Source organism: Rhinolophus sinicus, linkage group LG07, assembly GCF_036562045.2.
Source record: "Rhinolophus sinicus isolate RSC01 linkage group LG07, ASM3656204v1, whole genome shotgun sequence".
NCBI classification, from domain to species: domain Eukaryota; kingdom Metazoa; phylum Chordata; class Mammalia; order Chiroptera; family Rhinolophidae; genus Rhinolophus; species Rhinolophus sinicus.
In genome coordinates, this window is record NC_133757.1 from 104,716,287 (window position 1) to 104,860,465 (window position 144,179).

General features: G+C 37.2%; 2 protein-coding genes across 8 annotated transcripts; one reads left to right on the plus strand and one right to left on the minus strand.

Annotated features, from left to right (window-relative positions):
* Nucleotides 1-10,605: 10,605 nt before the first annotated feature.
* ARFIP1 (ARF interacting protein 1) lies at nt 10,606-93,564 on the minus strand. Of its 7 annotated transcripts, none has more exons than XM_019722648.2 (10): nt 93,327-93,458; nt 79,832-79,911; nt 71,944-72,045; nt 56,883-56,991; nt 53,226-53,321; nt 51,588-51,700; nt 45,400-45,621; nt 38,213-38,370; nt 33,149-33,323; nt 10,606-12,466 (listed from the first exon to the last, which is right to left on the minus strand). In XM_019722648.2, the coding sequence occupies exons 2-10, from the start codon at nt 79,907-79,909 to the stop codon at nt 12,311-12,313; spliced, it is 1,209 nt and encodes a 402-aa protein (XP_019578207.1). In that variant the 5' UTR covers nt 79,910-79,911; nt 93,327-93,458; the 3' UTR covers nt 10,606-12,310. The 7 variants fall into 7 exon arrangements, with proteins under 7 accessions (XP_019578207.1, XP_019578199.1, XP_019578222.1 ...); XM_019722640.2 differs by having other exon boundaries at nt 93,195-93,338; XM_019722663.2 differs by lacking the exon at nt 79,832-79,911 and having other exon boundaries at nt 93,327-93,460.
* A 7,359-nt stretch (nt 93,565-100,923) lies between these two features.
* Nucleotides 100,924-102,733, plus strand: TIGD4 (tigger transposable element derived 4). Its single transcript, XM_019722622.2, has one exon. The coding sequence runs from the start codon at nt 101,074-101,076 to the stop codon at nt 102,610-102,612; it is 1,539 nt and encodes a 512-aa protein (XP_019578181.2). The 5' UTR covers nt 100,924-101,073; the 3' UTR covers nt 102,613-102,733.
* Nucleotides 102,734-144,179: the final 41,446 nt, after the last annotated feature.

Below are 144,179 nucleotides of genomic sequence, written 5' to 3' on the forward strand. Positions count from 1 at the left end.
GGCGCAGTTCAAACCCACTTTGTATATATCACTGAGTTTTTACCAAGAAAACCTTTAGCTAGGCCTTTTTTGAGTTTATAATTGATATAGTGCTTGGAAAATTGGTTGGTGTTGATTATAAATATAGGGTCTGGTTACTACTCACATTTTGAGGAGAAAAATAGCTTTAAAATGTAACATGAAAGCGTTATCATTTCTTTCCACTGCGCACCATCAAAAATAAGTGTTGAGTCTCAATAAAAGGAATTAAGTTAAGGAGTGTGTCAGGTGACAGTTTCTTTTGCTACTGGTTTTAACTGTTTCCAAATTGTTTACCCTTCTAAGAAGTTAGAAGAGCAAACAGTAATTTGAAATCATAACACACACAGTATAGGCAGTCTCCAAACAGAAACCCATACCAACAATATTGGTTTGTGGTGGTGGTGGTGGGGGTGTGTGTGGGGGTGTGTGTGTGTGTATGTGTGTGTGTGCGCACACACACACACACACACACGCGCGCGCGCCTCCCTGGGGAAATACTATGTGCACATTCCGTGCAAGACTTTGTGGCACACATAAAGGTGTGTGAAAGGACATGTGGGTCACTTAGCAATTTGTAAAGCCCTTTTTACTCCCCTCGGAGATGAAATTTGTACTTCGTTTGGTGGACCAGATATGAGAGCAAATAAGAAAACGAGCCCACAACAATTAGCATCTTAATATTTCTCAAGCCAAATTTATGGGAATAATTACAATGGACCATTTTTGGAGAAAGTAAAGACGGTAAGCCTTTTGATGGAAAGACCAGTTTTCAAATTTTGACCGGCCTTGGCCATAAAGAGGCTCCCAATTAGCTCACAGCTCCATCCCTCTGTGGGCTTGTCCAGGCTAAAGCAGAAAGGGGGGTGGGCGCACTGGGGTTAAACCCAGGACTTCTCTTTTCATTTTCACTCCTAATTTGCCGGCCCCTCCTGAAAGAAGAGGCTCCTGTATTTTATCAATTCAGAGAGGTGGTATGAAACATTCAGCCATTTGTAGTTTAAAATGGATGAAAAACTTTCCCCTCACATTTCTAAGTTCCTTTTACTTAGTGTTTTTGTGCATATGGTCAGCTTTTTGTGTTGAATTGTATGTCAGGTCATAAAAGAGAGTAAAATTTATCTGTAAAAAGTATTTTTCTACTGGTGACTTCTCAGGACTAGGCTGGAGAAAAGAGAAAATCACTTTAAATTTTTCCTGCAATGTTGCTGGTTTTCTAAGTAAAACGCTGGGCTCCCTCCCCACAGCACACCTTTGTTGAAGGCACAGGTAAACACATTTCTGAATTTCTGAGTTTTAAATTGTTTTGGTGCTTCCTCTGAGGTGGTTGACGTGCAGTGACACTCAGAGTGTCTGTTTTACACAAGGAGGGAGGGAGTGCAAGGTAAACACACAATTAAACACAGGACTTTAATTTACACTGTATAATGGAATTATTTTTATGCTGGAAATGGCTTCACCAAATCCCTTCCCCCTCCAAAGATATATATATATATATATATATATATATATATATATATATATATGAGATATATATATAAAATACATATATATATATTTATATGAGAGAGAGAGAGAGAGAGGGAGAGAAAGAGAGGTAATTTCTCTTCCTAGAGAAATTGAGCACCCTCTCATTATGGATTCTTATTTAACCCAAGCTTGGGGTCACAAAGTCACATCACATTTGTAATTTAAGAGTATAAATAAGGGAGAGCAGAGAAAATGCTAGATGTTCACACATCTTCATCCTCCCTTTCCACACCCCCCGTTATCAAATACTTGGACATATTTGTTAGCCGTGCATCTTTTCCTTCACAAGCCCTCTTTACACTTCATCTCAGTAAGGAGGCTCATTTCCAAGGGCGCTTTCTTGCCTGCTGGGCATAATCGGGTTAAACCTTGTCTACTTGAAGGAGGGCAGAGGAAGGAATTCTACCACAGTAGCTCCACTGTACAAGAGCCTCATAAAAAGGGGGGCCCTTTGTGATCCCCGTGCTCATGGTACAGAGTCTACAGAAGTCACTGGATAGTTTAAAGACCTTTGTCCCGTGTATCAGGCTGGCTAGAGGCCTCATAAAGAAATCAGAGGGGCTAATTCACAAGGCTGGAGCAGGACCAGGGGCATGAGGAGACGGGGGAGCCATGGAGTTATGACTCACCCCCACATTTTTATTAACACCTAGATGTTTAAGTCACATGCTATTCTACTTTAGCCACATTTCTTGAGATAACCAACAAAGACATTTTTTTTGTATGTGTGTGTCTTTCCTGTCAAAAGAAGCTGATTTCTTCTTCATCAGACTACAAGACTAGAAACTGCAATAAAGGACTTGACCAGAATTGTTTTCAAATTCCAGAAGGCCCTATTTGCAGGTCCTAAGGTTTCCCTGGGTGACCTTAAAACACTCATGCACCCCCGTCCTTGCATGCCTAGTTATAAGCCACCCATTCAAGTAGCTAGGTAATTAGTCATTAATTTGTTTTTCTTCTCAAAAATGGGAGCACTCAGGTGACCTCCAGGTGGAAACTAAGGTCATGTATTAAACTACTAAATCTTCTAACAATTCTCCCCTGGTGACCTACAACCTATAGACAACTTCTGCCTGTTTGTCCAAAATACACTCTAGTGCTACTAGGTAAAAAGGATTCAAGCATTCTGTTGGACTGCTGGCAAGGAAAATAGAAAAAGTTAAGATTCAAAGCCTACAAAAAATAATATTGTACGGTACTTAAGATTTGGTTTATGTTTGACAACACGAATAGGCCCATTCCCACAGACAAGCTGCCACCGTAGGAGAGTAAAATGTAGCCTTCTGCATCACACACACGCAGGCATGAGACATTCCACTTTGCAGCCTAAGGCTGGCTGCTTCCACACTCAACCGCTAAGAGCATGTTACATATACTGGTCCCTCTCCTCCCCTCAACCATTTATCCCCAGTGTTTGCATAGACTTTCCCCCCATTAAACCAAAAAGGTCGAGGGCAGGGCTGTCTTCATTCACCTTCGTATCTCAGTAAGATCTATTCCCAGGGCTCTGACAATGGTTGGTTACTCACTGTGTCTGCCCACTAAACTTGGTCCTCATCACCAGCGAATGACAGCAGTGGCCTCTAGTCCTTCAGCACTAGAAGCTCCAGTAACGATAATCGTCATTACTGACGTAACTGAAAGCCTCTGTGCAAGGTACAGGGAGGGCTACAGAAATGTTCAAAACAGTTTCGTTCTCAAGAGGCTTCTGTGATCCAGAAGGAAATCCACCAGACGAGATTCAAGCTGCTTGAAGCAGACTCAGAGCACGTGAAACGAACAGCCAGGTAACATAACATTTTACGGTGAACTGACGACATGTAGGCATGCACGGGCCGGTCAAGTGAGAGATTTCAGGAGACGTGCTGATGCTCGACCCAAAGTAATGGAGCCCCGTGCTGGACTGAAAAACACCTCCAGCTTTGACAATGTTTGGGGCAAAGAATGACTGGGATTGCGTCCTCTCTTCTGAAATTCGATACCGAGGATTGAGAATCGAAGCTTGTAGCGTGGATCCTCTACTTCTCTGAGGGCTACAGCAAAAGGATGGGGACGCCTGTCACAGACTACGCATGCCCTTGGTCAGAGTCTGGCTCTGTCACTGCTTGGGTAAAACGCTTACAGGCTAAGAGGACAAGATGCCACAGAGGCTCGTACAGAAAAGAGATACTACAATAATGAAAAGCCAGCACACTACAAATTAAATGTATCATGAATGAAGGATTTCTTAATGGGGCGGTCTCAGTTCACCATTCCTGAACAGTAATTCACATAAAAATGAGCTAAAAGGACTACACAGGCCGAGTTCTTCCTAGAATAAGTCAAGGTCAGTGTTGGGGTCGCTGGCAGGGAAGTCTGGAGTGGATTGGACTGAAGCTACTTGTGTTTTGGGGGAAAAAAGACTTTTCATTGCTCTAGTCATGAGCACAAATAGTGACTCCAAAAGCTTGAAAACCGGAAGACAGCACAATGGTTTCTTATGTCACTGCATTTTTTTTTTTGTTAAAGAGGCAAGTTTGGACCACAGTCTGCTATGAAGCATGAAGCTTTAATACTTCACTTTCCCTTTCCTTGTGAGTTTAGGAAAGGTCTCCTTTTTTTTCTTTTTCTTTTTTTAAAAAATATATCATTAGACGTATAGCTGCTCATTTGAAATTTCTAACTAATTTCTCTTATTTTATGGCTGGTTTAATTGGAGAAAAATGCTAACTAAACTTCAGAGAAAATATCGTGAGCCTTTTTAGAGAAATAAAGTTTAGAGAACATAAAAGACAGATTATTTTTTAAAAAACCATACCACAGGAAATCTAAATGATGAATTAAAGGTCTGGTATTCTCCATTAAGCAACCATCAACTTAAAACAGACTGATATAAACATAACTTGATATATATGAAGCACATGGTAACCACAAACCAAAAATCTATAAGAAATATACAAGAAATATTAAGAAAGAAATCCAAATACAGCACTCCAGGAAGTCATCAATATACAAGAAAGCCAGAGAAATAAGGAATAGAGAAGAACTACAAAAACAATCAGAAAACAATGAATAAAATGGCAATAACTACATACCTATCAATAATTGCTTTATATGTAAATGGATTAAATGCTCCAATTAAAAAACAAATGGATAAAGAAGATGTGGTACATATATACAATGGAATATTACTCGGCCATACCATTTGCGACAACATGGATGAACCTAGAGGGTATTGTGCTAAGTGAAATGTCAGACAGAGAAATACCATATGATCTCTATTATATGTGGAACGTAAAGAACAAAATAAACAAACAAAACAGAAACAAACTCAGATACAGAGAACAAACTGATGGTTGCCAGATGGGAGGGGGTTTGGGGGGCTGAATGAAAAGGTGAAGGGATTAAGAAGGACAAATTGGTAGTAAAATAGTCCATGGGGATGTAAAACTACACCTTAGGAACTATAGTTAATAATATTACAATTACAATGGTGTCAGATGGGTATAAGACCTACCAAGGTGACCACTTCATATGCTGTACACCTGAAACTAATATAATATTGAATGTCAACTGTAATTAAATAAATAAAAAAAAGGTCTGTCCTTCTCCGGTGGCCAACACCAGTCCAAGAAGAAATTGTTAGACCCACTTCAGGGACCATCTGAAACTCTTGAGGGTGTAGTGGAATCAGGTGATGAAAATCAACACCGGTAAGCTGACCAGTCATTCAGTAAATACTCATGACCGTTTAAACCTAGATTTTTTTTTTTTTCAAGTCACTTGATAGTACCAGTGATTATATAGTAACCATTGCCATGGTAAAAACTCAATTCTCAAAACATCATCTGGGCTTTTCGCTGCTTTTATTATTGATGCAAACTAGTTAGAAAATGTTAATCTACTGGATTTTCCTTGTTCTGACCTAAGGTAGGGGTGAAGGAACAGGAAACAGAATTCGAGAGCAATGTAAATAAACATCCATTCTTTCTTTGGGGGGAGTTCTTTAAAGATTTAAGCTAATAACTGACCAAGTTAAGAAGTGTGAATTAAGGACGATTCGGCCAGCTCATAAAATATCTTTTTAGATTGAGAATAAATTGTTAACAATTACCAATGTATGCACATATTTTATTGTAAGCAGTGTAAGTTATAAATGAAGCCATGAACAGCTATGTTTTAAGAAATCTAGAATTGTACAGTAGTGTATGCTTATTTCTAAGAACAATTGAGACAGAAGAAACTGTTTGTAGTAAAGCTAAAATGTAGTTAGTGTTTTACTTTTGAGCTTAAGCTCCCTTAGTTTCAAATAGCTGTTTAGACAGTTGAGGGGAAAAGGAGAGGGAAAAAAATCTAGTTAGTGATGCAGGCAGTTCCTACATGACTTCTGGCTTCTAACTAGTCTCATTATCTTAAGCTATTGCTGCTATTTCAGTTGCCGTTTCCATAACCTTTACTGGAAAACAGAAAACTGTTCAACTTTATTTTTCCTGAATTTTATTGTTCCTGAATTTCTGTTTCCAAGTACAAACCAATGCCTTTCACATATTACATAGAGGAGGGATTCCGATATCTGCAGGAGTGTGTCAGTCATAAGCTGTACCCAAAAAAGCTTGATTGCCACTCTGGTGCAAGAGGGAAAACTTAGCAGGAAACTACCTGTATTTCTGGATCAAATATCCTAGGTTTTTTTTTTGTTGTTGTTTTTAATTATTATGAAAACTTTCAAAGAAGGAAAAGTTAAGACTAGTACAATGAAATCCCACACAACTACCCTATTTCAACAATTGCTAACATATTGCCATATTTAAGACATTTTCCTCTCCTTCCTTTTCCTCTCCGCCAGCTTTCTCTCCATATATGTATGTATGTATGTATTGTTGAACTATTTAAAAGTAAGTTGCAGACAATATGTCACTTCACCTGTAAGTTTTTCATAAAATCTTCCTAATACGATAATAGAATTAGACATCATTTGGGGGAGGATAAAAATAAATTCACATGTATAATTTGAGTACTTGATTCATTATTCTGAAAACTGAAGTTTTAAAACTTCTCAGGAAGGCCAACCAGATTAGTTAGCTTCTCTCTCCCTCTCCCATACTTCCACCCATTTGAAAAAGAAAAAAAAGTTTTTTACAGCGAGACTGCTTTTTCTTTAGAACTTCAATAGCCAGACTCCACGATGTGGTGCAAACTAATATGGTTTACATTTTTCTTCCTTCTGTACCCCCATGCCAGCAAGGTGTACATTTCACTCTTAAGATATTTATGCAAACACATACACCTGTACCAAAAGCAAGATAGGAAAGTCTAAGTCATGCAAAGTTACTTTTATCTAAGATCAACAAAAAAGTATCTTGTTCCTCTTTCTTCTTTCTTATGAATCAACAATTCATGATAAAACATCGTTGCAGAAAGGTCACAATATTATTACAGAATTGTACACTTGAAATCTATGCAACTTTACTAACAATTGTTGCCCCAATAAACTTTAAAGAAAAACAAAGCAAAAAAACAAAATAAAACAAAAAGTCACAATCTATAACAGAGGATCCTTATGGCCAAGCATAGCGTAGGCCCAAACAAAACAAACCATGGTTTTGATTTTTCTGGAAATTTCACTTGTAAAAATGTTATTGAAATTCCCAGAAAGGATAGTATATTAATCAATTAACTGCACAGAAATAGAGTTACAGTTCTCAGAATGGGTCTAATTTCCCTTCCTCATATGGATGGTCTCCTCTTTCCATATCAGAGTTACCACCAGAATAACAAATAATTCTCGTTTAATTTACATAACTAAGAGTCAACCTTTATTCCACAAAAACAAAGCTGAACTTCATAGTTTCCTGTACATTAGGAGGACCACTTAGTAATTTATTATAAAGACCCATTTGTGCCAGGAAACCTGTTGAGCAGGAAACCTTCAAGTGTAAACATAGAACAGAATTTAATGAAAGTCCTCAAAAGAGGAAAGTTGTTTGCATTGCCATTCTATTTTAATAGGTCTTGCTATATTGTAAAAATAGTCAAGGACCTGTGGCCCTTGGAAAAGCTTTGAACTAATGCAAAATATAACTGGCCTTTTGATCAGGAAATAGCCTATTCACAACTGGATAGTCTTCATCAATATAAAAATCTATAATCTTATAGGGGGAATCAGGTTTTTTAAAATATCTAAATATGATTAGAATTTAGTAATGAAAGCTCTCAGATGGTCTCAACTCTCCCAGACAACCCAAAAGGTTCAAGAAAACAGCTACTGGCAAAAGAAATTTAGGAATATTATTACAAAATAGGTCATTCTTAGTTACTTCACAAAAATTAGTACAAACTATATACAAATGCTGCACTGTACTAGCAATTTAAGTAAATTAATTTTTCACACCTATAGTCATATCCAGTGAAGGATAACAGAGCATGGGCACATTATGAGGTAGAAACATTCTTCTTCAAATTAACAGTCCCATGATTAAAAGACACTTATCTTTAGCTTTTCAATATACGTAATTTCACTTTATGTAGCACTTTTCAGGTTCACATTATTTCTTTTTCAGAATACCTTAAGATCAGCAGATTGAAAAGATGACCGTCAGACACACTTTGAAATGTACCTAGTATGAATCCATTTGGGGGTGAATGGATTATTTTTTTCGAACTAAGACATTGAATACACATGTATTTAACTTTAGAAGACACAACACTTTTGACCCATTGTTTTACTTATGCAGTTGAAATGGCAGGATTTAAAGGGGGAATTCATATATTTAGGGGCCTTCCTGTCTTCATCTGTAAAAAAAAGGGTGTTAAATAGATAATCTCTATGGAACCTTCTATTTCACACTCTATGGGATAAGCTTCAGTAACATTATCAGTGCTTTGAGTATGGAAAAGATGCTTCTTAAAGTCTAGCTTTCAGCTAACTTGCCTCTGCAGGCTGTGGTCCTTCCTGGGCCCTAAGATTTGGAAGCTTTGGGATTGTTAATTAAGCAAGGGGACTATTAGATTGAGGTGCTTTCAATGCCTTAGTAGCCTTGTAAGCCTGAAATGCCTCAAGATTAAGAAATCAAAATAACCAATCACAAATCGCCAACGTAGCCTTTCCCTAACCACTTAAGCTACAGCCAATCAAATAACTTCCTTGCTTTGCTCCCACCTCTTCTTTATAAAAGTATTTCCCCTTGCTCCTCTTGGTGGAGGGCTCCTAACCATTTCCGGTTTGGCACTGCCTGATTTGAATCAATTTTTGCTCGAATAAATTCTTAAAATTTTGTAACAGGCCTCAGTTTATTTTTAACAGGATGAAGAGTTCAATTTCACAGGCATGCTCTTCAGTGCATTTTTTTTCTTGAATAATTTCTATTTTAATAAAAGTCAACCATCTCTCTGCCCCATACTCCGTAACTCCCCCGAATCCTGACTGTTCACCGTTCCTTTCCTGACAGCTTTTCCCTCTCCACTTAAACCATTCATAAAGTGATGTTCTGATGGTTATATGCTTTATGTCCTTTTATGCATATTGGCTTTAAAAACATGCTAAACAGTCGTGTGTATGCTCTTGGAGGCATAACTTGATGAAATCTTTCTTGAAAGCCAATTGGCAATACATAACAAAGTCTTAAAATACGTAACACTTTGAGAGCTCATTTTCACTTCTAAGAATCTAATCTAAGGGAATAAATAGGTAAGAGTATAAAAATGAATGCATGCGTGTTAAAGGATATTCAAACTACAGTTTATAATGTAAATAATTGGTAACTAAAATAGGTAACTTCACAGGAGTTAGGTGGTCCCATGCAGTACTTATTGATGTGGGAAGTTATTTTGAAATTAACTTCTAATTTTTTGCTACAATGAATATGAATTACTTTCTTAACAAAGTAAATACGAGGTATAATCAAACAACATGGTGAATGTTTAATTAAAAAAAAATTATTACAGTAAAAGACACATTGCCATTTATCCCCCTCAAAATACCACCCCCCTTCGAATACACTTATCCCATTGTTCTTGCCACTTTCTGAAGCAGTTCTGGAAGTCCTCTTTCGTGAGTGTCTTTAGTTGCACTGTTGTGGCTGCCTCCGTGTCCCGAATCATTTTGACTTTGGGGAAGAGTCAGAAGTCACACAGTGCCAGATCCGGTGAATGAGGACACACCCTAATGTTTTTGACAGAAATTGTTGTACCAGAAGTAATGTGTGACACAGAGCGTGGTCATGATGGAGGATGATTTACGGCACTCTTTAAAACCTTCTTTCAACCGACTGACTGCACTGCACAAGTTGAAACTTGTCACACACTGTTACTAACTTTCAATGCGCCACTTCCCTATTGAAGATCCCTGCCTTTCCGTTGGATGGCACTGGGCAGCAGCATTCACTGTATTTTTTATCTCAATGTCACACATCACTTCTGGTATGGCAATTTCTGTCAAATAAAAACATTATAGTGTGTCCTCATCCACCTTATTCACCAGATCTGGGACCGTGTGACTTCTGGCTCTTCCCCAAAGTCAAAATGATTCGGGACATCGAGGCAGCCATGACAGCACAAGTAAAGATACTCACAAAAGAGGACTTCCAGAACTGCTTCAGAAAATGGCAAAAACAATGGCATAAATGTGTTCGAAGCAAGGGGGAGTATTTTGAGGGGGATTATTGGCAATGTGTCTTTTACTGTAATAATTTTTTTTAAAAAATTTAAACATTCACCACATTTTTTGAGCACACCTTGTATACTACTGGCTAATAAGTTAATTTACTTACTTCTTTTGCACATGGACCCATGACTCAGAATCACTAATATTTTTAGTTTATTCTGAAAAAAACTCATCAATCCATGAAACTACTTGATTCCTCAGCTACTACAATTGTTACTCAAATGTGGTAAGAGTGGACATGTTCTCCCAAAAGAGATGCCAATTGAAGGAAAATAATAACTTACTGAAATAAAATAAGTGACAGAAGCATCATTTTTTGTTATTGTTTTTAAAGTTCAGAAAAGACAAATCCTATGTCTCAGAATTTCCGAGTCATTGCTTATTTTAAATTATGAATAGCCAGAGAAGCAAGGCACTGCAGCAAACACTTTTAATAAGAATACAAAATTCACACCAGAGGCACATTCTGGGGAATGTAAATGCACTATCACAAGTAGTAATTCTGCTGGAAGAATAAAATAAGGCTCTCTGAGTACAAATATACAGGAGGGAATGATTAAAACAGGTTTATGATTTACAATCACATTACACTGTATTAAGCACTGGAAACAGGCATATTATTTTAAAAGCCAGCTAGAAGGCATTTGAACATATATAACAAATCTTACAGTCCACAAAGTTCGTGTATAACAGTAATTTTAAGTACTTCATTTCAACACAAAAGAAATGAACAGATGAAGGGATACCTCTCAAAATATTAATTTAAATCTATGACAAAAATCAGAAGAACTTATATTTAAAAAGGATTACGTTCCTGATACAACCACGAAGCTGACAGGCCAACCACACACCACAAAAACAGTGCTGAGCAACTACGACAGCTATGGTCTCATCAATCCCCTTCTTGTTGCCACCACAATGGCCCATATGCTTTTCCATTACTCAAATGAAAAAAATCCCCCTGTCTTCCCATTCCACAAGAGGAACGAAGAAAAACCAAACAGCAAATTCAAAAGTTGGTTTCACCATAAACCCTAAACGTGGTTTAACAAATACAAAGAAACCCAACAGGTATACACAGTGCTCCTTTCCAAGGAAGGAACAGACATGTTGTACATTATCTGAAAGGGATTTCCTTAGGATTATGTACATTGGTTGAATGAGAATTACTGTATCTGAGAAGGCACATATCTGTGATTTAAGGCTTAACTGGTATTGTTACATATGGAAGTCAATGAAAGCTGTCTAGGAGTTCACTTCTGTCAAAATGGAATTTACCAAAAAATTAGCTTTCTAAGCACAGATTTCTATCCTAGGAACCATCAAGAATTTCTATTCCCAAATCCACCTGTCAAAAAAAATTCTCTTAAGCAGGTTTCATTATGAATCAAACGAAACTGCTAACACAACCGTCCTATGACTTTGGATAATGCAAATCCATAAGCTCAAATGCCTCATAGAAATGACAGTGTGATTCCTGCGTCTTAAAAAAAAAAAAAGTCTAAACAAAATTACAGTGGTACAGATTCATTTTTAAAAAGGTATCTGCCACAACTCCACAAGCCAATCATTCATTAGAGTGGCCACTCTGCGTGGACGCCGCAAGGACACCATATAATTTTACTCTGCAAAATAGGTTCTTTTTTCTTTAAGACAATACATGAAAATGAATCTCTTAAAGACGTTTAATATATTCATATATAAAATATCTGATGTTGATATAAATCATGTAAACCTCCCTTTGGAAAAGTTACAACTGGCCCTCATCATTTCCAGGACCAAAAACCTTGAATTTTTATCTGGTTAGTGCAAATCTACATTAGATGGTTTCAAACTACAGAAATAGCCATCAACCCTCACAATACAAAAGGATTTCTCAAAAAGGAAAATTTTTGTGTTCAGATTATAGAAATTCTGCTTAGATTAAAACCACCCATGTTCCCATCCAATTTAACAGTTTTTTTTTTAAATATGAAAAAGGGAAAAAATTAAAACTGTTTGTGCAAGAATCTCTACAATGGTTGTCACCCCTTCTTCTTTTCCCCAACTCTGCTTAATTCTTATTAGGTTTGTTTAGAAATATGACAACGTGACTTTCTTTCTTTTTCTCCAGAAGTGATTTTACTGTTCTTCAAGCCAAGATGGGGCATCCACTCCAGGAGTTTTCAATTTGATATGGAACTGTTTAAGTGTCTGTTCAAGCTGCTTCTGATTCCCAGCAAAGTAAGCGGCAATGGCATTGTGGAAAAGGACCAGCTGGTTGTGCAATACTTTGACCTGTGAACAGGGCAGAGTTACAAGACCAAGCATTAACACAAATGACAGTGAAATATAAGGTGATTTATTACATGTCTTAATTAGTGTCTCTCTCTTCAGGAAAAGCTGTTTCAATAATACAAAGTTAATTCACGCACACCTACAGTACACTGCTTTGCAAGGTCACTGAGCCTTTGAAGACTTAATTTCCCTAAAGGGAATAGGTCAGTTTAAGAAGCTAAATACGTATAGGGATACCTCGTTTTACTGTGGTTCACGATATTGCACTTCACAGATGTTGCATTTTTTACAAAGTGAAGGCAAACCCTTCACCAGCAAAAAGCTAACGACTCACTTCATTGTGGAGTGTGGGACCGAGCCTGCGATATCTCTGAGGCACACTTGTACTCTGTTAACCATTTTTAAACATTATTGAGGGCATTAATTAAAAACGTCAATCTCCTCTCAAACTAAGACTATTAAAAATCAAACACTGAAGAGGGAAAATTATATATAAATGATGGCTATATTACATATAGCTACATACCAAGTATGAACATCATTAAGTTAACTTTATGTAAAACTGAGCAGACTATACTTCTAAATACTGCAGTTCTCTGCAAAGAATCAAGAAAACAGCAGGAAGTGCTGTCCAGAAAGCCAATTTATTTAAGGTTCATGAATCTCAGTTATTTTCAATTGTTTATTTCTTGTAACGATATCAGGAGTATGTTTTTAACCAAATAACACTACCTCTATGAATCTTTCTTAAAGAAATCAGCAAAGCATCACAAAGACTTATGTTTCCAGGGGTCTTCTTTATAACTGTAAAATGTTTGATAGAGAAAGTACAAAATATACTCTTATTTAACCATCCAATCCAATTTTCATTGAAACTGAACTTTAATAATTTTTAATGCTGTAAGAATGTCTGATATATGTGCTAAGTGAAAAAAATAGGATATAACATTTTACATATATGACATCTGTAATTACTATATTATACACACATAAACACACACATGCATAGTCTCTCAAACCATTTCTTCATCTACCTACCTCTATGAAGAAAATAACACAACATGTTTATATTGGATATTTTTGATTTGTAAAGTCTTTATTTTTAAAATTAACATATTATAAAAATAACATATGCTCAAAATTATAAATTAAAATCTCCCGATCCTCGATCCTCTCTCTGTACTTATTGCCCTCCCCTCACAACTGAGAGGATCACTACAAAACATTTTATGGTGTATCCTTTGAGAAATTTTATACAATCTTTAAAAATACAAATGGACTGCACTATGCACACTTTCGTAATTGGTTTTTACTTGACATATTTTAGATATCTTTTTATCCCATTCATTTATTCATTCAATGAATATTAATTATCTTCTTGTATGTTCCAGGTATTGTTCTAGGTTTTGGGGATATAGGAAAAAAACCCATTCCTCACGAGCTTACACTCTTAGGGGATGGGGAAAGGGAGGGGGGAGGCAAGAAACCAGATCCGCAGTGACACCCTAGGGATTCGTCTGAAGCTGGGCTCACCTCTCACTCCTCAAACCTTAGGGTGCCTGGTGCTGCTGTTCATGTAGAAGTTGTTAAAAACAAAAGGAATGTTCTCTCCTCCTCTGACAAAGAAAGTTTCTGGCAGGAATATAGTTTAAGAGCACCAGGTAGCAGGAAGCAATGAAAACTAACAATATCTGTACGAACTAAAAGACGTATATCTTGAATTTATCTGGTCAGGCATTTGAGGCCTGCAAGCTTTCTAAACGAAAACCTTTGGTGCCAGTTGCAGCAAGGACCACAACTAAACATTTCACTGTATACAAGGATACATTTCACTGTGTACAAGGATACAAGAACACGAGGGTAAGTAAGGCACAAAATGATGATCACTGTGATAAATGGGTAGTAGAAATACATCAAGTGAACTTAAGAAAACCGCACGTACTATGGAGAGAAGAGGGTTTTTCCAAGATAGGCTGGAGAACATTGGGACACGAGAGCTCTACCTACCCTGACCCCTGGTTTTGAGGTACGGGGGATATTCAAAGGATGATCAGACTCAACCTAGAGGCAATTATTTAGTTAATAGGATAATTACAGGAAAAGCAGGTTTCTAGATGGTAATTTAGGAGGTGAGTGAAGTATTCTATATATAGTAGACTGTTACAGTAATGGCCCCAAAGAATCACCTCTCTCAATATCCACACCCTTGGCGAGTATTCCTCAATGTGTTAAAAAGAAAAAACCCCACAAACTCAAGATGGCGTGCCTCGCTTGTGCTAAAAGCCCATGATACCAAACCTGGATTTAATACTTACCCTAATTGCAGTTTCAGCCTCTCCCAGGAGTGGAATTTTAAACTCATCAATCTGAAATTTCCTGATCATTCTATTGAGGTAATCTGCCTGATAAGACCCCCTAAGGGAAGGGATCCTTGCCTGAAATAATCCACTCTTAACTTAGTCCACGCTCTTCCTGCACATAAAATCCTCCCATTTTGTACAATGGACCCCTTGGAGCACTCTTCTAGTTGTTAAATGGGATGCTGCCTGATTCATGAATCACTTAGTAAAGCCAATTAGATCTCCAAATTTACCCGGTGGAATTTTGTTTTTTACCAAATGAAAGTGAGCTTGGCCATGTAACATTAGAAAAGGAGGCCTGAAAACACCACCTTGTGAGGAAGCCCAGTCTAGCCTCCTTCGGGATGAAAGCCCCCAGGGAGAGAGGACCAGTCCACGCCAGCTGTGCCCAGCACCCAGCAGGCCTTCCAGCTGAAAGCGAACCCAGAAGAACCCACCTATCCAACCCACGTAATTGTTAAGAAATAATAAGTCACTGTTGTTCTAGGCCACTAAGTTTTGGGTGTCTTGTTATACAGCAAAAGGTTAAGTGGTACATCTATGAAAAAGGTTAAGAACGCAGTTTCCTAGCAAGGAATAAGGGTTTTCGGTAACACAGCGAAAAGGAGGAAATCTAAAGGTGGAGAGGTTTGGAGAGAGGATAGGCTAAGTGGGTGATAAATAAAGGAAGTGAAGAAAAGCCTGTACCTGGGGAGGGTAGGAGTCAGGGGGGAAATTAAGAGAGAAAGCAGCTAGGGAGCACAGATTCAAACACGAGAGGGGAAACTGCTATCATCAGCCCCAAGATCTAACTGCAGTTTTGGAGTAAACGTAATATAGTATCTTTTAAAACTTTTACTTCCACCTCTCTGGGAAGACCTGCGTTAGGCATAGTCTGATACTGGTCACAGCCTTCCCAAATTCGTGTTGTTATTAATCAGGTCATTAGTTACATATCCCCATTATTAGTGCTCTTCCTTTATAGAAATTACCAGAAAGAGCTCTGGAATCAGGAGGCATGTGTGCCAATCTTGCTTGTACCACTTTCTAGTTGCTTCGTGACACCAGGCACAGGCTACTTCCAACTTCATTGGCCAAGGTCTGTATCTGTTTATCAGGGGTGCCGTTACCAAACGGAATTTGTAGTGCTGTTGTGAGGGTTAAATGACACGAGATACCACCTAGCGCACTGACACAGAGTAAGTACTCATTCAGTTTCAGTGCAATCTAAGTTTACCTAGTGGACAGTCAAATCTTCAAACGACACTAACTTCTTGTATATAGTGAGATATACTTGCATTTATTTAGAATCCACTGATTAGGAACTTGTAAGAAGTAAGATTATGATACTGTGATTCATAATAAGGAAGATATACTTGGTTTTCTTCCTCATTCCTGGCACAGAGTACCTAAAACCCTTGTAGTTTCCTAAGTGATAAGATAGATGGGGGCATTTTTTATTATAATACTAGGTCTCTTGCCCTGTTTCTGCAATAGCCACAGAGCTATAAGGGTGAAAGGAGTGTCATCTGTTATTCATAATGAGTCCTTTTCAACTATACCCCACTTTATGTTAATGAGGTTTTTGGAAACTCCCTAGATAACCACAGGATGGGGGTTGGTTGCCAGGGGAACTAAATTGTGATTAGAGGTTGGGAATTTTCACCTCTACAGCCCAAAACTCCAGGGAGGCGAGAGAGGCTACAGACTGAATTAATCCCCAACAGTCGATGATTTAATCAATCGTGCCTCTGTAATGAAGCCTCCATAAAAATCCCGAGTACGGGGTTTGGAGAGCACCTGGGTTAGTGAACGCGTCCACATGCCAGGAGGGTGGGGCACCCCAAACTCCATGGGGAGTTTGTGCTCAGGACCCTTCCAGACCTTGCCCTGTGTACCTCCTCTTCATCTGGCTGTTTATTTGTATCCTTTAGTATTTGTACTAAACTTTTTATCAAGTAATAAACTGTTTTCCTGAGTTCTGTTAGCCAACTCTAGGAAATGATCAGACCTGAGGAGAGGGTTGTGGAAAGATGCCCAAGTGACAACCTGGACTTCCAACTGGTGTCTGAAGGTGGTGGTGGTGGTGGTGTCCGCAGTGTCAGACTGAATTGAACTGTAGAATACCCAGCTGGTATCCAGAGAATTGGTCAGTGTGGGGAAAAAAATCCCACACATCTGGTGTCAGAAGAGTTTGAGAAGCGTTGTGAGTGTGAAAGAAGAGACACAGTTATTTCCTTTTCAAAGACAGAAACTGATGTGAAGTTTACTGAAGCACAATGAAAAACAGGGGCAGTGTGGAGGAGAGGTGGATTTCAACAGCTCAGTTTGGATAAGTGAAGTTTCAGATGCCTTTCAGGCACATACTTGGAAATGTGAGTAGGGAGCTGCATTTTGGAGACTGGATAGAGTTCAGGATATCAGTCAGGGCTGGAAATGTAAAATGGGAGTCAACAGAACACATCAATATACCGATGATATGCAAAGCCACCTGATTAGACAAGCTCATCAAGCGAGTGGGTAGACAGAAAACAGATCCAAGGATGGAGTCACGAAAAATGAACCTTGACCATTATACCTCACAACACCTACAGAATTTACCTTGAAATGGATCACAGGCCTAAATATCAGAGCTAAAAGCTATAAAACTTCTTAGAATAAGAAGAAAATCTTAATGGTCGGGTTTGGCAAAGATTTTTAAATAGTACAAAGCATAAATTATTTTTAAAGAATTAATAAACTGGACTTCATCAAAATCAAAATATTTTTCTCTTTAAAAGACACTTATATAAATGAAAAGGCAAGCCACATATTGAGGGACAATATTTGCAAAACATGTTTTAGACAAAGAACCTGATGCCACAATATATAAAGAATTCTTACAATTCAGTAAGATGACAAACAACCCAACTGAAAAAATGGGGAAAAGATCTGAACAGGCATTTCACCAAAGAAAATAGGCATATGGCAGACAAATACATGAAGATACTCAATGTCTTAAGTTATTAGAGAAATTCCAATTAAAACCACAATGAGATGCTACTACACACCCACCAGAATGGTTAAAATTAAAGAGTAACTACACCTTATTGGTGAGGATGTGGAGCAAATGGATCTCTCACACACGATAGTGGGTATGTAAAATGGTATAACCACCTTGGAAAAGCCCGCTAGTTTCTTCAAAAGTTAACCATGAACTTACTATTCCCATGTGTATATATACATACAACACAGCTATTCCACTCCTAAGTACTGACCTGAGAGGAATGAAAATTGTATGTCCACACAAAGACCTGTGCATGAATGTTCATAGTAGCTTTATTTGTAATAGCCTACAACTGGAAACAACCCATATGTGTATCAATGGCTTAATAGATAAATTGTGGCATTTCTATACAATGGAATATTACTCAGCAATAAAAAAAGAAATGAACTGATATGTATTCAACATGAATGAATCACAGAAACATTATGCTTAGTGAAACAAACCAGAAAACAAACAGTAGAAACTGTTTGATTCCATTTATGTCAAATTTAGAACATTCCAACTAATTTATAGTAGCAGAAAGCAAATCAGTGGCTGCCTGGTAATGAGGGTTTAGAATACAAAGGGGCTCAAGAAAGCTTTTGGGGCTGATGAACTTACTATCTTGTTTTGGTGATGGTTTCACAGGTGTCTGCATATTATCAAAAGTCGTCAAACTGTACACCTTAAATATGTGCAGTAATGCATGTCAATTATACTTTAGTAATGCTGTAGGGAAAAACCGTGGTGCTAGGAAAACTGGTTATCCACGTGGGGAGAAAACTGGATACCTTAACTCACATAATACTATAAATAAACCAGCTCAGGGTGGATTTGGAATTGCAAAAACCAAAAAAATTGAAAACTTTTAGAAGAAAATATAACCAAAAATCTTATAATGCTGGGGTGGAAAAGATTTCTTAAATAGGACACAAAAGGCATGAACAATATAAAATTGATAATTTAATCTACTTTAAGTTAAGACCTTTGGTTTGTCAAAAGCCATTGTAAAGAGGGTAAAAATCACAAGTCACAAAATGGTAGAAGATATCCATAACACATAACCAAAAACATATTTGTATAAAAACATATGAAGAATGCCGACAAATCAGGAAAAAACCAACAACCTAGTGGAAGTATGGGCAAAGGCATAAATTGGCATTTTATACTGGAAGAAATAAACGTGGTCAATAAATAATGAGGGAAATAAAAAATGAAGAGCACACAAAAATAAACCATTTTACTCACTTCGTTTGGAGAGCATGTGGACCAAAGGGATCTTGTACACACTGCTGGTGGGAACATAAATTGGTACATCCACATTGGAAAACAATCTGGCTTTATCTTACAAAGTTGCACACTCACAATATCCTAACAGGCATGGTCAGGAACATTCATAGCAGACACAGAAACAATGCAAATGGCCTTTAAGAGTACAATGAATGGATAGAACGCAAGGTATGGGGGCAAGGGGATGGGTCAAGGAAGGAACACGCAGAGGCACAAATCATCGGTAATGCTCTAGTTCTTGGGTTGGGTGGTGGGGTCACAGACGCTCATTATACTATTATGCTTTATAACTTAAATACACATTACATATATTATTTTATATGTATATCAAATGTAATTTTTTTAAAAGATAAAGAAAACAGGAAAATGAACGAAGCTTTATGACTCATTTCAGATATAGGATAAAAAAATATAAAGATGAGTTAATAGATCTGAAAATGAAACTAAATTAGAAAGTTTCAAACAATCTTTCCAGATTCTAATTCTCTGTATAGCCATAAATCAATTCTGTTTATAATCAAGACGTTCACCTTTACTTGTAGAGCCTGAAGTAATGACCTCAGAGAATTCAAGAAAACTCGTATCTATCCCTAAAATACGATGTTACAATCCTCACGAACTGCTGCTATGTGATGCATTTTGAATTTTTGCAAACCATACTTAAGTAAAATTTCCTTCTCTAAAATGGCATTATCCGGATCAGGAACAAGGCAAATTTACGACAAATTAAACCACTTATTGGTTTTCTACTTTCTCTGTCCATTAAGTAGCTAATCTTTTTTTTTTTTTTTTGCCTGTGGAGACTCTTGTTAAATGCAGAAGGAAGCTTATATAGCTGAAGGATAATAAAAGACAGGAAAATCGGGCACCATTCCCATATCTGCCCCAAGTTTACTACAAGTTTACTCTCTTCTCATTTACATCATGAAGAAACTGAGATTAGGATAATTTTTATGGTTCCCTGCTAATAAAATTTTCTGGAAAAAGTAACTGCTTTCTAAATAGAGGTATATATATATTTGGAAACTCAAAGAGCTCTCAAAAATAGCCTTCTTTCTCTCAATAGAGAAACAGTATTCCTATTTATTTAAATTTGTTTTTTATTTTTTATTGGGGACTATTGGGGGAGTGTGTTTCTCCAGGGCCCAAGCAAGTCATTGTCCTTCAGTCTAGTTGTGGAGGGTGCAGCTCAGCTCCAAGTCAGTCCAGTTGCCTTTTTCAATCTGAGATGCAGAGGGCACAGCCCACCATCCCATGCGGGAATTGAACCGGCAGCCTTGTTATTAAGAGCTCGGGCTCTAACCAACTGAGCCATCTGGCTGCCCCTCTAGAAACTCAGCAGCAGCCTGTTGTCTTCAATCTAGTTGTGGAGGGCGCAGCTCACTGGCCCATGTGGGAATCAAACTAGCAACTGTGTTGTTCAGAGCTCACGCTCTAACCAACTGAGCCATCCAGCTACCCATATTCCCATTTATTTTTAAGGATAAGAAATGGTTCCTCTTTTTTTTTTAAAGGCTTTTTTAAAGAGATTTTTTTTTTAAAGGCTTTCACACTTGTTGCCTGTCTGGGTTATAAAGTAATTTTCTACCTTGCTCTATGATTATAATTTGGTTTTTCTTGTTTTACCTATTTCAGCTGATCCTTGGCTCCTGGAATTACAGAGCAACTAGGGGTTTCTGTATGTTCAGCGTGAAATACTCATTTTCAGAAATAGGTTCTAGCCAATTTATTGCTCTTTGAGTCACAAAAATGTTTTGACTTGAATTTTAATTCTCATGTTTTAGAATTAGAGGAGACGATAAAAGCAGAGCACAGGATTTGATTCATGTACTGGATCTCTAGAGAGCTGTTACAACAGTGTGGAAAGTTAGAGAGTCAGAAATAAAGTGGAGGGAGTGGCCTGATGGCTCAGTTGGTTAGAGAGCTCGCTCGCAATAATAAGGTTGCGGGTTCGATTCCCGCATGGGATGGTGGGCTGTGCCCTCTGCAACCAGACTGAAGGACAAAGACTTGGAGCTGATGGGCCCTGGAGAAACACACTGCTCCCCAATATTCCCCAATAAAAAATTAAAAAAAAAAGTGGAAAGGGCATTAGACAATCTTTAGCTAAGGCTACAAATGTCAACATAAGCCAGCTTCCCCATTCCTTGGGGTAGATGACAAACCGAACACAGAGACACACCTCTTTTTGTAGCTGAGGAAATCTTGGTAGCTCACTAAAAAGCCTCAAACCAGGTGTTTTCAAAATGGCCTCCTAACCCCCAGTGAAACTTAATCCACGGGAAACCAAGGAAAGAAGGTCCTTTTTAGGACTGAATTCTAGTTTTCACAACAAATGATACAATACCCATTTTCACAAAAACATTACCCAGTAATTGTGAGAAGGTTGATGTGTAAAGCCTTTAAAAGCACACACACTTCAGAGCAGTTCCGTGGCATAAAGAGAGGCTTCGGGGATTCACAGCTTTTCAATTATAATTATGGAAATAAAGTATAAAATTTCACTGTCACTTTAATTGCAGAAGCTATTTTATACCAAAGGAGGTAACTTACTCTCATTTTTCTATTAGCACCGATTATGTGTTATCCTAGTACAAATTTTAGTTTTGGTAGTATGTCTTCAAAATCAGATACAAATTTAAATAAGAATGGTATTGACTCTTTTACCCAATCAAACCATTACTAAATAAAAAAGGGAAATTAAAATAAACTAATAGATCGATTTTTGATATGAATATACTTTCTAAATGAAATGAATTAAAAACAAAGTATTTTGCTTTTCTGGCTATTTTTGATGAACAAATTTACACTATAATACGTATTCATAAAATGTCTTCAATGCAGTTCTGACTGGTATGCCACAGGAATTCTCAGAATATTTTGGTTATCAAATAAATATAAATTATTACCAATTAAAGGGAAGAATTAAGTAATATTAGAAAAGCAGCTGCAATACAATTTTAAAGATAATTAAGTTTTGCAATCTTGGTAACGGCTGTGCTGTTGTCACTATATATAAGGTGTTTTAACAAGACTTAAAAGTATTAAGTTACTTGGCTCGTTTATCAGGTTCGTTTTACTAGGCTATTTGGTTTTGTAAAGGTCAATCTAGGAAAGATTCTGGTTTATCAAACAGAACTGGCTTAGGGAGAAAGGAAGAAAGTGAGGTGGGAGAAAGGTCAAACCCTACTTTTGGGCAAAATGTTCGAGGAAATATTTTAGGGTCATTACATTTTTTCAATTTACTTCTATATTTATGCTATCCAATCATGAGAAGTGATGAGCACACAGAATCAAAGAAACAAATATCTTTGGTAGACTATTCTTTGATATGGTAGATGCCTAACTTTTGCGAGGCACTTCCTATGTGACAGATAATATGTTACCCTTATGTCTACTCTGTACAGTCTTCTATTCTCTCCTTTAAAAAAAGCAGACTGAGACAGTTAAGTAACTTGCCTAAGGTGAGACCACTAGGAAGCAGATGGGTTGGGAGCTGGGAAAGTCAGGAATGTCTTCTTCCAAGACTGGCCCATGCTCTTTCACCTATTCCAACCCGCCTCTATTCATAAGGCAATTAACATTTTGGAAAGCTTTTAAACAAAGTCTGAAAAAAAAAAGAGATGACAGAGCACTTTTAAAGGAAAGGTAGAAATGTAGGAAATAAATACTTTAAGCTCCTCCCTAATTTTGTCTCTGCCCTGAAATTGCCTTTAAACATCCTCGGAACAAGGATCTAACACGAGGGTTAGAGCAGATGAAAGAAATGAAAGTTAATTTCTTTCTAAAATGATGAAGAACACAATATTAAATAAACTTTCATATACTCTTTTCATAATTACAGAGCAAGCAAAAAAATCTATGTGGAACTATTTATTGATGTATGTCACAACTTAGAAAAGATATAAAGTAGTTATAGGGATAAATAAAATACAACAGAAAAGCTGAAATTTAAAATAGGAGCAAAAAGAAGACAGAGGTAACAATTCTGGCCAGAAATGGGATGATGACAAATTTGACAAATTTTCAAAACCTAACATCAGAAACAATTATAGTAATTTACAAATACACGAAATCACTGTGAACTCAATTACAAAGGACTTTCATAAAGATCTGCCAAACAATGAGCAACCCAGATCAGACACAAGCAAAACCACTATAGCAACATCTGGTGAATGACCTAAAATGTAGCACACAATACTTTAATTGTTAAAGGGCAAAACAAACTTCAACACTGACTACTAAGGCAGAGACAAGTTGGGGTTTTAAATAGAAACTGGGTAAGAGAATTTTAAGAGCAGGACTGATAGATGATGTCAAGTGGATTACAGTGAAAACTTTCTCCTGCCTACACAGCATGTATCAATTTAAGATAAATACCATTTACAAAGTTACTGACTGAAAAACTTGAAGTATTACTTCATAGGCATCAAATCCATAAAAAGGCACTTCACTTCTACCAAATGAACTTCTTTCCAAATCAAATTTAGATTACATACCTTAACAGAGATACTAAAGTAATTGAGAAAAAGAGGCAATTTCTAGCTAAAAGTTATTAGTTTTAATATATTTACAATTGTTAAAGTCTTTAAACTAATTATTGGCTCTCCCAATAATTCCATAAATTGGTGTTAATATCACGTGTACAATAATATTGGGGTAGTAGCTTGGCTTAAACATGTGAGTAAAACCTGGAAGAAAATTGTTCTTTAGTGAGATGTCGCCAACCATTAATATGTAAAGTATTAACTCTTTTCTTTACCCCCAACTATTTAAAAATGTGTAATTACACATTCCTCTGCCCATCATTGACCTCTTTTCAGTAAGTAAGAGACCAGAAGAGTGACAAACAGGAAAGTATACCTGTCTTAGTCTTTCATTGGGTTTGTGATTTTATTACTTTGTAATAGATTTGGAAATGCCTGTCATGCCACAGCAACTACCAGTTAAGGCACTATCAAAAATAAGGGTGTGGGCACTGGGAGTCAGAGAAGGAAAGACAAATATGAACTACAAATGGAGGTGAAAGAACAGATTTTATTTTTCTGACTCATTGGGATAGGTTTCAACAAATCACTACAAGCAGGTTAAAAAAAAAATCACCGTAAGAGGGAAAAACGGGCAGTCCACCACTGACAAGAAGATAACTGATGAAACGTAATCTGTAAACTCCAGTAACGACAGGTCACAGAACTGTGGTAATGTCTTACAATTCTTTATTTAATGGTACATAAAATTCTCAATGCACAGGTTTTCTCCTCCTTAGCAAAAATGTCTGTCGACTTTTTGTTCTATGGTTTCCACTGTTAGCTCCCTCCCCTTCCTCCCGTCCTTCCAAGAGCTCCAGCTTTAGATGTGACCAATATGGCTTGTGTTTTACAAGAATCTATCTTCTTTCTCTGCTATTTTAAGAACCTTACGTGGAGCAGCATTGTAACTTCATGTCACTTAACTAAAAGCAGGCTATGAAGTCAAACAGTTCTATAGTTGAATCCTAGTCTGGCTGTGAAGCTCTGAGCAAGTTACTTCACCTCTCTGAACTGCAGCATCGTCACCTGTATACTTGTACCTGATCATCTAGGTCCTAGATTAGGTGGATATACCTATAGATGTTACATAAAACACTTATGGAGAGCTTCCTCCACATACAGATTACTCAGAGTAATATCAACTCCGTTGCTGTAGGAAGGGAAGGCTCTACAGATCATCCATGGAGCTTAGTTCTAGGGCAGGGGTGTCCAAACATTTTTCAACGTTTTTCACCAAGGGCCACACGCGGTAAAATACAGAAACAGCCGGGCCACTCACTCGAGGTGAAGTAAGTAGTGCCTCACCTGGTTTATTTAAGTAAACTATATATTTTTGGAATTTGCTGCGGGCCAATTAACAGTGGCTCATGGGCCGCAGTTGGCCTGCGGGCCGCAGTTTGGACACCCCTGGTCTACGGGAAGAAACATTAGCAGGCAGCACAACACAGTGTGACAGGCGCTTTAGGTGGAGAAGGCTCTGGGCACTACGCTAATACTTAGGGGAAGAAAGAAACTTTCAAGTTGCTAGAGGAAATATTAAGTAACATAAATCATTCAAGTTAGCATCTGTGCTCCTAGTTCCAAATCAATTTAGGTGCAGAAGAGTAGTTAAGGAACTAGGGATGTCCTCTCATTTGTTAGGTGACCCTTTCCTCACTGGCCTTAGGTCACTGGGCAACAGGAACTTACAGTTAAACCAATGGTCTATTCACACTCATCTTCACATTCACAAAATAGCTTTCCTTCATAAATATGGTTCTATAGTATACCTTGGAAAACTGTTTTTAAGATTGAGACCTCAATCTCTTATACAACTTACAAAATTCTGATCCTATGTACCTAACAACTATTTATAAACTAAATGGACAAGTTATTAAGATTTATGATAAAGCCATTATTTTTCTTTAAAAAATCCACAAGCAGTACTACTATGCTCTGTTTTCAGATGAGAACAGAAAATTTACCAAAAGTTAACAAATCATTTAAACTTATGATCCAGGGTTTCTTCAAGAATTTTTTTTTCTGACCTTTTCCCACCAATGCTCATGTTCCTCAATCTTGTGTGGTTCTGCTTAAGTCATGCTGCCACCATGCTGCCACCTCGTCATGCTGCCACCTAGCCTGGCAGGGATTTATCAGATTCGGTATTTCTTCTTTCTTATGCTTAACTCAGCATTTTGTATATAACAGATTTTACTAAACGTTCTCCATTAGGTTGTAAGTCACTTGTCAGCAGCGAGTTTGTCATAACACCTTCATACGATATTTTTTAGGATTAGGCATTATTATAATAGCTCAAAACAAGCACCGTAAAAAAACTTACTGAATTTAAAAAAGAGCCTCTTTTGAAAACTTAAAGACAGAAATAACAACAGAAAACCAGAATGTTATAAGGTTTGAGAGGAATAAAGGAGAAAGCTATTAATCAAATGATTTTTTTTAATCTAACAAAGTAAAATGTAGATGAGTCATGGAAGGAACACACACACACACACACACACACACACACACACGCAACGAGAAAGTGCCGAGTCATTACTGAGAGGACTTCAAGGAAAGGTTAAAGAGAACAACGCAAAGTCAAATTCTTAAACATTGCGAACGTCTTCTAAGATTTTACTCGGAAATACTATATAAAGGTTTTACTTTTAAGTAAACTGAAGAGACTGTAACTACTAAGAACCAAAAAAAAAAGTGCAGCAATGCTACCACCAACAAAACAATGCAGATAGATTATCACTGATTTGTTCAAATTTTACACTGATCACTTTAAAAAAATCAACTTTATCACAAAACCTGGCCAATGACTTGGGAGATACCCAAGGTTCTTGGCAATATAAATGAAATGTGCACTTCAGTAGTACACAGGTATCAACCATTTTTACAGAATAGATACACTGCCGCAATAATGGTTAAGTAAATTTTTATAAATCAATCCTAGTCACTCAACGTAAAAGAACCAAACAATCCCCTCCCCTCTAACATACACAACAGAAAAATGAAATCCAGACCCTACCCTCCAAATGAGTTAATCACTTCTGACCAAAAAGCGTCAGAAAACACAAGAACCTCATAACTGCCAGAAAAAAAGGAAGCAAGTCAAATCTATAAAAACAGCAATTCATGATTATAAAGCTGTCACTCTTGGGAGGCTTTCAAATCACCCTTATCTACCATCACCCTTATTCAAGCCCCCATCATCCCTTATCTAAACTACTATATTCACTCCTAGATTCTACTGAAATCTCAGCTCCATATTTCAGTCCTGTCATTTGCCAAGAATTCTTTCAATGGCTTCCCACTGATATTAAAATAAACTTTTCCTTCATGGGTCTATAAAGCCTGCATGGTCTGGCCCCTGCTTACCTCTATGCGCTTCTCCATGCTCTAGTCACATGCACTCTTTGAACATACCACATCCCTTCCTGCCACAGGGCTGTGACATATATTGTTCTTGCTATCTGGAATACTCTGCTTCTCACTTTAGCTAGCTAATGCTCAACCCACTTTCTCATGGAAGCTGCCCTGACTACTCTTAACTGATCATCTACCTCTCCTTGAAAACACAGGTGATAAGCAAAATTATATGTCTATATTTTTGGTGTGATTTCATCAATGTTGTTTCTTTTACTAGCCTATAAGCTCTTCGAGGATAGAGTTTGTTTTTACTTTTGCTCACTGGATATCACCAATATCCAGAACAGTTCCTGGTGAGGGGGTACTAAAGTTTTGCCACCCCAAACTATGCCTTTTGGAATACTGATTTTAGGCTGGTTATTCAGAAACAAAATACAAGGAAGAACCCTTACCTGAATCGCTTAAAGGAAGAGAGAATCACCTTAGCATTACAATGTAAACTGTGGCAGACAGGGAGAAATCCAGCCAATCCTGTTTGCGGAACATCCCTCTGCTGTGTGCTATTGTTTCTGGGTGGCCCAGCAAAAATTTATTTACCACTTCTGTTCTTTCTCATTTACCTGTAAATTGCCTACTTTCTCTTTGAAATCCCAGACCCCTGCCTCCCTTTTGTGTCCAAAATGACATATAAACTTCAACTGCCCAGCATCTTCGGGTCTCATATTCTTATGGCACCTCCGCACATACATCGTAATAAATTTTGGACATTTTCTTCTGTTAATCTGTCTCATGTTAATTTGATTATTAGCCCAGGTAGGAGAATTTATAAGGTAAGAGGGAAGTTATCCCATCTCCACTGGCACACAGTATGTACGTAAAAAAGAAGTTTGTTAAATGAATGAAAAAAATAACAGTAACAACATGAAATTATGTCAAATTACATGATGAAATATACTCAGGAATTAAGTCTGGAAGTAAAGTTGCCTGAGTAAGGAATGTTTCACAGGATCCAAATGTAGGTAATCCTATTTGGCACAGTTGTTGAGCTTGCTTATTACACTTACACATGTCAATCCATAAATGCTTATTTTTTATCTAGAGCTAGCTAGGGTTCTTTTACCTATAGAACTTAATTTCATTTGACCTATGAGTAAATGCCAAGAGCAATACTGTTTATGCCTCCAGTTACAGAAGTAAAGACAACAATCAGTAAGTCATTGGAATGAATATTTCAAAAGTATCAAGAGTAAGAAGTTAAGGTTATTTTGTCAATGGGTAAAAAGATTTTCGGAATGTATCTGCTCATACATATTAAGTAATGATTAACGTGCTCCTTAAAATTTGGCAACAAATACCCATTATTTTAAATTCAGAGGGTTATACTTTTTCCTCTCAAAGAGAACTTTTAGTAAATAAAGAATACCTTTGCCCTCCAAGCACTTCCAAACATTTACAGCATATTTTTACAAAAATGAACTAGGCTTTGAGTATTTCCTATTACATTACGTATTTGTATAAAGTCACTGAGTCATCACAACTAGATATACAGTTGTCTCATATTACATAAGTATGTTTACTTCGTTGTACGTTTTTCATTCTCTGTGTATTCTCCTCTTTCTCCTGCCTCACTTCAGTTCACTGAATTTTCCTCTGAAAGTTAAACTCATAATAAGATGCATATGAAATAAGTCTGTCATATATTAGACAAATCCTAATATACGGATTATTACTGTATTATGATTATATGTGAAACACGGTGTGAATGAAAATGACAGTTATTTTCACCAACCTAAGATTCAGAATGACTATGATTTTTGAGAACAAAAAATTTAAGTAACTATATTAATCAAATACATACCCAGGACAGATCCCAAGTCTGTTCATCTTTTCCTGCCCGCCCACCCCCACTGACCGCCATCCTGTAAGTCATTAAACTATATTAATGGAAAAAACAATGCATGTAGTGGTTATAGCTAATTCATAGCTAATTCACTGACATTACCTTAAAATAAGAGTGTATTTTGTCCTTCTTGAAATAACAATATAATAAAATTAATGGAGGCCTTACTTTTTTATATGCTAAAACACTTTGTTGAATCTTTTGATACATTCAGGGTTTTCTTTTTTTCCCTACACTCCCAAGTTAAATTATAGTCATCTTAAGGGAACATTAATCTTAAATTACTTTTTTCACATTCCATGTGGTTCCAAGCCATATAAAAAGTTGTTTAAAACAAACAAACATGGTTTGCTCAAAATGATCTGCACATTTTTCTCTTAAGTTTTTGCCTTCTCTTTCCATGCAAACAGTACCACTCAGACAACAGAAGAATTTCAGAGAGAGGATGCTTTGCCTTCATTAAAGCAGAGTGAGGTAATCAGGATTTGCCTTTCACCCCATGATAGTTGACTCTCATTTACTTCCATCTCATTCACTTGCCTTCAGCGAGCCTCTAATTCTGGGAAGAAATTCAAATGCACATTTACTAAATGATAACACACATGTAACAGCAAGGCCAGGCATCATGAGGGCGGTAAAAGAAGCCAAGGCACCTCTGCTCAGTCTACAAAGCACCAGAAATGTCTATTTTCTTTCTCTTTACAAAAGTAGCCTAGGTTTTGTTTTGAATCTTGAAAGGAACAATCAAAGGCAAATAAACTGCCTTAATCCACAAAATAGCTCAAGTTATATTATTTAAAGGTGTAGAAAAAGAGAAATATTGATGAAAGGAGAAACACTAGAAGAGCCTAATTAACTTTGTCCTTAATGCTATGCAACTCAGTGTTGTTTAGGAAATGAAGAAAAGATTATCAGAGAGTAGTAAGGGTTGTTTAGGTTATAGATAAACACAACATATCATGGGGGGGGGGTAGAGAGTATAGATTATAAATAGAAGAATCCAAGGTTTTCCATTCAAACTATTTGTAGAAATGTTAGAAATCTGAGACAAATACAGACATGTGCACATATCACTCAGGATTAATGCATGCACATAGACAGGAATGTGTGTATTTTACATACCTATTCTCTTTGTTTTGCCAGAGAAGGAAGGTTAGACTAACTACATATAAACACCTCAATTTTCTAAAATATAGCTACGAATCTACCTCTCAATCTCTCTCAAAATATTTTAAAAACATGTTCTAAGAACGAAACAAAAACATTCTCACAATGTTTGTCCACTAAAATTGACTGCAATAGTCACAGGACTGGTTCTTAATTCTTTACTCAATGACTATTTGCTTTTACTTTATGCATATTCTAGGTGTTTGGTTATCTGGCATCTCATTTTAGAAAAGAAGTGTTGCTATGGGAAGACACTTTCAAAGCCATGATATATGAACCAAAAGAAAGCACCCCTACTGCCTGCCCCAAGCTGCAAAAATAGCTTTAAAAAAAAACAACAGCAATGGTCAGGACATCAAGTTAGAAAACAGCATACTCATTGATGTTTCTGATAAGTTTTGTTTATAAAAAATGCAATATACAATATTTAAGAAATAGAGTGTATCACATTTTGTTAAAATTCAAGTGTTAAGTAGATTACCTGACAACTGCCTTTAAAAGAGATGTCAAGGTACAAATTCGGCTGTAGTTAAACAAAAGAACAAAAACCCCCTAGATTTGAGGCATTTCAAACTGCCAAGAAAGCAAACAAGGATGATAGACAGCTCTGTGGCCTAAAGGCTTGCTTTGTCTTCCCTTTGTTAGAGATTTTAAAGAAAAGGGTAAAAAGTTAACAACAAAAAACAAAAGTTTTCTCATGGATCTGTCTTTATCCAAATTATAGTTATTTATTGCTTAAAATAAATAAAAAAGATCAACATGATCTCTTTATAGTTTTGAAGAGTTAAATAAAAAAGGTAAAAAACGTCATAGTTTTTTATAGATTCTATTTTAGACATAGCCAATTACTGAGTTCAAATCGACACTTAGCTTGATGACAACTGTGGAAAGCCAAAAACAAGTAATATCTCTAGGCTATCCTAGAACTGAAAATCCTTGAGAATAAAGGCAATTTAATTTTTTTATTTTTATAGTAAGGAAGGTCAAAAGAAGATGACAATGACGACGTTATTTTCAAAGCAGTGACTTCCAAACCTTGATCTCTGAAGCCCTGCTCATCCAAACTCCAAACCCACATCATTAACTTCTACCAATTCTTTCCACTTGAATATTTTGTCATGGTCTCAAACTAAACTGGGGTTAAAAAGAACACATGCCCATCCCTCTTCCCTCACAAACTGCCAGCCAAACTAGCTTCCAATGCTGATTTCCTAATCCCTGTCATGTAGTCTTGAAATCACTGTGTTCTTTCCTTTCTACAGCTAGCGCAATGAAGGTTGTTATGATTGAGAAAATTTATGTAAAATGCATAGTCACTGACAAATAAGAAGTGCCTTCCCTGATTCATGTTGAAATCTGGCGAGTCAATGCCAAGTTTCAAAAACAGTTACAGTAATGAGAAGTAATAGTCAATGGCCATTGTTTATCCTTGTGCAATTTGCTTATTTTTACTTTGGCAAGAACCATATAAGCATAGTAGCTGGTTTAAGGTTATTGATTCTTTCAAAATAAGTTTCCTTCCTTTTTATAAAGGCAACACAACCTTTCATAGAAATTGTCTAAAATACAGAAAAATTTATAGGCAACAAGAATGACCCATAACCTCACTATCCAGAGAATAGCACACAATACCATTAGATCCTAATGGAGTGCAATTACCATTTTATAGATTTCTAACATCATTTTCTTTATTTGCAGACATCCTGAACCCCCAAATTCTTTCTCTTCAAATTAACCTTGGACAAAGCCGTTAAAATTCTAGCATACTTCATTTACACTACACTGTCTAGTACTGATCCATTATAGGGCAGTATGTCAAAAATATTTTTATGTTTAAAATATACTTCTGTATCTAAGTATTGATATATTCCTACCCATCAAAATACTAAACAGTGTAACGCATCTATTATAAGGATAGATATAGGAATGACTAACATGAATGCCATCTTACATGCTCAGCTAATGAATGCTAAAAGGCTGCACTGTGCTCTTATTTGAATGATGCTGGGCAATCTGTCTGATAACTCTGCTGAAGTTTCCTTTATCGCCACTGCAATGTTTTTCACATGAATACTTTTCACCCATTGTAGCTAAAAAAAAAGGGGAGGCAAAGTGCTGGACTTGGCAGGTCTCAAGGAAATGTATCATTCCGCATTTTTTATGGGAATCAGAAGAATTTCTAAGGAACTGTTAAGGAAAACAAGAAGATATCAATACACAATTAGAACTGAAGAATAACTTTAAGAGGGTACCTGGAAGAAAGCAGAGTTGAAGGCCTATCATAACTTTGGAGGATGTGAAAAGCACAGGATGGGGACAAGCCACGTGCAATGGTGAGACCTCATCTCCAGGGGACTGAGTTACACCTACTCTGGACTGTGCTCACTACTGGCTCTCCCATTTCCAGAACTGCAACCCCCCTGTCAAAATTGAATACACGTGCAATGGAAGAAATGTTAAACATGGAAACCTGTCCTTTACTTAAATCAAAACTCAGGAGCCTGTTATTATGTGAATTCATTTCCAAGTAAAGCCTGTGGTAGGTCCATCTCAGCTCTCACTCTCTCAGTCCTTCAATGTGTTCATGTCACATGAAAATAATGTGGACAACTGATTTCTTGGCTTATTACTTTCAGGTTACACTAACTGGAGCCCTACGCTGGACCTTTTAGTCATTTCTCATCTATCAAGTTACTGGGAAGAATGCGGTTTTCTCTTCCTGAAATCTGTACCTACCGTTAATCAAAAGGTTTCAAAATATCCAGAGCAGAATCTACCATTCTATAACTTTAAAGCACTTGACACGAACGGCAATCTGAAGATCAACGGTTAAACAGCAAGTATTTTTTGCCAATTGTTACATATGCAAGACTGGGATAGCAGAGTTGATGATGACTTTTATACAGAAAGGTAAATATATTTTGTGTACTTCTAAAAACTCAAACACTGATTATAAATGGAATTGTTTTGCAACTGTAATGAGAGCTAACAGAAACAAAAAAAATTCTATTTATTTCTCTTTAGCGTGACTTTAAAGTCCACAGAAAGATCTCAGAAGGTAAAGAATGAATTTACCTTATTTTCTTCTAGAAATTTCAACTTAATAGAAACGTCATTGCGCATTTTATCATATTTTTCCTTATGTGCTTGGAACAGATGTTGCGACTGCTCAATCTTTGGCAGAGTGTTTGCATCACGTGGTCCAAGATTCAGTTCTTCCAAATCAGTGCGATAAGCATCATATTCAATCCTGGAAAGAAGAGAAAAATGAAGCATACTACAAAAAGAGCGTGAAATAAGTTCAGGAGGTGAGTTGGAAATATACAGTAGTCTGATACTGTATATTAATATACAATAATTCACATACATATTTTACACCTCATGCTTTTAAAATAATTTCTTTAATACAAAGAACTATTAATATAATGGGGGGAGGAAGCTGCCTATTAATTTCAATATTCCTCCCAAAGTACAGTATTAACTGACAAGTAAAATTTCCAAAATTTAAAAACCAGTTTTTTAAAAAACAGTGCTAAATTCTAATGGTAACAAGATCTGGGGTAGTCATCAATCCCCCACGTGAATTGGTTAATATCGTTAAGGCCAAGCAGGTGAGGACAGCAGACTTTAGAATGTCATATTTAAATTAACTGATAAAAGGAAGTTACACTGAGGGTCAGCAGTCCTTAAAGTATAGTCCAGGTCAGCAATGCACAACAAAAAGAATGTAAGCCACATATGTAACTTAAAGTTTTCTAGTAGTCACATTAAAATAATAAAAATGTATTGCACCTGTTTTTAACAATATATTTTATTTTTCAGAAATCTAAAATATTATCATTGTGATATGTAATCAATGTAAAACATTGTCAATGAACTATTTTACTTTTTTGAGGAAGGGTACTGAATCTTTGAAATCCACCATGTATTTTATACTTCTACCACAATTCAGTTCAGGCTAGCCACATTTTAAGGGCTCAATAGACACACATGGCTGGTGGCTACCATACAGGACAGCACAACTCTAGATGGATTTCCATAACATTAGCATTTAGAATGTGACATGGCAGTTACCACCTTGTGTTCCCTGGGATGCCTCATAATATTCTCCCACCACTAACTGAAATAGTTACCCTACCCATCGTTACTCCATGATCCCACAGCAAGAAATACCTAATTAGGTATCTGAAAGGCATCTCAGAAAAGAATTAAAACACTAGAATTAAATTTTAAAGGATGGCAAAAGCTTACAAGGTGGATTGGGGCAGGGGAATTGGTAGAACGTTCCAGGAAGAGAACAGTATGGACAAAGACATATTTATCCATTGTAAGACACCATGAAACATTTGGGATGTAATTCTGTACGTTAGAACATGATAATAGAAGGAATTAAAGTCAGACAGGTAGGCAGGATTGAAATTAAACAGGGCCTCACAGGCCATGCTGCAGGGATCAGGTTTAATCTGGGAGGACAAGTGATTGGGAAGCCAATGAAGAACTTTGATCTAGAAAGTGAACATGTTCTATTTGTTCAGGATAGGAAGATGACTATGGTGGTTGTATAAGGAGTGGAGGATGAACTGGAGTTGAAGATTAAGAAATCAGAAGTAAAGGAACCAATTAAAAGACTAAGGGCAAAAGACAAATGAGTCATTGAATCAGGACAGTGGTAGTGGAGCTACGGAGAGAGATAGATACTAAAGGTTTAGGATGCAAGACTGATCTGGTAATGATACCAAGTTACTAAGTCCATGGGTTCTAGGCAACTGAATGACCACTTTGCCCTTCCCTGGCTCTAATGTCTTCAGCTAGCTATTTTTTCTCTTTCTGCTTTTGTTTTTTCATCTATAAATGGGAATAATAATCTCCATAAAAATTTCATGTATATAAAGTATACCTGAAGGTAATACTAATATCTTTAGTATTTAGTATTTAGGTAATAACTAATATCCTTAGAGTGCGTATTATTATGGCCAAATCAGAAGAGCGATAGCCAGAAGTAAATGTACTAAAAACAGTAAGAAATGAAAGAGACAAAAGTAGAATAAATATAAACAGTAATATGTGGTAATTTAATGTGAAGGCATATATAGCCTCGGAGCACATTTCTAAATAATAGGATTAATTTAAACATCATCAAAGTTGTAATACTGACCTTATATCCCTTAATTTTTATACCCAGAGTTTATACATGGTATCAAAGTAAAACTTTCCATAAGAGCTTCTCTAAACTAACAGTGCTCATTACAGCCAGGAAGCGCAGCACACTAAGGTTTCAAAATGCAACTCTTCACTTCAAGATTGCAAGTCTGAACTGAGTCCCTACCAATAAAGTTAGTGATAGTTGGTTACTTTATGGCTTATGTAAAACTTCTACAGAACAGGTGTCCACATCTGAAAAGTCTTGACCACAATTGACTCCCTTGTTTGTGCCGCTGTGGGGAAGTGTTGAATGGGCTGTTATAAGATTTTCTATACACGAAGCACCAGAGGGCTAGGAAATACTTGTACACAATGCATAATGGAGAGCATTAAAAGGCCAGCCGGACATTGGCCTAAATTGCCACTTTTTGTGCTGGATCAAATAGTTGACCCTTGCCCTCAAAGCCAGTAAATTCTGGTTTTGACAGGGAAGAAAATTCAACTACCGAGAAATTTTTAATCTGGGATTCTTTTTTTAATGTTATCGCTTAGTAGGCAACGTCTTAGTGTTACAACTAGTTAATTCCCCAACTACTTTAGAAAAAGCACAGAAAAGTCAAATCTCAAGCTAAGCTTGATAAATAAAATCATATACTGTAATTTCAATAAAAAAGAATAAATTATGGGGTGAGGTCACTATTGGTGGGTTTTAAAGTACACACAGAGGTTGTCTAAAGGTTTCCTGATAACCAGCTACCAAGTACATATAACTTGATTTATATTTTTGTTCAAAAGGTTCAAACAAACCATATAGTGAATAAACTGAAATCTTATACCACATTGTACTTTAAGTAAGACTTTTCATTATAAGATGTGAAAATGTGAGATTAATTCAGTTCAAACTTTAGGCCTAATGATCAAAAGTAGAAGGTAGGGAGCCTACAGGTTCTTATTTTGGTTTTAAATTGCTTCCAAGTGAGCAAACCACTTAATCTCTAGAGGCGTATTTTTCTCCTCTACAAATTAAATACAAAATATTTTGTGTGTGAACAGGAACTTACCTAAAAAATTTGTCTTTCTTTAATATGGGTTAATATTTTTAAAAGCATGTTAGACATGAATGCTGAAGTGAAAGCTATTACATGCTTAAAATATATTTTATATCTTAAAATATTTTAGTGACTAAAATAAATTTCAGAATAGGTGGACAATTAACAAAGTTGAGAAACAGAAACTAGATTCACGTAGTGCATAACTGGGAGGGAGGTGTGGGTACTTTTGGAACAATAGAATTTTCATCTCCAAAACCCAGAAATATTAAAACAATTTGAAAGACTAGAAAATAAGAATGATTAAAATGATTAAAGAGATAAAAGGAAGAGTATGCAAAAGGATGAGAATTAATTAGGACATTATGAGTAAGGAACAGGGAAATTTAGAAAAGAACCAAATAAAATATATAGAAATGAAAAATATACATAATAAATCTTTGGAAAAATACAGACAATGCCCATGAAAGGATTTAAACAGAGACTGGATAGCCAATTACTGGGAATGTTATGAAAGGAATGCCTATCAAAGGATATCTTATTGACTCCTTCAATGTTATTGAGGAAAATCCTATTGATAAGATTCCTTCTGTTGCTTCTTTTCCACCTTCTGATTTTAATACTATGTTAGTAAATAATTCAAACAATAAAGAAAAGAAAAACCCAGGTCAAAAACCTAAAAAAGGTGCACAGCTCCATCCTGCCCTCTCCCACCAGACAACCACAGTTATTTGTCTTGACCTTAATTTCTAAGTCAGTAAAAATCTCATATGTTAATACTAAACTGAAAATTAGAAACACAGCATAGGACAGAAGCATCTCTTCTTGTAAAAAGATCAAAGTTAATTTTCCAAGTGATTTGGGCTTTTACTTATGTGAAGCATAAGGAAATATTTATTTAAGAATAAGCACTCAAAAAAAAAAAAAAAAAAAGCACTCAATTGCAAAAAAAAGATTAGCCAAAACGTAAAGTTATATTTCTAGAAGGTAAAGTTTGTACTTCAACTATTGTACCAAAGTGTAACAGAAAATAAAGATTTCAAGTGGTCAGAGGAAAAAAAACTCAAAGGGAAAAAAATTGGGCCTGGAATCAAAAGTTGAAAACACTATAATAGGTCTGCTACTTTTTAGACACTTATAAATATTTATTAATATATACTCTGTTTACCTAACAGGATGGTTATGAGAAAGATGAATCATATATGCATGTGTGTATGTATAGCTATAAAATGTATGAAAACACTGTATTATAGACAGTTACGAAAATATAAGGCAAATATTTAATTAATGTAAAAGGTAACATTTGAAAGTTTAAAGGCTGGTTATAATCTGGATAAATGGAAAATCAGAGAGTGGGTATACACAACTGATTTGTATACACAACAAAATCATGGAGGCAGAAACGAGCTTGTACATTCAAGAGAAATCGGAATTGAGTCTGGCTGTTGCATAAGCTATGTAACTGCTTACACTGGGAAGGAGTGGTAATAAGGGGCGAAAGGTAGGCTTAAGCCACATTACAGAAGACATCTAGGATCTACCTGTCCTGTTTTAAGGAAGGTGGAGCTGGGAGATTTATTCACCTCCTTATTCCCTAGCAGGCAGGGTTTGGGCACATGACCAAGGTTCAATCAGGCCATGAAGCAAAGTATTCAGGGACCTTTTAGAAATTATTTATGGTAGCTGGGGCAGGGGACCCAGTACCATGGGGCCCAGATTCAGGGTCTTAGATTCTTCTGAGGCATTATCTTGGCTTTGGTTCTTGCCTGCTTCTAGAATCTGTTCTCCTGCCTTTCTTGTTAGTGTTGTGGGAGATCCTATACCTTTCTAATACATCCTTTTCCTGCCTATATTGGCTAGAGTTGGTTTCTCTTATTTGCAACCAAAATTCTTAACTGAACTATGTACCGTCTATAAAACAGATAATATCATGCACATTTATACCTACCTGGCACTTTCATACTGTTTCACAGTCATTAATGTATCTTCAATTGTTTTATTCACCAAAGTGTTCACACTGGCAATGAAAAAATTAATGGCTCCAAGAAGAGTCTCTCCATTTTTAGCCAGCAACTTTTGGGTATCTGCGTTATAGCCAAATTCTTCCTGAAACAAAAAACTCACCTTAACTTATCCAGTGTTAAATTAGTAAATGTGACTAAACAAATGTCAAACACATCACTAATGGGAAAATATCTGATTTAGAAATCTAGCTATAGAAGTTTTTTCTTTTAATGTTTAAGTAAACAGGAATCTAAATCACAACTAACTATACAGTTACCAAAAAAGTCTAATAAACCAAAATTGTCATGAGCTCAGATGCACAGCTAAAATCAAACAGCTTAAAAAAGTTAAACTACTTTGTACTAGAATCAATATTTTCATTTCTACATTTTGTTTCTATTACACTGTAAGCACAGCTGTTAAAAAGAAAAATATAGCAGATTATTAATCAGAGAACTATAACTTTCACAACCAAATTAGGTAACAATTGGCTAAAACTTTCAGACATAAAATAGATTGCAATTTTTGTGTTTTGACTAAATCTCTTCACAGTATAAATATTAACAATATACATTTCTTTGTAAACGTAGTGACCAGTGGACTTCTAAGCTCAGGTCTATGTAGGCACACAGCTGAGGAAGGATCACTCAACACCACTTTTAATTCATTTCGCTGAATAAACTGAATCTTAGCTTGGCAAACATTACACATGACTCCTTCAGATATGTCAAGGATTAACTCTAAATTTTCAGCAGTGAAAAATTTTCAGTTCAAGTTTGATTAATTAACAGATTACCAGGAATACATCTGTCCAAATAAAAAATTGGATCACATTGTAAGATATAGCACTCAATTTGAGAATTCTGAAATTTGTTATACAACATTTTTTAATTTCAGCTGGAAAAAATGTAATATTAAATTAACTAGAATCTTAGAAGATGCAAATTTAATGCTAGTGCTATAACGATAATTACATTTCTACGGATAAAATATTTGATCATTAATAAATAGCAAGAAAGTAAAACTCTTTATCATGCTAAAAGCATTTTCCATTTAAGAGAGGTCTAGTAATTCTTTATTCTGGACTCAGTCTTCAAAATTTTACAGACCTTGATTTGCAAATACTGGCAGATAATAGGATTACATGAAAGAAATATCAATCAATTTATATAAAAACTAAAATGAAGAGCAGGATAGCTGAAGATTATTGGTACCAAGTTTTTAAAGCTAAGTTACGTACTGAAGACTAAATAACTGTTACTAGAAACAGAATAATACGGGAGAAACATTTTTACAACTTTTAGAAAGAGTTTACATATTACAACTGTACTTACCACCTTTGGTATTCATTAAGAGGTAGAAGTTAAAAAAAATAATTAACAAGAGGAAAAAAAATATGAAAGTTGGACTACATATAAATATAAAAAGGAAGGAAAAAGAAAAGGAAAAGTAAATAAACTCAAAAAGTCAGAAAACTTGTTTTGCTCACTGCATAACAAAGGATATATATATATCTCATTATATCACATTCCTGTAACAATGTTCATGTCTAAAAGTCTTCAATATTCACAATTCTGCATTAGTAACTTTGAAAATGCCACAAGTCCTAATTTAGCCATAGGGAGCTCTACCGTGTTTCCCTGAAAATAAGACATAGCTGGACAATCAGCTCTAATGTGTCTTTTGGAGCAAAAATTAATATAATTTTTATTATATTATGTTATATTATATAAGACCCGGTCTTATATTATAGTATAATGGGTCTTACAGTAAAATAAGACAGGGTCTTATATTAATTTTTGCTCCAAAAGATGCATTTGAGCTGATTTTCCAGCTAGGTTTTATTTTCGGGGAAACACCGTCTACAACCTAGAAGGCTAATCACTTACTAAAAACAAACAACACTAGAATATAGTAAGATGAAATAGCAGCTGATTGAGATGTTATATAGCAGAATTTGGAATCCTATATTTACAGATGAGAAAAACAGGCCTAAATTCAAAGTAGACAGGAAGAGTAAACTGACACTGTTCTGTTTAACGAATGTAAATCTCACAAACAATTCTATAAAGAAAATGTGTATAAAACTTAAGAGTTTAATGTATAATTTGAAAACTTAACTAGTAGAAAACACTTTTTTATAGTAAGGCATAAAAGACAGATAAGAGATATAAAACAATTAGGAATGGAAAGAAATGAATATACATACATATATGAATTATAAATAATTAAACATGCTTTTCTTGGCACCAAAAAGAAGATAAACCATGACTCCTAAACTTCATTTAGTTGATAAGTTATATTAGTGTTCTCAGTTGGACAGGGGTACTACTGTAAATTGCCTTAGCGATTACGAATAAACTAAACAAAACAAATGAAGGGTATGGGTATATACATCAAGAACAGGGCTGAAGTTCTAATCTGCCACTGAAGAAGGAAGGCCAATACAATTCCTTGATCTAAAAATGTGCTTGCTTTGTATGCAGAGAGAACAACACTTGAATCTTTTCTTTACTCTTTCACAGCTCCTACATTGTTTACAACATTACCAGATGTGAATTCAGCAGATGTAAATTTCCATTAAATTTATACATTAGGACCAAATAACAGAAGCATCTGATTAGATCTAAAACATTAAGTCTTAGTAACAGAAATTATTACCTAATTTATAACAAATGGGTTATTTTAAACAATAATATAGAGCAGTAAAAAACTAGAATCACAAGTACTAACTGATAAATACAGTAATATGGATGGCGTGAACTTTCCTAATCTTGATGCAACCATTACCCTCTAGATTGAGAAAATACAATTTAACGAGGTACCATGGTATAACAAAACTAGGAGTCAGAAGGCATGTGATAAAATAGGGTCTAGTTTGGGAATTCAGACAGCCTGGGAGTCACATCTTGACTCTGCCACTGACTGAGACTTGTGTCTTTTGTGAATTACTCAAATTCTTTGTGCTTCAATTTCCTTAACTAATAAAATGAAGATCATTCCCATACAAGTTTGATAGGAAGTATAATCAGATAACCTGTATAAAGATTCTGAAAGATGATAGGCATTCAGTAAAAGATCATTTTCTACTCCCTTCAGGAGATTTGCTTTTTTTACTGATGCGTTTTGGTTGTTTCTCTAGAAAACAAAAAAACTGGACTAATTTTTAAATTATTCCTCAACTCCCAAATGCTACAATCCCAACAACAGCTATCACAACATCATAAATTATTCAGTGCCAGGCCCTATGCTAAGTATTTTCCATGGATCTCAGTTAATATGGCATAAGACGGGAGGCAGTGGACACCAGCTTGCACCACTGCACTCCACAAACGTTTCCTCATAAAGAATTAACAAAGAAGGGAGGTACTTTGCTGGCTGGCATGATTGATTCTGATTACCAAGGGGAAACTGTACTGCTCTGCAATGGAGGTAAGGAAGAGTATGCCTGGGATATAGGCAATCCCTTAGTGCATCTCAGTACTGTCATGCTCAGTACAATGGAAAAGGCCAACAATCCATTTCAGACAGGACTACTAATGGCCTGGACCCTTCAGGAATGAAGGTTTGGGTCACCCCACCAGGCATAGAACCACAACTGGCTGAAGTGCTAGCTGAGGGCAAATGCTATATGGACTGGACAGTGGAAGCAGCTATGACCACGTGACCATTTGTAGAAAAGAGGACTATAATTGTTATGAGTAGTTCTTCCTTATTTTGTTATACCATCAGTCTAGATGTTGCTATTAAGGTACAGGTGTGTGTGTTTGTGTGTATGTGTAAAGCAAATACCTTTGTTTTCCTCCCTCTTATCCCCTTATCATGTAACATAAGATGTATTAACTTTACATCATAGTATTTAAGTATTAACTTTATATCACAGTATTTAAGTTATAGGATATCAAAGAAAAAAGTGAACATCACCCAAGGACTTTGCCTCCTCTTCTGGGGGAAAGGGTTCGTGTGTCTTTGACAGTATGCCGAATAGTTGTTATCACGTTAGCTGGAAGTAAGACTTTGTTACTGTCTTCTTTATTTGGAGATTAGTATGCTTTAAGGCAGGGGTGTCCAAACTGCGGCCCGTGGACCAACTGCGGCCCTCAATCCATTTTTAATTGGCCTGCAGCAAATTCCAAAAATATATTTAGTTTACTTAAATAAACTAGGTTAGGCAATACGTACTTCACCTCGAGTGAGTGGCCTGGCTGTTTGTGTATTTTACTGCATATGGCCCTTGGTAAAAAACGTTGAAAAAAGTTTGGACACCCCTGGTTGAAGGAGATGTGTATAAGTCTACACTGAAAAGGGTAGACTGTGACAGTTAATTTTACGTGTCAACCTGATTAGACTATTGCATCCAGTTGTTTGGTCAAACACCAGACTAAATGTTGCTATGAAGGTACATTGTTTTTGTTGATGTGATTAACATTCACTATGATAAACACCGTAGATGTGATTTAAAGATGACTTTAGGGAGATTATCCTCCATAATGTGGATGGGCCTCATCCAAACAGTTAAAGGCCTTAAAAGCAAAAGATTGAGGTTTCCTGGACAAGAAGGAATTCTGCCTTGAGACTCTAATAGAAATCCTGCTTGAGTTTCTAGCCTGCTGGCCTACTGTACAGATTTCATAATTGGGTGGGCAATTCCTTAATATAAATATATAAATCTCTGTGTGTATGCATGCATATGTGTGTGTGTATGTGTGTGTGTGTGTGTGTGTGTGTGTTATGTACATATCGCCTATTGGTTCTATTTCTCTGGAAAACCCTGACTGATACAAAAATATGCATCCTGTTAATGATTTCAGTTTTCAAATATATCTCCACCAGGTTCCAGTTTACCATTATTTCTACATTTATAAACATCAATTAGAATGTTCAATTCAATGAATTATCTATTTCCTTCAAAGGAATTCTGTTAGCAGACTGCCTTTGGACTCAAAATGTAACTCTTCTCTGGGTCTCCAGCCTGCCAATCTACCCTGCAGATTTTGAATGTATTGAGCCTCCACAGTCACAGGAACCAGTTTCTTAAAATAAATTTCTATATAGCTATACATCCTGTTGGTTCTATTTCTCTGGAGAATCCTGATTTCCTTTTTGTCCTTAATAATATATTGTGACTCACAGACTTGAATTTAAGAAAATTCATTTAGGATATCATGATCAGAAGACTCACAGACTAATATTTCACTTATATTATCAATTTTGCCATCATCAGTAAGAGTCAATACTCCTGTCTCTTTGCACTCATCTTCTGATTTGTCTAATAATTATGAAATGTCTTCCTCTGTATTGTCTTCTCTTTGCCATTATGGACAGGAAATGGAAAACTCTAAATTTTCAACTGTATTAAAAAAAGAAACATAGAAATGGTTTCTCCAGATTTGTTTTTGGCAACACAAAGTATCTGATTATCGTATCATTCTTCTAGGCAATACTGTCATTCTTTTGTTTTATTATTATCTTAAGCCATTTTTAACATGGTTGGAAATAACTAATAAGTAATGATGAAATAATTCTTAAGATGATGAAATAGCAAACTGTTTTAAGATATAGGAAAATAAGATCAAAAAACTCCCATACTGTGTCTTTGATTTCTAACCGACCCATCTGAGGCTGCAATATAAAAAGTATTATTCTATTAAAAAAAATAAGTAAATTTTATCATTGGAAGGCCTCTAAGAAAAATAAAAGTCATGAAAATGTCAGTCCTTTCAAAGAGTTAGAAATGCTCAAAAAAGAAACTCAAAAATTAAAACTGGGTCCAACGGACTTGAATACTGAGGATTAACCTCTCAGTTCTGTAAAAAAAGGATTTTACATCTAGAAAAGAAAGATAATAAAAGTACTTACTAGCTCAGATTGAGCATTGGATGTACTAACACATATTTAAACCACTTGGAACTGTACCTGGCATACAGTAAGCACCCAATCTGTGTTGATGAATAATTCATAGGGTTTACTGAGTGTAGCATCACTGATAACACTGCTGCTATACTTCTCTAGACCTGATACCCTGGCTACCTCTTTCTATACTGTGGGGCTTTTTCTCTGGGTCACAGATCCTCTAAAGATTCTACTTAAAGAGACAGAAGAGCTCACGGAGAAACACAGACAGGCTGGATATAAATTCCAGTTCTACCTTTTATTTTTTTGTGTGATCTTATAAAAATTACCTAATGTCTCTTGGCCTCAGTTTCCTCATCTATAAAATTGGATAACATTTCTGGCAATGTTGTTAGATAAATTACGTGATATAATGTCTATAAAGCACACAGCCCATTATGCTGGAATTATGGACATTCAGTAACTGCAGTTGTTATGATTATTCCACTTCCCAAATATTAGTTAGTTCTTTATCTGTCTAATGACTCAGTTAGAATTGAACCTTAATATTTTTCACTATTATGACATATATTGCCATCTCTAACCAAACTTTCTTTGTCCAAGTTTCTATATATTATCAAATGACTTAATACTCTGGATTATCTAACTCTTCACGTTAGAAGTCTATAGGCAAGGGATTTCTGCACCTTTTGGCTCCAGGTGAGGGAAGAAAAAAAAGGACATAAAAGGAGTTACTTAAGATATCATAAGAAATTGTCAGAGATGCTTTACTGAATACTTACAGAGATATATGCAGAAAAATAATTCCATTCTAAAATTTATAATTTATATTATTTATAATTTATATTATTTATATTATAAATTATATGAATTATAATTTCAGTAAAGTGTATCACAAATCCAGTCAAACAAGTCACTATTTGTTTAAGACACTTGGAGACTACATAAGAGATTTTCAATAGGTGCCACAATTTACTTTTTATTCATGCCCAGCTATACATAGCTATGATTCTTTCTAGGCTCAGGCAGGCTGAGTCTCTTTTTCCTTTCCAAGTTCCCTTCCCCTGAAACCTCTGTACAATTGTTTCACTATGTTGACAGAAGTCAGTTGGGCCTTCTTAAAAATTATATGAAATATCTAAAAAGAACACCTCAAGATGTCAATTTTATTAAGAGTTCAGCAAATCAGAAATGCAACAAGTTACCTCTTAGACTACTCCTACCGTATTGCCATTCTCTGCCCCCTCACCTCCCAATATTTATTTAAAATAATCTTACATGGAGTTCTAGTGACTTCAAACTCAGGTCAGCAAATGCATCTCCAAGTTGCCTTTGGGTATGCACCATCTGGAAAAGCTGGGTTGACAATGTCTGAGCCAGTCTTAGAATATTTTCGTATTTTTTCTTGTTATCTCTTAATATATCAATCTGAGCTTCAAGTTCAAGGTCCACAGTTCTTGATCCACGGCCTAGCTTCTCAGAGATAATTTGTCGAGTGCACTAAAAGTAGAAAGATGCACTTTGTTTAGGAAGAAAAAAAAGAACAAAAGAAAAAAATAATGTAACAATCCAAAGTACAAATGCTAGAGCATATGGCATATACCATTTTTGGCTCTACACAAGCTAGCCTAATAAATTGAAAATTGTCAGCCCCCTTAAAGTTTATCAGGACTCAGAAAGTAAATTTACCAGACACGTCTAATAACTGTTAGTAATCATTGGAAGTTTTAAGACTTATCTAGCTAATTTACATACTGCCAGATGAGCTCTCTCACATAATCATATTTCAAGCTTAGTGCACTTGGGTAGATTATTTAAAACAACTGAGATATTTGTCATTGATTTAAGAACAATATTGGATTATTAACATAGGAATAATAAGAATACCAAAATTATACTCTCCTATTGGTTTCAAATGCTTTTTTCCATTCTATCTTCCCCTTACATCTCTGTATGTGTGTGAGTAGGAAGAATAAAGGGAAGAAAGGAGAAAGAGGAAAGATGAGTGGGTGGGACAGGGGGAAGAAGGAGGAGAGAGAAAGGGGAATGAACGGAGAGAGAAGGAAGGAGGGAAGAAGAGAAAGAAGTAGAGATAACATTCCTGAATTCTTCTTTTACTTTTGCCCAGGTAAAACAGTATTAGATTATGCTATTCTATTCTTCCCCAGAAATTATACAAAAACTTGTAATTTTTTAAAGTACCTAATTTCAGAGCACATAGAAATAAGTTTTCTAGTAAAAAACTGTAAGCCATTTCACTACTCAATAATACATTTTAAGAGTAACAACATAGGGCATTAATATACTCCTCATTTTTGAAAGTTAACAAAAACACTCTAAAAAATCGGCAAATAAGTATTGCAATTTTTTTGAAACTTGTACATTTGCTCTTTTATTTTTCCAAGTTTGGTTAGAATTAATGTTTGTTGTAAAAATTAAAATAATGAGTGAAATAAAAGATGAATTTCCTTTTCCTTAATTGCACTAAATAGCAGAAAACTACTATTAACAGTTTGATGGGTAGTCTAGATTCTCCTTTAAACCTATATAATTACACATATAATATTTTTAAAGTAAACGTAAGACCATACTATGTACTCAAAATATCCAAACTTCTTTTTTCTATGAACAAATACCTTGAGACTTTTCCTTGTCAATAAATATAAATCGGTATCTGTTTTCCTTTTTGGTTATATTTATCCTTTTAATATTAGCCTATTACATGCTACCTACATTTTTCTGTTTAAAATTGAAATGAATTCTCTATGACATATTCTCTAGTCTCATCAATTAAGGATCTTTATGAATAAACATTTTTTATAAAGGCGTTCTTTATTTTTAATAGTAGATAAATTATCTATATAGAAAACAAAAGAAAAGATGAGAGGCCAAACTCACAGAAGAGAGAGAAAACTACATCTATGGAAAACATACATACACTCTTGGGAGATGAAAATCACATCAAGAGAAAAGTTTAACTGCAGACATTGTGATTTTAATGAGAAAAGCATCAACAAGAAATACTATCTGAAATGGTAACAAAATTAAGGAGATATACCACTCTTTCCCTCTTTTCATCCACACCAGGATTTTCCCTGCGGAATATTACCAAAGACATTTACTCTACTCACAAGCCAAAGCATATGGTACCTTCCATAGCAACCCAGATATAATAGTTTGCTGAAAGTCAAGAAGTCAGAATTCACTGAAGGAATTTGGCAGACTGGGCAAAATGAAAGAAATGTTTACTGTTGTCTGAGTGGTGGTTTTTTTCATAGAAATAATGGTTATAAGCAGACAGTAGGGTCAAAAGTTTAATGAGGAAATTTTTTTTTTGTTCCCAGAAAGCTATGGCAGTAGGAAGAGTAAGACAATAGTGATTATGAGGCAAATTCAGTTAAATCTGGACAGTTGAAACAAGTTTTGAAACTGAATTTACAAAGCCTGTATTCCAATACAGGGAACTAGACACTCTTAAGGGAAATTTAAGTAATGTGGAACTGAGAATACTACAGATGGCCTACATGGAGCTTTGTAAAGAAAGCTGTAGTGAGAAAATATAAAGTTGCAAGTCATTTCTCCACTGACTAGGGTCCCTGAACAAGTTTCTCATATGATCACTGAAGAACAGATTTTTATTTAAGTTGCTTCCTAGTGTGTACTAAAATCATAAATCAAGTTTAAAATAGGAAAGAATATAGAATCTCAGTTCTCTACCCTTCTTCAAAGTCCCTGAAAATGCAGATCACTTACAATGAGCTCGTGGTCTTATTCGGTTTTCCATGCTTATAAATTAAGAATTCATTTTGAAGATAATAGGACAAATGGAGCAGAGCAAAAGTAAATTATTGCTCTATGTAGATCTTCTACTTGGGGGAGGGTAGATAAAATAAAGGGATAAATACTGTACAAAATACCATAAATCACCATCAGTTCATGAATTTACAAGATAGTCACTGTGTACTCTGAGTATTTAAATAGCACCAAGAACTTTTCCTGTAATGCCAAAAATGAATAAAAACATTTAAGTTCAAGGAAAAAAATAATTTCAGAGCAACAACTGATAGATATTGAAAGCGTGAAGGACAGGGAGGCAGAGAACATAAAAGGAAATAATATAAAGTGAAAAGGGGAAATAGGTCAACCAGTAAATAAAGAAGGCAATATGACAGGAAAAACAGGAATGAAAACTTAAAAGACACTGGTTTAAAGACAACAAAGATTAACTTGATTAAGGTATAAACACTGATGGCAAATTCTTAAACATTTAAAAAAAGCATTTAGTGTTTGGAAAATATGCAAACAGTTATGAATAAAAGCGAGATTATTCTTTATAAAAGTAAGATTTTAAAAAGTAAGCAAAAGTACTCTATTCTACACTAGGAAAATACAAAAACAAACCAAAGAGACAAACCGGAGTTCATTATTCATAATTATTCCTGCAGATGAGGATACATAAGAAAATAAATAAATTTTGGGTTCAAATTTGTGAAAAAAATCAGGTGGATTAAAATCATATTTATAAAGATGGGTTCAAGGTCTAAACTTAAAATTGCTCCTATTTATTATATATTTGGTTTAATCCCTAGACTGTTCTTAGAGCCAAAATTAACAACTAATAAAGGATATGCTAAATGTTCTCTTTGAGGAAAAGCCTTAAAGTGTTTGCTTGAGAATGGAAACAGACAGAAGAAATTAAAGCTAGAAATCATGAAGGAACTGAGGTGTGAGGAAGAGAAAATCAAAGTCATAGCGAGAATCAAGATACCCAGGAGTAAAATGGGTAAAACAAGTACAGTCCTAAATCAACCCAATCAGAATCAATACTTGAAGGATTAGTCAAATGACAGTGAATGCCCTACATTAGCTCAAAATTGAACTGAAAAGGTAGAGTCACAAGAACCAATAAGGTCATTATATTCTGAGGCTCTTTTACTTGAGAGGCATGTGTCAGCACAGACTCACTGGGCTACAAACTCCATAAAATCAGATCATTAGAACATTCTTTTTCTCTTTTGACTTAGAGTGAAATACCCAATTAAGCTCTGATGAAACAAATTTTCAGTTAAAAATAGTGATCACTCTGAAGAGAATAACTCCTTCACATAGTATTATGCCATGTATACAATATTTTTAAAACTGATCATTTTCGTTAACACAAATTTTAAGAAAGGCTGAATGTGGTATGATAATATAAGAGATAAATATGGAATCTCAATAATAATGCAACTCAGATTATAGAGATAAGAGACAGAAGAAAAGCAACAGACAATAAACATATATATAAAGGAAAAAAAGATAAGGACCAACGAAAATGCAAACTAAATGACACAAGAGAGGAAGGATCAAATGAACAAAATCTTATACTTTGTAATTTGTAATTACTAGGATTTGGTTCAAAAATAAGGCTTGTATTCTTGGGGTTCAAAATGTTTGGCCATAGAGGGGCCGGCCCGGTGGCTCAGGTGGTTAGAGCTCCATGCTCCTAACTCTGAAGGCTGCCGGTTCGATTCCCACATGGGCCAGTGGGCTCTCAACCACAAGGTTGCCGGTTCGACTCCCGCAAGGGATGGTGGGGCTGCGCCCCCTGCAACTAGCAATGGCAACTGGACCTGGAGCTGAGCTGCGCCCTCCACAACTAAGACTGAAAGGACAACAACTTGAAGCTGAACGGCACCCTCCACAACTAAGATTGAAAGGACAACAATTTGACTTGGAAAAAAGTCCTGGAAGTACACACTGTTTCCCAATTAAAAAAAAAAAGAGGAAATTTTCATAAATAAGTGAACAAAGGAATGGCTGAATAAATTTAATAAATAAATGAAGCTTAGTCTGACATGAAAGATAAACAAGTGAAATGAAAGGGAGCACAGGGGAATTCCAAGCAGTAGGCAAAGATAGCCTGATGAACAAAGTTGTAGGCGTGTGAGAAGGCATGGCTTGTTTAGGACGTCTCTGGGTAAGTTGGTATGGATAACTGGATCTATGGGTGGAAGAGAAGAGCAGCAGGAGATAAAGTTGGAAAAGGACATGGGCTCAGATTCATGACATTCTAAAGACAGTGGGGATAGACTGAAGGATTTTAAGCAAGAGTGAACCACATTAGGGCAAAGTAGAATATACAGTCTAAAGAGAATCTGTTAAGCTATTAGAATAATACATACAGGAGCTATGGCTGTGAAGGTTAGAATGGAGAAAAGGGGATAAAGTCAAAGAATATTAAAGAAGCAGAATTCATTTAATGACTAACTAGATATGTCAAATCAATGAGACGATGAGTCAAAATTTGAATATTTGGGTGAACTGTTGTGATATGAGGAAATACAAAGGGAAAAACAATACATGAAATGAGAGAATCTACATCCTTGAGAACAAAAGGCGTAATGATTAAATAGAATGTCCTGAATGAGGACACTATAAATAGACATCAATTTTTGACAACTACCATTGGAATTTCTCAGTTCTACAGAGCATGAGCTAAATAGTTTTTGGGAAGATTCATGTAGCATGTTTCAGGGCACTTTTACCATCTTAAGAAAACCTGTACTTTTGTAGAGGATTTCAGATCATATTAAAAAAGTATTAACTGAAAGAATAAATTCACTTCTGCCTTACTGTTAAGAAGACACATAAGAGACATGTGCTCTGTATAAAAATATAGACAATTCCTGATTTATAAAGACCCACAACCAATTCACAAATATAGAGAGCTTTATGGCTAATGCTCTGACCTGAGCTGCTGGGGGTTTTCCATCCACTTTTCTATGAATTCTACTGTCTTGTCCTTGTTAAGATTCAAAGATACTAAGTGGACTTGGAGCTTAAGCTATTTGTAATACATCAAATAAAATACAGATTAAATAATTTGTTTGTTTTATGGAGGACATTAACACATTGTGTACGGTGGGGTTTAAATCCCTCGGTGGGGTTTAAATCCCTCGTGAAGATTCTCGTGATCTGTATGCAACGTGTTAAGAAAAATTACCATCAATTATGTACTCTGAATCAATTCAAATAACAATGTTAGTAAACTTTTGAAATCCAACTGATTTGCAATCTGATGCTGTCTGTACAGTTAACGTTTAGTTACTACAATAAAATCAGAGAATTCCAAATTTGAAAAACTAATATATCCCAGTTGCTATAAAGTATCAAAAAGAGGGACAAATATATATACAGCAGTTCTACAGCTAAACATATTCTACGGCAATATATTTCTTTTTCAATTATGTGTTCTCTATCAATTAACGAGTATTTTAGTAGCTTTTTACTCTTTTGCTAGACTTTTAAAACTACATTTATGCAAAGATCAGTAATAAAACAAAATACTTCATTTTCTAATTGTATTTTTATGTTCAGATGGTATTTGCTCTCCTATATGTTCATGTAATTGCAAAATAATAATTTAAATTACAAATAAAAATGCTTAGTGTCAGTTAGGGTGGAAACATTAAAAAATTACAAACCTTATAGGTGTTTAGACTCCATTTTCTAACAAGTTCTAACTTTTCCATTGCGGGATTTTTAATTTCATCTGCTAGAACAACTGGTCCACTTTTTGTCTGTGTTCTCTGGCCACCTGCATGAGCATAACAAAAGATAAAAACACAAACCAGATAAAGACAAGTAGGGAAAGAAAACGAAACATTGATGCTGTTCAAATTACCTACTCATGCGTTTTAAAAAATGAAAAGGTTCCCACAAAGTGAAGGACTACAACTCCCTGGAATCACTGTGGATAATTTCCTAACACATAAAAAAAATATATTCCTATCTATTAAGCACAAATGTTGTCTGTTTTCTTAAAAATAAAAATGCTGCAATCAGCTTTCTTTTCTAAATAACTGCTGTTTACTTCATTTACAAAATTTCCACAATTAATCTTATAACCCAGTGACACTAAAAAAACTGTGTCAATAAAAATCTGAAAGGCCATATACTTCTTACAGGGATCTCTGTTCACTGTACTATGTTGAACAGAGCAACAATAGAATATTATTATAATTTTGGAGGATTTAAAAAGACAACTCAAACTTGAAATAGTCATTAAAAGTATCTTACCACCAGTATGAAAGGCTGGGTTAAAACAAGACCTACATTGTACCTCCTTTTTTTCTTGAGACCCTCTCCCATCAAAAAAAGAGCCATAATCAATAAAGGCAGTATGAAGCCCTGACATAAAAGCAACTCTACAGCTATATAGTCCCTAAGAGTAAATATTTTTCAGAGAAGAAAATATTAAACGTTTATGATACTAATGACTTGAGATGGAAACTCCAAAATAATTTTAAAACAATGAAATAAGGAGAAAAAGTTGTAACAAATAGTTTAAAAAAGTTAATCAGCAGAAATTTCTTTTCTTACTTACTCCTATATCACAGCTTTATCATAATCTAAGATCGAAAACAGTATATACAATCAAACACATTAAAGAATTTACAAAATTCTCAAAGAAACAAAATACAAAATGTTAACATATATAAAAATATGGAGTTCAATTTTTCCAATTGAATGGAGTTCAATTGTTTTTGTAGTCCACAATTAAAGTGCAGAGCAAATTCCATGCAAAGAAATGGATTTTTCCCAAATATTTTTCATTAGGCATAACTGGTAAATTACATACTATTTTGTCACAATCTGCAAACTATTTGTAAGCTGAGGCTGAAAATAGGATGACACACTGTTCCCACATGACCCATTCCAAACAATGAACAACCCAATTGTTGAAGGCTCCTTTCCTGTTTAACTGAAAATAGCAGATCTGCAAAGCTGAGAGTTTAAGGATCAATTAAGTGAACCTAAATTTTTCTAGAACAAAGAAAGGATGATTAAATGAATCAAATTTTACAATGTTTTTAAATCTTAAGTGAAATAAATTTTAGGTTTGAGATATAGTTAATAACTGAAAAGCCAGAAAGACAGGTATGGTTAGAAAGATTATTTCACTTATTGTTAAGGGGAAAAAAAAAAAAAAGCAGCAGCCACCTAAAAAGCCAGAATAACACACACCTAAGAATATAAAGCAAGTGATTATGAAACTGAGTGAATTAGTTTAGCTTCAGCAGCAGCAAGAAGGGCTTTATCCAATCAGTGCAGTTGAATACCTGCAGGAACAATTATATCACTTCCTTGTTGAGCCAGTTGACTAGCTGGAACCCTGCTAGGAGACATAACAGATGGCAATGGTGGTGCTGGGGAACCTGAAAAGGGTAGATATTTAACTGTGAAAATCCTTTTCCTCTTCTACATACTATACATTTTGAATATAGGTTTATTGACATTTCCTTTAAAATATTCAAAAACTAGGATTAAAAACTGGAATTAATATATTTGCTTTCTTACATGAATGGAGTAATAAAAAATGGATGCTACCAGTTGAGTTCTTGTATACATTTTTCATTGAACTATTAAAACCAAACGAAACACATAATAACTATAAGAAGAAACTTGGCAAGATCATGTCTAAACAGGACTGTACCTGGACTCTGCTATTTTCAAATCAACTACTAGAATGTGATTCAAGTCCCATAGTTGACTGATTTAAAGCATAAGTAAATATTTTATAACTTGCTACTACTCTTACATATGAAGGAAAGCTCTTCAAGTATCAAATTTATAACTAAAATTCAAAGAAGAAATGTGAATAAATCATAGCCTTCACAGGAATTGTAGCCAAAACTTTCAAATCATAAATCAAATATCACATAGTGTAGATGATTGCTATTCACAGTATGAACGCAAGGGACTTATATCAATATGTTATCTGGGAGCTCATTAAAAAAGCAAAATCTCAGGCTCTGTCCCTTAATGAGGGGCTTAATAAGGCCCTGACCTTTAATAAATGTGAAAAACCTTAATTTAGACTGGATCTAACATTTAAAATCCAAACATGCAATAGACCTAATATATTGGCATCACCTTTCAAAGTGAGGGATACTTGTCTCTTTAAATCTGTTGAACCATAAAATTTAAAACTGGAAGAAATGAGGGAAATCACCTAGTTTGACATTAAACTATGGGAGAAACAACTATAGGCCCAGAGAGGCTAAAACAGCTTCTTATTAGAGACTCAGATGTCTGAATCCATACCATAATATCTCCACCATTAAATGCAATACAGAAAACACCAATCTATAAGTTACTTGTTGAGTCAGAAGGCACTTTAATAGGTTATCTAGTCCAATCACCATTTTAAACAAAGACTGTCTCTACTATCCAAGGCACAAGGGCTTCTATTATATAAGGAAGTGTTATTTAAAGATGACTACTCTAGTTCCACTTCTTGGAACTACAGGAACAAAGCTCTGTTGTTCAGGTTATTACTGTTTATTAAACTTGCATAAGACATAATCCCATGACACAACGGGAGATGTGTATAATATATGTAACAAATGATATAGAAGTTTCCAAAGTAAAATAGCAAAAGACAATCATGTTAAGTTTTTTTGCTTTACTTTCAAGGGTAATTATCACTTCTCTGTATCTTCAAACCTTTAAATCACTAATTTAGACTAAATTAGTTACTAAAATCATTCACTAATATCCAATAAATACAATTCTTAAAAGTCTAGGATCTTTCTAGTTGACTAAACTTGGGGTATCAGCTCTGTTTCATTTCAACAACAGAAATCTAGGAATATGAATATATGCATGTAATGAACAAAACAAAACTCAGGTGCCAACTACATTCTTATGAGCTTTGATCTATTCATGATTTCCACAATTATTGATTCTGCAACATATTTGTTAGGCAGATTTCAATATATGTTGTTGTTAGGATGAAGTGTAATTTCTTTTAAATTTGCTCAAAAGTTGGAAAAGTAAACAGCTAATACTCTTCTTGCAGTAACTGGTCAAGAAATAGAGTCAATGTTAAGTTACCATTCAGTCATTTTTCCAGAGAGCTAACACAGCCCCAACTCCTTTAACATTTTTTCCTAAGACCTTTCTCCTAAATTTTAATCATGTTGCTTTTTCGCATGTTCATTCCAATTTATCTATATATGTCTTAAAATAAAAGCACTTAAAACAACTACAACTTTCCAATAAATGCTTAACTAATCTGAGTATGGCAGAATGATTATCTTTTTAAACATATTGATCAACAATACAGTTTGTGTAAAAAAATGTTTTATAAAGTCAATTCAAAGACACATAAATTACTGCCATTATCATGAAATATATTTCTTATCCCAATTTAAAGGATTAGAATGTATCTGTGAGCAAGTGAAAAGTGACTGGCATTTCCATGCTCATGCCATAATAGCAGTTTATAATGGCCAGTTGATTTCCATTATTGCATGATACTATTCTGTTTATTAAGGGATTAAACCAAATGTCAGCAAAATAATTTCACTGAAAATACTTAAAATGTCTTAATAGTAAAAGTAGTTTTTCATTCTATGTTAATATTTAAATTTGGAAATTAGTGACTGCTCCAGAGATGGTGTCACATTGTACAAAGTTAGCCTTATATCTTTAAGCACTCATAATTTTAGGCACTCAAATATAGAATACTATTATTTACAAAACGGCTAAGGATTGCAAAGGCATGCAGATATTTTTTTTTTCTTTCATTTTGTGACATTACAATATATTATCAAAATTAATTTACTTCACTGAACATAATCTATAGCTACTACTTTACAGGTCTGTCAAGAAAACAATTCTTTTTTTAACATTCAAATGTTTACTTGATTTTACTTTCTTTCATTCATGTGGGGGGAAAAAAACACTTAGAAAGGTTGTTATTAGGCAAGAGCATTAAAAAAAGGAGACAACTTTGTCCTTTATATTAAAGATAGACAGACATATATATGAAATGTGCCCAGAAAAGAGTTAACACAGCAGGTATAACTGCTTATTCTTAAAAAGACCAGCTTACACGACTGGCCATTGGTTGGTGTCAGAATTTAAATTTTGGGAAGACTCCCTCCATTCCCAGAATGCTAAGACTGGCTCACTGTGCCTCAGCAGTTGGTACAAACAATGTGGTTTGTGCTGAATACCTGCCTTCCTTCTAAGAGTCTGGAATCTTGGTACATGCTAGGCAGAGGGTGCCTGTGGGAACAATGTCCAATAAAATCCCTGGGCACTGAGTCGCTAAGGAGCTTCCCTGGTTAGTAACACTTCACATACGCTGTCACAGCTCTGCGGGGTAGAATTAATTGTGTCCTGTGTGACTGCCCTGGGCCTCGTCCCCCCAGAACTTCTCCTCAGGCATCCTTTGCCTTTGCTGATGTGCTTGGTATGCTTTTGCTGAAATGATCATACAGTGTATACAGTCTGACTATATACTGAGTCCTGTGAGTCCTCTTAGCAAATTACTGATCTGATGGTGGTCGTAGAGACTTCCTGTATAGCAGTCACAGGACAAAAAATAAAAGTTTTATTTTCCTAATTGCTTTGAAATAGGAAACATGTATTACACAAATCAATATTGACTTATAGCTATAAACTTAGTGGTTGTAAGCTAAAATAATTTAAATGTACATTTTTGACATAATTTTTGAGTTTTTATTTCAGTATTTTAAAACCAATTCCCAAATAATAATCAGTGAACTAATGCATTGATTTATACAAAGACTACTAAAATAATTCTTAAATTAGTTAAATTGAAGAGAAACAGGATTATGTTTATAATTGGTGTTTTATCACAGAATTAAAGGGTTCAACTCTTATGCTTTATTAATAAAGGTAGCATTTGATAAATTTCTCTCATCCTCCACCCCTGCCATCTTTAAAAATATATGGGCTCATACCTTGAAATGCTCCTGCTTCAGTAACCCCCTCTTTGGTACTGTCAAAGCCATGAGATGTAATTTGGGTTTCTGAGAGACCAAGTCCGGCTGGTAATGAACGTTTCAAATCCTTGGCAAAATGTGAAAGAAGAGAACATTTTTGTGAAAAAAATCTCACATCACAAAACAGTTCAGAATAATTGTTTCCTTTTAATCACATCTTAAAACTATTTTTCTCTCTACTATGTGTATTCCCTTATGCTGTCACGGTATTCTGTAATACATGATCAGCAGCAAACTCAGTGAGATATGCTATTAAGAGGTAAAGTGTATGTCAAATACAAAAATACTTTGATTATTCTAGAACAAACACCAGGCAGATATTAAAACACATTTTTCAAATTTCCAATCTATTGATACAAAATTATTCAAGAAATCACTCAAGAGAATCATTTTAAAGAAAAGAATTAAGATGACTAAAAAGCCATGTCTAGTGTTAAATATATATATTAGACTGATGTCTAATAGAATTATGATAGGCATGGCTAATGTCAGTATAAACATTTCATTCACTTGCAATATTAATTTCCCTTTGATTTCAAAGTCAGCTTGGTAAACAGGGCTTCTTGGACTTGAATCAGGGTGAGGAAAGGGAAATTTCCTGCTATTTGGATTTACATTAAACACTGATAGTAGTAAACCTAACTGTAAATTAGCTCATAATCAGAACTTAACTGCAATAAATATAATATTCGACACTCAGCCTTATCGTTAAAAAAAAGAGAAAGCCAAGGAACAAAAATTTCTAATTAAAAGTCCCATCTTTCCTCTGGTTTAGATATTATGAATTACCCATTCATAACCAGTCTATGAATGGATCCTATTGGTTTTCCACAATGACAAGTTTAGTGATACACTAAAAGATAAAGGTCTTTAAAATCCTTTTTGAATACTGTACCCCATCACATATAGTGTACAGTTATAATTTGAAAATTCAAAACTGACATTTTGAGTTTTCCAATTTGCAAAGTCAAAACTTAACAGACGCAGTCTCTCATAACTGACAAGTGTTGAAAAGGATTTTTCTTGAGAAGCTCATTAATTTTGCCTAGGCAATTTCCTGATTTGGTATGGGAGACACTGAGTAATTAGTGAGGTCAATTCTTATCTTAATGTGATTTGTCAAACAGCATCTGATACAGGTGACGTTCTCTCCTTGTTATACTTTCAACCCCCGGCATGTTCTGTTGTCTCCTTTGCTGATTCCTCCTCATCTCCTCAACCTCTAAATTCTGGAGGTGCCCCATGGTTCAGTCAGAGGACTTTTTCACCTATACTCATTTCTTGGATGATCCTATTGATTATTCTGGATTTAAAAATCATCTATACACTGACGACTGCCCAATTTATAAGTCCTACCTGGGTCTCCCTCTTTAACTACAATATATCTAACAACATACCTGTCTTTTCCACTTGGATATCAAATAGTCATTTCAAACTTAATGTGTCCAAAATCCATTGATTCCACAGTAAATCCCCACCCCCCAACAGACAAAACAAAAAAACATGACCAACAATTTTCATTCCTTTCAGTTAATGGCATCTCTACTACCAAAATCATAACCAAAAATCTTAGGAGTTACCTTTGACTCTTCTTTTTCTCCTATACCCCCATCGAAACCATCAGCAGACCCTATCAGACCTATCCTTGAAATATATCCAGGAGCAAGCCAATTCTCACCACCTCCACTGCTACCATCGTGGTGTAAGCCAGTATCCTATGTCACCTGGATTATCCAAGAGCCTTCCAACTGGTCTCCTTGCTTCTATCCATGACACACACCTCTAACTCCACACATCAACCAAAGTTATCCCCTATGCAAAACTCTCCAACAGCCCCAATCTCACTTGACTAAAACCCAGCCTATTAAATCTTCTTAAGGGATTACATGATTTGACTTCAATGTCCAATTAGCCTCAGTCTAGCAGCCACATTGTTTCTTCAAAAACAGTAAACCTCTCTCTATTTTAGGGCCTTTGTATTTGATGTGCTTTCTTTCTGCAATGCTCTTCTGCCAGAAATCCACAGGACTTGCTCCTTTATCTGTCTTGTCCTTTAACCAGAGGCTTTCCCCTGACAACATATAAAATAGCAGCTCCCGCAATCTTCACGCTGGAACTCCCTATTCTGCTCACCCTGTTTTACTTTTCTCATCGCAGTTATCACTAAGTAACATATTATGTGTATATTTATTTATTTTTGTCTCCCCTCACTATACTGTAAGCTTCATGAGAGCACGGAAGTTGCCTATTTTGTTTACTGCTATATATTTAGCACCTGAAATAGTGCCTGGGACACAGCAGGTGTTCAATAAATATGTGTTGAATAAATAAGTGAATTTGTTAAGTGAACTAAAGGATTTATGACTCAACATCATTAGAGGAAGAAGCTGCTATAGTATAGGTTTCTTTTAAAATTTAACTTAATGAATATTTGCTTACTCTTAACTGTACATTATAGATTTTCTGGGCAAAGAAAAAGATAAGATACAGTCCTTGCCTCACTGGAGAGACAAGATATACCAACATTAATGCAAAAGTTGAGCTTGGTACCAAAGTAAAGACAGCAAGTATCAGAGTAATTCAGAATAGGGACTAAGTCCATGAGAACCAAATAGACAAGAAGAAAGAAAGTACTGCTTGAGCTCTGGAAAATACAGGATTATTTACTAACTGAACCACATTTAGTGAGCATTCAGTTCATGACAGCCTCTGCTCTAGACACTACAGATACAGCAGTGTGGGAAACAGATCAAGTCTCTGCCCATATTAGACTCACATGGGGCTGGGGGGAGGAAGACACTGATAGTAAACAAATACATGTATATAAGATAATAGTAAATGGTGTGAGTAAGTAATAAGTACTAAATAAGTTGTTTTTGTTTTTTTAAAGGCAGGATAAGAGAGAAACAGAGTGACAGGCAAAGGGTGCTACTTTAGGTGGGGTACGCACGGAAGGTCTCTCTCAGGAGGTGAAATGTGGGAAGAATCCTGAACAAAGTGAGGGAGTGAGCTCTGTGGCTATGTGGGGCAAGGACAGTGATTTAAATGTTTTATTTCTTAATTGAATGGTAGACAAGTAGGTATTCACTGTACTGTGAATTCACTTCACTGAAATAAAATTCACATGCCATAAAATTCACCCTTTTAAAGTGTGTAAGTCAGTGGTTCTACTAGTACATTTAGAGTTGTGTAGCCATCATCACTAATTATAGAACATTTTCATCACCCAAAAGAAACTCTGTATCCATTAGAAGTCACTCCCATTCCTACCCTTCCCCAGACCTAGAACCACTAACCTATTTTCTGTTTTTATGGATTTGCTCACTCTGGACAGTCATATAAATGGAATCATATAGTATGTGTCTTGTAGCATACTGTGTTCAAGATTCATTCATATTAGAGCATATATCAGTTCATTTGTTTTTATGGTTGAATAATATTCCATTGTAAGGATATACCACCATTTGTTCATCCATTCACCAGTTAATGGCTCATCACTTAGATTGTTTCTACTTTTTGGCAATTATAAATAATGTTGCTATGAACATTAGTGTACATATTTTTGGCTGGGTTATGTGGTAATTTGCTGTTTCACCTTTTGAGAAATTGTCAGACTGTCTTCCAAAGTGGCCGCACCATCTTATATTCCCAAAAGCAATGTATGAGGGTTCTAATTTCCCTACATTCTCACCAACACTTGTTATTATCTGTCATTTTTTATTATAGCCATCCTAGCAAGAATGAAGTAGTATCTGAATGTAGTGTGGACCTGATTTCTCTCATGACTGATGATGCTGAGCATCTTTTCAGGTACTTATTGGCCATTTGTATATCTTCTTTGGAGAAATGTCTATTCAAATCTTTTGCTCTAGTTTCAGTTGGGTCATTTGTCATTTTACTGTTGAGTTGTAAGACACAAATCCATTCTCAGACATAAGATCTGTAAGTATTTTTTCTGTGGGCTGCCTTTTCACTTTCTTCTTCATGGTGTTCTTTGAAGCACAAAAGTTTTAAATGTTGATGAAGTCTAATTTATTTTTTGTTGTTCTTGCTTTTGGTGTCACATCTAAGAAACTAAAGTGCCTAATCCAAGGTCATGAAGATTCACATCTCTGTTTTTCTTCTGAGTTTTATAATTTTACCTCTTAACATTTAAGTCTTTGATCCACTTTGAGTTAACTTTGAGCATGGTGTGAAGTCTGGGCCCAACCTCTTTCTCTGCAGGTGCATATCCAGTCATCTTAGCACCATTTGTTGAAGACCATTCTTTCCACACTGAAAACTGCCTTGGCAACCTGTCGAAGCTCAACTGACCATAAATACAAGGGCCTATCTCTGTGCTACCGATTCTGTTCCATTGACCTACGTCTTCCTTATGCCAGTGCCACCCTGTTTTCATTACTGTAGCTTCACAGTAAGTTTCCAAATCAGAAGTAGTGAGTCCTACAACTCTATTTTTCTGTTTCAAAATTCTCTTGGCTATCCTGGATCCCTTGCATTTATATAATCAATTTGTAAATTTCTACAAAAAAGTAAGCTGGGATTTTGACAGAGATTATGTTGAATCTGATTAATTTGGGGAGCATTGCCATCTCAACAAATTAAGACGTCTGATCCATGAACATGAGATATCCTTCCATTTATTTAGATCTTCTTTAACTTCTTTTGATGATGTTCTATGGTTTTCGGTGTACAAGTACTGCACGTATTCCTGAGTATATCCTTATTTTTGATGCTATTGTAAATGGAATTGTTTTCTTAATTTTATTTTTGGGTTATTTATTTCTAGTGCATAGAAATAAAATTGAGTTTAGCATATTACTCTCATATCCTGCAACACTGCTGAACTTATTAGTTCTAAACACATTCAAACAACATACAAATGGCATAGAGGTCCAAGAGAGTTGTGTTTGCTGCATTCTTGGAACTTACCTGAAAGAACATTACTCATTTGAATCATTTGCCCTGTCACAAAATATTGTATTAATCTCCAGAAAGGAGATATAGTAGTAGCAGTAGTTGGGAAGAGCGGAGCTAGTAATAAATAGTAAATATGATGGATTGTCTCTGATTATCTAAATTTTCAAGAAGTTTCAGGAACACCTCCTATCTTGTCACGCGTAGCCCCCAGGATAAACGACTTCTAGTTAGTTGTCTACATCTCACTCAAACCCTTCCCACTGGTCTTCCAGAGGTCCTTTATTCAACAAGCAATAGTGCTTCCAGAAAACAAACAACAAAACCAAAACCCAAAAAAACACTTCTTGTCCTTTATGTAAAACAGTAAAATCTGAAAAGCACTAAGCCCTTCCTATGCGTAAGCTGTTAATAACAGAAGGAGTCTAACCAAAAGTGGTACAAATGGGCCTATTCAGATTCTGAACAGAATTATCATTTGATAGTGGTCTGGCAACTAAGAACAACACAAAATGATACAGACTATATGAGAGGAATGCATGACTTGTGAGATAACACTCATTATTATATGAGTTTTGTTGATTGTTGTTTTGTAAAATACATACTCTCCGAGTAATATAATTTAGCTTCATAGTTCACAAAAACTTAAAACATGCCATTACATTAACCCTTAAAAAATTTTAAAGTATCTCACTATAAGGCTGTGCCTAGCTTAGAAGCCTTTCAAATATCTGTGACTGCATTCACTCCTATAGTTTCTGGAATATATTTGAGAGACAATGAGCCCATTTATAACCAACAATGTAAAATCCCCAGTTTACATTTTGATGTCACTGGCATTCAACTCAAAGTTTAAGACTTTGCAAAGTTGTGCTTAACAACTATACAATAATACGGAATAAACCTAAAATAACTTTCTATTCAAGTTATGAGGATAATGCGGCAGAATTTAACAGTTTTTAAAAGTAAATTTTCAAATAACTAAACTAAATCAAAATATAATGCTTTTGGCAAAAAAAGTTTCATGTATATTTTAAGTCCTTTTCAAAGGATACAAAGTAACATTTGTAGTAATAGCTTCCATAAAGCTGTGAAGGGGTGCTTATTTTCAAAAATAACTTCTCTGTTTTGTATATTTTAAGAGAGGTAAGAATAGGAATAAGGTTAAAAATGTAACTTTGTAATTTATAGTTTAGCATGGTAATCTACTTTCGAACTAAAGTTAACGCAAGACCACCAACACATAAAGAACACAAAATGTTCAACAAATTTGCTTTAAAATACACATCCTTAATAAGATGCACAACACTACAATATATAAGCAGAACCTGAGATTCACTAATTAATCCTCCCCTTTTACTTAGGATGAGGAGAAATCTTGAGTAAAGGAGTGATTCTTAAAGCCTATACCGTAACCACCAACAATCTGTAAGGATTCTCCAAATACTTTATAAATTATACAAACTCTCTTCTCCCTTAGTTTCCTTACACTACCATATAGCCTCCCAGTTTTCCTCCTATCTACGAGTACATCTTTAAAAGTGGCTTGGTGTTCTTTACTAACCAGTTCTAGTCTCTCTACAAGAGGAAGTCCTAAATCTTCCTTCCCTTCCCCCTTGGTGACCTGATTGATCTGTTTCCTTGGTGTCTAGTCTTATCATTCCTGAATTTCATTATTCACACTGTAGGCAGAAACAACTTTCTAAACTGTGAATTGGACTGAGACACTTCCATTTTTATGTCATTTAGTGGCCCTCCACAGCCTTTTAGAAAAAGTCCAAACTCCTCAACATGGTTTTAAGGTTTTCTGGGATCTGGTCCCTACTTCTCTCTCTAGCCTCATTTCTCACACATCGGCCCCTACATTCTCAACTTCAACAATAAATGGTGAATTTGCAGTTCTGTGGTCTCACACCTCTTTCAGGTTGTTAGAGTTGCCCTGGTGGGAACATTCTTCACCCTTCTTCATCTGGCTGGCTCACCCTTCAGATTCAGCTTGGACAGCAATTCCTCCGGCAATCCTTCCATACGCCTCCAGTCTCAGATCACACTATACGTGGGCTATCACATCCCTTCTCACACGGCATTAAAATTAGTTTGTCTAGCTCTTCTCTCCCTGCTGCCTGTAAGCTCGCTAAGACCAGGTTGCTTACTGATCTTGTTCCCCTTTAGTATTTCTAGCATCTAGCAGATATAATACTAATATTTCATTTATAAAGAAATATTCTACATTTAAACATCCTATCTCATTCTTCAAAACAGATAAAACCTTCAAGCATTTACATAATTTTTTTAAAGAAACAGATTGAAAACTTTATGTTAAATGTTCTATGAATTTTGGTGATTTCAAATCCGCTTTGTTGTTTTAACAGTTAGTTGCCTATATGGAGCGGCTGCCAGAAGCAAGGCTATTCCTCAGACTCCACAGCCCCAGTTCTACTGTAAACACACTGCAATCTCTTCAGCCTCCTCAGAGTGGCCTCTCTGCCTCCTCTCTGCAATTACCTGGAGTCAAAGCCGATGATTCTCCAACATTCTACTTTTCAAGTGAGTGGAAGGCAGGGTAGGGTCAGCACTTTTCTCAGTCCTCCACTGGCACTTCTAAGCTATCAGTTCTCAAAAGTTATTTTGGGTAAGAATCACCTGAGAAACCTATTAAAAATGCAGATTCTTCTTAGCTGCCTGTTGCAATTGGCTTTAGGTTGGAACGTGGAGCCCAGAAGTCAGAATTTCAAACAAGTCAGCTCGGTGAGTCCGGTGCAGGTAATCCTTTATCTATATTTTGGGGAACTCTGCAGCACAGAACTGCTTTCCAGGCCTTGCACAATACTGACCCTCTCCCCACGTCACCCTACCTCACTGCGCTCTTCACACCTTAACACTGGCATCTGCGGTCTTTCCAGTCAATCTCCAATATTTATTGAGGGCTCTGGCATTCCAGGTCTTCTCCTCTATTCCCAACTCTTACCATCATCCTGGGTGTTCCCAATTTTTTGCATGCCATTGGGCACACTTTCAGGGAACGATTCTACATTCAGTTTGCAATTCCTTTCAAAGTGATATATATATAAGGTGTATAAGGTGAGTTTTCATAGCTCATCAAAACCATAGTCTACTAATGGCATGGTATGTAGTAAGTTACTTTTATTTTTTAAAAATACAAATAGTGAAACATTTAAAATGAAATAAAATCTATTGCATGAGCCTGTCTACCTATGTTGATGAAGAATGACTGGTTGTAGTAATAACAGTCCGTAAAGGTGTACAATTTTGTCCCCCTTAGTATACTTATAGGAAGCCTAAAGTTGGTAGTTTGATTCAGGTTTGGTAATTTGTAGTTGGATAAAGGGCCAAAAAATGTTGAAGGCAGATAAAAGATATATTAGACTAATATAGTACAACCCAACCTACACTTTATTCTCAGATTTCATTAACCTCTTCATCTCTAATGCCTCTCATCTTTCATGCCCCATTCTGTTTTGGCAACTGGAACTCCCATGGCCACTCCTTGGACCTTGTCACCAGTCAGGAAGAAACAATTCTGGAGTCTTAAGTCTTATAACTTACTTTATGATCACAATCTAATCCTATATTTGTTATTCCATTTAATCGAGATAGCAAATCTCTTGATTTATCTATTTTTTCCATTTTATTAACACACACACACACACACACACACACACACACACAATCTCATTTCTCTCTCTCCTGTTCCCCTCTTATTCATTCAACAAACATTTAACAAGAACTTATAGAATCACTTTTTTGTTTGGTGTTTTACTGCCTAACCTCTTGGTTTCACCCAACCCCTGCGAATCTCCTAAGTCTAGATTCTAAGTAGTACTGAGTTAGATAATAATGCAATCATGTACCAACTTGCATCAAGGAAATGCTGAACTGATTCAAAGACTATCACTGGAAATATTTATATGTATCTACATTCAAAAAATTCCTCCTAGAGATCAAAAAACTTATTTATGGTAGCGTTTGTTTATAAATAAAGGCACAATCTATGGATTCTAATTAAGATGGATAAGGTTTCAGCCTTCATTTATATTTATTCACAATTTTTAATAGATTTCCCAATCCAGAGTTAATTTAATATATATATATATATATATATATATATATATATATATATATATATATATATAGTAAACACATATATTTTAAAACTTACCTTGTGGTAATAGTACTAAGAATATATTCTATACTTGAAAAGAAAATATAAAATGAATCTGGGTGACAATTTCTATTCCTTCCCAAATCTCACCTAGACTGCTAGAGTAAGTTATCCAGACTGATAAGTACAGGGGAATGGTGAAACTACTTATTTAAACAAAAGCATTAAAGAATAAAACAACAATAACAACAAAGACCTCACCAACTAAAACTTCAATAACAACAACAAAGATGATACATGCTGGGAAAGGACACAAGATATATCAAGTCTAAGAGTAGTATAATATCTCTTCCCTGTTGTTCTTAGTCTAGAAACCTTGTTTATAGTTCTGGCTCTAATATCCCCATTCATTCAGCCAACATGTAATGAAAGCCTCCATTACTACTACGTGCCAACAGTGTTCCCAGGGACTGGCGCTAAGGTAATGGGAGTGTTCTTACCCTCACCGGACTTACAGTCTAGTCACCTACGCTTTGGGTTAGCTAGGTTATATGGGCAATTCCATCACAACCTCAAGGACCCTTTTCCTCAGTTGTAAAAGTAGTGAGTCTTGGGGCTCTCTAAGGTACTTCCACTGAACTAAAATCCTGTGATTTAACTCAAAACTTGTAGACCAGGAGTTTTTGAGACCCAGGGAACCTCAGGATCTACAGGTGGAGTTCAGGGAGTCCTAAACTCCCTAAAATTGGTATTTGGTATTTTGTGTATATATAAATTTTTTCTAGAGAAAAAATCCATAGGTGGAAAAATTGTGGATTTTAGTTTTGGGCCTACCACAGGAAAAGTTTCATTTTAGCTACATCTAAGGTAATTTCTGTAAATCTGTCAAATAGAATTTAAGTCACAAGAATTTTCAACCATCTGAAGCTAATATTTGCGTCTTCTCTTTAACTCATGGCACAAATTGCACATTTCTAATCTAATATTTTGACCAGGACCATAACAATAAACTATAAATAATATGCAGTTTACAAGTCAAAAAGTAATTTATATTTAGACATTAACTTTACTAATCTTTAAAAAATAGGAATTATTTTTTATTTAGAAGCAGAAATATTTTTGCTGTAAACAAACTGTGATGATACTAAGATTATCTTATCCTCTCTACATACAGCTGTTGCCCCTCATCTTAATAAAGAATAATAAATTTCAAAACATTAACATATGTTAAACTGTTGCCAGAGGATTCCTATGACAAGTTTTGCCATTATAATCCCTATATAAATGTGAAGAGTTGAACTTGAGCCTCTCAGACAGACTAAGAAGGGAAATCCAATGAAAAACGAAACATCTGCGATGAGACAGAAAAACAAAAACATTTATAATTTAACTGCCTATACCACAGTGACACCAACTGGCCAGCCAAGTTATGACAACTTAATACGCTACCACCTTCATTTTATACAAGATTTTACACCTTTTGAAGTGCATAATGCAGTGTGCATTAAATAAAAACCATTACATGACTTTAAACAACAAATAGATATAAAAGGAAGATGTATATAAGTAAAATGCCTCAGAAAACTATGGTTATGATCTAGTTTTACATATGAGATCTCTTTACTAGTCTATAAAATATAGTATAATGTGAAGCAATACATTTTAACACTTTCATGAACTTTTATCTACATCCAAATAGAAACACGGATTTGAAATGAAATTTCCCTTTCATTGCTCAAAAAATAAAGGAGGGAAACTATGTCGAAATTTAGTAACTATATGCCTAATAGAGCTTGACTGCAATTTATTCAAAAAGGTCAAAAGGTGCTTTTTTATTTTATTTTTATTGGGGAAGGGGAACAGGACTTTATTGCGGAACAGTGTGTACTTCAGGACTATTTTTTCCAAGTCAAGTTGTTGTCCTTTCAATCTTAGTTGTGGAGGGTTCTGTTCAGCTTCAAGTTGTTGTCCTTTCAGTCTTAGTTGTGGAGGGCGCAGCTCAGCTCCAGGTCCAGTTGCCGTTTTCTAGTTGCAGGGGGCACAGCCCACCATCCCTTGCGGGAGTCAAACCGGCAACCTTGTGGTTGAGAGGACATGCTCCAACCAACTGAGCCATCTGGGAGCTCAGCGGCAGCTCAGCTCAAGGTGCCGTGTTCAATTTTTTAGTTGCAGGGGGCGCTGCCCACCATCCCTTGCGGGACTCGAGGAATTGAACTGGCAATCTTGTGGTTGAGAGCCCATTGGCCCATGTGGGAATCGAACCGGCAGCCTTAGGAGTTAGGAGCACGGAGCTCTAACCACCTGAGCCACTGGGCCGGCCCAAAAGGTGCTTTTGAAATATTGTTTTTACTCATGGTGAAAAGTATCACATAGCCAATTTTCATTTTAATTAAAGTATATTAAAAAACGTAAGAGACTTATGCATACATTTGTAATAAGAGCAAATACAACAGAAACAAGTTTTATGATGTTGAATTTCTTCAGGGAAGTGAAGTGGGATATACTGGTTGAAGTGGATTATTGCTTCTTATGAGCCTTGCACACTGGTAACGTTCATATCCAGTTAGGGAAAAATCCAAGCCAACATCTGATTTGTTTTTCCCTACCTTCCAATAGTAAGTGAAATAACATTGCAGGAGAATCTCCAAAAAGAGAATTTGACATTAACCAATGAGTAAACTTAGAAAGCAGTAAGTTAACTGGCTTTAACTGCATAAGCAAAGAACTTACATATATATATTATGGTTTAATTCACTTCATTCTACTAAGACCTCTTATTCTAAAGTTAAAATATGAAAAGATTAAAAGAAACATTTTTCAGTGTTACTCAAAGGCAAATAAAGGTTCTTAACTAAAGACTCACAAATAGGTTTAGGTACAAAGCAGAAGAAGAACAAAGGTGGAGGAATTAACTACCAGGTATCAAGGCTGAAGCTAATATATGTTCCAAACGTAATTATCATAGCAAGTAAGGAAGAAAGATGGTGTGGTATTATTGCAAGGATAGAAAAAAAGACCAAGAAATAAAACAAAGAATCCACATGTGATGACCTGATTAACAGCAAAAGCCCCCAGGGGATATAACCAATAGTCTTTTCAATAAACAGTGAATATTAATTCGATATTTATGATTAAAAAAAAACACTTGACCCCCTACATTACACCATATACAAATTTTAATTCAAGATGAATCACAGATCTAAGTATTAGAAGCAAAAAAATAAAACTATTAGAGTAAAAGAGTATCTTCATCATACTGGGATAGGCAAAGATTTCCTAAAAGGGTCACAAAAATCACTAAAAGGAAACATTGATAAATTGGACTCCATTAACATGAACAACTTCTGTTCATCAAGATACCTTTAATAGAGCGCAAAAGCAAGCTACAGACTAGAAGAAAATATCTGCAGCACACATATTCAACTGAATGACTTATACCCAGAATATATAAAGAACTCCTACAAATGAATTAGAAAAGGCACACACCCAATAGAAAAATGGGCAAAGGAGCTGAAAAGGCAATTCATGAAAGGTAATACCCCAATGATCAATAAGAATATGAAAATATGCTCAGTATCATTAGTCATCAGGGAGGTGCGTATTACAACCACAATGAGATACCATTATACTTCTATCAGAATGGCTACAATTAAAAGGTATGACAATACCAAGAATTGGTAAGGATGTGGAAAAACTAGAACTCTCACTCATTGCTGGTAAGACTGTCAACTGGTTCAACCACTTTGAAAAACTAGTTGACAATATCTACCAAAGCCAAACATCATGTACCCACGACCTGGCAATTCCACTCTTAGGTATATACCCAATAGAAACAGGTGATTCTATACACCAGGAGACCTGCACCAGAAAGGACACAGCAGCTTTATTCATAATAGCCATGGACTGGAAACAACTTAGGTATCCATCAACTAAAGAATGGATATACAAATTGTGGTACATTAACACAATGGAAAACTACACTATAAAGAATTAAATACTACCACAAGCAACAATATGAATAAATTTCACAGGCATAATGTTGGGTGAAAGCCACTCAAAAAAAAAGTACATACTGTATGATTCCATTTACATTCAGTTCAGAAACAGTCAAAAGCTAAGAGTTAAAGTAGCAGCGATTACTCTGGGAGGGAGGAAGATAGGGAGGGGTGCTGCCTAGAGGAGAGCAAGAGAGAGCCAATTAAGGTCTTAGAAATGTTCTAAAACTTGATGTGGGTGCTGTGTATAAGCTAAAGCTTAAAAGATCAACAAGAAGACATTCAAGAAGGCAGGTGAATCTTCAAAACAATGCATTTTGTACGTTTCGCATTTTTCTTAGACAAAGGTCCTTAGCTCTCATTAGATTGTCTATTAGAATATCACCTCCCTGATGGCAGGTATTTTTGTCATTTCTGTTCACTATTATATCCCCAGTGCCTGGTATACAGCAGCTAATAAGTATCTTCAGAATAAATTTGCAAGAGGAGCTATTATGGAAAGATGAAGCAATCATTAACACTTTGGTATAATGAGTTATTTGAATTAATGTAAGTAATTGGTAGAGTCTAATGATGGTAACTTGAGTTTCTTTATTATTGCAGTTGTGTCTTAGTGTTTTCAAACACCTGAAAGGCTAAAACGTGAAGTGAAAATGTTTTTCGTGTTCAGAATTTAAGAGTCTTTTTCTTCTGTGAGTCACTCTATATTGGGGCCATAGGTGCTTAGAAACCAAGTTAAACCAGTTGCAATTAAAATAAATGTAAAGCTTGAAGCTATATTAATTTCCTCCAAAGGACTGCTGAGGCAAAAATAAGTGAAATTCAGTGGAATTTTCTAAAACCAATGAAAGTGATCTATCTAAAACAGTGGTTCTCAACCAGAAACGAGTTTCTCCCCACCTGTAGGGACATTTGGCAACACCTGGAGACACTGTTGTTTGTCACAACAGTAGGGTGTTACCGGTATCTAATAGCAAGTGGCCAGCGACGCTGCTAACTGTCCTCCATGCACAGACCAACCCTCCACAATAAAAAAATGTTGATAGTGCTGAGACCAAGAAACCCCTATCTAAAATATCACCTTCTATTAAACTAAAATACGTAAATGATTTTATTCTCAAACGTATGAAGTAAAGAGTCCTATTTAAACTGTAAAATAATTCAACTATCTTTCAACCATTACTTTAAGAATATGAAAACTATATTTTTAAAGTTTTATTCATGTGTCAAATGTCATAAAGAGGGATGCTTCATGAAAATACCTCCAAAAACAATAACCATCCATCACTACCATTTCTAGGACTATACTTGGCATGTTACTTATTTTATCTCACTTAATATTAATATCCTCATAAAAATAAGATTCTCATTTATAGAGATTAGAAAACAAAAACTAGAAAAAATTAAATACTAGTCCAAGGTTATACCACTAGAAATTGCAGAGCTAAAATCTGAACCCAGGTTATCTTCAAACCCAGGTGTTTCCATTAAAATGAATTAAATTTCAGTTTCAAAAAAGAGGCTGATCGAAATTACAAGGATCACATTTTCCACTGAGTCAAGATTGCCACTTTAGAAAGTGAACAGCAAAGTTAGGAGTAGTCTATCTAGGAATTATGTACTAAAGACACAGAGAAAAGAGATTAGATGGTGCCAATTTTTTCAAGGATAATCTATAGTTAGTATTCTTTCTTATCACAAATAAAATTAAGTAGTTTTATAAAGTTATATGCCAAAATCACCAGACACACTCTTGTTCTGGTAATCCAACAGAATTACCGATAACGTTAAAGCCAAAGTGCTTCCTGGCCTAAAGCTTAATCTTGACAAATCACTAACATGACCTACCTGATAACGTAAGATTACTGGCATTTTAGCCAATCTCAGGAAATGTTCCCATATTAAACTCTGTGTATTACTTTCATCTCAACATTTAAGGGCTTATCATGATTCTTTGCATGAAGAGAAAGAGAAGTGTTCTTACCCTATTAAAGCCATGTTCATGAGAGTCATCAACTTCTCCATTACTAGTCACTGAAATTTCTGCTGCTGAATTTTTGGGCGATTCTTGAGCCATGGTAGACTCCTGAAAAAAAGAGAAAAGAAATAGTCATAAATAACACCAAGTCAGAAAAGGCAAATATTCAAAAGACTATGTTCACGTTGATGGCACTGAAAAGCCATCATTATAACATTTTTAGAAATAATTACAACCTACCTAATACTTATGTATAATAAACATGATACTAATATAATAAAAAAATGCATCGAGCTTTTAAAACTGCACTCAAATTTCTTGACAAGCTACCTGTTATAGGTACAAGGGGGCAATATCCTTGCCTTGTAAATAACGTTGTGACAGACTATCACTTACAACTGGAAAAATATTACAGAAAGCCAAGCTTGATTATTAATTCAACTAAAGCAATTCTACTTTTCCTATTATATATAATGGATTTCTAAGTCAGCTTTTGCCTAAAGAATTTTCCCGATGTTATAAAAAATTTTAAACCTCCATACTAGGAGAATTGTGTTTTACACTCCGACTTTACTGTTCTAAAGGTCAAATTATGTTTAAAAATACATACCTTAATTTTATAACTATAGAAAATACAAATTTCTTTTAGAAACTAAATATATTAATCAATAACAGAACATTGATTACAGTTGGTAAAAATGTTTCTTGCTCCAATCGTATGAGATTTAAAAAAAGTGTGGCTATAAGTTAACATGAGCATTTCATCTCTGTAAAGGACCTTAAAAATAATCTATTTTCCCTTATTTCAGAAGTCAAAAAACTTCAGAGTAAGTAAACTAAACAATGTATTCCACTTTTCACAGAGAACTGGTGCCTGTCTCTCCTCATCCTTCCAGCTGGGGAGGAGAAACGGAACCGTTTTCAAATACACCAGAGCACTCCATTCTTCCAAGAAGGCCTACCCTCAGGAGAAACCAGAATCTAAGTTGCTTGGGTATCATCAGTGCCTAACTGACCTGAGGAGGGGATATAGGCCCCAATCCAGCACACTCTGGCCATCCTGCCCCCCCCCCCCAAGGGGGTGGGAAAGAAGCTGAGAAATGTAGGGGAAGTTCACAGTCCAGAGGCACAGGCTCACTGAAGGCTGAGACCTAAGCACAGGACTGTATATACAGGACACTTCTCTCCCCCCACACCTCACCACTCACTGTATTGCTAAAGGCCCATTTACAGTAGTTCCTTTCACCCAGCACATCACGTCTGGCATATTCACAGTAGCTTTACTCACAAGAACCCGAAACTAAAAACTAAAAAATGTCCAGCAACAGGTTAATGGAAAAACAAATTGTGATGTGTACATATAATGGAATAATGAATCATTGATATATGCGATAACTGTTGCTTAATCGCAAATCATTATGCTGAGCTTAAAAAGCCAGACATAAAAGAATACTTATTATATGATTCCAGTTATGTAGAACTCTAGAACATACAAAACACATCTATGACAGACCAGTTGGTACCTGGAGATAGGGGAGCAGCAGGGGAAGACTGAGTGCAAAGGGGCACAAGAAATGTGAGGAGGATGGAAATATTCTGTATCTTGATTGTCATTACGGTTTCCCAAGTTTATACAGTTGTCAAAATTCATTGGACTGTATATTTAAAATGGGGGACTTTACCATAAGCCAATCTTACCTCAATAAACTGCTGATTTTTTTTTAAAGGGTAAAATTCCATTCTATCATCTTTATTGGCACAGAACCTACTTTTTCCTACAAACCCAAAATCCACACACAGGGATCACACCCGTCTGGTGGGGAGGCATACGGCCCCATCATAGTGCCCACCCACAAGGAGGGGGCTGACTTGCAGCTCTACAACCCAGTAGCAAACAGTTTGTCATTTTCCAAAATATATCCATGACAAAAATATGTGAGACCAATACTCTCTCACCAGAAAAATCACTGCAGTCTTAAGTGTCATTAACAGACATCGTATATTCCGTTTGACTCAGAGTCTGAAAATCACAAGTACTTGCGTCTAAGAGGATATTTAAAGGACGGCAGAGTATTATCTCTGTTCCTCAGATCCCGGGTCCTCATCCTAGATCTTTCACAACAGCAAAAGATGAGGGCCTCGTTTTGGTTTGCCAAATCAGGCTTCAGACAAGCACTGCGTACGTCTCCTCCTTTTGGCTGCCCAGCCACAGCCCCCTTCCAACATTGGGAAAGCCTCCCCATGAGGAGGCTGAGGAGAGACAGAGCCTGAGTCCTTACTACATAAAAGCTCAAAATGCCAGATAATCAAACAAACTTTCTCAGCACTCCAATAGCTATAACATGGCTCTAAAACTGCTTATAATTGGACCCCTACCTAAGTACTTCGGAGGCTGCTTCTCATACCATACTCTCCCCTAACTCTCTCCATACTGGCCAATCAGCAACCAAATGTCTACTAACTTCATCTTCACCCTCAGAATGCACAGGAACTCTTCTGCCTGTCAATTCAAGTCCTAGTCTATAGCTTTTTCTGTACCGTGTTTCCCCCAAAATAAGACCTAGCCAGACCATCAGCTCTAATGCGTCTTTTGGAGCAAAAATTAATATAAGACCCAGTCTTATTTTAATATAAGACTGGGTATAATATAATATAATATAATATAATTTAATTTAATTTAATGCCGGGTCTTATATTATTTTTTGCTCCAAAAGGCGCATTAGAGCTGATGGTTCAGCTAGGTCTTATTTTCGGGGAAACATGGTAGCTGACCAAGACCCAGGCTAAAAGAAAAAAAGCTCATGTAAGTTTTTTCTGGCACTACTTATGTTTTTCAAATCCTGAAAATACACCTTGACATAACATTACAAAAGACTTCACATTTGACAGCATTTATAGGTGAACACCCCATGGAAAATAAAAGATGAGATATTAACAAAAATTCATCCAAAGACTAAAAATCTATCTTAAAAATGTAAGAGAAGTCATACTGGAAATATTATTAGTGATATAAAACCTAATTTCTAAAATGCTTACAAACAAGGTAGAAACTTTCTAGAAAGGATGTAAAAGAATTTATCTTAGCCTTAATTAGACTTCTGGAACTGTAGTAGGCATTGCATCTTCTAAAACACACATTTAACAGTGCTCTTTAATTTACCACTGAGCAAACAAACACAAGGTGTTATAATAATAAGCTTACAGGTTTTCTAATTGTTTCATAAATCTACCACTTTAAAAAGTTATTTGAAAATTCATTAAGATACAGTGAAATATTTTCAGTGCTCAGTTTACTGGCAGTGTATGCTCAGCAGGGATTTTTGTTTTACTATCAAGTCGCAGTTATATTTTCTTCTAAGTTAAGGGACTACATGCTTAATTTCAGACAATTCTAGACAAAAGAGCAGTGAAGAAAGTAAAGCGTGTGAAAGAAGAAAGAAGCCACAAATATTCAACTCTAATTGTTATAGTCATGGCTTCAGACAATGAAGGTTGCAATGCTTAGTGGACTAATTATGTACGTCAACAGAGGCCATATTTTGTTCCAATACCAAAAAGCACAAATGCCTTCTGTGTCAGATGAAATTATTTAGATTTTTGTGTGCCTACAAAAAGACAAAGCAAATTCTATTAAACTCATATTTCAAACAATCTTTGAAATTTCCTTCTGTATTAGTAAAAATATGACCTTTTTAAAAAAATGGTTAATGTATTTATCACAAAGTGTTAATTTGATATGGTTCAAAAGCATTAAGTGAATAAGCCTACTGCATGAAATCTCAGGAGAACTAATGAAGGAATCTGGAGACATGAATTTAAGGCCTAGCTCTGTCCCTTTTTATAACTTCTTAGAAGTCCCTTTACTTCCGTAAGTTTTCGATTTCCTCATTTATAAAATGAGATTGTTAACCTCACCTATATATCACACAGCTATTATAAGAATCAAATGTGAAATTGCTTTGAAAACTGAAAATGCTATATAAAGATGTTATAATTACAGTCCCGATTTCAGCTCAGGACCAACAGGACAAATACTGGAATAGTTCCATCAACACTAGTATTTACCAGTACAGCTACTCTCCCTAACTTTGTCACTATGGGTACCCTAAGTACACTTTTCTAAAACAGACCAGTATCAAGATAAGAGTTCAAATATGGTTACAAATGTTATTGTTTGTAGCCGTGTTTTGTTTTTTTTCTTTATTCTATCTTGGCAATTTCATGGTTTTAAAAGGAAGATGATCCCCAGACCTACCTAAATACTACCTTTCGAATCTTCTCCCAACTTTCTCCCCTTCTTCTGCCTGTCATTCTAGTTTCTATATCAAGCCAATCTCAGCTGCTAGTTACCACTTGGACCACATTTCCTCCGGCTCTTTCCTCACTGACACTCAGTTCCAGCCACAGATCCCTGCCACTATCCCTCAAACATACCAGTCTTATTTTTGCCCTTGCTGTTGCCTCTTTTTTGAAGGTTCTCACTCCCAGATTTTCACATGACTCTCTCCCTCATCTCATTCAGGTTTCTGCTCAAACTTCACCCAAGAAGGGAAGCCTGACCAACTAATGTAAATCAGCACTCTTCAACACTCTGTAGTCCCTTATTTTGCTTTATAGCAGTAAGGACTACTTTATATTATACAATAATGTATGTATATGTTGAACATGTTTGTCTCCCTCCCCAATGTTTCCAACATAAAAGCCAAGTCCTCTTGACACTCAAAATCCTTACGTGACCTGAACTATCTTCTTTCTACCAATTATACTTCTTCAGAGAACACATTAAATGAGACTTAACTCACACTTCCTCATACATGTCTCTCAATTTCCTTCCTGTGTCTCTGTTCAAGCAGCGACCATCATCACTCCTGTGCTCAAACTCTACCCACACGTAAGACCCAGTTTAAACGCGACCTTCACTGATCCTCCTGGCTGATTCTCCTCTGAACGGCCACAATGCTTCATCTGTACCACTCTAAAGGCATTATTACTCTACATTTATTTAAAAATTTCCTCTATTAATCAACATGCACCTTAAGCGCAGGATCTGCACTCAGTTCACTTTTTAGACCTCTGAGTTGCTTACATAACAGAAGAATGCAAATATCTGTATATTTTTCTTTGATATCAGAAACTGGTATATGTATTAGTGTTACTATACTGAAGTGCAGACAGAAAAGAAGAATTCAGTTAATAATCTGAGGATATGCTAATAAATACTTAACACACCTACTTTGCTTTCCTGTTTTGTTGTTGTTAAAAATACAGCTTACTTGTTTGTGCTCCAAACTTTCTTGCTTCTACCTTTAAATAATTTTTTCCTAATTAGTTTCTTAAATTTACTTATCTTTTCCACTTTCTTTGGGTTCAAATCACAGCTCTCTTCCTTATTAGCTATGTTAACCCTTCTAGGCCCCTGTTGCCTAACTTATAAAATGAGGGAGAAAACCTCAACTGCAAACAAGGTTACCGCAGCATTAAATGAGATAATATATGTAAAGCCCAGTACAGCACCTGGCACCAACAGGCTCTTGGTGAATGGTGCCTATTAGGCCATGATTTCTGCCACAGATACAGAAACAACAGTTTAAACACATTTCGAGGTATAAAGATGAATATGAAAAAAAAAACCACAAAGAACAAAATCTCCTTTTATCTTCTCTAATTAAGACTGGACTAGAGTACAAAGCAAGCAAAGCTCATATTTTCTTCTCTTTTTTAATTCAAAATGATTTTTAAAAAAACCTGATATCAGAAAAAAAAAACATGTAGAAGAAGAAAGTATTTTTATGGTCCCTGATGAGATAGACATTTTAATGGAAACATCATTAGATTGAGAGTTAGGAAATCACCCTGGGTTCTGTAATTAGCCAGCTAAGTGATCATAGGCAAGACAATTCACCTTACAGAACATAAGTCTCTTCTTGTTCAGGTTTGCCTCAGCACAAAATGCTGGAATTTTTGTTGTTTTGTTTTGCTTTTAAAGAAATGAAAACTATCACCCAGGTCATCATATTCCATTCCCAAGAAACCAATACCCGTATCACTTACACTATTAGAGTGAGAATTCATTCATTCATCAAATTGACCACCAGTGATGTGCCAAGCTCTGCTAGGATTAGTCTGAATTACTGAAAATTCTGGTGTATAGAACATTTAAATTAAGAGAACAGCCATAAAACATATAGAGCTATAATATATTAAAAGAAGAGTTCTTATGAGCAAATTTGACACCAAAAATGTTTTCAGTATGTATTTTGAAAAAAGAAGATTTAAGTTAGTACAATACTAATAAATAGGGAATTTGAAAATCACAAAATATTCCTAAATCCTACTTTGGTTAACTGTATAATGCTTTTATATTTGGGCATAAATTCGTATTATACTCACATACCTGGTCTTTTAAAAAAGGTACAATATTCCCTGTGGACACTGCACATTTGGTTATGGTTAAAAACACAGGCAATGCCTAACATGGATTTTATCGTTAATTTACAGACAAATTTGAACAATCAATTACTCGGTAGTTGATCACTGTCATCTAGGCTTAACTCTCTACTCTAGAGCAGGGAACTTCTAATTTAGCATCTATCTGAGTGACGTTCACACAGATGAAACTCACAGTGGTAAATCACAGAAAGAATACTTTCATTTATTATTATGAGGCCACTGTTGGCTAGGCTGCCAATCCTTCCTGTAGATCACATGCATCAAACTGCCTCTGATCGTCTCGCAACTGTATACATTCAGAGATCTGATCATAAAAAAATCAAATCCATGAGTTAAGATAAATATAGTATACATAACTCCCTAGTTTCCCAGAACTAAATATAACTAGAACACTGCTTTGACAAATGGTAAACAGCCAAACTATTTTATATCACAAAGAATTCCGAATCCTCTACAGATAATATTTATTTACCAACCAGAACTCGTCTCTGGCTTTTGGACTAAAAATGAACTATCTAGCTCTCAATCCTTTATTAAAGCCTTTCACACAGACTCACAGTGTCTTGGCTTGACTGAAGAAAGACTGTGTCTAGCTTTGTGCCACATGTACCGATGGCACATTGGTTCAGAAATACTGCAGCTGGAGTCAGAAAACCCCATGTTATGTCCCAGCCTTGCCAATTCCTACAAGTCAGTCATTTACCTCTCTGAAAGTTAAATGTTTGACAAATAAATGGAGAAAATAATAGTTGTTCTACTTACTTAACTGAATGATACCAAATTGTTCTAAGGACCAACGTGGGCCAACATGAAAGTGCTACTCTGTAAATCTTTCAGCGCTATAAATATGAGAGGTGTTACTAGCATTAGATATCCAAAAGACAGCTGGTGACTTGATTTCAATATTAAATTAACATATTTCTCCTTATTCTAAAGAACTAGTGGTTCTTACATGGTATATATTAGAATCACCTGTAGAACTTCCAAAAAGAAAAAAAATACACATGGCCCCATGTTTATCACTGTAGATTCAGATTCAGTGAGTCTAAAGTAAACTCCAGAACTCAATATTAAAAAAAACAAAACCCAAAACGCTACACTTGAATTCTGCTGCATACCTAACTAGAGAGAGCATACAGGAATAGATGAGCTCAGATGTGAACCTTTGACCACTATCATTTCAACAGAAACCTCATTTCATATTTAAACTTTACAATAGTTTGACCCTAACTTTTCTGTTCATTTCTATCTGAAAAGGCAAATGATAACTTACTTCTCATTATGAAGAAATCTCTCCCCTCCCACTCCTATCCTGTGTCAATGTGTGTAAAAGAGTTTATTTAGAACGGCATATGTTTAGACCAACTAAGTCAATTTGGACAGTCTAAAACTTTGATTGAGATGGGCTGACTTCAAATAACGGTAAAAATAACCACCCAATCACCTCAGAATTAGACTTGACTTCTTCTGTGGCTGGTTTAGACGCACCGAGAGCAGTAATATCATTGCTGCAGTCAGACATACCTAAAATTAAAATGTGTTAAGCATGCATTAAATAATTTAGTTAAGAACTGTTCTAGTTCATTAGAATAAAGAGAAATATATTAAGAAGTTAATTTTATATTGGAATTAAGCTTTAAACTTGGTGTACAGAAAGGCTTTCTAATTCTGACTAAGAATCAAGACAATTTTAAAAAATTGATAAATTTGATTAAATAAAAATGTTTTAAAAATTGTATAACACAAACACTACAAAGACAAAAGACAATAAATAAGCTAGGACAAAATATTCACAACATATTATATCATATGCCACAACAGGCTAACATCCCTAATATGTAACAAACTTAAAAGCAAAAGGAAAAGAAGACCAAAACCAGAGACAAAGAATAAACAAACAAAAAAAGACATGAACAATTAACCAAAGAGAGATATTAGAATGGCCATGCACAATATAAAAAACGCTCAAATTCACTCGTAATTAGAGAAATTCAAGTTAAAACAACATTGAGATACCATTTCTCACCTATTAGACCAGCAAAAAATTTTAAATATAACAAAACATCCTGCTAGTGAGGACATACGGAAGCAGACACTCTTATGCATTGCTAATAGAAATTCGAACTGGTACAACCATTCTGGAGGGAACTTCGGTAATGCCTAAAAAAATCACATAGGCACTTACTTTTGAACCCGGCAAGCCCATTTCTAGGAATCTATCCTGGGAATACACCTCCAACAATATAAAAATATATACACATTGCAGCCTTTTTCATAATTGTAAAATATCAGAAATAGTTTAAATGTCTCTACACAGGAAAGCGATTGAATAAACATCCAAACAATGAAGTATTATGTAACTGTGAAAAAATGAGGACGATCTCTATGATGTGAAGGTTTCCCAGGACACACTGCTACATGGAAAAGGCAGTTACCTCTATGTATGCTACCTTCATGGAAGAAGAAAGGGCATACATGAAAATATATGTTTCTGCTCATTGAAACAAGAGAAATACAAGAAGGATAAACCAGAAACTAAGGAGACAGGTTAACTACAGGGCGCAGGTGGGAGAAAAGTGCAAAGAAGTAGGAAATGGGAACAGAGTAGCAGGGATAAATAAGGAGAGAGTGACACTTCTCTAAATATATATTTTTAAATAATTCTGACTCTTACAACCATAGTAATTTTCACATATCCTTCATTAAAAAAAATCATTAAAACCAACCATGATCAAAGGGGGAACTCAAAATGGTATAAAAACACTAACAAATGAACCTAACTGTATTATAAATGAATGACCCAAGGAGGCGGAAGGAGAAGGAAGGGTAAAGGAAGGAGGGAAAGAGAGAGAAATAGGGGAGGAGGTATGAATGGGAAAGGGAAGGAGAAAAGAGTATCTTGACCAGACACCATAAGACAAAAGACAAAAAGAATTGTACATAATGCTGTTAATCTAGTTAGTAAAAGTGTTTTCACAGGGTTATGGATTAATAATTCTGAAATTACATTATATGCATAATAGAATTGAACAAATAAATAAATAGAATATAAATACTGAGAACTAGAAACAAAGGAGAAATGCTAAAATAAAACCTGTGGTGTTGGACTGGAATCAGTTATTAGTATAAATTCATGGTTTTTAATGTGTGTTTGTTAGTATGTGTGTGTATTATACACATACAAGATCAGATAGTTAAGTTCCCGAATTTGTTGCAAAGATGTTGCTAACCTTTTTTGATATCAGAGGGATTATTCATTATGAATTTGTACCAACTGGACAATTAACTAACTTTACTATTTGGAAGTGCTGAAAAGGCTGCATGAAAAAGTTGATCAACCTGAAATTTTCACCAGTAATTCACGGCTCTTGCATCACAACAATGCACCAGCTCACACAGCACTGTCTGTGAGGGAGTTTTTAGCCAGGAAACAAATAACTGTATTGGAACACCCTCCCTACTCACCTGATCTGGCCCCCAATGACTTCTTTCTTTACCAGAAGATAAAGGAAATATTGAAAGGAAGACATTTTGATGACATTCAGGACATCAAGGGTAATACGGTGACAGCTCTGATGGCCATTCCAGAAAAAGAGTTCCAAAATTGCTTTGAAGGGTAGACTAGGTACTGGCGTCGGTGCATAGCGTCCCAAGGGGAGTACTTCGAAGGTGACCGTAGTGATATTCAGCAATGAGGTATGTAGCACGTTTTCTAGGATGAGTTCGCAACTTAATTGTCTAACCTCGTATGTTTGTATGTTATGTACTGTGTTTCCCCGAAAATAAGACCTAGCTGTACCATCAGCTCTAATGCATCTTTTGGAGCAAAAATTAATATAAGACCCGGTATTATATTATATTAATTATTTTATATTATACCCAGTCTTATAGTAAAACAAGACAGGGTCTTATATTAATTTTTGCTCCAAAAGACGCATTAGAGCTGACGGTCCAGCTAGGTCTTATTTTCGGGGAAACACGGTATGTATATGTGCAGGTTTCCTAGCTTTGTTCACCGAGAGGGCCTAGAAGCAGTGATACTCAGCTATAATAAGTAGACCTAATGCTCAGACCTTGGTCTCTAAACTCCATTCTCCAACAAAAGGAACTACAGCTCTTAAGGAGAACCAGTGGATTCTAAGACTGGGACAGGGGAAATACAAAATGAGCCTGGAACACTTTCTAGTGTCAGAAAGTAAGGAAAAGTTAAGGGGGAAAGAAAAAAGAGGGGGGGCTTGCTGAAAGAGTCAACCTGAAGGAGTCCCTAGTGGTCAATGCTGGAACAAACTGAGCAACAAAATAAATTATAGTACTGGATTTAAACCCATAGAATAAAGCAAAAATTAATGAGCACAGACTGCTATAAATAATCAAATAAATAAGTAAATGGGGGTAAAGAGATAATTCTTCCTCAGAACAGAATCTCAATTAATAAACGGATAAAAGAAAGAGGGAAACAGCGCCACCACCAAGCAAACAGCACAGTAATAAATGTTGCAGACAAGATCCACTGATGAATACTAAAATTAGAGGGCAAAAGTGTGAGGACAAACAGGATTTACATCATCTCCAAGCACCTTCCACAAGGTAATTATTTACTAAAAAAAAAAAGGGAAAGATAGTAAATACAGAAACTCGCAACTTACAGTGAAGAAATTCAACAGATCTCACTTAACCAAGTGATCGCGACATATCAACATTGCTGTAATCCCTTTGATGGGCTGCACTGAGAAGGAAGGACATAGCGTCATTTTTGTGGTATTCTTGCCAAAAACTGCGTAAGCTTAGTCCAATCATGAGAAAACACTGGACAAACCAAACCTGAGGAACATTCTACAAAATAACTGATCAGTACTCTTCAAAAGTGTCATTGGTCATAAAAGACAAGGAAAAGTGTGAGAAACTTATAGTTTAAAAGAGATTATAGAGAAATAACTCAATTCAATGTGGGTTCCTATACAAGATCCTGGAACAGAAAAGGGACAGTTAGTTGAAAATGTGGTAAAATTCTAATAACGTTTATAGTTTAGTTAATAATATTGTTCTGATGTTAATTTCCTATTCTTGATAATTATATTATGGTTATGTAAGATGTTAGCATAGAGGAATGGGGGTGAGAATATAAGGACATTCTGACAGGTTCTTCTTTCTGGGGCACTCAGTCAAAAAGCTGGAGAAGTACTATAAACACCATATATGGAATGACCAGGGAGTTCTGACCGCCAAGGACAAGGCTGAGGCAGTAAATACAAAAACGGGGCAACAATAGCAAAACTTGGGCTTGCTTTGATCCAAACTTGCACGTAGTTTCTTTAGACTGTTGTATCACTGACACTGCAGAGAATGGCTAACCAGGCTAAAGATTAAATAAAGTGACTCTATTTCTTTCATTCTCAGGAATCTGTTGGAATATGTCTATCTTTTCTCACTCATAAATAGGAAGAGTGACTTGTTCTAATTTCATAATTGTTTTAATTTCATAATTCAATATTAACTTTCAAGTTGAACTGACTTATTTACAATAAAAAAATCTAGACTTAAAACACACAGTGACTACATTAAGTAACTACATATGTTTAGAGTTGAAAAATAATATCTGAACTATGGAAGCTTTCTGTTTTAGTCAAAACAATTTAAAATAATTTTGTTTCTTTATAAAGGTAGTTTTCTTTTTTTCTTTTCTTTTTTTTTTTTTTTTTTTAAAGATTTTATTGGGGAAGGGGAACAGAACTTTATTGGGGAACAATGGTCAAATTGTTGTCCTTTCAATCTTAGTTGTGGAGGGTTCTGGTTCAGCTTCAAGTTGTTGTTCTTTCAGTCTTAGTTGTGGAGGGCGCAGCTCAGCTCCAGGTCCAGTTGCCATTGCTAGTTGCAGGGGGCACAGCCCACCATCCCTTGCGGGAGTTGAACCAGCAACCTTGTGGTTGAGAGGACAGGCTCCAACCAACTGAGCCATCTGGGAGCTCAGCGGCAGTTCAGCTCAAGGTGCCGTGTTTAATCTTAGTTGCAGGGGGCGCTGCCCACCATCCCTTGCGGGACTCGAGGAATTGAACTGGCAACCTTGTGGTTGAGAGCCCACTGGCCCATGTGGGAATCGAACCGGCAGCCTTTGGAGTTAGGAGCACGGAGCTCCAACCGCCTGAGCCACCGGGCCGGCCCGGTAGTTTTCTTAAAATAAGAAAAAAGCCCTTTTCCCTGCTGTCCAATGCAAATGATATTAAACTGAAAATGGTTTACAACACAATATGCTCACAGTACATTTCCTTTCATAAGTAGAATCAAGTAAAATGAAATAAGGTAATCATTTATGTTATGCTGCTGTCTTTATTCAACAACTATCTGGTATCTGCAAAAGCTAGACACCTATATATAAGTCCTCCTAGATAGTGATATTAAGTTCAGGTTGCTCATGAAGATAAACATATCGGTCTAAATAATTCAAAAGTAGAAAGCTTTAGAAAAATACATATAATTCTCAATTATATATAGTAGTGAAAAACAATTTAAAAATAAACCTAACAGATATTCAACAATTCCCATCCTCACCATCATTACCAACTTTTAACCAAGTAACTACATTAACTGTTTGGAGAAGTCTTTATATTTTCCCCACTCAGGTTGTGTTACAGAGAAACTAATGAGAAGTAAAATGATAAGACTCTCAAAACTACATTACTCCCTGAAAGAAAACTAGCTGTAAATAAAGTCTAAATTATTCAGTGTGCTGTGGCCTCATTCTTCATAGATGGCTAACTAAATTCCAGAACATTAGCAGTGAAGCCAACCAAGACCCAAGAGAACTGGAGAGTTATTTTAATTCTGTTTACTAAATTCCCCAAAACATCTAAAATGAACCCCTTAGTATTCACAGGTAATATTTTTCAGTGGAAAAAAGCTCAGAGTACACAATCTAAGAATATAGCTTAATATATAGTTACATACAGAAATACTTGTAGATATGTATATATATATGAGTTAGTTTATACTTCCTAGAAGCAACCCCAGCAATAGTAAGCACGTATAACGCTCAGATCTTGCTTTTCTAATGCCATTCTTCAATAAAGGGAACCAGTGTTCCTTCGAGAATTGGCTGATTCCAGGGCTGGGGCAAGAAATATACAATATGAGCCTGGAGCATCTTATAGTGCCAGAAAGTAAAAAGGTGCTTTTAAAAAAATAATATTAAGAACAACAACAAAAAAACTCACAATGATGGGGGTATGTCAAAGGAATATAGGAACCAACTGAAAGATCAGCTCCCAGTGGCCAAAGCTAGAACAATTCGAGCAACAATAAGTAAAGCAGCACTGGAGTACAAAATAACCATGCATGAGTCAATACTGATATATATATATAAATGATTGAATAAATTAATAAGGGGGGAAGAGGAAAATCTCCCTTGCCAAAGAATTTAAAAAATTCTCCACTGTTCAGGAGGCGGAACATAACTCCCCACTCCTTAAGTGTGCACTTCCCATAGGGACTTTCTAAAAAGTACAATATGCAAAAAAAAGGGGGAAAAGTAACTTTACAATGGACAAACCTGACCAACACTATCTCAAGCCAGGTGATCAAGGTTAACATCAACAGTGGGAAGGCATATGGACAGTATTTACTCTTCATAGGATGAGAATGGCACTTTACCACTGGAGTCTTCTTCCCAAAAGCACATTGCCCGGTCTACTCATGAAAAAATCACAGACAAATCCCAATTGAGGGACAGTCTACAAAACACCTGACCAATAATCCTTAAAACTATCAAGTTGTCATCAAAAACAAGGCGCCTGAGAAACTGTCAAAACTAAGAGGACACATGACAACTAAATGTAATGTGGTATCCTGGTTGGGATCCTGAAATAGGAACATTAGGAAAAAACAGAGGCAATCAGAACACACGTTAATAACACTGTATGAGTACTGGTTCATGAATTATGACAAATGTACCACCAATGTAATATGTTAATAACGGAAACTTGGCATAGGGTATATAAGAATCTCTATACTATCTCTGCAATATTCTATAAACCTAAAACTGTTCTAAAATATGAGTTTATTATTCATATAAAATAATCTAAGAAAACTGTGCTGTATTTTATAATTATTGTTTGTAAAAATAATATAAATATGTATTATTAAAATAATCTTTCATTTACTTAAAAAAACAGTATAACTGGCAGTTGAACTACTACTATCTTAACTACTATATTTATAAATATCATTATTTAAAATCCTATATTCCAAAAATCCATGAACTGAAATCTTTAATAACATTAACTTCACAATTCAATAAGTATTTAGGTGTCAGGCACGTAGCTAGGTCTTAGGGACTCAACAGTGAGCCCCAAAAGAAAATAAGACGTGCTCCCTGTCTTCACGGCATTTGGAGGTAATGGAAGAGAAAGACAATCACGTAATCACGCAAATAAATGTAAATTGCAACTGTGGTAAATGTACGTTACTACCTACTTTGGGATTATTCCCTAAGGAAGCAAAACTTCAGTTGAGGCATGAAGGATGGCCATCAAGTGAAGTAAAAGTAAAGAGTGGTCCAGACAGGGAGAAAACCATGTGTAAGGAAAGGTCTTGTAATGGAAAGGACTAAAAGGAGGCCAGCTTGGCTGAAGTGGAGAGGTCAGCAGAACAAGGTCAATGATGAGGCTAGAGGGCTAAGCATTGTTACGGAGTTTCATTTTTACTCTAGAAGCAATGGGAAGCCATAAAAGGATTGAGGAGGAGGAGGGGAGAGTGACAATCAGATGTATGTTTCAAAATAAGTCACTGTGCCTTCGGGATGGATAATGGATTAGAGAAGGATGGATAGTAGGAGTGGGTAGACAAGAATGAAGGCTACTGTAGAAATTTCGGGCAAAATGATGGTAGTACACTAACGTGGTAGCAGTAGAAATGGGAAGAAGTACAGATTAAAGACATTAAAAAGTAAAATTAATAGAATTTAACAAACTGGCTGTATCAGGAAGAGGACTTATTAAGGATCACTCCTAGTTTTCTGGATTTTACAACTGGAAAGATAATGAAGTCATTCACTGAAATAAGGAACAAAGAAAGAAGACCAACATTTTGGGGTTTTGGGGGGAGTGAGGGAGAAATCAGTTTAGTTTTAGACGTTGTATTTGAGATACCTTTACTATATTCAAGAGAGGGTGCCGACTAGATAGCAAGATACTCGTATACAGGTCTAGAGCTCAAAGGGGACAGAAAACACTCATGCTCTTAGAAAAGCTATCATCTTTATCCTAGAAAAGCAGCTAACTATAATCCCCAAATATCCAAGAAAAACATTAGACTTTGACCATCTGGATTTAGTTAAAACAAAAAGCTAAGAGAGAACATGGCAATAATATTTTACCAGCTAAAACAAAAACTGGTAGGCTCCCTGGGGACACAGATTTTTTTAAATCTTGGTTCAATCGTATAGTAATTACGTCACTAATTACACAGTATTTTATTAAAGTTTAAGAAGGGCTGGCCAATGTTGTTGGAAATGCTTTATACTTGCGCTGTCCAATGAACTGGCCACTAGCCACATGTGCTACCGAGCACTTGCAATGTGCCTGATGTGACTAAGGAAATGAGTTTTTTAAAATCCTACTTTTAACTAATTTAAGTAGCCACATATGGCTAGTGGCTATGGTATTAGCATGGGTTTTGAGCTTCCTCAGGTATTTCATCTAATCCTCAACAACTACCTGTGAATTGACAGGCAGTAGGTGTGGGGAATAGTTTTCACTCCATCTGCTATTATTTTAATTTTTATTTCAAGAATATACAGAGGGTGCCAAAACTGTATACACAATTTAAGAAAGGAAAACTATATTAAAATTGTAATACTCAGTATATACCGATAACAAGAGATGAATACAAGTCATGTTTGACTTCTGCTGTTACAAGAGGTGATCAAAGTGGTTCCCATCAGCATCCAGACACTTCTGATTACAGCGAACTACTGCTTGAGCAACGTTGAGCAAACTGTCCACTTGTATACATTTTTTTGGCATGCCCGGTATATTACTTTATAATTAAAACTATTTTTAATTTTAACAGTAATTAATATGCCGTATAGAAAAATTAGGAAATATGGAAAGAGGAAAATAAAAATAATCTGTAAACCTACCTTTAAGAAATAATCTACAATTAACATTAGCCATATAAAGAGTATCTACATTTTTAACCCTTTAGTTAGTAGTACCTATAGCACCAACGATCCAAGTTACTCACTTTGACTTCCAGCATATTTCTCTTCTACTTATGCCCATGCTCAAAAACCTTGGAAATCCTATTAGGTCGCCATCATCTCTAGAACTCTATCTCAAAACTACTAAGAATAAACATTTAATAGTCCACTTGCCTATCTTCCTTTCACCACTATCACATCACCCTCTTGCTACCAATGTCACACACTTTCATAGGAATCCAGCCCCTACCCTGCAATGTCCTGATATCATTTAGTCACTAGAGTGAAAAGAGTCCAAGCTTTGGAGTCAAGCAACTTTGGTTATGAGTTTTATGGTTCTCCTTTTACTACTTGGGTGACCTTGGACTAATTATTCCTGCTGGTTTCTATACCTGATTCTTCCATTGTTAACAGAAAATAAGAATTCCTAATACACAGACAGCATTTATAAGGCCTACCCAGAATAGCACTCAATAAATGACAACTATTATGGACTTCTCTGTGCCTAAAGCTGCCCTAGATGCTGAAGGTGGCACTCTGAAACAAAACAGAGATGGTCCTGGACATCCTAGAGGTCACAGGTCACTGGCTTAACCCCCAAGGACTCTTCGCACCTGGGATTTGAATTCCTGACCCATCCCTTTATAGCACTTTAGCTATAAAACCTCAATTTCTTCCTTTCTAACATGGTAATGTTACCTGCTTTACCCACTTGACATGACTGGAGTAAAAGTAAAATGAGAATATACATGAAAGTGCTTTGTAAATTATCATATGCTAAATAAACACAAGGTATTAAACAAACAGTAATATATTCTTCTTCTCTAGGGCAAAGCTTTCCAACCAGTGTGCCAAGAATAGATTGCAGATGTGGTGAAATTGTTGACCGCCCCCTCCTCACCCCCTCAGGGAGCCAGGAAGGGCCTGGCTATAGACTGTCATACAAATACAATCATTTTCTATGTGTGACACAATATGGAAAAGTTGGAAAACTTGCTCTAAAACACGACCTCATGCTAGCAGAAACGAGTTGGCCAACTTACTCCTTCCTCTGGATGAGTTAGGCCTCACCATCATTTGCAGTTCTTATGCTCCTGCTCCAAAGACAGTGTGTCAACTACCCAAAGAGGATCAAGCCTGAACATCAAAGGGCTGCTAGCCCAATGCTATCACAGATATGCAAAAATGAAACAAAATAAAAACTCTTTGGTGATAAAATGGCAAAGAGATTGCCATATTTTCACAAAAGATTTGAGCAATTTCCAGCAATACCAGCCTACAACTATCCTAAGATGAAGGTTTAGAAGTAATGGGGTAGAGGGGGGTAAAAGATGGAGGGAAGAAAAAGGACCAAACGAAAGAGAGAAAGAAAATACATACTTTTGTTTTGTAGAGAATAGCTGGGAACCTGCAAGAGCTATTCAATGGCTTCCATGACCGCCTAAAGCTTGTAGCGACCAAAGATAACAAGATCATTTTCACATTCTCTTGTTTTGCAGTTTTTTTCATACATCCTATAACTAATGCTGGTGCATATCTTTTAGACTGTCACGGTCCCTCATTCACCATCTTCCATATCATGTGGAACTACTCTTTCCAGTCTGTACAAATATTTTTAGTTTTTCATCTATAGCCATATTATCTTAAATTCACTGTTGACTTTACTCCTTACTTCATCTCAAATTTATCATTCTGGAATGTATTTATACCTCCAGACTTTCACAATGCCGAGTTTGTTTATTACTTAAAACCTTTATTTTCACATTTTTCACCCCTCATATGTCACAATACACACACATACACACACACACACACACACACACCACATACAGATTTATACCCATCCCCATGGGAAAAGTCTATCAAATAACATCACAAATTTATTTCTTTTTGTCAGTATGACATTCAATCAGGTGTTCATCCACTGAAGGTAAATAAAGGAAAAGATCTTCTTTTCTTAACATCTGATAGAAAATCAGGTGAGATAGATACCCCAAACTCATCCCAAAAAAAGATGTAAAGGAAATACAGCAGAAGCAGTCTAGCGTAGTAGCTAAGAGCTCACAGACTGGAGTCAGACAACCTAGGTTCAATCCTATCTCTACCAGTCTAATTCTGAGCAGATTAATTTAGCTCAGTTAATCATTCAACATCATTAGTAATCACTTAGTTTCTTCCTCTATAAAAATGGGGATTTCTATAAAAATAAAGTTGCTGTATTAGATGAGATAATCATGTAAAGCACTTAGCATAATCCCTGGCATGCAATAAACAATCGAATGTTAATTGTTGTTACGGTGTTATCTTCTGACTTTGTCCTTATATTAGAAGGAAACTAAGTTAGCATAATCTACTCTTTATAAAATTATGTTTTCTGCACCTACAAGTAAGAATGCTAGACAGAGGGAAAATTATTTTATTTTGTGAGCAGAAGAAACTGGTTACTCTATATGGATTACTCTATATGAGCTGTATAGGTCTCTACAAGTTGTAACATTCTATGAAACAAGGATCAAACACTTAGAATTTCAATCCTTGATCTACAAACACTTCACAACCAAAGCAGTAAATTCAAATATGCACTCTAGACTGACATTAAGTTTGGAAGGATACAACTTATTCATAAGAGAAAACGATCCTTAAGATACCTAATATAGAATAGAGAGCAAGAGGATTTCAAGATAAGCAGCAACATACTAAAAGCTTATAGACCACACTAGTGAAACATTTTATTTATCCTTTCTAGCAAAGCCAAGGCCAGAGTAGATGCTTCAAGTGACAAACAAGAAAATGAAAGCAAAATGCAACCAGAATTTAAATTTTTTACACTAAATTGTATCTAGCAGGTTGGTGATATTTAATATGTATTTTTAAAAATAATAAACATATTAATTTATAAATCCACTGGATCTCCACAGCATTGGCCACAAACAGCTATCCCTAAAAAGAAACCTCAAAACCGCAAATCAGGAACTGAAGTAGGCAGTCTTACTTCCTTCTCTAGGTGTAGGAAGGAATTTAGAAACACTGACATTTTGTTAGAGATTTCAGTATAAAGCTAGAATCTCTGCATTCTACTCGCCCAAAACAAGCTATTTACAATTTGAAAAACAGCCCCACAAAAAGTTTTCATTATCTTCAATAAGACACTAAGACATGGTTATATATCTGGAGGTTACATATCTCATATATATACACACTTTATATATATATGTATATATGTATATATTTTATATACATACATACATAATTTGGAAGTTATATATCTCCTTTGAGAATCTGATTTTAAAAAAAATGGATTCGCCCCCCTCCCCCCCACCCCCAATGCACCTCTTTGCACTTAATTTCAGGGTTGGGGAATGAGTCGGACCACATAAACGATGTACCCCAAGACATAGCCCAGGATTAACATAATTTATTAATTTGAAAAAGTAACTGAGATAGAGATTTTAATCCAGAAAATAAGATTAGAAATATTTTCTACTGTTACAGATAATAAGTGTCAGACGGTAGTTGGGAGAAGGTGTTGGTCATTTTAAGCAAGGAAAACAAACACAGGACAAACGGAAGAAAAGTGGAATTAAAAAGGTACTAATATATAGTGTGTTGTAATCACTCTGAGACAGTAGCAGTGAAATGGCCAATTCCTGCAACCTTAACACAGGACTGATTTAAAGGTAACCAATTCCGGTGCACATTTCCATGCCCATGAAGTTAATTAAATGACAAACGTGAACACACCCTTGCAGGTGAAAGCACAAGTTTAGGAAAAGTCTTGCAAATCTTCCATATTTCCTTACCAAATAAGAGTTAAGGGACTTACATACTTTAGTTGAAAACTAAGGGAGGGGAAAAGAAATCCTACAAGTGGGGGTGGCTCAAGGATTTGCAGGAAGTTAAACTACAAACTTTTTGAGATCAAAGGGCTCAACAGGGAGATAAGAACAAAACAAAGGAAGTAATAATAAAGGGAAAAAGCCTCCAGAAACTGTTCTTTAAAATACTAAAAAAAAACCTCTTTCCTTGTCCTAGACACGTAAACAGTAGTAACTTGGCAAAGAGGAACAGACGAGAAGACGACAGCACAACTTCCTTCCCGAACGCCAGCATTCCTTGGACGTCCCCACCAGCACAGTCGGGCTTGGGACACTTGTAAGCAAGGCTCCTCTCTGCAACACTGCCCGACGAACCTCTCGGGGGGACTCTATCTCCCTTCCTCTCACTGAGGGAGAGAGGAAGTGGGGGGATGCAGGGAGAGGAGAGAAATGAAGGCTGGACACAAAACTTGACGGAGCCCCACTCCGAGACTTAGTCGAGAAAGACGTGGATCCTGCAACCCCTTTTCGCATCCAGTGCAGGCAAAGCCAAGAGGGTGCCGCCCTGGAAGGACCAGCCCTCCCTCTTCCTCCGGCTGTTTCAGCGGACACACTCCGGGGGACAGGAGGATCGAAGGGGCAGAAACCAAAGGTCGAATACTTGGGCAGATATGGTACAGACTAAGGATAAAAGTGCCCTGTGCAAGTCCGGAACCCCAAAGGCAACGTGTCCGCCACCGCCAACCACGTCAGACTAGTCCTCCCCCGTCTCTTGCCAGGTGGGCCAGCTCCGCCCTCACCTGTCCGCTGGGAAACCGGCAGCTCTCACGTCGAGGATTATCTTTGCCGCTGCTCTCTGGAATCGTCTCAACCCTGAGAAGTGAGCGGAAACGCGACGGGGTACTTTTCCTCTTTCCCCTCCCCCCACGCACCTCGGCTCCAGTGGGGCGGGGAGCAACTGCAGCTGTCACAGCCTCACACTGACCAACCGCCGAGGACACAGGCCGGCGATCTTCCCACCCGGCCTACGACACCAGCACCGAGAGGAGCGTAGCCGGAAGTGAGGAGACCGGAAGTAGCGCTGTCCAGGGCCCTGGACGGCCTCTCTCTTCCTCAATCTCGCCAGGCCCGGCCACGTCTCTATGGTGCCAGCGCTCCTCCCCCAAGGCCCCCTCCGCCCCTCTCCAGAGGCTGGCCCCGCCCCTCCACTGCGGCCTTAGCAACCACATCCGGGGCTCCGCTTCTGCCGTTGCCCGGGTAATTTTCTAGCTGTGGCGGAATCACTGAGGTCTGCCGGGGTTCCCATACACCTGCCAGAGCTCCCATACACCTTTCAGAGCGGGGAGCTTGCGGAAGGGCGCGCGGGCCTGATCTAGAGTGGTCGCAGGTCTCCAGGAGCCCTCAGCAGTCCTTCTTTCTCACGCACACACCCCAGCCTCACGTGTTAGGCGTCCCCCCAACACACGGTGAGCCGGTGGCGGGAGGGTGGAAGTGGACGTAGCTCACCGCCACGCATGTCATCGGAGAACCAAACCTTCTTTCTGAGCTGCGGGGTAGCGCGGAGGTTATTCCAGTCCCGCGGGTGGGGTGGGGTGGGAGGGTGCAGGGAAGGCGGGGTTAAGGGAGCAGACGGGATGCAGGCACCGTCCCTCACTTCTTCAGTGCCTAAAGGGCCCCCCTCCGGCTACGTCACTCATGCCCACCCCTTTCAGGAAGACCAGACCCCCACGCCTGGCATCTCTGAGTTCTTGTTACTTGCTCCGTCTTTGTGATCACTTTCTGCTCTGCTCGCTCGCTGATAGTGGATCCCCGGTACTTTTCTTTCCTGCTCTTCTTTCTTTGTCCAGACGACCGATTTCTGCTTTCTTGCTCGCCCAGTTATTTCGTAAGTAGATGACTGCTCTGTCTACAGAAATCGCTGACAATCCCTTCTGTCAGAGGCCTTCGTCGTTTCCTAAGTCGAGGCCCCAGGCTGTACTTTGGGTGGCCTCCCTAGCCCCGGCACTGAATGGAGGGAACGTATGGCTCCGCAGTGCTGCCAGGCATAGCTGAAACTCATTACATACAGCTGATCCATCCACACACATCTCCCTTCAAGGTGCTGGACTGCTTTTCCTTTGACAGCCGTGGATGCTCTTTTTTGCCGCCATTTCACTTGTGGAAATTAGAAGGCTAACAGTGCCCCCCGTAGGGTTTACTTTTTTTGGTACTTCTCACCTGCCTTTACTTGTCACATTAGTTGACAAGACACTCTTAATAACTAAATGCCCAAAGGCAGAACTCTGCCTCTACCAATTTCTGGGAAATTTCAGCCCAGTGAACAGTATATCCCTGTACAGATATCTTCCCCGTACCTGTGAATAGTGAATACCCAAGACACCACAAATGTTTCAAAAGTAAAATAACAGTGTTTATTGTCTGAGATCTCCAGGACACCTCTTCTGACAAAAAACAGTACTTAAATCCCAAGTATAAATTTGTGTATAAGAGCCCCTTATCTTCAATGGTTCTATCCTTAAAAGAAAAGACCAAATGCATATGACAAGTCACTCAACTTCAGTTCCATAACTTATTGTGGACTCTGCTGTTCAAAGCCATCCTGTTAGTCTTCTCAACAATAAAAGGATCCCAATGAAAATAATCACTGCTCTTACCGTGTAGGAACAGAATAGAATTCAGTAGCTACCTACAAGTGTTATTCTTAGGGTTTCAAAAGGGTGAGTAGGAAGAGGTAGCGCGCAGGGGTGCTTGACTGATGTGTACTGAACTGTTTGAGCGGGCTGGTGCTTTAAGGATTCCTGCTGGCTGTCCTGAGTTTGGGGATGCATAGCTTACTACAATTAGTCTAACTATTAGTCTGTTACACTAAGAGATGTTTCTTATATTAGACAGGTGGACACCTGCTTTCGTTGTTAGCTGGCTGGTTTTCTTGGAGGCTGCTGATGTTTTTGATAGAGATTCTGATGGAACTACTTGGAAGTAATGCTCACTTCTTCTTGATGAAGGTGCTATGAATCATGTTAGGCACCTTTTAGTCCAGTGTGATTCTGGTACTGTGTATGATTAGTCCTCATACACAGTGTATGTTCTGCAAAGCTATACACAGGATTCATCTTCCCAGGACTTCTGCTGCCCCAAGGAAAATGAGAATGTAGGTTGGCTTGAAGAAAATACTGGAAGCTACTTCAGCGAGTGATAGAAAACTGAAATTCTAGCACTTTCTTAGGGAAAAGGAAGCAATAACAGGTATTCTGTGGATATGGGGGAAAAATTTTCATTCTAACTAAAAGATCTGATTTTCAATCTAACCCTGCTTAGACCGAGATTTCTTTCCCCTTCCCTCTTTCTTCCTTCCTTCCTTCCTTCCTTCCTTCCTTCCTTTTTTCTAACTTTTTTCATTTCTTCCTTACGTCCCTCCTTCCTTCCTTTCTCTCCCTCCCTCCCTCTGCTCCCTCCTTCCCTTCCTTCCTTCCTTCCTTCCTTCCTTCCTTCCTTCCTTCCTTCCTTCCTTCCTTTCTTCCTTTTTTCTCTTTCTTTCCCTAGAGCTTAGGGAATTCTGCCTGCCCATTCTCTTTAGGAAGAATAGATAATAACTTCTCTCAGTTGGCAATTATGTTTGGAGAGGTAAGAAAAAGAATAGCTGCCTGCCATATATGCTTATGATGGGGATTTTCTACTTATGTACCTTTGCACTATTATTGGCTATTATTCAGCTTTCAAAAACTCAGGTACCATTTATTCCTTTGGCTCGAGGAGAACTCTATCAGCCTGTCTTTCATTATTGACCAGGAAGGAAATGATGCAACAGGTTCAAGGACATTGTTAATATTCCTTTCTGAATGAAGCAAAGGTGCATGCGACCTTTTCACTTTGCTTTAGATTTTGAACATTTATACTGCTTATCAATATCACTTCCTCAAGAGAAAGGGGAAGATGCTACCTTTAGATCTTTTCTGGGGGAATTCTGGAAATGTCGCAATAATTTCATCACCCTTTATCAACATCTCCCTTTTTATGGAGAGATATTTGTTGTTGATTGCACAGTGTAATTCTCTGGAAGCAAACCCTTTACTAGAGGATAATGATTAATGGAACACTCAAAAAAAAAGCCCATGAATAGTAGAATGAGTAGAACATAAGAGTAGAAATTATTTTCACTACGAAGAGATAAAAACTGAACTTACTCATAATTACATTACCTAGAGTTAACATTCAACATTTTGGTTAATGTCTTTCTCCCATGTTTATATATTTTTCTTCATTTATTTAACAAATTTTTACTGAGAGCTTTCTATTTGCTGAGCAGTAAGCACTGGAGGAGTAGCCATGAGTCTCTGGCCTCATGTAACTTTCAGTGTATGTTGTATTTGTTGGCATACAGTTTTGTATTTTGCTTTTTTCACTTAATATGTTATAGAATTTTCCTCATATCATGTATTCTCCTGTAATGGCTCAGTAGTATTTTAGCATATAGATTTTCCTGAATTTATTTGCCTAAGACTTTTGGTTACACATTTAGGTTATTTCCAGTTTTGTCTATAATTATAAAACAACAACATGAGTAATAGTCTTGTATGGTAGAGTTCTAAGATGACTTCCAATGACCCTCACCTTGTATAATTTCCTTCCCTTGCAGACAGAATAGAATATCATTCCCTTGATTATGTTATATTACATACAAAAGGAATTTTGTAGATGTAATTAAGGTTATTAATCAGTTGACTTCGAGATAATCAAAAGGGTGAGCCGGAACTGATTTCATGGGCCTTTTAAGTGCAGAGAGTTTTCTCCTGTTGGTGGCAGCAGAGGAAGTCAGAGAGATTGGGAGCATGAGAGAGATTTGACATGAGGAAGGTTCTCTGTTGCTGAAAAGGTAAGCACTGGATATAGGCCTCTAGGAGCTGACAGCAATCTCTGCTGACAGTCAACAAAAAACCAGGGACCTTAGTCCCATGGCCTCAAGGAGCTAAAATCTGCAAATAACCTGAATGACCTTGAAAGCTGATTCTTCCCCAGAGCCTCCAGATAAGAGCCCTGCCTGACTGACATCTTGATTTCTTCCTTGTGAGACCCTAAGCCGACGACCCAGTTGAGCCACCTGGATTTCTGATGTACAGGACTGAGATAATAAATGGCTATTGTTTGAAGCCACTAAATGTGTAATCATTTCTTCTGTAGTAATAGAAAATGAATACATTTGTAAGCTAGATTTTTTACATCTATAATTATTCTTTTGGGATAATAGCCTAGGTATGGAACTGCTGGACAAAAGTTTTGCACATTTTAAAGGTTTTTATATCATATTGCTAATTTGCCCTCCGTAAGCTTTGTACCAATTTATGTGTCTATGTTACTGCATCCTGTTAAACACTAGATACCATTCTAATAAGCAAAAACAAAAACAAAAAGCTATCTTCTATTTTGAAAGAAGATTTACATTGCTCTTATTCACAGTAGAGTTGACCATTGTTTTCTTAATTTGGGGTTCAGTTGGTAAGTCTTTTTTAGTAAATGCCTATTCTTCAGTTAGTTTTACTGTTCACATGGAGAAAACAGTCCCAAACATATAGTACAGCATTTCTCTGCCATAATATTGTCAAGGGGTGGAATGATTAACAAGCTTAATTGAGAGAATGTGTACTTCTGAGAAATATTAGCTGCTGTCATAATTCCTGCAAAAAACATCCCAGATGTTATACTGTAGGAGAATAGAAAATGTCAGCTTCATTGTTTAGGCAGAAGGTGCCTTATTCTTTTCTAGGGAAAAAGTCTAGCTTGTCTGATTTGGCATTAGAAATGTGATTGTTTCAGGAATGACGATATATTGTATCTTACCATGGAAAATTATAGCTTTATCTACTATTTTAGAAGAAAATATATACCATTAACTATCAGAAAAAAACTAATTATTTTCCTAAATAAACATATCACTATTTTCAATTTGATCAAGATAACCAGTAATCTCTGATTATGTATATTACATTGCTTTATTTGGGATGGGGTAATGGAGAAAATCCAAGTTACTTTTTCTGTAATCCTTGTTATTTGACATGATAGGGTTTCTTTCTAACAAATTAAATAAGACAGAAGGAAAAAAGGAAGGAATAAAGAAAAAAAGAAAGGAGGAAAGAACAAAAGAAAGAAGGGAGAGAGAAGTTGGGAGATTAAAGAGTAGTTTTGCTTGGTTCTTGCTACCTCAATTTCTGGATTGGTGTCTTCCTAATAAGAACAAGATACTTCAAAATTTTTATTTTGAAATAATTGTAGATTTAAAAGAAATTGCAGAAAAAGATATAGGAGATCCCATATATGAACAAGATTTCTTTTTTTTAGTTGAATGGTCAAATATTATTTACTTAAAAAAGTCAACCCTCCGTAGGTTGCTATTTGTGTTCAAAGAATTCATAATGGCCTGTTCTTTTATGGAGGCCTGACATTGCTTTTTTTGTTTGTTTGTTTGGTTAGGTTTGGTTAGGCATCAAAAATCAAAATGCTGACTTGGCTTGGTGCTAGGGGCATAGAATGTGTAACTATTATCAGAGGAGGCTACATCAGTGTGATTCAAGGACCCTATAATATAGTGAAAAAATGGTAAACTAGATACTAGAAAGCCTGGATTCTGGACTGCATTCAACTACATTATAACTATATGAGCTTTGAAATCCATTTTCACCTTCCTCCTGAGTGTTTTGAATATAGGAAGTAAAGCAGTTTGGAAACTAAAGCCTAGGCTATCATAATTATTATTGAGACAATTTTGCAGTAATAAGAACAAACTCCTTTACTGGTTGTAATTCCAATGATACAAATTACTTCTTTGATTTGGACAACAAAGCCAGAGGAATTCTGATAAGAAGTTTTTTTCAAAAACTTTGCAAAAAAAAGCATGTGTCCTCTTGGAACTTGGGAGGACAGAGAGAAAAACTAGAAGGATGGAGTGCCCACACTATTTCACACAGCAATAACACCCACTCGTCAAATTAGCTTATTACCCCGGCCTACAGTAGGCCGAAAGCCTATAGGTAGGGGAAACCCCACCTGGGAAGGTAGGGGCAAGCCTGTCTAGGTCCTGTGACTGTTCTCACAGTACAGTTTGGTTTAAGAAGCTCAGATCTAGTGTATATTGTAAATATGTGAATTTCTAGATTTACACAGCCAAAGGGACATTAGAGAGAAGATAATGATGAGATCATCACCAAACATTTATTGAACCTCGTAAGGTGCTAAATACTAAGTGCTTTACACTTTCTCATTGAATCCCATTGAATGTGCAATAATCCTATGAGATAGATGCTACAGTTAACCCCTATTTTACGAATAAGGAAGTTTAGGTCAAATGATTGAGTAAACTACCCAGGATCATGTAAGTACTAAGTGGAAGGGTCACTTGTCAATTCAAGTGTGTCTGCACCAAAACCCTTATCCTCACATGATAAGCCCATGGTCACTCTCCTTCCTTTTAGTCCAGGTCTTCTTCTACATTACATCCTCTTAATCATTTGTTTACTCCTATGCATTTTGTCAACTATTTCTGGCCTCTGTGCATCTAGCTAATGTGTCAAACTGATATAATAGTTATTAGGTTTTTAAGCTTTTAGATAGAATAAGATTTCGATTTTTAAACTATGTAATGAAATCATTTGATTTGATTTTTTGGTGAAGCATTTTCTACTAGACTCCTATAAAGGAGACACTGACTCCCACGTACTATTAAAAGTTGAACCTCGTGACTGCTGTCTGACTATGTTTTTCTTTTAGAGAAGTCGGAGGGGGCAGTCTGTGACTTCATGTAAAAAATAGCAACCAAAGATCTATCCAGCACCATTTTTAGTTCTTTAATTTTGGTAAGCCCACATTTTCAAAACAGATTAAATTTGTCTGGTTTATTTTGGAAGTATATATTACAAAGCATTCAAAGGCAAGTGAGAATTCGAATGCACAGAGCAGAGCTAAAGAGCTTTTTGCAGAGGCCCTTTGGTGGGTAAGCATTTCTCTTGCTTTGGTTACTGTATTTTCAGAAACGTAGTCCCATATTTTTAATATTAAAAGCATAACTAACTAGCATAAATATTCTTTTTGATATTCCATTGACATATTGCTAAAAATGCTGTTTGTTTGTTGTTGTTGTTTTACGTTTTCAAGAGACAGAAGATACACTGTCAAGCCCTAGAAGGATTCTACCATTTTCTTCTCTACCCTGAAGAGACTTGGATATTAATGGGTAACATTTTGCATGAAAATTTCTGAATGCTTTTTCTTCTTATCTCTGAGGCCTTCTGTGGAGAATTAATAGGAAGTTGAATGCGCAAATGGATAAAATGGATCGTCTTAAAGGATTGACATTCCAAAAATATATCAGCAGGACTGGACAGGTTTGACGTAATGAGATTTCTATTTTAGCTTGACTTTTGGAACTCTGAATAAACTATAAACTGAGCTACACACAGTCTTGGGAAGGAAGTTTCTCTTCTAAACTATTCTAGCTGCATATAACATTTTTCTTATTTAGAGCCTTTGAAAAAAATCTATTTAGTCATCAATTTCCAGAGGGATAAGATGATTAGACATGTACCAACTTTTAATATATAAAGCAGCAATTTATGTCTTACTGGTAAAAAAATTTAATTAAAGAAATAGACAATAGGAAGAGGAGAAATCTCTGTATAGGCACTGGCTGAGATGGCAGAAGCTTCTGTGGATGGTTCAACTCTGCCCGTAACAGTGAAGAAAAAGAAAAGTCTATCCATTGAAGAAAAGATTGACATCATAAATGCTGTAGAAAGTGGCAAGAAAAAAGCAGAGATTGCAGCTGAATATGGAATAAAGAAAAATTCATTGTCTTCTATTATGAAGAATAAAGATAAAGTTCTAGAAGCCTTTGAATCTCTGAGATTTGATCCAAAGAGAAAAAGACTGAGAACTGCTTTTTACACAGATCTGGAAGAAGCATTGATGAGGTGGTACAGAATTGCTCAGTGTCTAAATGTACCAGTTAATGGTCCAATGCTGCGTCTGAAAGCTAATGATTTTGCTCAGAAACTGGGACATAATGATTTTAAGTGCAGTAATGGTTGGCTGGATCGCTTTAAATCCAGGTATGGTTTAGTATTCAGAGCTCAACCTGTAGAAGCTACAGGTATATCAGTAGACCCTTCAACTGTCTGGCACCAAAATGTACTTCCTTATTATTTAAATGATTATCATCCTAAAAATGTTTTTAATATAAAAGAGACTGGGCTGCTTTATCGAATGTTACCTACGAATACATTTGCATTTAAAGGAGAAACATGCTCAATTGGGAAGTTATGCAAAGACAGAATAACTCTGATGGTTGGGTCAAACATGGATGGCTCAGAGAAACTTCCTTTACTGATCATTGGAAAAAACAGAAATCCACATTGTTTCAAAGGTATAAAATCTTTGCCTGTGTATTATGAAGCTAACAGAATGGCGTGGATGACCTCGGATATATTTGAACAATGGATGAGGAAGCTTGATGAGAAATTTCAAGCCCAGCAACGAAGAGTGGTGATTTTTGTTGATTCTTTTCCTGCACATCCAGAGGTAAAGAACCTAAAGTCCATTGAGTTAGCATTTTTTCCATCATGTTTATCTTCCAAATTTATAGCTATGAAACAAGGTGTTATTAAAAGCCTTAAAATCAAATATCGACATTGTCTTATCAAGAAATTTTTAAGTTCTGTTGAAAGCAGCAAAGAATTTACATTTTCCCTACTAGATGCAGTTGATACATTGCATCTCTGTTGGAGGGCTGTATCCCCAGAGATTATTGTTAAGAGCTATGAAGAGGCAGGATTTAAATCTCAGCAGGGAGAAAGTGACAAAACAAATGCAGAGACGGAGAAGGGTCTTGATTTGGTTGCTCATGCCCAAGCAGCAGGAGTGGAATTTCCTGAAGGTTTATCTCTAGAAGAATACGCTGCCCTGGACGATGATTTGGAGACCTGTGAAGTGGCACCAGATGATGATACGGTGTGGGCCAAAGAAAGTAAATCAGAAGAAAGTGTATTTTATACTTCTGACGAAGAAGATGATGCAGGATCTCTGGGAACTGAACTCCCTTTACCATCAAAAAATGAGGCAATAACTGCTTTAGATACTCTTAAAAATTTTTTTAGAAGTCAGGATATGAATGATGGGCTTCATAATTCTTTAGCAGACCTTGAAATTTTTATTAACTCTTTGCCATCTAAGTAATTACTTATTGTACAACATCTGAAGAGTAATAGCTTTTCCTGATGTATTTTACTATATGAGATCTGTAAAGGGAAAATACCACTTAAATGTAAAAAAATGAAAAACTAGTAATCTTTGGTTTAATTGCAAAGGTCTTTGGTCTGAATAGCAAAGTTCCCTAGGTAGATTAAATAATGATTAAGTAAGTAAAAAGTTTGAATTTAAATTTAGCAAGATTCTGGAAAGTAGAAATGTGTTTCAGAGGCCTTGTACTTATAATAAAATATATGGTATGTATGTTAAAAAATAAACTCTCCAGCTATCTGATTCATACAGGGTGAACTGGTGTTGCTATTTTCTCTCTCTCTCTCTCTTTTTTCTTATGTTCAGATCATGTTCCAGAATATTTTACTTTATCTACCTCATCTAAGAAACAAAATATCTATTATTGTTTATCTATTTTTATAAATACACATATATGCCATATATATTCTAACTAGACTCATAGGTGTCAAGTATTAACTTTAAATTACTTAATGTTTCTCATAATCTTCCTAATAAGAATAATCTTCCTAATAAGAAATTAAGAAAAACTACTGAAAATAAAATCTGAACTAATTATACACCAAAATGATTAAAAATTTATATCTTAACTATTTTAAACTTATTTCTGTATAAGGTTAAACAAAAGACTGTGACTTTAACAGATTTTTTTTGTCATCGATAACCAGAAGATGATATGGATTCTTCCTAAATATTTGTATGTATATGTTTGTATCTAATAGAAAAATACATTATTGAAACACTAAATTCTTATAATATTTATATTTTAATAAGACTACTCTCAAAAGTATATCTGAAGATTACATATGCTGTTACTAGAAAAGAAAATATCTTATATGGTTCTTAGAGAATTTTCTAATTTTAACAGCTGAAGCTTATGATCTGTAATATTTAATATTTTCTTGATTTTACTGAATTTTATTTTCAGGAAAAACTAAGTGTCCTTTCAGCATATTCTAATGTATTTCATCCCTCCCCCACCCATCTATGGTAACATTTTGGATTAAATTTCTTTTTGAGAAAGCTTTATCTACAGAATGTTTTAAAATATTGTATGAAATTATTTACTCTTTATACATAAAATAGCCTTTAAACAGTAGAAATACAACAATGTGACAGACTTTTCTATTGTTAAATTTTATGCTTATTTAACTTACAGCTAATTTAGGGTCCTCTTTGAAAAATATTTTGAAAAATGTAAAATGTTATACAAATTGTTTTTATTATGAATTATTATTAGTCTGCCAACAAAAGACACATTTGGAAGGAAATATTTATAGAAAATATTTTTTTTTTACTATTGATTTACTCTGTTTTGAGATTTAGTAATAGCAAGACTTAGAAATGTATTAATAAAGTTTCTTTTAGAGTGAAATATGCATGTATATATTTCCTCCAAGTTAAGCCCAATCAAAATCTCAATGTAGGTTTGTTGAAAACTGCTAATAAATATTATGTATCAATATCGAAAAATTTTGAGAAAAATATTGATTATTTGACTTACCACAAGTTTAAACAACATGGTATAGGTCATCAAAAGAATAATGTATGATGTCTAGGAAAAGACAAAGAATTTATCATATGATAAAAATAGTTTTTAAATTAGTGGTGAAAAAGATGGATTATTCAATAAGTGATATTGGGGAAACTGGCTAACAATGTAGGATTTTTTTTAAATTGTGTATTGAAATGAACTCTTGGAAGGAAGAAAAGAAGGAAGGAAGAAAGAAAGGAAGGGAGGAAAAGGAGAGGGAGAGAAGGAAAGAAACTTGCAAATACTAGGAAAATATAGGTAAATGTAAATATTTTAATATTTTAATAGGGAAGATCTTTTAAAGAGTGGGACACTCAAGTAAAATCATTGAGCATAAAATAGTAAAAGTATGAAAATATTTTCAACATCACTAGAAATCAAAGAAATGCAAGGAAAACATGGGATATATTTGGGGGGGACTGTCACATTAGACAAGATTGTAAAGAATGATAATAGGCAAAGCATAGAGATGTAAATACACTATTGTCAGAAATATCAATTGGTACACTCTGTTATGATTATAGCTGACATGTATTAAATGCTTAGTAATCACCAGACATTATTCTAAGTGTTTTGCATGTGTTACCTCACTTAATTCTCCGGATAAATCCAACTGTTATAATTCCCATTTTACTGCTGAGAAATATAGCTAATGAATGACAACTAGGATTCAAACCCAGAAAGTCTGACTTAGATATATATTGTACATGATGTAAATTTATCCTAACAAAACAAAAATACCAAGGACATTTGTTGTAGTGTACACACGTCTATAGTCCCTTATCCAAAACCCTAGGAGCATACAGGGTCAGACAATTAAATTCACGAACTCATCCTAGAAAAAGTGCTACATACCTCATTGCTGAATATCATAACGGTCAACTTTGAAGTACTCCCCTTGGGAAGTTATGCACTGACACCAGTGCCTAGTCCACCCTTCAAAACAATTTTGGAACTCTTTTTCTGAAACGGCCATCAAAGTTGTCATCACATTACCCTTGATGTCCTGAATGTCATCAAAATGTCTTCCTTTCAATATTTCCTTTATCTTCAGGTAAAGAAAGAGGTCATTGGGGGCCAGATCAGGTGAGTAGGGAGGGTGTTCCAATACACTTATTTGTTTACTGGCTAAAAATTCCCTCACAGACAGTGCCGTGTGAGCTGGTGCATTGTCGTGATGCAAGAGCCATGAATTGTTGGCGAAAAGTTCAGGTCGTTTAACTTTTTCACGCAACCTTTCAGCACATCCAAATAGTAAACTTGGTTAACTGTTTGTCCAGTTGGTACAAATTCATAATGAATAATCCCTCTGATACAAAAAAAAGTTAGCAACATCGTTGCAACAAGTTAACGATGTCATATATTTCAGAATTCAGAATTTCTCAAATTTGGAAAAGATAATGTGTATGTGGGGAACTAGGGCAACATGGCACAATCTAACATTAACAATTTTGCGGGGAACATATTCATATAAAGTCAGATGTGTAAAGGTTATAAATAGCTTAATAGCATCATATAGATTTATTGCCAAATGAGTTCATGTCAGGTCAGAGCTTTTCATGTTTCAGAATTCAGATAAAAGATTGTGGTCTTATAGTAGCTTAAAAGAAATACAAAGTGCAATTACAAAAGACTGAAAACTATTTGAATGTTCTACAGGATTGATTAAATATACACGTTTATATTGAACGAAACATCAAGGTCTACACTTTTTATTTAACTTCTTTTACGTGGGTGTGTATGGAGAGTTGCCTGTCTGAAGTAGATATTTTCTAAGTTTGACTTGTAAATTCTGGAACACAAATCTCTTCCTGTGATTCTCCTTGTTGAACATTTTACTATCACCACAAAGGCTAGAAAATTCCTTGCCAAGTTAAACAGGACCTACAACACGGTATTGAATTGGTGAAAAACGAGACTTGCAGGTTTAACGTACTATAAATTACATATTATCGTCATGCATTAGCCCAATTTAAGTCCAAAGAAATCAGTTTCCTTGATCAGAGAACTCTCAGAAAATTCTCAGCCAATGTGTCAGTGAGAAAAATTGAAAGGATAGGGACCCCACTTCATTCCACTTTTATTTTTTATTTATTTTAAAAAACAATATCTTGATTTATTTCTTTAAAGGTGGGACTGTTGTAAAATCCCTTTATATCTCCCCAACAGTACCTATTAAACACAAGCAGTCTATTGATATGATTAAGTATTTGCTCAATTGAAGAACTAAATGCAAAGTTAGAGTCTTGTTTCCCGTACTAGGAATAGACAGCAGACCTTTGTTTACACCAGCTTCCTCTTTGTATGTCACTAAACTCTCCTTGTGAATGCAGAGTAACTGCCTGTGTAACTGGCTGGTACCACGCCTTATTTCCTGTATTGCAAAACAGAGAACTCATCGTAGAGATTGGAGCCATTTTCACGTTTCTACCTGTCCCAATGAGGAACAACTCCCCCAAAAGATCCAGAATTGCATCTCTCAACTCTTGGAGTGGTTTGCAGAGATATTTGCCCCAGACCTACACTCTAAAATGAATATCTCAGAGAATTTCATGATGTTCATGTAATTATTAGTTACCACAAAGTAAAGAAACAAAATAAAGCAAATAACAAGAAAAAGATTCAGACCCATGCACTACAACCACATTAATTTCTTATAATTACTGTAAAGTCAGCCAATGATAAACTTGGAAAAAGAAGACTCATGTAATATCACAAGAGAATAATCATTAACTTGACATACTCTAATTTTAAAATTTTAATTAAAAAGTGTAGAAAAATAATATACAATATATATTTGCCAATTTACATAATGTTGATATTATCACATTTGTTTCAGATGATCATATCTATCCTTTATTTATTCCTCAATGTAGTTTAGCTGCTACTGTATATTTTCCCTTTTTTCTGATTACTACTAGTATAGAAAAAAGCAAATGATTTTTGACTGTTTTGTGTCTAGTCACATCAGCAAAGTTTCTTATTAATTCAAGTATGTTTTCTAGCCAGAGTATTTCATTCTCAGTTACAAATAAAGATCACTTAACTGTTTCTTTTATTTGTATTAATTATTTTCTTCTTGCCCTACTGAAGGCCATGAAATAGTCCTCTGTATTTTCTTCTACTAGTTTATAAGTTTTGTTTTCATATTTAGATTTATTTTGTGTGGTATAAGGCAATCTCTCTAATCTTATTTTTCTTATAGGGGAAGTAACCACCATATATTGACTAGTTTACTGATTCATAATGCCTTTTCTATTTATATCAAGTTCCTGTGCGGGTACCCAGAGGTAATGCTGGGGAAGAGTTTAATTCCTACAATGTCTGAATCATTACCAAGAAGAAATTGTTTTAAACCAAAAGACAGTTATATTTAAGTGGAAAGATTTTTTTATTGTTTTTTTGTTATTGAATGGAAATGGGGGCTTGTGGACATATAAAGTTTACTTTAAAAAAAATTATTTCTGAATTCCTGGAGTACAGTGTGTATAAGTTAAGTCTCCTACAAGGCTAATAACCTTTCACAATATTGACTTATTCTTAGCTGTGGAATTTCAACTTTGAGTCTTTTCTTTCAAATTTGATCATTGTCTGCCAGATTCAATTATTCTCTTAAGGAAATAATACAAAATCTCTGGAAATTCAGATTTATCTTACCTAACTTATTTAGCTATTTAGGGGGTTTTCCAAAAAGAATTGATTCAAGCCTAGTCACTCTAAAGATTGTAGTAAAGAAAAAAAATGACTGTTCTAGAAAAGCCTATTGCGCTCAGTATACTAGGCACTGAGGATTTAATGGTAAGCGTGATAAAAACATCCCTGCCATCATGGAATTTGCAGTCTAGTTGGGGGGTGGGGGCAGACATTACTCAATAATGACACAAACAATACTCTGAAAGAATAGTCCCTGCTTCCGTGAAATCATATCTGGGATTTTGACCCAGTCTCAAGGTCAGGAAAGGAATCACTGAAGAAGTATCAGGAACTGAGACCTGAGATCTGAATGAGAAAGAGGAGTTAACCAGGCAAGGGAGTTGAAAAGAGAAGATATCCAGGCAAAGGTTCTGAGAGGGAAGGAGAGTGAATCAGTTAAGGAGCTGAAAGAAAGCATCTTGAGTGAGGGTAAGTGTGATGAGGTGGGTGGAGAGGCCAGGCCTTGCAGGAACTGCCTAAGTTAGGGCCAGTTAAGCATTAGCTATCTTATTTATAGGGGAAAAAAATGTAGGGGAAAAGGAGAAGACTGCCTATCTTTGTTTTCTAAAGACTTGGCCATCGCAGAATAATGGGATTCAGAATATAGCCAAAATGTTAGAGAGAAAGTTGAGTTTGAGAAAAGTGGAGTCTCTTGCCCAGATGAAAAAAGATTTCCTCTGGGTGTGGGGAGGAAAGAAAGAAAGGCCCTGAGAGCAGAGATCAATGGGCCACACAGTAATGAGAAAAGGATTAAAGCCAAGGTTACTGACAGGGACATTATTTGAAGGTCCAGGAACTACAGGGGCTGAGTTGGTTCTGCAGATGGCTCCGTCCCCCCTGGAATGGGCCCTGGAATGGACAGCGTCCTTTTCCTGGGTCTGGAGCTGCGTCACCCCTCCTCCCTCCTCACAGCACCCCAGGAAAGTCTTCCTTTGACAGCAGCCATTATTTGCTTGGTGACCACCTTGCAGAAAAGATTATAGTCTTAGCTCCAAGACCGTGGCAGATTCTGTCCACTTCCCCATGTGAGCAACCTACCTTTTAAATGCCCCAGAGAAGGCAGATGGGCCCTGAACACTTCGTGAGATGGCGGGGTGAGGATTTAAGATCCATGTCTGCCTCCCATTGGCTGACCTTCCCACTCTACTCTGCCCATCAAAATTTAGTGAAGGCCCAGCTTACATCCGATGTCCTCTGGTAAGCTCCTACTCCCTACATTGATCTCATCTCAGAACTGGTAAAGTATTAATTCATTGAACCCTGAAGAACAGTGCATTAATAAAACATGAAGTGGTAGGAATTTCACAACCTAATTATTCAGAGTGAAAGTGCCCCTCTCCTCCCAATACACACTCCTATAGTAGTGAAACTATTTCCTTTATGCAAATAGTATCAATTATAACCTGGAAGGAAAGTGTGTGTGTATATATATATATATATATACATATATATATATATATATATATATATATATATATATATATATATTCATATGACTATATATGGAACAAATAGATAAGGTCATACTATAAGACATACATCTTTACAGAAATAATAAAATAGATTTCAAGTCTCATATTAACATTCTTGATTCCCTTTCTGCCACTTCTCCTTAAATATGTACGACTATAGTATGTAACAAGGAAGCACATTTTGAATAATAACCAAGATTCTCCTCTAACTCTCCATTTTGAGATGTGGTTTTTCATGGAGCAGCTTGAATTATGTTAGGCCAATCTCTCAAATGGCCTAATTGGGAATTAATATCCTACTTGGAATAAAACATCTCTAATGATGTTTAGAAATAACTAATCCACCTGAAAGCTGTGTACTTTAAGGTTCGAGCCTCAAAAGGAGGATTTGAAAACACGAGGAGGGGAGGAAAACATGGCAAATGGCAAAAATAAATGTTTATTTAAGAACAAATGATTCATTAATAAATGATCTCCCCCTCTTGTTTTTCCCTATCTAGTATAATAACAAGATGTGTTGTTCTATGTAACAGACTGGGGCTTGGGTGTCAAAAAGGAAGAATAAAATATTTTAGGACATGGAAATCAGAACAGTTCAGGTTCTTTCTCTAATTTTTTTTAGTTTGGATATTCTTTTTGGTATTTTAATCATATTCTGCAGCTATCCTTAATGTAAAAGATAGAAAATATATCTTTAGAACTATTTCCTGTCCTCTCCAAATGCTGCTGTCACTGGAGTGGCCACTGTTCTCCGATGGAGTGTCACTCACCGCTTTAAGATGGGCACGTCACTGGGAGTAAAATCTTTAAAACGACTTCCACTAAAAACCCGTTTTGCTCCACCTCCACCCTACTTAATTAATTAATAAGAAGCTAAAAGTTTGAGAAACTAACGTATGTCCCACAATGCCCCTGGTTACAAGATGGTTCTTCTGATTTTATTTTCTGTGAGAACTTTTCACACAAGCACAGGCCACTTCTCTTTTCTTTCAATAATGTGTGTAATAGACACACTGGGCAGAGCAGTTTGAAGACATCTTTGAGTCTAGAAAAGGGACAGCTTCTAATTAACTGTCTGTCCGGTGAATGGTTTCACTGTGTGGGAATCAGTTAAGTACTTCCAGTAGGTTTTGTGGGACCTGCGGGAGATGATACTATGTTTTTAATCAGGCAAACTAAAAAGCTAACACTTTTTAATGACTTAGCAGCCCCCGTCCTATGGAAACTCCAGATGGCCAAAGCTCTCAAGAGCAATTCTAGAAATCCTTGTCAAGTTCCGTAGGCCCCTGGGATCTTTATATGGTTAGCCTTTGAATAAATACTACCTGTGTTTGTTTTTTCTTTTAAATTTGAGCCTGTTAAAGATAGAAGGTTTTTTTGTTTAGTGTGAAATAAGTGAAAAATGCATTGGAACTTGAGAGATATATGAGATAAAGATAATTTGGAAGTGTCTCCATCTCTCCTTTTAAACTCAGAGTAGTGGGTAGGAAGAACATCTGTGTTTTTCAAATCTCTCCTGATTAAAAGCTCCTTTTAAGAATTCAAACAAAGCTTTGGATTTTCTCCAGAAAAAGAACGTGTATATAAAACTTGCTTAAAATTTCAGGAGATGCACTATTAAGAAACCCTGCTTCATCTTTCTACGATTTATAAAGTCTTCATTACTAAAAGCTATACAAAATGTTAAAAAAGAAATAAAAACAAAAACAAAAACTTGTCCCTGAGGCTATTGAGCACACATCCCACATCTGACTCTTCTTTTTTTAAACACTTCAGTGTTACCAATAAACTTAAAGTTTTTTAATAGAATTATTTTTTTAAACTTGTATGTGAGTTAAGCAACGTGGCCTCCTTTTGCACATCTTTTTTAACTTTCTACTTTGAACGTTATTTTTAATGCTTGTGTATTTTTATAAGGTATTAGGTTCCTTTGCCAAATCCAATTAATAAATAGAATTGTTTGAGGCCTTGTGCTCTCTAAAAGCTAAACACGGGGTCTGGAATTAGGACCAGGCTGAGTCTCTATTACCAGAACTTGCTCGTTGCCACGCTCTCAGGTATAACCCTCTCGTGAGGCATCAGAAACCCAGTATTTAAACACTGAGCATTACAGACCCCAAGCTAACTTCCCAGGAACAACGCGTTTTCTGTTTTTGGAGCAAAGAAAAAGAACGGTTCAGTCATACAATCATTATTAGTCAAGCTATTTCAGAACTGGGAGAAGGACTGTGTTGCATAAGCACAACATATTATTTCCAGAGCCTTCGGTGCCAGTGCATTGCATTTACGTGGTGAAGGATAGAAAGCAGATGAAGAGCTGGTCTCTACCTTGCAATGTGCCATCTACGAGGGGAGACACAATAAACATGCTGGATAATGAAGCCATTATATGCTAAGTTTCACATCAGTGTGGCCAAACAAAAGAACCCAAGAGAGCAGACCAGAGCTTGGTGTATCGGAAAGGCTCATGCACTGGGTCCCAAGCCTGGCTGGTGAAGCGCAGGGTAAGAAACACAGGTTGGAAGAATTTCTTAAAGTGTTTTTAATGTGGTATCTTCTATGTCATATGGAAGGAAGAAGGACTACATTTACAATGTTTTCACAGGTAGATTGTAGAAGACGAGTCCATTGCCTCACCTGGGGCTTGTGTATATCGTGGATGAATGCACAAAACTTCACACTTGATTTCATAAAGCTACAATGAGAAAACGCCCTTCCATCCAACTGTGCATGCAGTCTTCACAAAGAAACGTGAACAAATGGTTAAAATAATAACTCCTGCCATACACACGAAAGGAAAAGTTAGACAGGTCTCAGCTCATGCTTCTATAAGATATCTGGGTGGGGTTGCATAAAAGGATCAAGTAGGGAATGCAGGGTCCGAAAGAGGTCAAGGAAATTATTTTGGGAGCTGGACATTTATATCGAGCATGTCAAAGAGGGGCTGGAAAGTAACTTGACTCATGTTACTTCTTGCTCCATGCCCCAGCAGCAGCAAGGTGACAAAAGGAGCACAACTCTGCCGGCATGAAAGGGTTGGAAGAAAGAGCGCATCCCCTCTCCACTGATCCAGTTTCCCAGCAACTTTAACATTAACCAATTTAAGTACAAAATGTATTCTAAGGAGTATACTCAAAATCAGTTCCTACTTCCCACACCACAGATCCAAACCATTAGAACTTAACGGTCCACTTAAACCAGGTTTGTGCTATTAAGGTCTTACGTAGGTGAAAAATGACCAAGTTAATGATATACTCTGGGGAGCCAGTTCTAGCTCCACTCTTGGATGGAATGGGCTAGTTTTCTCATCATCTCACAAGCTTCTATTTCTGCCCTTCTATTTCTGCTATGGTAATAGTAATATTAGCTACTAGTATTGAATGCTTACTATGTGCCTGTCCCTGAATTTTACGTTCATTATTTCATATAACACCCTGTGAAGCAGATAGTGTTCTGATTTTACAGGTGGGAAAACTAGTAAATGGTCAAACTAGAAATTTAAGCATTTTGGAGGATGACTCTAAATCCATCCCCAGCTACACATCTCCCTCCTGTTGGCTGACCTTCCCACTCTACTCTGCTCATCAAAATTTAGTGAAAGCCCAGCTTACATCCAATGTCCTCTGGTAAGCTCCTACTCCCTACATTGATCTCATCTCAGAACTGGTAAAGTATTAATTCATTGAACCCTGAAGAACAGTGCATTAATAAAACATGAAGTGGTGGAGATTTCACAACGTAATTAATCGGAGTTAAAGCATTTTGAGTGCTTACTATGCACAGGGCATTGTTCTAAGAATTATATATGGATTAACCAATTTCTCATATATGGATTAAACTATGAGGTCAGAACTATTATTTCCATTTTACAGATGTGTAAACAGGCAGAAAGAGGTTACATAACTTTCCTAAGGGCACAGGAGTTAATATCTGTGAACATGTAGAATGATACGTGGTACACAGAGTATTTAAGTGTGACTTATTATTACTATTTCACTCCACTGCCTCTCCAAAAGCATTCTCTGTCTCCATCCAGTTGATTCATCTTCCTAGAAAGAAAATAATGCGACTTCGATGAGCCAGATGCTCATTGTTGCATAGTTGTTGTCGTGCGGGGTGTCAGGTGGGGTCTCTGGTCCCGCTCCCCACATAAGAACGCAGGACACAGAGACCAAAAAGGAACACCCACGGAGCTACAGACAGGGGAGCCACACTACCATACTCTCGCTGGCGGCTGGGCCAGAGACACAGGAAGCAGGAGCCACACCATCCGCAACTCGCCATTCGCTTTTCTGCCAACCAACCAACCCCACTTGCTAGCTGCAATCTGCTGTACTAGCTGCAATCCGTGCTTGCTAGCTCAGCCACCATCTTCTTGCTGGCCCCCATTTGCTGCTAGCAGCAGTTATACTAGTGGCCAATGGCTCACTGTTTACAGCTGACAGCCAACTACACAGCTGATGACCATCCAAACACAGTTGATGGCCATTTACTACCCAAGTGAGCACCTTTCCATGTGAGGCTGAGAGCCTGGAAACTGCACTCCTGGCTCTGTCCCCACAGTTGTCATTTAATTTTATTCATTCAACAAATATTTATTGAGCACGTACCATGTATCAGGTACAATTCCAGGCATCAGGATACAGCAGTGAGATAAAACAAAGGGCCTCATCATGACAGTCCTGTAAAGGGGGTTATTAGCTCCATTATTATAAATGATAAAACTGAGGCTCGTATGAGCCAGTTGAAGGCTTGGTGTTTAAATATAAATCTCTCAAACTTAAACATTCTAGGTCTTTCTTCCAGAGGAGATAATGCTCCCTGTACCTGTGATTCACACAACCTATTCTCCCCCATGGGACACAATGCATTTGGAAATTAGGAAGCTGTTGTTTCTCTTTCCCATACTTAGTTTACGATTTCCCAATGATATCACCATCACCCCCAAGTTGTATTCATAGAATATATGCCTATGTCATCGGTGAGGCTGCTCCCTTCTACCCAAACCCCAGAAAGTCTTCAAGCAAATGAACTATTTGGGGATTAATTTGCTCTGGTTGGGGCACTGGGCAGGGGTAGGATGGGCCTTGAGCTCCAGTTGGTCTGCCTTCTCCTAGAGTCTTTAATAAATCCCCAAAGAACTCTACTGCTCCACAGGACACCAAAGAAACCATGGTGATCTAGAAAAAAGCTGTTTTTGGAATCAGAAAACCTATTTTATTAGCATCTTTCATTACTTCTGTGTATCACTTACTATGAACCAGACACTATTCAAGGAATTTTGTAAATATTAACCCCTCCTCGATCTCCATTTGAGTCCCAGTTTGTCACTTACAAGTTGTGTGATTCTGGTCAAGTCAGTTAACTTCTCTGAGCCTCCGTTTCTTTACATGTTAAATGATGATAATAAAAATCTCACATATTACAGGAATCAAGTGAAATTGAGTCAGTGCTTTAGAAACTAACAAATGTCAGTTATTGCCGTTTTTGTATTGTGGCTCTGCAAAAGAGTTAGACGTTTCTCCTCCCAGGAGGTCCTGAGCTATGATACTGGAGCAGACATGGACAAGTCTGAGCTCTAAAGACTGGGTGACAGAAGCTACAGCTCAGGTTTCAGAAGAGAATGAAATAGTCAGATGTGAGTTATAGATAGTCTACAGTGGTGAGTGTGTGTGTGTGTGTCTCTGTGTGTGTGTGTGTAGTGTGTGTGTGTATGCGTGTGTGTGTGTTTACTACAATAAACCTAGACAATGTCTAATCCACAGGAGACTTTCGATGTGGTCCCCTCACTATTCCTTTAAGGAAACTGTACTCACATTTTAGGTCTCAGCTTAGATATTGCTTCCTCTGGGATGCCCTCCTGCTTCCCAACACCTATGTAAGTGATTGTTTTTTCCTGTGTTCTCTCACAGCATTTTATACTTCCTCGCCCCTTTTCTTCATAGTTTTCTTCTCTGGCTCCTCAAACCAGATGAAAAGTTTTGTGAGGCACTAAGCCACACCTATCTTTTCCAGAATTGTATTCTCAGCATTTAATAGATATCCAGGCACTTAGTAGAACCTCAATAAATAATTGTGTGAAAAAGTGATTCTGCATCTGAACCAAGACGTAGGAGAACTTAGAGCCCTAGTATATGTATAGGAGACTTCCAGAAATTTGCTATGCTAGGAACACGGATCTCTTCTTACTATCATAAGCACATAGTGATCACGTGCTCCTAAGCTGACTCTGAGACCAGCCCAACATCCAAGGTCACACTGTGAGTGCTCCAAATACCTGTTGATCTGATTCCTAGATGACTTTTGTCCACTAGCCCATTAAAGACCTTCACGTGACGGCTTATCCTTGGGGATGTGTGTCTATAATGAAGGCTTAAGTCCAGTTCTGGAACTTGAGCTCAGGTGGGACAGGTGTTCCTTTTTAAGAACTCAGCCTCTTAGAAGAGACTGGAAGACAAACAATCTTGTATTATTGAACTTGTTTGGAGCGTACAAGTATCCTTGTCAGTTTTAGAAGGGTCAGTGAGTATTCTGTCCACTGAAAAATTTCATACATTGCAAGGAGATGCAGTGGTATTGAGAATGAAATGAAATGTCATCCACAGTGAAATGAAATGTCTGGGAAAGGGAAAAGGAGACAGAGAAGGATGATAGAGTTGACAGTCATGGGCAGACAGCCGTTTAGCATAAGTTAATTTACTGGCCAGCTCAATCCAAAAGGATACTTACATCTGGCTTACATTACACTATGAAATATTAGACTGACATGATGGTAGACAGAGACGGGATTTTAAAAAGGCCATTTCCAAGGGCATAATATATTTTACGTATGACTTGCAGAAGTGCAAGAAAGACCAAGAAGACACAGATACAGTATTTTTCATCTTTTTTAGACTCTTGCCATTCTTGTGTCTATGCCAGAGACTTCTCTGGAAGGCAGGGCTTAAGCAGTTTGATGCACCAAGTTAAACTGTGTATCTCCATGAAGGTGGAAAAGAGATTTCATTGGGAATCAGCCAGAAATATGCATATACTGGCACCCAAATATGTTAAGTACATGGTTAACTTTCCATAAGCATCAATTAGAGGCCAAGACAGCCATATTATGTTTATGTTTCTTAGAATATGACTTTTCTGCGACATTGGTAAATAAGGCCTCCGCTTACAATTCAAAACCATTTAAAAGGCAATGAATAAGACTTGGTTTCCAAAAGCTTGAAATATTCTGAAAGACTAACAGACAACTTGGTTTAGTGCTTTTCTAATTATAAGCAGCTGACAAAAATAATTCCTAGTAAGGCACCTGAAACTTTGCCTTTTCTCTCTAAGTACACAGAGAGGGAAGCACAGAAGCAGTTGCACAAAGAAACATCAAGAAAGTAATGAAGACAAAACATGATGAGGTGGTCAGCCCTTCCCCTTGGAGCACCCTGGACAGAGTAAGTACTCAGTACTTCTTTAAACGAGAGGGGTCAGAGTTTCCATCTGAAGGAAGACTGAGGTCATTGTGACATCTAGTGACTACTATCGCTATCAGTTTTTGTGACGTGGTGGGCAGAGTAAAGGCCCAGGGAAAAGAAAAGCCAATGTCCTGGGCAGAACACCTATGCCCAGTCCGGGTATGGCTCCCACCTCTGCTGTCCTTCTACCTACTTGATCTCAAAGTTCCTGGGAGCAATCAGGTGGGTAGGAGAGGGCAGTGCTGCACCTGGAATATCTTGTCAACTGACAGCTGCCTTGGAGAAAAAATAGTAGGTGTAACTTGATTAGTATAGTGTTAATGCTCTTGAAATTTTGGATTTAAATATAAAATGGAACCATAGTACAAATGTACTTTAGAAATTTATTGTGTAGGACATTCATGCCCTACCTTAAGTGCACTCTTTTACTTTGAAGCAAAACAATACAGATAATTTTTTCATCAATATATCCTTTAAGTTTAATTTTTAAATGGTAGGTTTTCTTATGGCGAAAACATTTATATTCTGAAATTTATTTCTGTAATCATTCTGTGTTCCAAAACCATAGAGTAATAAATCATCGAACTATAAAACATAGTCAGTAAATTTTTTTAAACTGCAGAACCAAACCAAAGTTGCCCCCTTTACATTTTGTGAGATAGAAATCTATTATTACTATTATTTCCTAAAATAAATAATAACTTGACATCCTAAAAGTAAAAAGGACATAGCATAAAAGACAGGTAATCTGACCACCAACACAGATGAAATATATTTTTACAAATATATACATCATTTTTGAGTTTAGAAGGATTGCAATATGAAATTTTACTTTACAATATTACACTGTATATAACTGTTAATTTGGTACACATTTATCAGCTTGTGGTTATATATTCAATGGGATACCATGAAGTAGAGCATAAATGTTCAATTTATTCTCATATTTTACCTTTGTCATTCATTATTAAACTTTGTTTCTCATAGATTTGTTTTAAAAAGTGGAAGTCACTGTCTTGGTGACATTTCCCTTTTTTTGGCATAGTCTGTGTAACCTAAAGCAAGTTTATTGAGAGCTCTGATGGTACCCTTATTCCTTGCTGGGCCCTGAACAATCTGGGAGGGGAGCCCAGGTGCCTATAAGAAGCTCCTACTCAGTGACTCCTCAAAGCTGAGGCCGGGCGGCTAGAGGTCATGGGGCCTCAACTCAGATTCCACAGGGTTTATGGGGAAACTTCCCTCGGGCCAGTGCTGTTCCATTGTCCAACATTTGGGAACCACTGTCCTACAGGATACACATAAAGGTCAAGTTTGCATTTGTTATCAACAATCATTAGACAGTTAGCTGTAGTAAGAATAACAAATTAACTACAATGACCAAATAAGTTTCTGGTCTTATATATGCACAAGCTCCCCCCTTTTGTCCATTTTCTACAATGGGTTACACACTGTAGTGGGTGGAATAATGTCACCCCATAATTCACGTCCACCCAGAACCTCACAATGTGGACTTATTTGGAAATAGAGTTTTTGCGGATGTTATTAGTTAAGGATCTAGAGAGGTAATCATCCTAGATTTAGGACAGGCCCTAAATGCAATGACTAATGGTTTTATAAAGAGGGGAAAGGACACAAAGAAACACACAGGGAAGAAGGCCATGTGAAGATCGAGGCAGAGATTGAAGCTATGCTGCCACAAGCCGTGCAATGCCAGGAGCCACCAGAAACTGGAAGAAGCAAGGAAAGACCATCCCTTAGAGTCTTCAGAAAGAGCACAGCTCTGCTGACACCTTGATTTGGGACTTCTGGCGCTCAGCACTGTGAGACAATAATTATTTTTATTTTTATTTTTGTGTGTGTGTGGTTTAAGTCACCACATTACAGCAGCCCTAGGAAAGTAATACAAACATCTTTTTGCTTTTTATGACTCAGTTCTTTTTCTGAGTCTCTGTATCCTTTGCAAGAATGAGGTTATTAAACCCAACAAGAGGTTCTTTATGGAATCTCTTTGTTGACTAAGTAACACTTCTTCACAGCTCCTTGCTAGCTGTCAGGCTCCATCTTTCATCATCTTGACTTCTCACCCTGTGCCATTTATACTGTTTTGGCTTCTGTCTGCTTCCTTGTGCCCTGAGAGGCACGAGCAGGAGTGTGTTTGTGCAGACAGATGGGTGCCTCATCTGCTGCCCTTTTTTGCACGTGATGCCTAAGGAGACTCAGAACTAACTCAGTGGATTTATACTTAGAAGACTCATTTAGGCTCGGGTCTTTTCTAAGACAGCCGTGCTTTTACTCTTCATCTTCTTACATCAGCAGACAGGTATTTGCCATTGGTATTTATAACGACTGGCCCATTTCAGAGACTGTTTTTTACAGAAACAGTGTCTCCTTATTTGGTGACTCCTCCCTGGCCCCTGCATGTCTGCTCTGGAGCTATAGTAATCCCCTACTAAATTCAAGGCTGAAGGCAGACTGCTCTTTCTTTAAATAGCTCGTATCTTAACTTAGTCAAGAAAGTACACAAATATTGATTGATCACCGGGTAAAAGCTTGGCACTGTATCAGAGGGTTTCATGAGTATGTATCATCATGTATCCACCGAACAGAAAGAAGAGAAATCCCTTTGTCTTCACTTCCAGCCCGCTGACTGCCCCTCAATACTGGTCCTTTCTCCTGTAAGTCCCCAGGCACCACCACACCACAGACAGAGCTGCTGCCTTGCTCAGACACCTAGAGTTCCTCCAGCTGCTGTGTTTCCCCGAAAATAAGACCTAGATGGACCATCAGCTCTAATGCGTCTTTTGGAGCAAAAATTAATATAAGACCTGGTCTTATTTTACTATAAGACTGGATCATAATATAATATAATATAATATAATATAATATAATATAATGATACCGAGTCTTATATTAATTTTTGCTCCAAAAGACACATAAGAGCTGATGGTCCAGCTAAGTCTTATTTTCGGGGAAATACAGTAAAAATGAAAGAGAAAATACATTCTCTGCTATTTCTGAACCCTATTTTTGTCTTTTGGGTAATAACACAAAGGGGAAACAAAACCACCTATGCAGCAGACACCCCTTCAAGTCTCCTGTTCTGGGTTGCCCTCTCCCCTCTGGCTACCTGCACTGCCCCTGCACCCACTCCTGCTTCCCCAGTGCCAGTTCCCAAGGCGAGCCTGCCAGGGTCGAGCGAAACCATCACTGGAGCAGGGGCCCCTGGAGCTGCTGGGCTATAGGGAGACCCGGAGGGCTTGCAGGGGAGGGGTCCAGGCAGCAGGAGTGATGGGGGCTCTTGGGCAGCTTGAGGCAGCAGCCATTGCCAACCTGTACAGAAAAATTTACCATTTGAATGACTGGTATGGCCATACTGGTGAGTGCCAACCAATATCAGCCCTGCCTCACTGTGTGACCAACTCTGAATGACTTAACCTCGCTGACACCCAAATTCCTCATGTGTCAAAGACTCATATTTGTCCTGCCTACCTTAGAGCTTTATAATGGGTCATCGTCTGTAATGAATATTTACTGCTTAATAGCAGAATTCCAATGACTTTTATGTAAAATTTAACCTTTATACTTATCAGGACTACAGTACAACCTTGAGCAATTTATTTACTCTATCTGTGCGTCTTTCCTCCCAGATAACATAAGAGGTAAAAATAGCTCCCACCCCTTATGGTGGTTGTGAAGATTACGTGAGTTGATAAGTGTCAGGTGGTTGAGCAGTGCCTGGTGCCATAGTAATAATTAGGGGGCACTCAACTGTCAGCTACCTAAGTCCTATAAATTGAAGGAGAGGCTCTGGTCTCCAGTTATGAAAATGAAAGCCCTGAGGATGACCAGAAGGGAGGCTGCACTTTTACTTTGTTGTCTTTGCTAGATATTTATATTACCAGATGCTGATAGCTACCAAAACAAACAGAAAAGGCAAAAAGGATTATGTTTCAACCCTTTCATGCCTTCTAAAAAAAATATCTCTGATTTTCTCGGTCATCAAATACCACGTGCCCTCTTTTCTCGACAACCTTGTTATTTTTCCACTATTCCCTATGGGAACTTGGGCAAGTCACTTCACTTCCTGGAGCCTCCCTTTCTGTTCTGCTAAACAGGAACAAACACGGGAGAATCCGGCAAAATGAGGCAGATGGAAGTCCTCTGAAAATGAGAAACATTGTGTAAATATTATGGAGGCTGACATTTTTATGATTTATTAATTCCATAAGCACAAACTTCTCTTTAGGATTGGAAATGCTCCCATAGGATGTATTAAAGCTTCAAGACAGACAAGAACTATGGAGATATTCAAAAGGATGGGGGACGATGTATCTTGTAGGCAGTTAGAGCAGAAGGCTGAAGATGGCTACATAACAGTGTTCACACATAGAAAAGTTTAGAGAGGATTATGTCCAACTGTTTCCCATCTTCACTGATGATGGAATAAAAGAAAATGGGCATCGACAGGAAGGATTTAGATTAGAAAGAATTTTTGTGCTAGTGAGGATTTCTAAAAATCGAAATACATGACTCATTCTGCATGGGGTTTCTTCTCTGAAGGTCCATAGATATGATATGTAATAAAGACACGAGCTAGCACATGGGGTCAGATGAGGAGTTTGTTAGGATGGAGGAACTCTGGGTGGGCGATTGTAGACTGAAAACATCCCAGATGTTCCCAATCTGCCATGTGCACATCCAAACTTTTCTTGAACAAATTTATGTTCTTAGCTTTTGCCAATTCACTGATTTATGTGTATCCTATATGGAAATTAGCATTCCCACTTATTGAAATGCCGTTGCATGCAGAGGTTGGGAGCATAGACTTGGGAGTAAAAAGGCATGGGCTCCAATCCTGCTTTTGTCCCCTTTCAACTGTATCACCTCAACTAAATAATTGTTGCTGTACCTTGGTTTGCTTACCTGTAAATGAACATAATAGTGGTTCTTACACTACAGATGGTTGTCAGCATACCTGACAAACAAACGCTTAAGAGTGGTAGCCAGGATTAACGCTAAAGCAAGCTCTTCGTAGTTTTAAGGAAGTACCTCTTAGATCTCGCCCTTGGAGATTTGCTTGTTCTGTTAGTTCAGTGTTTTGTATGTGTCAACTCTCTAGACTGTAGTGTATTCTTCTTCATTAAAAAAAACACCCAAAGAACAAAAAAACTGTGCTCACAGGAAAATATATCTTCCTCCTTGTTTGCTCTAGTTGCCATTCTCTGAATTTTCTCAAGCTTCATTACATCTGCCTTGAAGGGAAGTGACCCGGAATTATTCAAGGGCTGTCCTCTCTAATGGGAGAGAAATGAACTGAATCATTTATTAAGGTACCTTATGGCAATAGGAATCTATGCAGTGACTCTTAGGTTGAGGGAATTTTCGTGTTCAGACTGCCTCATCAGTTAGCCAAGATCTCTTTGTAACACTAGAGGTCACTGTTAAAGCAATTTTTCAAAAGCAGAAGCCTTACACCAGCAATAAAATTGAGAAAGAATCCTTCAGAACACAGCGATGGAAAAGATATCATATGGGTAAGTCCGAGGGCAACAGCTGGGATTTTTATCAAGTTTCCTAAGTTGAAATCCATTTTTAATCTCTTCTTGTTTCTCACCCCTAGAAAACAATTCCATTTTCCCAGTGGTCATAAGACCTCTATCTGGAACCGAAAAGTCGGCTCTGGCTTGGACTCCTGACTTTCAAATCAGCCTCTCCAACCCTGACACACAAGCCAACCTGACTTCCATATTTCTGACCCTTGCCCACCTGTCAATCCCCTATGCCTGCACCTTCAATTCAACACCTGTTAAACAAGAATCCACTTCCCAGACCCTTTTTTCCCCTCCACTTTCACACCCGAGGAGACTCTCTTCTCGATTTCTTTACTGGTGATTAAGCCCAGATTCAACCTGCAATTTAAGGCCTGCATTTGCCAAGTTCTGTTGATTTCATGTCCTAATTGCTTTGTGAATATATCTTCTTCTGTAAAATCAGAATAACTACAGTACTGAGTTTATAGTGTTGAGTTTAAATAAGGCCAGCATTCGGCAGCAGCCAGGAGAGGGCTCGGCCCACTGTGAGACCACCCTGTGCTGGAGGCCACGGCTCTCCCAGCAGCAATCATGGGGGATGCCCAGAACCTATCCGGCTCCTGTCAAGATCCCCAGATCCCTCACTACCTCCCTTGTGACCACCAGGACTCACCCCATCATGTCCCTTATCTCTGTGGATGTCCATTCTCTCCAGACCCAGGACACTCAGTCATCTCTCATCCCTGAGAGTCTAATCCCCACATGAGTCTGTCTACCCCCTTTTCTGACTTCATCTGTCACCCCTCCCCATCTCCTGAAACCCTTTCTTTCACCTGCCCTCTGGAATTTGGGTTAATCACTAGCAAAATCCTTTCCCTCTGCCTCTCTTCTGAGTGTTCCCTTCACCTCCCTCACTGAAACTTGACTCTGTTCTCCAGAGACACTGCTTCCCCTGCAGCCCTTGGCTGTGATGGCTGGATTCTCTCTCATGGGGCCTGGAGGTGGGGTGGGGCTCCTCTTGCTCTCCTTGCTGCCTTGACCTTCCATGCTGGCTCTGCTTTGGATGATCTTATCATCAGCCTGTAAGACTTAGTCATTTTTATTACTCTTTGATGACTTTAGTACCTGCCTCACCTTCACTGTCTCCAATAGTACTCCTGTCTTGAGTCTTAGCAATTTCAAGTTACACACAGATGATCTTTCCAACACCCTGGCCTCTCCTCCAATGATGTTGTCCTTTACCCAACCTCAGCCACTTTGTTCCCATGGCTGTATCCTAGGCCAGTGCTATCCGAAAGGGCTCTCGGGAATGATAACCATGTTTTACATCTGTTCTGTCCAAGAGGGTAGCCCCAGTCACATGTGGTCACCAAGCACTTAAAATGTGACGAGTGCGACTGAGGAACCGAATTTTGAACTTCATTTAATGTTTAACTAATTTCAATGTAAAGCATCTATCTGTACTGGTTTTCTCTTTGTGTTCTCCTGTTTCTGTAGGTGAACTTAGATCCTAATGGTCAACTCACCACTAGGGCCATATTCTCCCTCCTTTCTTCATCAGTTGTTCTCTCTACAAAATCTGTCTTCAGGGTCATTTCCATCAATCCACATACAGGCTGTTATTTCTCGCATCTTATGAAAAACCTCTCCTGACCCCTCCTTCCCACCTGGCAGTGCTGTATTCTCCTCTTTCCCTCTAGAGCAAAACTTCTCGAAAGAATTACCTGTACTCACAGACACCAATTTCTCTCCTCCTATTATTTCTTGAATCTCCACTCAGAAACTGCTCTTAACAAGGTACCAGTGACTCCATATTGACTAACCCAGCAATGATTTCCCAATCCTAATCTAACTTGATTCATCAGCAGCATTTTATGGTTTCTTGACGCTCTCCTCCTTGAGACACTTTTTCACTTGGTTTCCAGGACTGTAGTCTTGCCAGGTTTTCCTCCCAGCTTCCTGGGTGCTCCATCTTCGTTCCTTTAATAGTTTCTTCTTCCTCAACCTCTGACTGTCAGAAGCCCAGCGGCTTAGTCCCCAGGCACCCCCCATTTTTCCCTATTTATATACCCCCTAATTGATCTCATCTAGCCTCATAGCTTTAAACATCACCTGTATGCTGATCATTCCTACATTTTTATCTCCAACTCAGACCACTCACCTGAAGTCCAGGCTGATACCGTGTTTCCCCCAAAATAAGACCTAGCCGAACAATCAGCTCTAATGTGTCTTTTGGAGCAAAAATTAATATGAGACCCAGTCTTATTTTACTATAAGATAAGACCCGGTATAATATAATATAATATAATATAATATAATATAATATAATATAATACCGGGTCTTATGTTAATTTTTGCTCCAAAAGATGCATTAGAGCTGATTGTCCGGCTAGGTCTTATTTTTGGGGAAACAGTATATCCAACTGCCAACTTGACATCTCTAATTTAACAGGTCCCAAATTGAACTCCTGATGTCCACCTCCCTGCAAAAATATAGTCTTCCCCATATCAGTTAAGGGCAATTCCCTTTTTCCAGCTGCTCAGCCCAAAACCCTTAGACATACCTTCGTTTCCTCCCTCTCCGCCTACCGACACACGTTTTTTCTAAAGCTAACATTCACTGAGCATTTAATATGGGGTAAGCACTATGCTAAGACTTTACATGCATTACCATATTTAATTCTCATAACAACCTAATGAAAAATGGAATCTACATATGAAAAAGCAAACACAAAAAGAATAAATGCTTTGCCCAAGATCACACCACGTAACTGTTAGAGGTAGGATTTAAAAATAGGGAATCTGATTCCAAAACACCCCATATTCATCACAATAATAGATTGCCTTACCCTCCTGAATTTAATTGTCTTCAAATCTTATGCTCTCTGAAAGCTCAATTCTCACTTCCTTCATGAAGCCTTCCTGTCTACTCCAACACGCACTGAAGGGTCCCCTTCTCAACTCCCATAGCACTCACTGTTGGTGCCAAGTAATTCAACACTTGTCAACATGCTGTGCTATTATTTCAATTCAATATACTATGCTACAATACGTTGTGCTATTATTTAGTAGTTTCATACAGATTCAGGTTTTTTCCCTCCTCAATTCATTTCTGTTCCCTTAGAACCATCCAATACTTCTTTTGTATGCCACAGAATTAGGCTAGATGGGGTGCTGCATAGATCTTTCCATGGCATGGCAGGGCTTAACAAAATCTAGGGACTCGTGTTTTGAGGTGAATTCTATTACACTCTAGCTGAATTTTCAGCACTTACAGCACAAATAATAGATAGTACATCGGCTGTAGGGCCAGACTGACCCAGGTTCAGTGTAGTGCTGTCACTTCACGACCCAAACAGATGACTTGCTCGTGGAGCCCATTTCTTCACTTGTACAAATGGAGAAAATAACGAAAGTACATGATTACGGTGAGCGTTAAAGGTAATAAGCGAAGCTTGAAGTGCTCGTCCTGTGCATTGTGTCCCTGGCCCTGACCTCTAGTCACTAAATGCCAGTTGCACACCCCCACCCCTGTGTCCTGACAACCAAAAATGTCTCCAGACATTGCCTAATGTCCAGTGGGGGACAAAATAGCTCTGGTTAAGGACCACAGAGATAAGGGATATGAAGGCAATCTGTAGGACATGCAACCTATATAAATGACATACTATTTAGCAGTTTATTAAAAATCCTTTACAACTGAAAATTATATATTTGTAGCATAAGTAATTAGACAAAACCTTCGGGATCAGGTAGGGGCAACAGAATTGATACAAAGGCCTTTGCTTCTCCTTGAAGAAAGAAATTCCCTTTGACCTTTTGCCTCAACTGCCCCGGCCTCCTGTGGCGAGGCAGTGAGAGGCTGGCTATACCCAAGTCCTATACACAGTAGTGTCAGAGCAGATAAACAGCTTTAAAGATCGCAAATACTTTCCTCTTCTCATTTGAAATCAAAATATATATAAAAAAAAAAAAACCAGAAGGAGATCTTTTCTATTCTTTTCCTACAGGCAACTTGTTCTTAGCCTGCTACAATACCTTGGTAAATGTTGAAAAAAAAAATCTGGCTTGATTAGTTATAATCAATAATTAAATTACAATAATTAATAGAGCACCTGACCACATTTCCAAGGTGAGCACTTTGAAGAGAAATGCAACTTATAATATGATTGTTTTTGGGGGAGATTTGAAGGACATTTTCAACAATCCAGCTTAAAATTTTTATTAGGAAAAAAGATTAATTTACAGTGAAAGTTTAAATATTCTTACATATAGCTGCATTCAGCCATTTTTACAAAACAGCTATTTTTCTCTTGCTTCTTTTTCTGTTTCAGAGAATTATAAAATTTCAAAACTGAAAAAACACTTTTGAGGCTTTTAAGGCGTTTTAAATCTTTTTCTGTCATGGACCCCTTTGGTATTCTTGTGAAACCTACTGATGCCTTTCAGAATAATATTTTTAAGGGCATAAAATAACATGCATAAGATTCCAGAAGTACAGTTATCAACATGTATTCATATTAAAATACAGTTATCAACATGTATTTTTTATTATTTTTAAAATGACAATAAAATATTCATAACATAAAATGTGCCATTCTAACCATTTTTAAATGTACTGTTCAGTGTCTTTAAGTGCATTCACATTGTTGTGTAACCATCACCACCATCCATCTCCAGAACTCTTTTTATCTTGCAAAACTGGAATTCTTTACCGATTAAATAATAACTCCCATTCTCCCTTCCTCCACCCTCCAGCCCCTGGTAACCACTATTCTACTTTCTGTCTCTGTGAATTTGACTACTCTAAGTACCTCGTAGAAGTAGATATTTATACAGCACAGTAGTCCCTGTTATCCACAGTTTTGCTTTCCACAGTTTCAGTTACCTGTGGTCCGAAAATACTAAATGGAAAATTCCAGAAGTAAACAACACATAAGTTTAAATTGCATAGCATTCTGAGTAGGGTGGTGAAATCTCGCGATGTCCGCTCAGTACCACCCGGAACGTTAATCATCCCTTTATTCGGCGTCTTTACCCTGTATATGCTCCCTGACCGTTAGTCAGTTAGCAGCCATCTTCGTTATCAGATCCACTGTCTCTTATCACAGTGCTTTTGTTCAAGTAACCCTTATTTTACTTAATAATGGCCCGAAAACGCAAGAATAGTGATGCTGGCAATTCGGAAATGCCAAAGAGAAGTCATAAAGTGCTTTCTTTAAGTGAAGAGGTGAAAGTTCTTGACTTAATTAGGAAAGAAATAAGATCATACGCTGAGGTTGCTAAGATCTAAGGTAAGAACGAATTTTCTTATGTTAGTGAAATTGTGAAGAAGGAAAAGTAAATATGTGTTAGTTTTGCTGTTGCTAAAGTTATAGCCACAGTGTATTGTAAGTGCTTAGTTAAGATGGAAAAGGCATTACATTTGTGGGGAGCAGACATGAACAGAAAATGTTCTGATTGATGGCGACCTGTTGCACCAGAAAGCATTGAGCCTGTACAAGTGACCCCAGGCCATTTACTGCAAAAAAAGGGGTAGTTACACGGATTCAAGAATAGGTTTGGCATTTTATCATCTCCCATCATCACAAGAAAAGGAAAAGCTGAGTACAATACAATAAGCTATTTGAGAGAGGCCACATTCATACAACTTTTATTATAGTATATTGTTATAATTGTTCTATTTTATTATTAGTTGTTAATCTCTTCTGTGTCTAATTTGTAAATTATACTTTGTCATAGGCATGTATGTATAGGAAAAAGCAAAATATATGTAGGGTTCAGTACTATTTGAGGTTTCAGGCATTTACTGAGGGTTTTGGAACATATCCCCATAAGGGGGGACTACTGTATTTGCCCTTTGGTGACTGGCTTATTTCATTTAGCATAATGTCCTCAAGTTTCATCCATGTTGTAGCATGTGTCATAATTTCCTTCCTTTTATGACTGAATAATATTCCATTATATGTATGTACCACATTTTATTTAGGCATCCATTGATAAACATTTGGGTTGTTTTAGCTATTGTGAATAGTGCTGCTTTAAACATGGGTGTACAAATATCTGTTTGAGTCCTTTTCAATTCTTTTGGGTATATACCCAGAAGTGGAATTGCTGGATCATATGGTAATTCTATTTTTAATTTTCTGAAGACCCATTATACTGTTTTCCATAGTTGCTGCACCATTTTACATTCCCACCAACAGTGTACAAGCGTTTGAATTTCTTCACATACTCATCAACACTTATTATTTTCTATTTTTGCAATAGTGCCCAATCTAATGGGTATGAGGTAGAGTTTTCAATATATTTTTTAAAACAAATTTGTAATATAACAAATACATCTATGCTATTTATTAACAATAGTTTAAAAATCTCTAGCAGCAGGTCTAATAACAACGACAATTTCTAAGTAATAATGAGTCTAAACAGTATTTCAAGATATCTGCAACAATTGCCATATAATATGAAGATACCTGTGATTTCTGTTGGTGACAAAACACAGATAATACATAGCTAATACTACTGTGGTTGGTTGCCTACATTCACAATGGAAGAAAATTTTCAGTTAGAGATTAGTGGAAATAAAATGCATTTTTTTGCCATACAAGTTTACAGACCCCGAAAATTATCTTTGAACACCTTGGGGGTTGTGTACCCCAGGTTAAGAACTAATCTAGTCCTTCCCTCATTTTATAGGTGAAGATAGTGAGACCTCCAGGGATTAAATGATGTGCCAAGAGTCACCTGGTGGCAGAGCCAGGACTAGAACTCAATTTCCCAGTTCCTAATCCTGTGTGTTCCTTATTGTAAACATTCCACGCAAAATGACCCACATCTGAGCCATCTCTCTATATACCAAAGCCTTTAGTTTATTACTTCACATATAGTAAGTCTCAGTAAATTGATAGAGGATGAATGGTGTATGTTATAGGCAAGAGAGACCAAAGCTGAACACAGGATCAGCCCTCTTTGTTGAGAATCTCAGTGTGGGGACATTTTTTCTATCAAGCAGCAACAATAAGATAGAAATTACTTCATTTATATGAATGAAGAAAAGGAGATTAAAAATTACAGCTGTTTTTGTTCCAACATTTGTATGTAACATTTTTATTCATGATCTTTTAAAAAGTTATTTGACTAATATTTATACACAGGTCTTAGAAAATAGTTTCAGATTTCAAACTATTTTTTAAAAGACTATTATTATTTAAATCATATGTTTTGGAGGATGTCCCTAGATATGTTGTGTTCTTCTTACCTTTTAGTTTCTAAGACGTTACTGGGATACTAAGAAAGCACTGGCCCCAACCTGAAAACAAAAGAAACAGAAGCAAAGACCCAAAACAAAATAAGGCAAACTCAGCTTTTCCTTACATTTCCTAGGTCATCTTTAGATACTTCTTACCATCTAAAGGAATTTGCTTGCTCTTGCTAGTTATTTTAAGTTTGTTCTTAAAACTTAGAATGACTTGAGATGAAAATTTAGATGATAATTCTTCTAAAGCAGATGTCTATTCATGGTCAGATGTGTTTAGATTGGTTAGATTTGTCATTTTTCTAATACAAACTCTGCTGCAACCAAATATGTCATGCCAGATTTTCTGATGCCTAATGGGCTGGTTGACAGAACCAACTTTCTGTTTCTTTGACTGTGAGAGAAGCTATAGGAACTTTCAAGTTGTCTGTTTGCATCAGTTTTATCTGTCTGCCTGCAGGACGGTTACCTATGCACTTGCCAAAAAGGCTAGACTGATATTTGTTCCTGGAAGGGAATCACCTCCATTTCTGATACGTCTGTGGACTTGGCGTGTCTAGCTTTTATCTGAGGCAAAGGGCCAAGCCTCTTAAGAAGTTTTACCTGTGTCAAGGCCAAGCGACTGTTGTTCTTTTTGTCTAAACAGATGGACTGTTCCCTAAAAAGATTTAAAACTCACCAGCAGAGAGAAACCTTGAAATAAGTCGGCATCATTTTTATTTTGTTTCCTTTGCTTTGGGGAATGATATAAAAACCCCTCTAGATTTTTAAGCTTCTAGCTCCTTAGATGCTTCCGATGTTTGCTCTGACATACAAGTCATATTTGGTTCACAAATCCTTATTTACAGGATATGACAAGCCCTATTTTTACTTTTTGATATTTGATAATCTCGAGGTGTTTTCAGATGAATAAGTGCACACATTTTCGCAAGGAGGGAAAGCAGCCTTACAGGTTTGCCTGTACCACACGTGGTGCTGCACTTAAAAACCTGCTGTTCTTAAATTATGTTCCCTGTGGCACCTGTCCAACTCTGATCTTTAGGCCCAGAATTATCATTTTATTTGATCTCCCAGACAGTTGTTTTCTTTTTTTTTTACATGGCACAAGAACAGGCCTGTATGCTCAAAATGGAAAAAAAAAAAAAAAAAAAAAAAGTGGCCCTGAAACTCACTGTATTCTGCCAGATCATCAATATTCTCAGCAGGTCAGTGTAAATCTGCCTTTAAATTGGGCCTGTTAGTGTGTGTTTCCAGATTGAAAAAACTATAATAATAAAATGTGTGTGTGTGGGTGTGGGGGGGGAGGGGTTATGCCTCAACCTTAGGAGACCAGTTCCAGCAGGTTATGTAGCCCACTGGGGAGCCTGATGGGGGGTCTGAGTGGTATTTTAACCCTTGGACCTTTGGATTCCTGTTTCGGATAAGAGAGGGCTGCTGAGCAAAGATGACATGACAGCCAGCAGCCCTCCTCCACCCTCCACTCACACACATTTTTTGCCTTTCTAGTAGTAATAGCACCATCCTCTCCCTTTGCTTTCTTTGCAGTGGGAGATCTGAAGAGTCTATATGATTGATATCACTGATTCCTTCCCCCCCCCCTCCCCCCCAGGCCAGCAGTATGCAGAAGAACAAGGGAGAAGTGGGCCCTGGACAGGGTCTTGAGTTAACCGATCATTTTAGCCACTTACTCATACATGGTCACTCAGTCAGCAAATACTTAGTAAGTTCCTACTGTTGCAGCCCTGTTCTAGGTGCCGGGGTACAGTGGTACAGGGTGAATAAGAAAAACAAGGTTTCTTCTCTAATGAGCTCACGTTCTAGTGGGAAGAGAAACAAACAAATTACAGGGAGCAGGTTAAGTTAGTATAGTGATAAACACTATGATGGAATAAAGTGACATCTGTAAGGGATACCTGTTTGGTTTTGGAACCCCAAATTTAGGTTTTTAGCTCTGCCATGCTTGCTGCCTGGCTAAGGCCGCTTGGTTCAAGGTTTTGGTCCTGTGGTTCCCTGTTCTGGAAGGCTCTTTCCTCAGATTTCCACATGAACACTCTCAGAGAGGCCTTCCCTTACCACTACGTATATATGCTTCATATATATATATATATATATATATATATATATATATATATATAGTGCCTACAAATGATTTTCTGATGGTTCAGGATATATATATATATATATATATATATATATATATATATATATATATATGTAGCGAACCATCTGAAAAGGAGTTGTAAGCATTTTGATGCTCTACCCCAAAATAAGCACGTATCTCTTAAGAACAAGAAAAATTTGGAGATAGGGCTCTTGGAACCTGAACTCCCCAGCTGTCATGCAGTGTAACCCAACATGAAATAGTTCCAGAGAGGCCTGGATACAGAGCTCAGACCTTTGCAACCTTGCCTCTAGGTCTCCATGAGTCGTGAGGAGGGAGTTTTAACATGTCAGTGTCTCATGGTGTTCCACAAAGAACTAGTGAGTTCTGGGGTTGGAAGTGCTCTTTTCTGTGGAGACGCCTGTCCTCCGGCCTGTAGGTGTGGTATTACACCTACAGTAAGTATTTCCCCATTTAACACTAAGGAGTATCACAGGAGAGACACCTGCATGACTCTGCACTCACACAGGGGCCCAGGGCATGATTTGAAGCTCTGCTGTTGCCGTCTTGAAGTGGTTAATAATTTTGAACAAGGGACCCCACAACTTCACACCTAGGCCTCATACCTATTACGTAGCTGGTTCTGATCACAGGGCACAGAGAGTTTTAATGGGTAAGAAACTTTGAGTTATTTTTTTTATAAGCAGCTGTTTATAAAGAACCTCAACAACATTGAAAAGTTAAAAGAAACGGGAGACTGAGATCTACGCAGACTACTTTGAACCTGAGTTCTGTGGAGATTCTGTTGTTAGAGCATGCCAAGTTAGCAGGATGCCATTTTCACAGCTGGCTGGTGCGCATTAAGCATGTTGGGGAGAAAAGAAATGGAAAGTGACTGAAAGTTGATATTTCATGGCATCCCTCTCCTTCTCAATTTGAAGCTCCTTTGTTTCAGGAAGAGGAACAGGGTCCTGTTACCTTTGGACTGACTAACTACTAGTTTCCACCAGGGTTGCAGATTCATTGGCAGGCCTGCATCTTCTGGGGGTGGGGAGGGGAAAGGATGGGGAGAAAACTGTGTCATTAACACAATGATGTTGTTTTCTAAGAATTCAACCAGATTCGGTCTGGTGCCTCCTCCCCTGTCTCAGCAGAAGCTCCTCTCATTTCTTCCTCGGTCATTGTAGGGAGAAAACACTTCTCTTGGAGAACTCTCTTGTAAGTAAGACCTTGGTATTGATTATAATACAGGGGGAAAATGGATGGTAAAGTTAGGGAATGAAGACAAATCATGCAGAGAAAACATTTTACTCAAAATGGAGAGGGAGAAATATTACAAGAAGTAAATTCATAGGCTCTTAACTCACAAATGGTTCCATTTGTTTGACTGGCAGCTTCTTGCTGGGTCATTTAGGATGTATCTCATTCACTCTCCACTCGCTAAAGTTTGTCTATAAAGACATTCTCTACCAGCAGTGGTGACTCTTTGCACTTGAGTTATCTTCTTCTCACTTCCAGTGGCTGCTGAGAGAATACAGCTCAATACCCTGAGTCTTCTATCACTCAGCAAGAAAGCCCAATGGGGCTTGGAAAACCACGTTACTGCAAGGCTCACAGCCAGGTAGAGGGTGGTCCCCTGGGTAGGGCTGTTCCTGCAGGGACAGGTTTAACGAGTATCAGCAATGGCAATTATTTTTTCGTTTTTCTTTTTTTTTTTAAGAAAGGAAATCTTGGAAGTCTTGGACCAATTTTTCAATGTCTTTGGAAGCTTCAGGTGTTTATTTTTTCTAAACGCATTCTTTGGAGAAGCCTGGTGAGGAAAGAAAAGTGGTGTAAGTGTACACAGATGGTAAACCCACAGCTCCCATCAACAGCAGCAAAAAAATCATCTTGACTCAAGCAGGCAACCTCTGAGACAGGAAATGAAGCCTCAGGGGGAACGTGGGGAAGGAAAGTCCCTGATCAGAATGACAGGTGGCTCCCAGGAGGCCCACAAAATGACACTGAGTTCTGTCTTTCTCCAAGAGGGACATTTTTTAAATGGCAGCAAAGTTGATATTGAGCTGGGCAATCAATTAAGTCAATGGATAAGTTGTTCTGATTTTCTACGGTTTTTCTCACTGGATCATAAAGTCATTAAAAATGACATTGTTTGGAAAGAACTGCAAGAAAATATAAGTGAATATTCATCTTCTCGTGAGATAAGGAAATCCTTTCCAAACATGGCATTAAAGATAGAACATAAGGGAAAAAGATCACTAAATTTGACACACTGTATATTTTTTGAAACCACTATAAAGAACATTAAGAGGCAAATGACAACTTTGAATAATGTTTCCAAACTACACAGCAGACATAAAATTTTAAATCTAATATATATAAGGAACTCTTATAAATAAAGAGTATACCCTAATAGAAAAAATATGCACACAAATTGGCTATTTATGAAAGAAAAATGCAAATAGCCAATAAGTTTATGAAAAAAATCTATAAAACTAGTACAAGGAAATGCACATTAAAACAATCATGAGGAACCGTTTTCAAAAAATGAATTGCAAAGAAAAAAAGTCCAGCATTGGTAATTGTTCATAAAAAGAAGTACTTCCATATATGCAGAATATAAGTTGATATGTTTCTGAAATTTGGCAATATGTATCAAAAGTTTTAAAGGAAGTTTTCCTTTGGCCTTGGAATTAACTTTGCCAGAAGTAATTAAGCATGTGTACAAAAGTGTGTATTCAAGGATGTTCAAGTTAGTATTATTTATGATAGCAAAAAAAGCACCTGAGTTGGAACAATTCCCATCAACATGGAGTAGATTCAGTAAGTTACAATGCAATATGAGTAAGTAGTTAAGAGACTGCGCACTGAGATTGCTTGGATTCAAGTTCTGACTCTCCACTTAATAGCTGTGTGTCTTCTCTGTGCTTTAGTTTCCTCGATTGTAAAATGAGGATAATTTTATAGCATCTGCCTCATTAAGTTATTGTGAGAATTAAATGAGTTACTCTATGTAAAGTGCCTGCTATATTCTAAGAGTTAGCTGCTGTTATTATTATTCCTTCTGTGGATGCAACATGGTCATTAAATATATTGTAGAAGAACATCTAAAAACATGAGGAAATAGACATGATATGTGAAGTGGGGAAAAAAAACCCAGACTACAAAGGAATATCCATGATACTGATAACAATTTCATAAATACATAATATAGAGAGAGGCAAAGAAAAAAAAAAAGGCTGGCAACAGACCAAATGTTAACAGAGTTTATTTCTGGACGACTTTTATTTCTTCTTAATCCTTTTCAATATGTTACAAAATTTCCATCATAACAATTTTTTGCTTTTGATCAGAAATTTTAAAAATATGAATCTATTACTAAATGAGTATTACTTGGATGCTAGTCTGTGGCACAGTCCCCCTGTCTGACAGTGGCAGAGTGAGGAGCAACAACCTCCCTGCTCATTTGTTGAAGTCTGTCATTTCTTTCTACCTTGTGGTTGATATCTCTGCCTCTTGCTATGAACGACCCAAGGCTGGGCTGCTCTCTGGTCCTGGAGGAGCAGATAAAGCAGGAGGGATTGAGTCCTGGGAATCCCATTTGGGAAGGTAGGAACCAGGAACACGCATCTCCAGGGAGGGGTTTGGATGAGTGGAGACTACTGCTGGTCTCTGACTGCTACCCTGTTTCCCCGAAAATAAGACCTAGCCAGACAATCAGCTCTAATGTGTCTTTTGGGGCAAAAATTAATATAAGACCGGGTCTTATATATTATATTATATATATATTATACATTATATTATATAAGACCCGGTTTTATAGTAAAATAAGACTGATATTAGATTAGATTAGATTAGATAAAATTTATACATAGAGTAAAATAAGATCGGGTCTTATATTAAGTTTTGCTCCAAAAGATGCATTAGAGCTGGTTTTCCGGCTAGGTCTTATTCTCGGGGAAACACTGTAAGCTGTGGACGGTTAAGAAGCCTCTGGTAATGGGGCTTCTAAAGGAGCAGGGCCTGGTGATAGATTTGGGTTTCAAATGTTACAAAATACTCGTTTTCCTGTTACCATGATGAGTAGGAGGAATGATTACGCAGGTAGCATTCATCCCAGCTCTAGATTTGCCAATCCAGTCAAGATCTTTAAATGAGTTGGCATCCTATCCTGGGCTTGTCTTGTTGCCCAGAATTGCCAAATAATGGCTTTGCTCACACCTCCTGGGGGAGAACTAGAAGTGAGAGAGGCGTGAGATCCTAATTGGTTAAGGGAAGCTCCAGCACTGAGATGTGCGAATAAGAATAAAACAGGTTTTCCCCTTTCTCCCTGGAGAGAATTAGGGTGTGTCTAGGTCTCTGAGTCACTGATGGGCCAGTTTCAGTCTTTCCTGAGGCTTTCTCGGTGTTTTTGTCTGTTTCTGGAACCTGGCATATTATGGGTGCTTCACAAATTTTGTAGACTGGTAAACAGATAAATGAATGATTGAGAGGAGGCATAAATGAATAGGTAGGTGGATGGCTGACTGGCTGAAGAATGGAGCTCAGGCTGACCTGCTGGAACTCCGTAATCTTTCCTCTTCTTTAAACTTCCGGGAAGGATGCATCCCCCACTCACCTATGCTTTTTATCACAATTTCTCCTGCTCTCAACAGCAAGCTAAGTTAAACTGGAGAAAGCTCAATGCTAGTTCTAGTGCAAATAAGGCAATTTATTTTATAGCTGTGGGTTTAAAAGGTGTTTTCCATGTAAAGTGTCTTGGGAGGAAGACAACTAGCAATCTTTCCAAACCAAGTCCCAAGTCCTGGGTGTCAATGTAAAAAAGCTGGGGTTCAGTAGGAATCTAGGCAGACAAATGGTTAGTACTTAACAGAGCTGTCATTGAGTATCCGGGGATTCTGGTGGTCAGGACCAGGAAAACCAGTTTCTTGAGGTCTTTGAGTCTGATCAAGAGTTTACTTACAGGTGAGAATGCAGAAATAATGCTGCTAGGAAACTGGGCTTCAGGCCACTGATTCACTCTCAGGGAAAGGAAGTATAAGGAGAAACCACCGGGCAGGGCATGGCGGCTCCAGGAAAACTCAGGGTCCAACCAGAGGACTACTGACTGGGGGCCCCAATTTCCCCACTGAAGGCAGCCACCCAGGTGAGTAGTCAGGGAGAACTTTACACTCCCGTGCTGGAATCTAGTTTCTTAATTAGCTCCTCAATTTCTGAACATTCCCACTTCATTAGTTCCTTCTTCTCTGAATACCAACATGCTCCAGGCTTTCTTATCTTAAAAGAAACAAACAAACAACCCCTAAATTGCTCTTACCTTGAACTACCCCCATCATTTTTCCTTGTACTACCAAAATTCTCAAAAAAGACATCTCTTCTCGATGTTCCTCCGCTTCCTTATATCCACTCATTCCTTAATGCCTTAGAAGATGACTTTCTCTGATGCTTCTTAACTGAAATTGCTACAAAAGGTCACTATGACTTGTAAGTTCCCCAAATCAGTCATCTTCGCTCAGTTATTATCCTTCTTGACTTTTTGGTAGCATTTGACGTCGCTGGCCACTGCTATCATTTGAAATCATTTTCCTTTTGACTTCGGAGGCATCTCAGTATCTCGATTTCCTACCTTTGGAAGCTTTTCCCCCATCCATTTCCTTCTCTGACTAATTTCTCTCCTCTCCTTGCAGAATGCAGACATTGCATAGTGGGGCAGCGTGCACAGTGATCACAGTTCTGCACTTTGCAGCGCGTAGAGCAGCGCCTGGCCCATACTAAGCGCTCAAAAAATGTACGCCTGAGAGAAAAGTGCCTGCTCCCTTCCTGCCCCTGCCTCCTCAGTCCTTCCATCCACTCCAAGGCTTTCCCCACCATCAGCTGTGTTCCCATAGCACCCTGCATATACCTCTACTGCAGACGTGCACAGGCACTGGAATCTGTCACTGCAGGAGGGCCTGTTTCCTCCATTAATCTGAGAACTGCACGAGGGAAGGACTCTCTTTCTCCCTTTTGTAGCCATAGTGAATAGCACTCTGGAATACCAGAGATTGTCACGTTCTGTTTGCTTGCTTGCCGAAGGACTCAGTGTGAGAAACTAAATGTCTGTCTCCAGGAGGCGCTTGCTATCAAAGCTACAGATTTCTGTTTCTAACTGCCTGCTGGACATTTTCACATATTTGTCTCAGTTTTCCTAAAACAAAACTCATGGTTTGGAACTGTTATTCTCTCAGAAAAAATCAAAACCACAGCGTGATGACTGCCTTCTCTCCATCACCCCTGACATACAGCCACCCAATTTTGGGGTGTCTTCTTTCCCCATTCCCTCATCCAACCCACCTTTTCTATTCCCAAAAACCCAAGCTGGCTGAAGCCCTCCTGCCTAGACTGATACAGTAGCCTCCTAATTGTTCTCCTTACCTCCCCACTCTGATCCGTCAAAGCACTTGGGGGCCAAATCAACTTAATAACACCATTTTGGTTCTGTCACATCTGTATCCTCAATCAGCCACCAAATATAGTTCAGGTAGTGAGAGGGTGAAGGGAGGCCAGAGGCCACACTTTCTTGTTCCGTTTCTCCCCACACGAAGAGTGGGTGACTTCCTTTCCCCAAAGACAGTTGGCATGCCCACCTCTGCGCCTTTCACTTGGAGTACCCTCTCCCTAACTTCCCGCCTAACCAGCTCCTGGGGCCACCTGCTCCAGGCTGCCTTCCTCATTACCATCTTTGGAAGCACTCTTATCTGCTCTGATCTCCTAAAACACTTACCTTGTACCTACCAATGGGAATGAGTGTAGATATATCAGTTTATGTCCTGTCCTCCTTTGAGGGAAGGTACTTTATCCACAGTGATTTGCACATTACAGGAAGTAAACATTCATTTGCATGATTGAATGAATCACTTCATCAAAACTTTGCACCCGTCCATCTGTGATTTCCAGTTACCATTACCAGCTCATTTCCATCCTGCATAGCTAGGTCTGTGATAGTTAGTGCCTATGGAAACAAAGACTCTATTGGAGTTAGGTTTTAGGCAGAGTGTATGCAGCTGAAGAATGAGCCAAATACATGTAGCTGTTCCTGAAACAGTTATTGAGAGCCAATGGGAGGAAGGGCAGGGGTATTTAATGGGAACAGTGAACCAGGTGAGGCCCTTTTGGGAGGTTTCCATGGGGACCTAGGTTTCTTTGGTGTTGTTTGTTTTAGGTCTTCTATTTTTATTTTTCAATTACAGTTGACATATGTTAGTTTCAGGTGTACAACATAGTAATTAGACATTTATATAATTGAGGAACTGGTCACCCCAATAAGTCTAGTACCCATCTGACACCATATATAGTTATTATAAGATTACTGACTATATTCCCTATGCTGTACTTTACGTCCCTGTGACTGTTTTATAACTGGAAATTTGTACTTCTTAATCCCCTCCCCTTTTCCCTCAGCCCCCCATCCCCCCTCCCATGTTGTGACTATCAATTTGCCTGGGAATCTAGGTTTTAAACTTACAGCACATCTGACATTTACCTTTCAGTTCTTGGACCTAAAGCTGGATCAGCCTTACGCACATAATTAGGAGTTCCTCCTCCCTTTCCTATCAACTCCCTTGTTTCCTTTTTTTTCCTTTTTCTTTTCTTTTTTTTTTTTTACAGTCTCTCAGCCTATCTCATAATCCATTTCTGCAAAGTGTAAGTCTAGTTCCAGAACTTAATATTCCCAGGAACTAAAGCATGGGGCAGAAAACAACAACAAAAAAGCAATAGATATTTTGCCAACAAGCGGTGCTGTTCTTGACACACTAAATTCTGACACTACCCAGCCCTAATTCCAGTCCTAACTTCTAGGGAGCATAGGAGGTATTCAAAGACAAAGGAGATTCTGGCCAATTCAGAATAGCTGCAGGGATCTCCAGGAGAGAGGAAGACTGGAATTAGCCTGTATTTAGTGGAGTTTTATAGGTAGTGATTAAGCACTTGTTAAAAAGCAATTATTAAATGATTAAACGCCTGTGACCGAGCCCGCCCAAGAGTGTGGTCTAAAGATCTGCAGCATCAAATCATCTAGGGTATTTCTAGAAATCAGGAATCTGAGGCCTCCATCCCAGGCCTACTGACTCAGCATCTGTGTTTGAGCACGATCTGTAATGATTTGTGTCCATAGATATTCTATATTGGTCTCTTAAAAACATGTCCTAAGAGCCAGTATTATAAAAGCTGTCAGCAACCTACCACTCTGCAGAGACTTGCCTTCTCAAAAGGCCAACAACAGTCGGAGAAGGTGTCACCATTGAACAGCCCCATTTCTCCCAGTCCTCATAGGGTCACCTCCCTTCCTGGCTCCCATCACGGGGCCGCTGTGATTTGAGAGACTGCTGAAATGGAGGCAGTGGGAGGAGAGGGAAGCGGAGTGGTGTGTGGAGATGCCATGCCAGGTCTCCCTACAACTATTTCCATGCTCTGTGGAATGATTCCTGCCCCTCCCACTGTGGCAAGTCAGGAAGGGTCAGAGCAAGAAGCCTTGGCAGCAAGGAGTTCTGGGTGTTTTCTAAAGAACTGCCAACCTGACTTGTTTAAGAGAAAAGCTGCCCTAAACTTGGAAACAACTGAAATGTTCACCAAGAGATGAATGGATAAACTGATCATACGGTAGCCATATGCTGAAATACTGCTCAGAAATAAAAAGGGATAAATTATTGATACATGCAGCAACACAGATAAATCTCAAAATAATTTTTTTAAAGCAGTGAGACACCCCCCAAAAAAAGAAAAAGTGCGACATTGTATAATTGCGTTTATGTAAAACTCTAGAAAATGCCAACTAATCTATCGTGACACACAGCAGATCAGTGTTTCTTGAGAATGAGGGGCAAGCAAGGGCAGGAGGGAGAGATTATGAAGGGAGCACAGTGAAACTTTTGGGGTGATAGATGTATTACTCACCTTGATTCTGGTGATGGTTTCCTAGATGTATGCACATGTCAAAGTTTATTAACTGTATACTTTTAAATGTGCAGCTAGTTGTATGTCCATCATACGTCAACAAAGCTGAGAGAGAGAGAAGCTGCTGGTCAGAATAACCACAATCCAGGAAAGAACAATGAGAAGAAGAACAATGCTGAGAAGCCTGGAGCCAGGGCGAGGCAGAAACCAGAGGTGAGGTGAATCCTGGCCCCATTTGGCCTTCGCACTGTGGGAAGGTGGCCTGCCTTGTTAGGGCCTGGCCCTGGGCTTGGCAGACGAAAGAGGAACTCACCTGGGAGAGCCACCCAGGCCCCAGTTCATTCTCCAGTCCAAAGGATTCATTTGAGAACTAGTGGCAGGCTGGCTCTCAGGAACGTATGTTTTATGTGATGGAGGGAACCCACGCTCCCAAACTGCCTCGGAAATAGACCTTGCTTCTTAGAGACAAAGGACAACAGGGGCCTGTCCATTCTGAGCCATGCCTGGATCTCTGTTTTCTAAGCCAAAGTCAGATGGCTTTCTGAACGTAGGCTGGGGTGTTGCTTACCATGACAGTGGCCTGTGTGGGGCAAGGGGAAGGATGGAGGGTAACCTGGATTTAGGGCGCTTCTTGAGCTTGTCATGTGCTGACCACATGGCAGGCAGGGCTGCCTCCAATCACTTTGACCCTAGAGGTTATCTTAGGTATTAAATGGCTTATAGTGACCATGTTCAACATCAGTGGCGGCAACTTGCTACATGACCGCTGATTATATGACATTGTTTATAAAAGGCAGCTCCGACAGAGCTCCTTCCCGTTGGATTTAACCAGCCACACAAGCTGTCTTTCGTTACTAGTGTCACCTCTGTCAGCTAAGCAGCAATAGCAGTGTCCTCCATAGCTAGAAGCCTGTGGGAAAGCTGCATTTATTTTCAGTGGCACTTAGGTGACCTTTCTCCTATATTGGGGAAAGAAAGAAGCTGTGACATGTCCCTTTAGGGAAGGCTGACTAGAGATGAGGCATCATGGGCATTTACACAGCCTGCTTGGAAACATTCCACATCTGGCTTCGTATTTTTAAAATTAATGTATAATTTACATACGGTAAAATTTATTCTAGGTGTATAGTTCAGTGGGTTTTGATACACAAGCACAGCAGTGTAACCCTCACCACAATTAAGATCTAGAAGAGCTCCATCACTCCCAGAATTCCCCCATGCCCATTTGTGGTCAACCACTCTGTTTTCTGTCCCTGAAGTTTTGCCTTTGCAAGAATATCACATACAAGTAAATATCCTATAAATGGAAACATACAGTACATGTGTAGACTTTGGAGTTTGTTTTGTGAATGTAGGTTTTTATTCTAATTAGGGGTGGAATTGTTGATCATATGGTAAATGTGTGTTTAACTTTATAAAAAACTGCTGAGCTCTTTTCTAAAGTGGTTGTACCGTTTTACGTTCCCACCAACAGTATATGAGAGTTCCAGTTATTTCACTCATTATTGTTAGTTTTTTGTTTGTTTGTTTGTTTTTAGCCATTCTAATAGGTGGTGGTACCTCACTGTGGTATTAATTTGCATTTCTCTAATGAAAATGATATTGAGCATCTTTCTGTGTTGTCTGTCCATCTAGCTTTTTAGGTGACGCATCCAATGCTTTGCTCTAGCTTCCTTTTTAGTAGCAGAAGTTGAGGTTTTCTACACAATAGGGCTGTTTCTCTTGTACCTGCCTGCATACGCTGTCTTTGAAACTCAAAGTAAAAACATGCACCCTGAGAAATTGCTGGCAAGGGGGAGAGCAGATAACAGAATGTTGTAATGTTGCCAAAAGAAAGGGTGCTTAGTTGAAATGTACGCATAGAAGGACAGAGTGAATGTTTTCTCAGATGGATCTATAAGGAGGAGGACAGGAAGGAAGCCCTGGTTCTATAACTGGAGGAGCAGAGGTACGCTACCTGTGGCACGCAGGAGATGAGAAACTCTCTGCTGGTCTAGAAGAGATACTGGTCCCTTGGGTCTTTGGGTTGGAGAAGTAGGAGGCGAGCGCTGATATGGCGCGGCCAGGAGTTATAAATACAAATGTGGAACTAAGTATGAGACTGCGGCTAGAAAACAACTTTGTGCTTCATTGTGTTTGGCTTCTTGTCAAAGTTTCTAAAGAATCTTCCTAAGTAAGAGTCCTCATCCCCTTTGCGGATATGAGGTGATGGTTTTACTTCTGAAGTAAAGGTGTCGGAGGTAAAGTGCTGAAGCAGAGGCATTCTGACGAACTCTGCTCATTTACTTCTTAGATTGTTGAAGAAATGTTCTCAGTGCTGGTTGAGCCAAGGGCTCGGTATGTGAGGAGCTGTCAGGCTGGCCATTTCACTGCTGCCCTGCCTGCCTTTCTGCGGCTTCAGTCTGCACAGACCCTTTGAGTGCTGACAGGTGGGGAAGGAACAAGCCACGAACAACCTGCCATATTGCTGAAGGCTGGGCCTGAAATGTGGATTTCATTCACGGTAGGAAGGGAGGCTGAGGCGGAGAACAGTGTGTACCGTGGGGTTCCACGAGAGAGCTGGCGGAGAACAGACGCCTTCCTCACATGTATCTTCCAAAAGATTACCGCAGAGAGGAAGTGAGTCTGGGATACAGTCAATCCAGCAATAGGCCAAGATATAATTCCGAAGATATAGCTTCACCAAGCCCCCAGTGGAAACGTGGCATGTGCTGCCTTGCTCTTGGCCATCAGTGCCCACCTGCAAGTACGCCCTCACCGGCGGGACGGTGTGGGGAGTCATTCTTTCTGTATAGTTTGTTCCCACACCACATGGCCAACGATCCTGGATAAGGCTTAGGAGAAAAGCCCAGCAACCAGCAGTTGGCTCTCCCAGATAGAAAACATGAAATGGCTTTATTACTTTTGCTTTCCGTGAGAACTCTTTAGAAAACAGTCATTCCTTTAAGCAGCCAGCCTTCCAGCAGGCCCGGAGAAGGGGTGCCTTCTTTGTTTTCCTCAGGAGGGTTCTCGAGAGAAAGCACTTCAGAGTTGGGACCTGAGCCAGAAATGACTTTTACTCTCATGATCCTACTTTGAAGATTTATAGATTTTTATTTGCAGGCTAGGAGATGTTCTAGTTCCCCACATTTCTCTTTGCTCAGTGAATAATCACACACACACACACACACACACACACACACCAATCCTTTCCATAAACTCACAAGAAGGAGACATATTCCTTCTGTTTCTGGCTCCAATAGCAGTAGAGGTCAAAGGTGGTTCTGTTCTTGGGGATACAGGATAGCCACCTCCCCCCTTCGTAGGGTGGGTGGTTCGATCCATGTGACTGAGCGAGTTCACTGGAGCCCAGGGCCTCACCTAGAGCAGGGGTGTCCAAACTTTTTTCAACGTTTTTCACCAAGGGCCGTATGCGGTAAAATACACAAACAGCTGGGCCACTCACTCGAGGTGAAGTACGTAGTGCCTCACCGGGTTTAAGTAAACTAAATATATTTTTGGAATTTGCTGTGGGCCAATTAACAATGGATTGCGGGCCGCAG

What these genes read in the sequence shown, in the direction of transcription:
- ARFIP1 (XM_019722648.2), bottom strand. Translation starts at nt 79,909, where the DNA reads ATGTCTGACTGCAGCAATGATATTACTGCTCTCGGTGCGTCTAAACCA. An exon ending in TGAAGCAGGAGCATTTCAAG is followed by an intron (nt 53,322 to 56,882) that starts GTATGAGCCCAT and finishes TACCCTTTTCAG; the next exon opens with GTTCCCCAGCACCACCATTG. An exon ending in AAACAGTATGAAAGTGCCAG is followed by an intron (nt 33,324 to 38,212) that starts GTAGGTATAAAT and finishes TCTTCTTTCCAG; the next exon opens with GATTGAATATGATGCTTATC.
- TIGD4 (XM_019722622.2), top strand. Translation starts at nt 101,074, where the DNA reads ATGGCAGAAGCTTCTGTGGATGGTTCAACTCTGCCCGTAACAGTGAAG.